Below are 144,179 nucleotides of genomic sequence, written 5' to 3' on the forward strand. Positions count from 1 at the left end.
TCTCCTGAGTGGAGTTGAGCATAGTTTTCACTATCTATAAATACAGTTTGGCTCCCCATTGCTGCAGTTGGTGATGTTCCTATATCTACAAATTATGACATAGCTACGCACATTACAGTCACAGGAATTGTTGATACATTTGTGATAAGTGCATTTGTTGAGATTAGCAGAGAACCACATTATGCACGAAGCTATTCTATAGTTGCATCTTTTACAGGGAAGAAGAATATGATGGGATCTTTGGAATTGACTTCGGGGGATAGCCTGACTTCTACTTTATCTACACAAGTTTTGGGTGCTATGATGCAGGATATGTTATTGATAATATGCAGTTGGTTCAATGTTTAGCAATGCCACGTACTTCTTCATTTGGGATCCAAGTGGAAGTTGGAGTTCAATGTGTTGCCTGATTGCTTGAGGACAAGCAATCTTGAGGAGGGAGGATTGTAATGTCCCCATTTTATACAAGTCTTTGTTGTTGATTTTGTTAGTTCATCATAACAATCCTCGTGAGTTGACAATGGGATTTGAGGGTCTTGTTTGTGTAGTTATTTGGCTTTCCAATGGCCCATGGCAAGTTTTTGCTATATTTCTTATTATTTATAGTTAGTCAACAGTTGGTCCTAATGAGCTCAGTTGAGTTTGAGGAGTTGGGTGATGCTCTCAGTTTTTATTTATGAATTTTGGTTTGGCCTCCACAAAACTTGGAGGGAACATCTACTTTTAGTAAGTCAGCCTGTCACATTCATTCATGTTTTTCTTCATCAAGATCACTCTTGTGTTGTTAGATTTTGATTATGATGCTTCTTCAATCATTTACGCAAGACAAGTAAATTATTATTATTATCATTCAACTAAATTTGTTGAGGTTGGTATTGTATTTTGGCTACCTTTGTGTCATAGCTCGTTGGGACCAGGTTGGAAAGTATTAAATCTTGGGCACAAGAAATGGTGGCCTTCTGTGTCAAAACAATATGATATGGTTGCAAAGGTCATTTTTGGGAGCCAAAAGAAATTAATAAATTATATTAAATGGTACTTTAATATATTTAATGTTATAAAATGATGTGTTGAGTAAGCTTTCTAAGTGGAGTTACGTTTGGAAAACTTGTGTCATTTGGAGATTATAAATATGAGCCCATTTGATGAGAAAAGCATATGATTAATTATTTTTTGTTTTTGTTTCTTTGTGGTTTTCTGAATTACTAATTCTCATAACCCTTGCTGAAGTATAATGGTTTGGTTTGAGAAGCTGAGAAGGGGTTCTCAAATCATTGGTGAGTTAAAGTGATTCCATTATATTCTAGTTTTTTGTCGAATCTCCTTTACTATGATTCTCTGTGGTTGGGGGTTATTGTTTGGAGTTTTAGTTACATTACCTATTGCAAGATTGATGAGTTTGATCTAAAATTCTAAGAATTATTGTAAGTCTCTTTCATATCTGTTCATATTGTTGCTTGAAAGATCAATTTGGTGCTGAAAGAATGTTCAAAATTCTGCCTATTCCGTGATTGGTGGCTAGGGCATTGCTTTGCCAACTAGAGGTCAAATGCACTATTGATAGGCATTATTTTAACTTGCAAAATAAGTGCCCAAGTTCTGCAATCAAAGGCAACTTCAACCTGAATCGGGTTGGATTTATTGACTATATTTTGGTGTCATTTTCATTGGAGGCAGCTATTGTTTATTAGGTGTTTGGACCCCACTCTTTTTGGGTACAATTCCTTTGAAGAACTTGGGTATTGGTTGACCTGCTACAGCAACAATTTTTCTTATCATTGGCATTGGATCAGCCAGTGTGTGGGACAATTGGTTGACTACCCACTGACACCTAGAATCTTCTATTAGAGGCATACATTACTCTATTGTTAGACGTTGAATATTTCTGCCCTCTATCGACCTTCTGCAAGTGCATTTTGAGCGCCCAACTCTCCGAATCCACTCAAGGGCTGTGAAATTAAGGAGAATCTGAATACCACGTGGTGTATAATGTTCACAAGTTCATTGTTGTTTCAATTATAGATTTTGAATGTGTTTTTCGCTAGCTTGAATAATGAAGATGTTATCAGTTGTTCGTGTTTTAAGTGAAATGTTGATTTGATGTTATAGATTTGTTTGCATTCATGTATATGTTTTTTCCTAAAATCTCAACGAAGATATTGATACATTTCAGAAATAAAAAATTATGAATTAAACTGAAATCTTTCCAAAATTGCTTCAAATCATTTAACACTTTCAGCTAGTGCCACCTGGGGTTTTCACTATGGTGTTAGATCTTGCTTACCAAGTAGCTGAAAAAATGACAAACTGCTAAATAATTAGCTTAGAGCCAAGCTAGGGTTATTACAATATCATTAAGAGGAAGTCACATGATGATGCCTTCTTCTGAGATTCCAAGAGATGTATTTTGTAGGGAACTCATATTTGCATTAATTTTCTGTTGATTTCATTATGTGTGTGTCTTCAGCGATTCATGCAATTCCCGATGATTTAAATATTAAAAAGCCTTGTGGCTTATGTGGCTTTAGGTTCTTACATTGAAGGATCTACAAAGATGAGATCTATTTTCTGGCTACCTTGTGAATTATCCATTTTCCCTCACTGCTAAAAACTTGGGCATAGCTAGTTTGGTTGCCCATAGCTTGTGCACATGTTAAGAGCCTTTGGAAGTCAGCCAGTTGACTCTTCATGGCTATTCTGTTGTGCAAATATGGAGCTTAAAAATGTGCGTTCATTGAGGATATACTAGATTGTTATAAAGCTTCATCTACACTATATTTAAACTATCCTACTATTTCAGTAGAATTTTTTCCAATATGAATGAAATGCTTTACATGTCAAGACTTTAAACATATTTCATTAATTGTGATATGTATCATTGGATGGTGCAAGCAAAATAAAAAACAATTCCATTTACTGGGCATTGGAATGCACTACAAATAAATTGAAAACATGAAAAAGAAAGATATTTGTTGCTGTGGATAAGTTCCTCTGCACAACTTAAAAACTGAAAAAAATGTATTAATGTGTAACAAGCAATTTCACTTATCATTGATAGTTATTCCTATAGGGAAGTAATGTTAGTCGTCAAGAAATACATAACGACCAAAGTTGAGTAAAACATTAATTTGTGCTTAGTTCTCAAAAGACATGTTTACTGCCAATAACCATCATTCTATCTATTAGCTTTGGATTGAGATAATATTTAAATAACACATTGAGAGATACCTTTATGATGCAGAAGACAAAGTCACATGCATTATGCCTCTATCTCATGTATTCCAGTTTAAGGTTGCTTTGTCAATTAAGAAAAAAAATTAAAAACAATGGACATATATACAAATCCACAGAGGGGTAGGGTTATAAGCATCAAAATTCTAAGAGTTAAATAAAGAATGATTCACTTATTGAATGCCTAAATAAGGAGGGTCTCATTTACTAATTAGAAGTCCCACCTGGCAGTGAGTTAAAAAATAACTTTTAAAATTTCCCTTTACAAAAACTAAAATCCCCATTCCCATTATGATGAGACTTTAAAAAGTGTTCAGAGATCTACTAGGTTAGGTACTCCATAACTATTATTCAATTTGTTTCCATCGGTAGTAATATTACAATTCAAAATCAGACATGTATTATGAAATTCATTGGAAAGGGAGATGCCATGAAGACTCCCAGTAGCAAATTTGGAATGGTTGGAGATATTGCCCAACAAGGTTTCAATGTGTAAGAGTACTGCTTTCCTTGCACAATAGTTTCTACTCAGAAAACTTGCAATTTTGCAATCGTTGAGGACTCCATATCTAGTTATTTCTTGAAGAAAAACTGTATCAAGTTAGTTTGTTTCAATCTTTTGTTTAAGGAAAATGCTTATTTGGCACCCGTGTTTTTTTCCTATTCCAAGAAAATATCATTAAAAGGAACTCAGATGATGGCGTGTTCTTCGGAAATTCCAAGAGAGATGTTTTGTAGGGAACTAATATTTGCATTAATTTTCTGTTGATTTTATTATGGGCATGTCTTCACTGATTCATTCAGTTAGGGTCTCACATTGAAGTATCTACAAAGTTGAGATCCATTTTCTGGCTACCTTGTGAATTATTCATTTTCCCTCAGTGCAGATGTGATCAAAAGACTTTCACTGTGGAGTGCGCTAAAAACTTGGCAATAGTTATTTTGGTTGTCCGTAGCTTGTGCACGTGTTAAGAGCTCCCCTGGAAGTCAACCAGTTGACTCTTCGTGGCTTTATTGTTGTACAAATATGGAGCTAAAGGAATGTGCTTTCATTGAGGATGTACTAGATTGTCATAAAGCTTCATCTTCACTATCTTTAAACTATTTTACTATTTCAGTAAAAAAAAAAAAAAATCCAGTATGAATCAAATGCTTGCCATGTCAGAATTTTAAACATATTTCATTAATTGTGATATGTATCATTGGATGGTGCAAGCAAAAAGAAAACAATTCCGTTTATCGGGCATTAGAATGCACCACAAGTAAATTGAAAACATTGAAAGGAAAGATATTTGCTTCTGTGGGTAAGTTCCTATGCATAGCTTAAAAACTGACAACATTGCATTAATGTGTGACAAGCAATTTCACTTATTAGTAATAGTTATCCCTACAAGAAAGCAATGTTAGTCATTCGAGAAATACATAACAACCAAAGTTGAGTAAAAAATTAATTTGTGCTTAATTCTCAAAAGACATTTTTACTGCCAATAATCGTCATTCTATCTGTTAGTATTGGATTGAAATAATATGCAAATGACACGTTACAAGAAATCTTTATGATGCAGGGGACAAAGTCACATGCATTATGCCTCTATCTCATGTATTCCAGTTTAAGGTTGCTTTGTCAATTTTTTTTTTAAAATGGGCTACCAAGTCCAGTTGGTATTCCCTCTTTCAAGACATCATGGAAGACAAGTAGACAAAGAATAGAGATAAACTTCCAATCATACCATGAATGCAGTGCAAAATAGAAAGAAATTGTCCAAGTTTTAAAACAGGGAAGTACAACAATTTATAGCATTTATCCTCGTAAAAAATCCCTGTTTTGTTGTGTATTGCTCTATTCAATTTTTTTGATCAACTCTCCAATACTTGGAATACATACATTTGTCAATGCATGTGTGTCTTACCAGCTGTGAGAAAAGTTGCTTTCTAAACAACCTTTTATCTAAGCAAGCTTAACCAAAGAACGAGCTCGAAGTTTCAAGAAGATACTCCTGCAATATCCATAATCTTATTTGAGATGATTGATTTACCATCATAATCTTATTTGAGATCAATTGATTTAGCATTTGTCATGATAAATAAATAGAAAAAACTAAAGGAAACAAACAAAATCAACTGTTGAATCAATATGCTGCTAGTGTACTATGTACTCAATTGAAAGGTGAAGTGTGATATGTACTCGATTGAAAGGTGAACAATATTTAAGCAAACAAATAAAATTATTCCAAAAGACAATTCTCATGACTAGTCCACTTTATAAGACCAGCTGTTTTAACTAGTTCAAATGTAGCACCTCTAGATCTTGAGCCACTTTATAGATATCACGTCCCCCTTAATGGTCAAAAACAAGAGGAAGCCAACAGTAAAGAAGTGACAATCAAAGGTTTTCAAATAACAAAAAAACATTGATGAACTTCTACATCAAAATTGATTGTGGCAGCTTTGTAAAACATTGGCTGAAAAAACAATCCCCCCCTTAGATCTAACAGATGCAACCGAACAATACTTATGCATGGCTGAGTCATCAATAGAAAGAAATGTGACAAGAGCAACCCCTTGGCACAGAGACAACCATTAAAAACCTGTTGAAATATTTAACACTCTAAGACAATTATTAAGCTTCATTGTCCAGGTGATAAATGACCCACAACCGCACAAATAGATCAACTTAGGTTAGATTTTCTTGAGTCTGAACATGAGACCTGAATGTATGACAAACAGAAAAGAAAAGTATTTATTTGCAGGTTAAAGACCTCATTTGGAGTAGCAGATTCAGTGCAAAATTTTGGACAACTTTTTGCAAGTGCAAGTCAGCTTAGCTTGTCATTCTTGCTAAGCCCAATTCATGGTAATAGAATTCTCGTATATGTATGAGATGTCCCAACCTCCAACAGAAAACTCCAAATGCCATGGTTAGCACCCATATTACACAGCTTTGAAGACACAGAAACACAAACAACAAAAGCCTACAACATAACAAACTGAATACACTCTAAAAATGCTTCACATGCGGTCAAGCGCTTGTTTATGTTTTGTACCTCTGGCTCTCATCATTCAGATTGTGGTGGACTTGGCCAAAGCAACCATGCCACCATAATCATTATTAGGTCCCCTTTAGCATTCTTTAGGTCCATACATCTAAGACTTGGACATCCAGATTCCATATGCACCAAAATTACTTTCTACATTCCTGTCTTAACTTCTTTTTCGTCTTTCCTTAAACCTTCCAGCTCATTTAGGTCCCTCGAACTACAGCTGCCTTGGACAATATAGTTCTATTTGCTATTAATTAAAATCTAACTGCACAAGACCAACTAATACTATCAGCCTTTAGGAATCTTCGTCTAAAATTCACATTGTATATATTTAGTCTAAAGTCCATTTCCAGCACCAGAAAAGGACTAGTTTCATTCCTTTTTCAGTTTCTGGATTCTGGAAATCCTACAAATGGTTCACTATATCCCATTAAGCAAACAAAATAACTTAAACTGAACAAACAGCCAAGCACAAATAGGACATGGTAACTATAGTTTTGGATATTCATGAGAGGAATATCTCCAATATTGGAGTGCCAACTCCATCACATTTAAGTTCCTTTTTGCACTCTGTTGTTCTTCTTGTGTCTTTATTTTGATCGTTCTTTACTTCCATGCATATTTCTTTGTTTTCTTAAATGCACGCTTTGATGAATCTCCACCCACTTTGCCCAATTAATACATTCCTGTTATACTTTGAGTGTATAATAAGAAAGGTCTTTTAGCTTTATCTCAGCTCCAAGTGTATATATTTTATTCAATCTGACATAAACCAGTCCACCATTATATTCCTCACATATTCTATGTTAATATATTCTTGGCATATTAGATCCCAGGGTTATTCTCCAATTCTTTTGATAATTAGTTACCAAAGCCCAATTAAACCCAAATGTATAAATCATCATGGCATGAGCTTATAAAGAAAAACAAAAACCCATCAACATGCAAACATACACAAAATTGCATGCAATAGAAACAATATCTGCTAATACAAGAAAAACAACTCTGAATATCAACACTTGTTAAAACTCATGGCACTTGATGAAGAGGATGGCTATTAAAACTATGAATAGTGTATAATAAAAATAAAGAATATCTCAACATTAACCTTGAGCACCTTAATGAAACTCTTAGACAAATAGGTTCCCTACTATAGTGCCTCCGCGGCTGCATTTTGTCTTGTGTTATTTTGATCCGAGCTAGACTCTTGATGTGGTTCTGTGACTATTTGTATATGATTAGTTTGTATTGGCATTGTGAGATGCACCTGGTTTCTGTTACATTCTTTTTCTTTTACCTATATCACTATGGATGAAGATGATAGATTATACATATGTTTCAGTGATGATCATATATGCATGATGTCCCTGCTATGATGTAACATTAGGGTATAAGATGATATCTAGTTTATTGTATATCTGAGGAAATTTTGGTTATTTTGATCTTACTATATGATTCATGTGATTCACTAACATTTGTATCAGTGGTTATTGAGATGTTTCGGTTAATTCACTAAGGTATGAGCCAGTAATCACCTAGATTTGTGCCTTATTATGTTAGTTATTATTTGTTTCGGGATTTAATTGATATATGCTCTATTGCCATGAAAATGCTATAATATGCTTTGACTAAAATGAGATGATTATTTATGATGTTTATTGAGTATTAAATATGAAAAAAATGGTTTTGTAATACAAATACATAATGAATGATTATGCTGCTAAAACATCCTTTCATTCGTTGCATTATGGATTATTATATATCTTTATCTATGTGTGTGTGTGTGCTTCAGCTATTTATATTGTGAGCACCTACACTTGATGTGTTTATGTTGTAGTGTAAACAGGTACCACACGTCGACTCCACTTGGTTCCACAAGTTTGAGTGTGTCTTACCCCCGACAGAGGCACAAGAGATAGTTACATTGACCACTCATGGTTTTAGCCAATATTGTCCCTGCATGGACAATGTATTCATAATTGATATATTACACCTTCACTTACCATGTGGATTAAGTATGTACCTTCATTAATGTGATAGACCACCATCTACATGCATCTATAGTTGATGCAATTGAGTTATAATTTAAATGCTGATTTTAATTATTACGTGGTTATTTTTTATTTACAGGTAAATTTGTTGGTTAGAATTGATAAAAATAATCTAGTGGAGTTATTGGGAGATCATGGTCTCTGAACATCGTTCATGTTTGAATCAATGCCTGTGTGTGTTGAATTGGTGCATGTACTTGTCATGTCTCTCTCATGCAGATAAATGTTTGCATGTGCCAAATTGGTGCATGTGTTCTTCAGCATCTCCATCCCGAAGATCAACATCTCTGAGTCTCAAGACTAAGGCACTATAGGAAGCATATGCTAGTGACCGGTATCTACGCTCCATGAATTGAAGTCTGCATCAACCAACATCTCTATCTACTTTGGCATCTCTATCCACTTTCCTTTGTAGGATGTTTTGACATGCCATATGTTGACATATGTTTTAGCTTTCATCTATGATAATTCTTCTTGGTTCCACCAATTAGAACGCAATGAACTTGTATGATTAATCATCATGGGAACACTTCCCTTTGGTGTAAAAAAAAATCTTTGTTCAAAAGGATTTAGAGGATTAATTTAGTCTCCTCTATTAGTATGTCACGAGTTATTGTCGGCTTGGCTCTTTGTAGCACATTGCACATTGTCTAAGCTACTATTAGGCGATCTCATAAGCATGTGTATTTCGTTATGCAAGTGTGTTAAATGGAACTCTTGGAGGTTTGTAAAGACTTTACTTGTGCGCAATCGTGTGGAAATCATTGTTATGTTTATAGCTTGCTTATGCATGTTAAATGTTATGTACGTATGCTATTGATGTGCATGCCTTATGTTTCTAAAAATAAATTATTAGTGTATGTGTTTTGCCATGTTCTGAGGGCTCCATGGCGAGGCTTTACACCTAATGAATAACATGATTAAACAAACATAACACATTCAAACCCCAATCTTCTTTAGGTATGAGTTTACCCTCACTTACAACCACCCAAATTTATTCGATTTTTTATATACCTACAACTACAATTGACCATGGCTGAAAGCATCCTACAAATATCATTCATCCATGGGTGCATTACGAACTCCAACTAAGCTAGCTCAAGCAGCACCCTCTTAGTTACACAACTACACATTTAATTAGTTCTATCCCTATTTAAAAATCAAATGTAAAAACTAACATGAATTGCATAACCCAGGTAGACACAACCCATGATGTTTCATATAATGAACTAAATGCCAAAAGTACCCAATAACCAAATATTGCATACAAGAACTGGAACTAATAACCATAACAAACTTAGGCAAGAGCCTACAACACAATGGTAACTTGTGAGCCTCTCATGTGGAAGGTCTTGGGATCAAGTCTATTCGAACTTAACACAACAATAATTAATTTCAACAAATAATAATTAATCTAGGCTTCGGCCCATTATCTGTCAAAAAAAATAAACATCACTTTTTCATTTTCAAAAATTAATTAACTGCAACAATAAAACTTCAAAACTTAATGATCCACAACAATAATACAACACAAATGCAAGGAACAAAACACAGACACATGATTTACGTAGATAAACCACCAAAAAACCACACTTGCAAGATAAACCACCAAAAAATATTACCTATATAAATCTTCTTATGGGAAACAACTTACTTCATTAATATGGCCTTTTTTGTGTAACGTCCCCAATTTTAAAGCAACTCAATTAAATTAATTAATCAAGTGGTCCCAAAAATTAAATGATATTATTGTTAGCATGTTTTCAGCATCTGAGTTTTAATTTTGTTTAGAAGGAATCTTCTCAATTTCTTTCATCACATTAGAATGGTTTTAGGCTAATCAAGTTTTTGTAAAGCATTGCAAAGAATAAGCATTAGACAGGATAACTGAACTTAAACTTCGAACCTCATAGTTCAGGTTCAAAGTTCAAAGTTCAAACGCTCATGGTTCGAGATCATGGGTTTAATAGTACAGGTTCAGGTTCAATTTCAAAGATCAAGTTCACTTGTTCAGAAGCTCAGGTTCGCAGGTTCAAGTTTGAAGGTCCTTCAGGTTCGAAGTTCAAGAGTTCAGCAGTTCGAAAACTCAACTAGTTCAATAGTTCAGAGTTATTCTTCAAACTATCAGGTCAACAAGTTATCATATTTAACTTAAACCTTGAACCACACATTTCAAGGTTCAAAGTTCAAACTGTTGGTACAAATTCAGGTTCAAAGTTGCAAGCAGCGCAATGGTTCAATTTCCAAGGTTCAACCAATTCGAATGGTTCAGCTAGTGCAAGAGTTTAAACAGTTCAAAATCACCAAGGTTCACGGTTCATGAGTTTAGAAATTTAAGAACTCAATTGGTCCAACAATTCTGAATTGGTTTACAAAACTTACAGGTTGAAAAGTTATCATTTTGAACTTCAACCTTGAATCACATAGTTCAAGTTCACTGGTTCAAAAGTGCAGATCCGAGTTCAGATTCAAAACCCAAATGTGACTCTAGATCCCCAAACCATGAATGCAGTTCAAAATTATCATAGTTCAAAAAGTTCAAGTTCGTAGGTCCAAGTTTGAAGGTTCAAAATGTGTAGGTTCAAGTTCGCAGGTTCAACTGTGCAGTTTCAATAGCAACAACCTATAACTACAAATTTTCTAAAACTTGAAAAATGGGTGTCAATGTAGGGGGAATAACTTTTAGCTCCACCATTGAATCTTTCTGATTTTTGGATATGTTGTCGAAAATCAAAATTTATAAATAATCAACAGTGTGATTTGTGAAATATAGCCAGATTCGGAAGTTATAATGGATTGTATAAAGGTCTATCAAGTAGACCAACAACCATGATTTTGCTAAAGCCAGCAAAACAGTCATGTTGCGGGGGATATAACTTTTAATCGTACCGTTGGATTGAGCTAAATTTTGGATATGTTTGGGACAATCTAATTCTCTGAATCCTCTCCAAGCCATTTAGCAAAATTGGTCATAGATCAAAAGTTCTGAATGTTGGAATGCAGCATTGTCTAAACTGCCAATGACAGTCATAAGATCATAACACTACTTTGTCACCAGCATATGCCACCTGTCCAAGAATACAGATGGTATTCATTTTAATTTGGTAGACACATTTCCTATTATCTATGTAACTTTAAGATGGGTGAAATAGTAAAGTTTTATAAACCGATGAGAGGAAGACTATTTACGGGAATCAGTTTTAATAACTGAAAAAGAACTTAAGAGAGGAGTTAAATATGCCAGAGAGAGACGGATTAGTGGTTCTTCTTCTTCTTTTTTCTGCAATTTGTGTGGCTATAGGAAAGAGGAATTCTTTCTAAAATGTAAATGGTAACAGAGGGAAATAGAGGGATTGGGTTTATATTTTCTGCATTTTTTACTGTAATGGCTGTACACAAATGATCTTGTGGTCACTTTGTGATATTCAGAAATAAGGATGAATTTATATTGCAGATTGTGTGGTTTTTAACTTTGTATACTCATTTCTCATAACTAGGATTGATCGTATGGTTGTCTTTTTTGTGTTTCTGAATGTCTTCTTACATTATTATCAAGTATGTATTGTATCTAATCGTGTGATTTACATATTGACATCTTGCAAAATAAAATGTTTAGTTTCTCTCATTTCCTTTGTAATGTGAAAGACCAAATAGGCAGTCTTGTGGCTATTTATTCATCTTTCTCTTTTTCTGTAAAACTTATAATCACATTCATCCCATAGTGATGGGTGAATGTTAGAAAGCCTCTGTGTCTTCTAATAGAAGACATAACCAGTTCATTGTAAATCTTTCTAGGAGGGAGTTGTACCTAACAATTCAAAGGAGGGTTATCAATCCAATGACAACTCATCCAATTGTTAGTATTGTTTGTTATTCGTGTTGGGCATCTTGAGTCATTCATTTTATCTCTTTTTGAAGGACAAATCTGTTTACTAACAGATTTTTGGCGATTCTACAGGGGAGGCAGAAACAAATACTAGTGCTTAGTATGTTTCCTCGGTCATTTCAAATATCCTTGTGTATGTTAGATTGGCGACTCTATTGAATATCATGCTCAGTACAAAAAGTATGAGAAAGAGAAAAAGACCAAATCCTACCATTCCAAAAATTCTTGTGATGGATGATAAAGAATTGCATGACATCTGGGACTACTACCAGACTAGTACTTCAAAGGCTGTTAGAATGAATATAAGCATGGAGGATGATCATGTATCCATGCTCGTGGATAAGTGTTTGTGTGAGGTTTCATAAGTCGAAGGATTTAGAAGAAGAAAATTTGCTGCAAACTCACAAAGAAAGAGTATCTAAGCTTAGACGAGAATTGCAAGATGATGATGACGAAGTGGTGGCTGCCCCTAACTCTTTTTGCTCTCAAAATCTTTTGGTCTTGAATGAGAAGGAAGTCCAACCAAGAAAGCATTTCCGCAAAAATCCCACCACTGAAGAATTTAATGATGCAAAAGATCAAACATTCCAATAACTATGGGATGCCTTAAAGGGGAGTAAATGTGAAGCTAAAAGGAAAAAGTTGCACCCTTCTGAAGATCACCGCTCTTCTCTGCTGCTGAAATGTGTGCACAAAAGGTATTCTGACCTTAAAAACTTCAAACAAGAGACTTGTGTTGGGGCTGGAAGAGTAAAGAAACAATCTGAAATGAATGAATCAGCACCTTATATCTTCTCAATTTTTGGAGAAAAGGATCTTGGGTCAGCATTAATTCAGCCACCTGTGTCTTGGGATCATAATCAGGAGGAAAGAAACTTATATCGGGCTGAAAGTGCAAAGCTTGAATCATTTCCATCATGCATGGCGGCTGAGCAAGAAGAAGAATTAGTGCCTTTCTTTTGAAGAAACAGAACTTCCAACCAAACATAAGAATAATAAGTCTCAGCATGATACCAAGACTCAACAGGACAAGGTTGCTGGAATGGGGGAAGATGTATCCATTTGTGACATTGAAGGTATGAATGCACAAACATTTAAATCTGTTGATAAAAATTTAAACAAGATAGTGTCACAAGAAGAAGAAAATTACACACAAATAGATAGTTTCTTAGTTGCTGCTGATAAAGATATGGATAATCTATATTTTCAGCCTGCATATTCCCTCGTTGAAGACCCTTGTCATATCAAAAATGAGGAGGCTTTTTCTTTTGAGTCTCATCCCATGGCCATAGAGAATAGCTTGCACAAGTCACAACCAATAACTATGCACTTTAAGATTGATTGTGAGACTAATCTGCATAAAGGTTTCCTATCTTGGGTGATGCTCCTACATGTCCAAGTGAAGAAGGAACATTTTAAACAAGATGTTACAGCAGTAAATGAGATAGAAAAAGATTTTAAGAAGTTGGGAAATAAGATTACTTGGGGAGAGCTTAATGCATTATACCTGCCTATAGGATTTTGTGAGCACATCACAATCAGGGACAATCCTCTTTTCCAGCTATATGATTCTCCACCAAATGATGAAGATCCCATTTCGTCTCTTGGAATGGAGAATGCTAAAATGAATATGGAGCAAGGAGAGGATCAAGTTGTCAATGTATTGCAGCCCCACGAACCATTAAAAGTTTCAGCAAAGATATTGTCTCGAGAAGAAGAGGTTGTGCCTCAGCTCTTTCTAGCCATTGAAGAAAGAAATGACCCTATCAAAACCTCAGAGCATTGTTTTCTTCAGCCAGAAGTGGAAAGTTTTAGTTTTGAAATACTAAAGGTTATCTTAAAGATGAGAATTATCAAACTTTTGGTTTTGATGAAAGAGTACATAAAGATGATTATCTATACTTGGAGGTTTGTAACCAACCAATTGTAGAATCTTTTTATTTTGAAAATGGAGCTTGCGCTGATGATAAAGTCAAATCGTGTTTTGATAGAGATTCTTCTCATTCTGAGATTTTAGTTAAAGAAGAAAGGCCTGAAATAAACTTTCAGGACCATGATAGCTCAATCAAAGTGTTGCAGCCCCATGAAATGCTCAACAATTTCTGTTATGCTTTTCATGATGAAGAAATTGTAAATCGGTTATTATTATCCATCAAGCAAAATGGTTTCAGCACAAAGAATTCAGGTAAAAATCCTTCCCGAAATCTTATCAAAGATAATGAATTTTTAGACTTCGTTGTGAAGGGGAGTGAAATCTTGTTAGATAAGTTGGATTCCACGCTTCATAAGGCTTATGTTTATTACATGGTTAAAACTGAAGATTCTTTTATCAAGAAGGGCTTTGATGGTAGTGATAGTGAGAAAGCTGTAACTTTTACCTCAGAAATTATCATGACTTATTTCTTTCAGCTGGGAGTTGTGAGTTGCCTGAAAAACATAATACATAAGGATTGGGAAAAGTTTGAAATATATTATGAGTCTTGGTTGTTTGGACCTAGATATTTGCTTGCAAAGTGCTTGCACACAATTGGTTTGGCCTGCAATGATGAAGAGTTTTCCCAAAGGAGGTGGTATCCAGTTCTTTCATTCAGACACTACCTGCTGTTCAGAAAAGGCTCATTTCTCTCAGCTTGTAAAAGGTTTTGTGTAAGTATTCCTTGTCTCAAATTCTTTTGGTGGGAGTTTCCTGCCATTGCATATATTTGTAAGTAGCTTTCAGCTCTAAGTTTTTGCACTGTACAGTTTAGTTTGCTAGTTCTTTGGCTTCTTGTTAGTTTAGGTGTTTTGCTGTTGCCCTACTTCCCTTTGCTCATTTGTAAAGCCTCTCTTATTTCTCTATTCTACTTTGAGTCTATTTCCCAATGGTTAAAGTTTTAAACACTGGTCTTATATCACAGATTACTGGATTCTCTCAATCCCTTGTGCTCCATGTCCCCAGTCAAAGCCATCTGTTAGCCTGCTTTCAGCATCTGAGTCTTAAATATTTTTAAAAGGAATCTTCTCAATTTATTTCAACACAATATACTGGTTTTAGGCTAATGATGTTTTTGTAAAGCATTGCAAAGAATAAGCATTAGAGAGGGTAACTGGACTCTAACTTCGAACCTCACACTTTAGGTTCAAAGCTCAAAGTTTGAAGGCTCATGGTTCGTGATCGCAGGTTCAATAGTACAAGTTCGGGTTCAATTGCAAAGTTCAAGCTTCAAGTCTGAAGTTCAAGTAAACTTGTTCAGAAGCTCAAGTTCACAAGTTCAAGTTTGAAGGTCCAGAATATGCAGGTTCAGGTTCGAGGTTCAAGAGTTCAGCAATTCGAAAACTCAACTAGTTCAATAGTTCAGAGTTATTCCTCAATCTTTCAGGTCAGGAAATTATCATATTGAACTTGAACGTCAAACCACACAGTTCAAGGTTCAAAGTTCAAAGTGTTGGTACAGATTCAAGTTCAAATTTGCAAGCAGCGTACAGATTCAAGTTCAAAGTTGTAAGCACCCCAATGGTTCAATTTCCAAGGGTCAACTAGTTCAAATGGTTAAGCCAATTCAACTGTTTAAACAGTTCAGAATCACCAAGGTTCAAGGTTCAGGAGTTCAGTAATTTAAAAATTCACTTGGTCCAACAATTCTGAAATAATAAAACTTATAGGTTGACAAGCTATCATATTGAACTTGAACCTTGAACCACATAGTCCAAGTTCATTAGTTCAGAAGTGCAGATCTGAGTTCAGATTCAAAATCCAAATATGACTCTACAATGCAGTTTGAAATCATCATAGTTCAAAAAGTTCAGGTTTGCAGGTTCAAGTTTGAAGGTTCAAAATGTGATATTGCTATCAGGATTTAGCTGTGTGATTTTGAGTCAAACCCATTGACCCATGTCTCATTAGTAGTGATTCAACATGAATCCATCTCTCATTAGACACTTAGCACTCATTGGATCTAGGTGATGCTCACAGGGGTGAAGCACCAGGACTTCCCGAGAGTTCACCCATCCCAGTACTACTCCACCTTGAGCATGCTTAACTACAGAGTTTCCTCCATGGTTAAACCCAAAGCTTGCAACCCCATTTGCAAAACCTTCACCAAGTATTGTGCCTTATGAACCATTCATTAGAAAGCCCCTTAAGCTCATCACTTGATAAGTAGCAGATAATTTCCACAGCAAGTCAAATTGTGATATTGCTATCAGGATTTAACTGTGTGATTTTGAGTCAAACTCATTGACCCATGACTCATGAGTAGTGATTCAATATGAATCCATCTCTCATGAGAATAAATGGAACACTTAGCACTCATTGGATCTAGGTGATGCTCATAGGGGTGAAGCACTGGGACTACCTGGGAGGTCACCCATCCCAATAATACTCCAACCTGAGCGTGCTTAACTATGAAGGTTCCTCCATGGTTAAACCCAAAGCTCGCAACCCCATTTGCAAAACCTTCACCAAGTGTTGTGCCTTATGAACCATTCATTAGAAAGCCCCTTAAGCTCATCAATTGATAAGTAGGAGATAATTTCCACAACAAGTCAAATTGTGATATTGCTATTAGGAGTTAACTGTTTGATTTTGAGTACAACTCATTGACCCAAGTCTCATGAGTAATGATTCAACATGAATCCATCTCTCATTAGAATAAATGAAACACTTAGTACTCATTGGATCTAGGTGATGCTCACAGGGGTGAAGCACGGGGCCTTCCCGAGAGGTCACCCATCCGAGTACTACTCCAGCCTGAGCGCGCTTAACTACGGAGTTTCCTCCATGGTTAAACCCAACGCTTGCAACCCCATTTGCAAAACCTTCACCAAGTGTTGTGCCTTATGAACCATTCATTAGAAAGCCCATTAAGCTCATCAATTGATAAGTAGGAGATAATTTCCACAGCAAGTCAAATTGTGATATTGCTATCAGGATTTAACTATTTGATTTTGAGTCAAACGCATTGACCCATGTCTCATGAGTAGTGATTCAACATGAATCCATTTCTCATGAGAATAAATGGAACACTTGGCACTCATTGGATCTAGGTGATGCTCATAGGGGTGAAGCACCAAGACTTCCCTGGAGGTCACCCATTCTAGTACTACTCTAGCCTAAGCGCGCATGAGAATAAATGGAACACTTAGCACTAATTGGATCTAGGTGATGCTCACAGGGGTGAAGCACCGAGACTTCCCTGGAGGTCACCCATTCTAATACTACTCCAGCCTGAGCGCACATGAGAATAAATGGAACACTTAGCACTCATTGGATCTAGGTGATGCTCACAGGGGTGAAGCACTGGGACTTCCCAGGAGGTCACCCATCCCAATACTACTCCAGCTTGAGCACACTTAGCTACGAAGTTTCCTCCATGGTTAGACCGAAAGCTTACAACCCCATTTGCAAAACCTTCACCAAGTATTGTGCCTTATGAACCATTCATTAGAAAGCCCCTTAACCTTATCAATTGATAAGTAAGAGATAATTTCCACAACAAGTCAAATTGTGATATTGCTATTAGGATTTAACTGTGTGATTTTGAGTCAAACTCATTGACCCATGTTTCATGAGTAGTGATGGAACATGTATCCATCTCTCATGAGAATAAACGGAATGCTTAGCACTCATTGTGTGGGTTCAAGTTGGAAGGTTCGACTGTATTGTTTAAACAACAGCAACCTGTAACTACATATTTTCTAAAACTATAAAAAAATGGGTTTTAATGTGGGGGACATAACTTTTAGCTCCATTGTTGGATCTTTCTGATTTTTGGATATGTTGTCCAAAATCAAATTTTTTAAATAATCAACGGTGCAATTTGTGAAATATAGCTAGATTCAAAAGTTATAATGGATTGTATAAAGATCTATCAAGTAGACCAGCAACCATGGATTTGCTAAAGCCAGAGAAACAGTCATGTTGCGGGGGCATAACTTTTGATACTACCGTTGGATTAAGTCAAATTTTGGGTATGTTTGGGAAACTCTAATTCTCTGAATCCTCTCTGAGCCGTTTTGCAAAATTGATCACGGATCAAAAGTTATGAATGTTGCAGTGTAGCACAGTCTTAACTGCCAATGACAGTCATAAGATCATAACAACACTTTGTCACCAGCATATGCCACCTGTCCAAGAATACATATGGGATTCATTTTAATTTGGTAGACATATTTCCTATTATCTATGTAACTTTAAGATGGGTGAAATATTAAAGTTTTAGAAAAGAGATAAGAGGAATATTATTTACGGGAATTTGTTTTAATAACTGAAATTAAACTTAAGAGAGGAGTTAAATATGCCACAGAGAGACAAATTGATGGTTCTTCTTCTTTTCTGCAATTCATGTGGCTACAGGAAAGGGTAATTCTTTCTTAAATGTAAATGATAGCAGAGGGAAATAGAGGGATTGAGTTTATATTTTCTGCATTTTTTACTGTAATGGCAGTACACAAATGATCTTATGCTCACTTTGTGATATTCAGAAGTAAGGATGAATTTATATTGCAGATTCTGTGGTTTGTATATTCATTTCTCCTGATTAGGATTGATCATATGGTTGTCTTTTTCGTGTTTCTGAATGTCTTCTTCCATTATTATCAAGTATGTATTGTATGTAATCGTGTGGTTCACATATTCACATCTTGTAGAATAAAATGGTTACTTTCTCTAATATCCTCTGTAATGTGAAGGGCTGAATAGGCAGTCTTGTGGCTATTTATTCATCTTTCTCTTTGTCCAGTTTGTAAATCTTATAATTGCATTCATCCCATAGTGATGGGTGCATGTTAGAAAGCATTTGTGTCTTTTGGTAAAAAACATAACCAGTTATTTAATTCATTGTAAATCTTTCTACGAAGGAGTTGTACCTCACAATTCAAAGGAGGGTTATCAATCCAATTGCAAGTATTCTCTGTTCTTCGTGTTGGGTGTCTTGAGTCATTCTTTTTATCTCTTTTCAAAGGACAAATTTGTTAACTAACAATTATAAAGGACTTCTTTAATTAATTAATTTAGTTATAGAAGGGGGCACAGATTATAAGATAATAATAATAAAAGAATCATTTAATGTCAGCCTGTGACCTATTGTAACTTTCTACACATTTCTTGGAGGCCTTAATCAGGAGATGATTGGGCATTGTAAATCATCATGGATTGCATCTGAACTCTTCCTTATATTTCTGAAAATTGAAGGTTGAAATTGGTTTCTATGTGGTTTTGGAGGTGGATCATGGGCGCCATGCTGTGATCCAAATCTCAAGATTCTCAGTCTCCCTGCAAGCTAGCAAAATCGCCTGCTCTGATAGCACAATAATGTTCCATTTCAGATTTGGCACTTCACAAGCACGATTTCCACTGTACGACACCTTCTCCCCATAACACTTTCACCAACCCTTCCACCGTACAATACACCACCCATACGACCAGTAAACAACTCCATCCATACAAAATGACCATTGCATGGTCATTTTTTACCCATAAGACCCCAATCCACACATATGGTGATGGAGCACTAAATTTTGTAAAACTTTAGGGCCTCCATTTGAGTAGTGTTGGATACTTGATGAAGTCTCCTCACTTTTAAGAGTGATGGAAAGATGAGAAATGTGTTGGGATTTGATTACCCAAAATTGGCTTTTGATATGGTCCAATTCCAGAGTGGTGCTCTTATTTGGAGAAATTGATGGAAAGCAAGAAGAGACACAAACTACCATCAATGATGGAAACTCAAATCAATAATAGCGATTTTGATAGTTTAAGCTCAAAACAGATTGACGTTTTATGTAGTGATGAAAAGCATAAGGGAGGTGGAAAGGTCAAATTCCTCGTATAATATCATTGGTAAAACTTGCATATCACCATCTATGAAACAAAGGAGAATATACAGTAATGAGAATTGAGTAAGTTTGAATACATAGTATGAACAACACAAATATCACTAACAGGATTTATAGACTAGCGAAGGTTTCTTAATGCTCTTCTAAAGAAACTAATTCCTTTGTACAATGACCATGCTCCTAAAGAAAATCGCACCAATATGGAAGCCAACCGTTTCTACCTATTAATGCTACAAACAATTTCTAGAAGCCTATATTCCTCCATTGTGGGCTCTTGTCCTCCTATTGCACTACAAATGGTTGCTTTTAGAGTCCCACAGCAGTACTAAAACACGTCATTTGTGGAAATATGGCCATGATTATCTTCTGAGTCATCTATGATTATGTTGTGAAACTAAAGATTAAAACAGGTTGCATTCACACAATCTTCCGAGGTTGTAGGAGATGGTTGGAAAAAAGGTGCACAAAAAACCCGTGTCAATGATTATGTTGAGAAATGGAGGATTTGGAAATTAAAACGAAAAGAAGGCTCGAGCCATACATCTGACAAGCATATAGTTTGTTCCACGCCTTCAAAACGTCAAAGAAGCTCAAGGGAAAAGGTTTCGGTGAGTGAGCATCAGATCGATAATATCAAAACCCTCATCAAGTGGAGTCATAGCTTTTGAAATATCAAATGGTATAAGCTACAAAAAGTCTCACAATAAAACACAACAATAAAGCCATGACTGTAACGGCAAAATATACTACATGATCTCCATAATCGCATTTGTTTTGTGAAAGGAATAACTCAGGCATTCCCAAACCTAGAAAATCCAATAGATGGTCCAAAGCTTGTGGAGGTATTTAAGCCACGCCAGGAAAGAGGTGGAAGATGTGCAGTTAAAACAGGCCTAGTTAATATATTTTTGGCGAAGAGACAAAGAATCATACCATCAAAAGCATATGAGCTCCATCATATACACAGAAGGAGTAAAAGTCACAAATATATTATTAAGTTCGGCTATCATTAAAATAGATCCAATATGGTCCAATAGCGATTAATAGAGATAGGGATTAATAATAGAGATAGGAATTTGTTAATCAGAGGAGGCCTATTTTATTTTTGAAGAGGGATGACATTTGGAGTGAAAAGTCATATTTCGTTCTTATTAAAATATAAATAGTAGCAAGGGCCAAAGAACGTAGAAAGAAACTACAAGACATTTTCATAAGCAAAAAGGAGACACATTTATGTGAGGATTATAAAATATTAAAATGAAACTTTAATATGAATAAATAAATATTATATTATAATGATAAAAAGGATCTTTATTCGTTTTGTCAAGGCCGAAAGAATGAATTACAATTTTGATTTTTCCTTTGTGATTATGAAATTATTCCTAGCAAGCTTGTACTTTGGATTTTTGTAGCATTCTTTGTTTGATAAACAGGGAATACTGTGAAATATATTAAGTTTTTGCATCTCTATCTAATTGGACTTCCATCAAAGAAGCTAAATTCCTTTTGGACTAACATTGAATTGCATAAAAGAATTATCTATTGCATTTGGAGTATAGGGGTAGTTGGTGATATTTTAATATATTGTCTCATAAGGTTGTACATAATAACCTTCATTGTGGTTGATTCTATTGCCTGAATAAACCAAGCACTAGTCTTTCGAGTCATTGAAGCAATTATTGGATTCACAGTTGAAGTTAACAATTCTTTCCTATATCTCCTCCTTACAAGAATCAGCTCAATTATTACATAAACATTCAATCATATCAAAGCATTAATTTAATCTTATTTTGATCATGTTCAAGGATTTTGCCAACCTAACTCGCAATTTTAAATTCACTATAGAAAAGCTTCGAACCAAGTGATCAAGATTTGAGATAAAGGTTTACCCGCCTAGGTCTAGCGAAGCCTAAAGTGTGGGGGAATTGAAGTCATTCTTGTTCGTTGGCCAAAATAGATTGGGCAATTCTATTAAAGAATTGGCAAAGCTCCTAGATTTCCAATCTGTGGTTTTAGGAACCAACATATGGCTCACACCATATGTCACTTGGTACTTGGCAATAGAAGTCAACACTCAACAGTTGGCACTTGGCACACTTGGTAGTTATCAATTGGAAGTCAATGCTTAGCCCTTGGCAATAGACACTTGGCACTTGGCACATTGTGTTTGGTACTTGGCTAACACTTGGCACTCAATAAGTGCCACTTGGCGCCCGGCACCTTTCAGCATGTTTGAATATGACAAACTTTACAATGTGACAATTTGATCTTCGTGAGAATAGTAGTGCAAAATAGTATAGCCAATTATATTATGTGGAGCAATGGAATAACATGGGACTAAATGAGTCGTTGCCACCAAAGTAATTGTATTCAAATAATAAATTAAATTTCATCAATCTGAGAACGAAATACAAAGTAAAATATTAGAAATGATATTGTCACATCCCTTTTTATTTGATACTTTTATGCTCATGCCTTTATTAATGGATGCCCTAGATGAAATTTACTATTTCCAATAATGGTTTTGTAAATGTACCCTAAGCGGGAAAGACCTAATCTAAGAGTGATTTTATTGCCCTAAATGATTTTGATTACAATGGTTTTGTTGCTCTAAATGGTTTTGATTATAATGATACTATGGTATAGTTTTTGTGCCCTAGGTAGTATATGTGGACTAACCGTGGTTTTGCAGAATTTGCCCTAGGTGGATTCCAGTTTTGGCATTTACAATATCTCTAACTCAAACTCCTAATTAGTTTAAGTAGTATATCTTAATTATGATTAAAAAAAATTGTTGGTTGGCACGTGGATTAAAATTGATGATAATAGAAAAATGCTCATTGATATAGCAGTGTAATTACATGAAGATGTTTTGTTTCTATACAACTTGATATCAAGGTTTAACCACTCGTGTCATTGGATGCAGGAAGAACGTGAAACACACTCGAAGGGGGAGGAGGCATCACCGAGAAAGAAGATGTGGGATGATCAAGTTCCAAACCCTAGAAGTAGTAAGACATGACAATTTCACCTAGATGGCCAAGGTAACTTCAACTTAAGGGATTCACCATTTCATTTTACCCTAAGCAATGACAATTATTATCTCAAAATTTACCTTGATAAATCAAGAGTCACAAGGACCACCTTCTATCATATCCTATTTAATTCATTTTGACTTCCCCAATCAAAGGAAAAAAAATTCCCACTTAGCTTAGTTATTATTAATTTGGACAAAGTCTTAATATAATGGAAACATCATAAAATTTACATCCGACCAACACCAACTTGGCTTAGGCCATTCTCCCATCATAATTCATATCATGGTAATTACTTTCCTATACATACGTTCCTTTTTCTTTTAGTCACTTTATTTTAATCACTGACTTCCAACTCTAACGTTGGATATATATTATAACTCCAATTACCGCCTCTTACATCTCTATTTTATCACGCCCGATCTTATGATATCTTACTACGAGTTCAATTTTAGGGAAGTAAGACTTAAGCCTCGCCAACATTAGAAATTGTCTTATGTTATAAACCTCACGCAATTGAATTATGTGGCACAATGGAAGTGGCTAGAGATAGAGCCACATGAATGATTAGGTGGCTAGGAATGTTAAGGGTTCCTTGGTGTGCGTGAGAGAAGGGGTGGGGAATATTTAATCAAAAACTTAGTATATGCAAGCATTACCACCACCTCACAATATAAGGCAAGGAAAAACAGTTGTACAATTCTTGGATGGCACTGTTGATAGCAGACAACCTGTCTAAAAGAGAATCAGCGGCACAAGACTTGAAGGACTAGAGACAGCAGTGATAAGCCTCACCTTATACTAGTAGACACACGTATTTAATCAGGCAAGTAACTCGATGCCAACAGACCGCTGCTTGATTTGTCACAATGAAATCACTCTCTTCTTCTGAAAAGAATAACTGAGCTTTAATTTACTAAACGTTTCCATAGCAAATGCACTCTTTCAATAAATCTTGAATGAACGTAGCTGAGTCTTACTCTATTGATAAATAGTTAGCAAGAACATTTTTCTCCTTGCATCCTGGAATAGAAAATAGAAGTTCATTCGAGTGTCAATGGAGAAACTGTTATTTTCTTGTCTCCATCACTTTACGAGCAGTATAGTAGTGATTTTGAACTAGAAAACTATAGAGCTGCTGATAGCAAAAGAAAAAGAAGAGTTTACTAAATGCTAGAGGTATGGAAGACTCCGTAGTTAATACTTATTCAAAAGTTTGTCTTTAATTTCCTACTGAGCTTCTTGATAGTCAATCAGACCTTTTTGAAAACAAGAACCGAGAACTAGATACAAGTCTAAGATTGAGATACAATAAGCCAAGAACTGATGGTAATTGGAAAGGAGATTAAGTATGTCATTGCTGTTAAAAGATTAGCAGTCTCCATTCCAACCTAACTCTAGCAAACCATTAAAACTAAACTAGTCAAGTACAGGTACATATAAAGCTGAACAGTAGTGGAGTTGTTACTCTCTGGATTAGGAAAATTAATTCCTATGAACAACATATGTGATGACATGTATAAATATCAGTAAGAAGCATGCTTACTCCAAACCACAACTGGACCTCAGGACCAAGATGAAATTAAAAACAGCAGTCATGTAACATACAGTCAAATAATTGGAAGATTGAATCCAAACTAGAATCCATTGGATCATTCTCTTAAAACTGATGTAAAATAAAAATAACATACAGCACATGTTAGAGGAGTAGACTAAGTCTTGAATGGTAAGACATTAATTCTTCCTTCCAGATGGATCTCTAGAGAATGATCATATTGCATAGTGTAACCAGTTAGTGTAATCCAAAAACTATAAAGGAACTGAAAATACAAGAGGTCATAATAAGAAACCTTCAGATGACAATCTCAGGAGAGAATATCCTAAATCTCGGATCAAATGGGAAGGTGAGATGATGACTCCAGCTTAAAGAAAATCCTTGGCCAAGGTAAGACTAATGGATGTCAGAATAGAGTAACCAGATACATCCATGACAGAAGTTGTACTAGAGTAGTTGTGGGCTACAGAATGCGACAGATCACGATGTAAGCATCTCTACACCAAATTCCCAGGATCCTGACTTGATCATCCACCATCCCTCGCGGAGGGTCGTCTGCTTTGAATCTTGAAGCAGCCTAGGAGGAGTCGAATTATGAGCCATGGTTAGGTGGTTAAACACCCCAGTGATGCCTTTCCCCCCAACCGAGCCACAAGACGAAGACCTAGGTGCATTGTTCAAGCAGAATGTTCTCTACCAAACTCAGCCTCTATGCACAATTGTGAGTATTCTTCTTTCACTTTGTTGCAAGTACTTTCCACAATAATAGAAAAGTAAAATATGCATTTAGAAAGATAAAGTTATATTTTCGTTATCTTGTTTCGTAGCTCATTTAAACTATTTTGTATTGAGAAACAAGTTGCTAAATGTTAATTTACTTTTCAATACTCATGCTTGTTAGGTATAGAGAGAGTGTAGTTAACTATGCTATGTACTTTCTTCTTCTTTTTTAAATTACCTACCGCTTCCAACCACTTTTAAAACAAAACTTCTTAGATTATCATAAACTTTTGTTGTAAATTATCCGCATGCTATATATGGTATCAAAGCGTCAGTTTCAACACTAGACCTGGGCTCGTCCACAACTAGTAGAAAACTGACACGGGCATTTTTGGAATGTTTTTCCAAGATGCCCATCATAATCCACACCAAACGAAAGAGTCCTCGTGACCCAAGCAAGGTATGGATAGCTAACGTTCTGAGTGAGACTTCGACTACTCACAAAGGAACCCTTGTCTGACCATGAAAATATAGCAAGTGCACTCTAGATAATTAGGTGTCAGAGACACAGATGAACTCTCTAAATAAGAGCAGAGGTTAAGGTTGCTCTACGAGCAGGAAAACCTAAATCAGCACCAAAACGCCAGCACAAAACAACAAGTTGCCCCAACACAAACAATAACACAAGAACAAAAACCAAATGATCCCACATCTAGGCCATGACAGCTACAACACTCACCACCCTACGGCCAGGAATGATACCTTTTGACTTCCCTGATCAAGAAGAGCCCATCACAGGCAATGAGGGTGAAGAACTAGACATGGGGTGTACCCAGTAGGGCCACCTAGAACAAAACAAAAAAATTTGTTGACCCTTTTTAATGTAATATAAATTTTGTTGTGACTCCTTTTTTGGCTTATGCATAAGTGAATAATTTTTTTTTTTAAATTATTGTGCATGATAAATTGCCAACTACTTGTTTTTGCATCCATCGTTTTTTAATATATTTTTAAAAATATATAATAAATAAATCAAAATAAATTTATCTCAGCTCTCAATAGTAACTTTGTTTCCTCCAAAATGGGAGACAACTAGGACGGCCTGTCTAACTCATCATCACAGAAGTTGGATCAATTACTAGCAATGATGATGCAAACCTAGAACAAGTTAGATGCTCTTGAGGTCAAACTCAAGACCATAGAGGGGTTAGAAAACGAGGAATCAGAATTTAGAACACAGAGTAAGCAAGAACACACTCATCATACTCACTCCAACAAAGAAGAATGAGAAATGGGACACACTAACCACACTGAATCCCATAGGGAAAGGCATTCTGACCACAAGACACACAGCATGGGGGTAACCAAGGGTTGGAAATCATGACTGATGACATGAAAAAGGTTAAACCACCCCAGTTTGATGGAGCAACATTTGGAGATGTAGCAAAAGCCTAGTTGATAGGGATGAAAAAGTATTTTGAAATCTGGGATTATACAGAGATACAGAAAGCAATTTGGGGATCACACCAACTAATGGGGGAAATCATCAGTTAGTGGGAGAGCAAGAAAGCAGAATTAAGGCAAACTAGAACATTTGTTACTTAGACAAGATTTGTTCAACTCTTTAGGCAGAGGTGGCTCTCACAATTGTTCTATGAGTAAAAGCTGGCTGAATTTCAAGAACTTAGGGAAGGGGATAAATCAATGCACGAGTACACCGAAAAGTTCAACAAATTGTTAAAGTATGTCCCTAAGTTAAAGGATAATGGGATATACCGGCTCAGAAAACACATTATAGGACTCAACAACAGGATAGGAACCGTGGATGTGTTATGCCCGACTTCTACCACGGAGGCATATGAGAAAGCAGTTCGACAAGAATTGAAATTAAAAAAGGATGATTCCATTAGGGATAAAAATCGAGGAAAGAAGAGATGGAGTCATAACCATCAGCTCCACAAATGCAAAACAGAGGAGGCAAACGAAGATTGGGTTGATAAAAAGGGCAAAGGTAATACTTATGTAAACTGGAGTAACAAAAAAAAACAATTGAGAGGTCAAAAGAATACTGGACCAATAGTCAAGAGAGGAGAAAAAAGGGGCCTCCTAGCGGATACTTTACGTGTGGGGGCGAACATTATGCCAATCAATGCCCCAAAAGGAACCAAAATGCCTCAGTGCCAAAGACCCACTTCCAAGCCAGCAAAATGCATTTCAACAGAGAATTCATGTGGCTGTAAATGATCAGCAAGCAGATTTTCAAGTGGCACCAATAGAAGTGACAGGTTCACTCTATGGAAACTCAGTTTTTATTCTCATAGATACTAGAGCTATAGAAAATTTCATTAGTCCTAAACTCTTAAGTCGTTTTCCAAAACGAACAGGGTTCATGGGAAAGCTGTGGACTATGGAATATGCAAACCAGTCCAAAGTTCGGGTGGAGCAATGCTTGTTTGAGGCTGAGTTGGAACTTCCATGGTTTTCTACTAAAGTCAACTTTTCTAGCACCCCTAGGCTCATATGATGTTATTCTAGGAATGAAGTGGCTGTAGCAACATAAAGCCTGGGTGGATTGTTTTACAAAGGGTCAAATGTTTTGATGACGTAGGTAACCCTGTAACCATTCAAGGAGTTGGGCGAAATATGAAACTCTGACAATTCTCGACATCTCAACTTAGGCAAAGTGAAAAGAAGGGATGCCAGCTATTCATGGTCAAAAAGGAAGAGATTGTAGGACCCATTGATGTTATTCGTTCGAACGAATACATAATATTTGATATGGAAAATCTGACGAATCAGGAACAAAAGGAAGCATTTGAGGAGAAGTACCCTTATTTGAAGGATTTGAAAGATGTTTCCCGAAGATTTACCAAGGATGCCCCGAAGCAGGTATTTGACTTCTCTATGACCTAATTCTCGAGGTTGAACCTATATCGAAGGCACCATAAAGAATGACTACAATGGAGTTAGTAGAACTTAAGGCTCAACTTCAAGAATTGCTAGATTAAGGTTTGATTAGGCCCAACGTTTCACTGTGGGGAGCACCAGTACTATTTGTTAAGAAGAAGGACGGAACATTAAAGCTCTACATGACTACATAATGCTTAATTAGGTTACAATAAGGAATAAATGCTATTTACCTCACATTGACAATCTCTTCAATCAAATGCATGGGGCCATAGTCTTCTCCAAAATAAACTTACAATTAGGATACCACTAGTTGAGATTGAAAGATGAAGGCATCCATAAAACAGCTTTTAGAACTTGTTACGACCATTACAAGTTCACCATTTCCCCTTTGGATTGACTAATGCACCGGCTGCATTTATGAACTTGATAAACAATATTTTCCATGATTGTTCGGACAAATTTGTCCTAGTATTTCTCGATGACATACTTATCTATTTGAAAGATGAGGAAGAACACCTACAGCATCTGCACTTTGTTCTTCAGTGTCTATGTGAGCATAAGTTATATGGAAAGTTATCAAAATGTGCATTCTGCCAATAGAAAATCCAATACCTTGGACATATAATTTCTAGAAACGGAATAGTCATTGATCCTGCCAAGATAAAAGCTATAGTAGAATGGTCAGCACCTAAGAATGTTCAAGAGGTCAGAAGTTTTATTGGCCTAGCCGGTTACTACCATAAATTCGTCCTTAATTTCTCACGAATATCCTTTTCGATTACCTCCCTTCAACATAAGGGTAAGAGGTTTGAAAGGACAAGCAAGTGTCAGCAAGTCTTTGATTTACTTAAAGAAAAGCTCAAGCCTTTTTAATGGATTCCCTAGATGTAATTTAGTATTTCCAATAATGGTTTTGTAAATGTGCCCTAAGTGGGGAAAGATCTAATCTAACAATGGTTTTATTGACCTAAATGGTTTTGATTACAGTGGTTTTGTTGCCCTAAATGGTTTTGATTATAATGATATAGTGGTATAGTTTTTGTGCCCTATGTGGTATATGTGAACTAACCGTGGTTTTGCATCCTTTGCCCTAGATGGATTCTGGTTTTGGCGTTTATGATATCTCTAACTCTAACTCTAAACTCTCAAGTAGTATATATAAATTACAATTTAAAAAACACTTGATTTACATGTGGAATAAAATTCATGATAATAGAAAAATGCTCATTGATATACCAGTGTAATTACATTAAGAAGTTTTGTTTCTATATAACTAGATATCAAGGTTTAACCACTCGTGTGATTGGATGCGAGAAGAACATGAAACAAACCTGAAGGGGGATGAGGCATCACCAAGAAAGGGGATGTGAGATGATCAAGTTCCAAATTGAAGTGGTAAGACCTAACAATTTCACATAGATGGCCAAGGTGACTTCAACTTGAGGTATTCACCATTTCATTTTATCCTGAGCAATAGTAATTATTATCCCAAAATTTATCTTGATCAATCAAGAGTCATGGGGACCAACTTGTATCCTATCCTATTTTGTTCATTTTGATTTCCCCAATTTTAAAAAAAAAATACCCACTTAACTTTGTTATTATTAATTTGGACAAAGTCTTAATATAATAGAAACATTAGAAAAAAATTATCCGACCAGCACCATTTTGGCTTAGGCCATTCTCCCATCATAATTCATATCATGGTGATTACTCTCCTATAGATACATTACTTTTTTTTTAATCACTTAATTATTTTAATCACTGACTTCCAACTCTAATGTTGGATATAATTCCAATTATAGCCTCTTACATCTCTATTTTATCACACCCAACCTTATGATATCTTGGGACCGCGAGTTCAATTTTAGGGAAGACAGACTAGCACCTCGCCAACATTAGGTATTATCTTATGTTATAAACCTCATGCAATTGAATTACGCAGCACGACGGAAGTGGCCAAAGATAGAGCCACGTGAATGATTGGGTAGCTAGGAATGTTAGGGGTTCCTTGGTGTATGTAGGAGAGAAGGGAAGGGGAATATTTAAACAAAAACTTAGTATATGCGAGCATTACCACCTACTCACGATAGAAGGAAAGGAAACACAATTATACAATTCTTGGATGACACAGTTGATAGCAGACAACCTGTCTAAGAGAGAATCAGTGGCACAACAATTGAAGGACTAGAGACGACAGTGATAAGCCTCACCTTATCCTAGAAGACACGTGTATTTAATCAGGCAAGTAACTCGATGCCAACAGATCGCTGCTTGATTGGTCAGAATGAAATCACTCTCTTCTTCTAAAAAGAATAACTAAGTTTTAAATTACTAAATGTTTCCATAGCAAACGCATTCTTTCTATAAATCTTGATTGAATGTAGCTGAATCTTGCTCTATTGTTAAGTACTTAGCAAGAACGGTTTTCTCCTTGCATTCTGGAATAGAAAATAGAAGTTCATTCAGGTGTCAATGAAGGAACTGTTGTTTTCTTGTCTCCGACACTTTATGAGCAGTATAGCAATAACTTTGAACTAGAGAACTATAGAGCTGCAGATAGCAAAAGGAAAAAAAGAGTTTACTAAATCCTAGAGGTATGGCAGACTCTAAATCCTAGAGGTATGACAGACTCTGTAGTTTATAATTATTCAAAAGCTTGTCTTTCAATTCCTACTGAGCTTCTTGATAGTCAATCAGACCTTTTTGAAAACAAGAACAGAGAACTAAATAAAAGTTTAAGATTGAGATACAATAAGCCAAGAACCTATGGTAATCGGAAAGGAGATTAAGTATGACATTACTGTTAAAAGATTAGCAGCCTCTGTTCCAACCTAACTCTACCATTAAAACCAAACTAGTCAAGTACAGGTACATATACAGCTGAACAGTAGTGGGGTTGTTACTCCCTGGATTAGGAAAATTAATTCCTATGAACAACAAATATGATGACCTGTATAAATATCAATAAGAAGCATGCTTACTCCAAACCACGACTGGACCCCAGGACCCAGATGAAAATGAAAACAGCAGTCATGTAATATACAGTCATAATCGCAAGATTGAATCCAAACTAGAATCCATTGTATCATTCTCTTAAAACTGATGTAAACTCAAAATAACATACAGCACATGTTAGAGGAGTAGACTAACTCTCGAACAGTAAGACATTAATTCTTCCTTCCAGATGGGATCTCTAGAGAATGATCATATAGCATAGTGTAACTGGTTAGTGCAATCCAAAAGCTAAAAAAGAACTGAAAAATACACAAGGTCATAATAAGAAATGTTCAGATAACAATCTCGGTAGAGAATATCCTAAATCTAGGATCAAATGGGAAGGTGAGACAACGACTCCAGCTTAAGGAAAATCCTTGGCCAAGGTAAGAGTAATGGCTGTCATTGTCAATATAGAGTTGCTAGATACATCCATGATAGAAGCCGTACTAGAGTAGTCGTAGGCTATGGAATGCAATTGATCACAATGTAAGCATCTCTACACTAGAATCCATGGAAATTGACTTGATCATCCACCATCCCTCGTGGAGGGTCGAGTCTTCTTTGATTCTCGAAGCAGCCAAGGATGGGTCAAATTATGATCCATGGTTGGGTGGTTAAATGCCCCAGTGATTCCTTTTCCCTCAACTAAGCACAAGATGAAGATCTAGGTGCATTGCTCAAGCAAAACATTCTCTACAAAAATCAACCTCTATACACTAGGGGGGATTGCTAACCACTGAAACTACAAATATAGAATATGAAGGATCCTGCACCTCGAAAACTACAATGGTATATAACTGCAACTAGAATTTGGATACAAAAAAAACATCCAATTCTCATGACTCCTACAATGCCAAACACGGCCTTCTAAAGAGCTCTTCAAAGTTTCCCGAAGGAAAACGAAATAGCCAAAATACTTTATTTATTATTTTATTACTTGGGCCCCTCTTTATTAAATAGTTAAAGGTGCTTGATAATATTATTTGAATTTTGGAACCACTCAAATTTACTAATTTAATTTTGTTTACTAAAAATTTGGGGACATTACAAATCCTTACCGCCCAAAGATTGCTTGCCCTCAAGAAATCTATCATCGAATGGTTTGCCCAGTGCGAAGCTCTAGGGTTCTAAACCAAGCACAAATGCCCATAGTCATATCCACTTAAATCTCCATGTCACAATATGACCATGTGCACACAAATCTCCATCAAGCTTCCTCTACTCTACTCTGATATAAAGGTTTCCATACCCAAAGTTATTAGGATCATCATCAAACAGCCCAAATTCCAAGTTGTTATGTCATCATGCCAATCAATCAATTCCCGAAAACGATAATCTAGAATCTCAAAACTCATCTACACATGTTCTTCCCATATAGATGCCACTCTTTTTGAAAAGCAATGATCATGTCTACTGCATGTTCTATAAAAGCAATAACTCCATACTCAACAAACTGTAGACCTTGCCAATGAAAAGGGTCATTGGTAGTGTTCAAATCTCTACCCAGTTGATTGATCAATATTGGTTTGGCAGGCTCCATGCTAGCACCCTTTTCAATCTCGTTGTCACGTAGGCTTAGGTTTTCTCCACTTGTAAGCATAGTAGAAGAATCTTGTGTATCCTCATGTGGCTCTTCATCTTCCTCATCACCCTTAGTGTCATCACCAACCTCCTTTTCCTTGAGCAATTGAGACTTTAAATTTTTCTTCAATATGCTTAAATAAATTATTGACCAATCTACATGCTGCAATAAAAGGGAAGCACTCTTGATTATGAATAGTCCATAGCATAGTTATGATTGGTTGGGATATTACATCGATCCCCTCAATACATGAAACCATAATATCTCTGTGGCAAAGAAAATCTTCTATAGTGGTGGTCTTTATTGTGACCAAAAAGTGATGAAATATATTGTGGATCAAATCTTGCAATCCTAGATGTAAGAGGAGGTTACTTTGATTTTTGCAAAGATCTCCAGTATTGTAAATCTTCTAGCAAATGGATCACTATTGATGTCATCAAGGTTTTGAATGTTGTTAGTAAATAAGTACATTATCTTTCTCATGGTGTCATTATCCGTACTTGAGGAGCTAAGATTCTTGAAAGCTCATTTAGGCATGTAGCTGCTAGCTTGATTTCCTTGTCGATTTCCTTGTCATGGTATCTCAATAGAATAGTTTGACTTAAAGTGATCTCAATTAGAGAAAGGATCCTTTCTACAAATCTTGAAGGTGACTGGTTCATCTTACTCAAAGATGCTTAAAATTGTATCTAATAGAATCGACACCATCACTGAGCTCTTTACCAATCTTTTGTAGCACATTCAACCACCATTGTGCATCACTGGCTGCCAATCCATGCTAATCTACTAAGAGACACCCACCTCTTTCAACAAGAGGCCTGAATCTCCCCAACTTCTTCATATGACCAAATTGACCACAATAGTTGTACAAATTTTATATTCTTTCAAAAATCATTAGGTTTGTCTTGTCCTTTTCGCAGAGCGGACTTGTCTTTCCCTTTGTCCTTGGCAATAAAAGCATATTCCAGACTTAATAGAGTAGTGCTTCTTCCATTTCTCCTGCTATAAAAGTTTGTTGCACAAATCATTACTTTGGGTCAACATTGCTAGACGTGATGTTTAGAGTCTCTATGAAATGCTCATAGGACTGTGGTAAACTTTACAATGAGATGACAACAATATCTTCTTCTTTCATCTTGTGACCAATAGCCTCTAGGTGTCATGAATGACTTTGATTTTCATCAAATGATCTTGCAAAAAGATTTTATCATCCATCATGATTGAGAACAACATATTTTTAAGGAAGAACACCCTACCTTTATCTAACTATTTGTGCATCGATTTCAAATGAGTCTAAATCTCTTTAGAATTCTTGCTTGAGGGAACTTCCAGAAGCATCTCATCAGCGACCAATAACTTGATGAGTATAATGGCTTCACAATTACGCTCATCAAACTTCTCCTGGTCTTTTCTTGCAACCATTGAATTAGTGGATTTACAGGTACAATTTGGTCAAGACAGCTACGCTTGAAGATGGTGAGCATATGTTGTTTCCATGTGTTGCAGTTTTTGCTATTAAAAAACAATCTACCTTCCAACATGAAGTTGGCTAATGAACCCATTCCTCCCTCTATCCGAAGTTACAAAGAATGAAGAAACCAAGAAAACCTTGCACAAGAATGACGAGAAAAAAACACACTAATTTGCCACACTACTACAGAATGAAAGCCTACAATTTTAAAAGTGAATAAATATGTGATTAGGAGGGGAAAATCCTGTGATTTACAGAACAGAATACGAAATTGCAAAGGAAACCCACAAGTTTTACAAGCTAAAAGAAACTGCAATTTTCTTTGTGAAAATCCATGATTTACAGGTGAAACAAACCCACAAGTTCAAGAAAAATCAATCCTACAACTTTTATTAGAAAGAATAAACAGAAAGATTCTAAGAATTTTAAGGGAAAAGGCCATAAATTTTTATTAATTTTTTTCCAAAAGCTCTAAGAAAAACCTCTGCTCTAATACCATAAATTATTGAAATAATCTGTATTAAAAGAAAGAACAAAAGACTGCTTAAATTAGAGATTACAAAAGATCTTTCTATAACGAGAACAATTGAAAACTAAGAAAGCAATACTATCCTAAGACATAATTGACCATTATAATACATATAACAATGTCATTATGATAAGAAACACCCAGCAACTTTGCCTTGTGACGATCAATGTACAATCAAGATGATGAACCCAATTTTTCACTCTCAATCAAGCTACAAGAAGCAATGAGCAACGAACAAATCAAACTGATCATGGTGCAAAGTTCAGGCTTTCAATAGAGACATATCTGAAACATCTAGGATAAAATATAAATACATCAAGGAATATGTGAAATAAATATTTACTTTGTAAAATACTGTATATAATTGTCAATGATAGTTGAAAGTCATTGTAGTCATTTAGAGTCGTTATTAAGTTAAATAGTAATTGTGTTCCTAAAAAAATTATAAATTGGGTACTGATCATTTGTATGGAATTTCATTTTCTTCATCTCTCAATATTTTCTCAACAAATACATTAATTTAATCTTATAAAATTTGAAAAGCATATATTTCAATGGCACAACCATAGTTGGCTGGCTCTACTTAGAATACAATTCTCATTCGAGTTCTCCCTAAGCCCTCAAGGTCAATTATAGATTATTAAGAAGCATACTAGAATCCCAGACAAGGCATTCCATTGTATACAATGTATGTGCTTCACATTGTCCAATGTCAAAGGCTAAAGCAATAACCAAATTAATGAAGTTTTGAGTCTAAGTTGTAAGAGTTTAGAAATACAACAGATCACATTTTCTGTTTTATTTTTTCCAATATGAAAAATTAAAATTGAAACACCCCAATAGCTTTTTATTGGGAGAGTTTCACATGCCTTTATGTATTAATCATAAACAGGGTTTTTTATGGTTGTTTTGGGGCACTCCACAAAGTAGCTAGGGTATCTTAACTTTCTGTGCATGAGAATTTTATATTCTGTCCTTTTTTGTTGTCTGGGTAATTTTATTTTGTTGAATTCTTCGAGCAGTTTGCCATTTTCAGGGAAACTAAAACATTGCTAATGCACACTATTTCTCCTTGTAACTTAGGTCTTATTGTTAAACTTTGGCTGCACACTTTTTAGTATTTTAGACTCAATATGTAGTCATCATCTACTAATTGAACTTTTAAAGGAAGTGCTCTTCCTCCCTCTTCTCTATCTCATTTATTGCTTGTGATCTAGATGACATCCCATTCTTAATGACATCTACATCTCTTCCCATTTCAAAGTCATTATTTCAAATGAAAGCTTTTTCATCAAACCAAAATTAAAACAGAAAAAAAGTACACTTTTGTTGGCTTTTATAACTTAAGAACACTAACCATATTAAACACCAACTTCTCCTAAGTATTAGAAATCTCTCTCTCCTTCTGTGTGTGTGCATTTGTAAGAGAAGGTCTAGAGACACCAAAAACAGTAGTTTTACCAGCAAGATGCAACAAAACTGTGAAATATAACACGGAATTGAATAGGCATATATTGGTAGTTCATCCAAGCTACTATCGGCCAAACCTGCATATAGACAAAATGACATTTTAATTTTAATAAAGCCTTATTGCGCCATTCCCTTTTAGAATCTTTCTATGATAATATTCTCTGATCAGAATATCAGATGGAAAAAAGAGTTTATTTACCTTCCATGCATTTAGTTGCACAGAGGGGTAGTCCTTTCTCAACTTATTCTTCACAAAATTCCATCGTCTTCCTGAAATAAGAAAGCAGCTAGAAGCATCAGATCAATGTCCTACATAAAAAAAATGAAAAGCAGGAAAATAAACAGTCATCCTAGAGAAACTACATGAAAATAAAATTTGCAAATTGAGATATATGAACTGGTGTTTTGAGTATTGAAAAGAACCCTAGCCACAAGACTATGGAATGTATCCAACCAAAAAAAAAAATGTTCGCTCTAACTTAGCCTTGCATCCCTATCCCTCAAACTGACATTTGACTGGAAAAAAAAACACATCGCCAAGCATAGCAAACTTAAATTAGTCCATTTAAAATCGTGGTAGATGAGTATTATACATTTGGGAGTGTAATAATTACATTGAAAAACTTTATAGCATACAAGATAGATTTCTCGATTCACAATTATTGTGATTAAGGAGGAAATACATAAGCTATCTATGTACCAAACTATAGGATGAAAAGTATTCTGCTTGTGTCTTTTCCCTTTTTCCTATTATAGAGGAGCAATCTTGTCCCTCTTAAATGATTTATCTGTCAAACTATCAGCATTTTAATTTGTACCTTTCATTAGAACAAAAAATTGTATATTATGCAAGGATAAACATTTTCTTCAAATTAGAAGGGAGCAACACAAGTTAAACATCTAGATTTTGGATGCTCATTGGAAACACAGGAAATTAAGTGTATTTTAGTTTTCAAGCAACAACACAAGGCTTATAAAGACTTCCTACTCAAGATGAGATATATCTTTTCTTGAAAGTTGAAAGTGAATGCTTACAATAGCTATCAAATACATGCCACTTCAATATGGGATCATCCAAGCCCACAAACAATCTTACTCACCCAAAAACAATGATTAATTTAATGATTAACATTCTGTCATCTTTTTATTGGGTCAATTTTGCTGCCAATTGTGGAGTCCACATACTGACTTGTCAACTAGGATTCCCTTAAAGGTTCAATTTCATCACTATTTCAGCTTTGTATGTATTATTGGAACTTGTTGGGTGGATATTTTGCAATTGACAGTTTCGTTAAAATCTAGTTGCCAAATAGGTAGACCAGCCACAGTTTATCAAACAAAGTCTCTCCTACCTTAAAGGGAAGACTCCCACTCCTCACCGTTCTTTGAATCAACACAAGGTAAGCAAGAAGTTAAGAAATTTACGAATATTCTTTCCTCTTAGCTTTCAGGAAAGAATCCACTTACCTACGGAGCGTGTAATGGGCAAGATTAAATCTCTAAGTACACTTCTGTTTAGTAGCTGAAAATAGTAATACTGTATTACTGATAAACCAATACCAACTCAAAGGCTGATTGAAAGCATACCGGTTTGGCTATAAATCTTGTTTAACTAATTTATAAGAAAAATTACTACCATTGGCGTGCAAAGACTTCCATAAATAGATGATTTCTATTCTATAACTTATTTGTAGTTTTAATCTATTCTATAAGAAAAACCTCTACAATTGGGGTACAATGACTTCCAGAAGTAGGAAAATTCTAACTATTTTTCATGAATTTTAGATGGTAACGTAAGCTACAGTCAAAGCTTCTAGTCTATACATTACCACAACTACTCCTAGTCAAAGCTCCAACTCCGATTGCTTCTTAACTCACTATGATCTACGATTAAACACATAATAATAACATGAATCAAAGACAATAGGCACAAATTACAGTCAAAACTTCTAATTTGCGCTATCACAATTTCTTCTAGTCAAGCTTCAAATCCAATTGCTTCCTTTATTCACTTTTCTCCCAAATTGGTACCACACAATCAAAGTTACGCTTGCACAAGTTTGGCAAAGCTTCCTTCCATACAACAAAAGATTATTTTTGCAATAAGAGGGACACTACTTATATAGGAAAAGAAGTGAGAAAAAGGAGGAAAAAGTGGAGGCAACTCAACCAACTTTGACCCAGTCTAACTAGGAAAGCAGAATTATTGGATTACATATCTAAAGGACATGCAATCAAATTACATGTATTAAAATCTCATGTAATTCATCCTCTCATACTACAACATGAAAAACAATTGAAGCAAATGTTGAGACTATTGATTATGAATGAATCAATCCTATAGATTGCCGGAAAAGGCCTTATATTTGATGATGCAATCTCAGATGATCACAAGATCGGGAGTTCATGTATTTCGTGCCACTGCAGTCAGCTTGATAATGATGGTGTTGTGTCTTTTGATAGCCTCTAACTATCTTTGATGAATTGTTCATTGTCATTTGAAAACTTGATGTGATTAAGCTTTTTCTCATTCAAGTTGTCGTGAATTCTCCTTTGTAGATTGGCACATTCTAGAATCTCTAACACTTTTAAAACCTTCTCGATGGTGTTTGTATGTAAACCTCTAACAACTTTTCCATCAGCACCTTTAACTCTCTCTTTTTTCTCTTTTTTTTGAAGCAAAGTGCTCAGTGCATTCCCACACAAACTCAAGTTCTCGAATAGCAATTAGGAAAATGGAGATCAAATGAATAATTGCTTCCTGAGAATCAAAGCATGTCTTGTTGACGAGATGTCTCTATTCTTTAAAGTTCTAACATATCTTGATTGAAGAGTGCACTGCAACATGAAGATAAAAACATCTTCCATGAGATACAAGTTGGTCTTTATTTGGCTTAGATCAGACTTCATTTGGGCTTAGTTTTGTGTACTTACTATTTGTGGTAAGTTGGTATTGATTGAGATGGACCCTTTCTATTTTTGGAAAGTGCATTTAGTCATGTGGAGAAATAATAGGTATGACTCCTATTTCAGACGACATATTTAAATAATGACTATTTTGGAAATTATTATATTTTTAGTGGCCAAATTATTATTAAATGGCTTATTATAAAGTTGTAATTTAACTTTATAATTTCACTTAAGTTGAGAGTAGAGTTATCATTGGAAAGTGTCATTTATTAATTAGTTAAGCCAAGGCAAGTGAGAGAATCTAAAGGAAGCTTCTAATTAAAGTTGTGTGGTGAAGCTTCTTGAGTGAAGTTACATTTTGACAACAAAAGGGATTTGGAGGTTATAACTACAAGCCCATTTGTTGAGAAAAACACGCTTGAATATATATTTTCTCTTGTTGCCTTTGTGGCTTTTCCTGAGTTTGAATTGTGTGCCCTTGCTGAAGTATAAGGGCTAAGTTTGAGAAGCTCTTGGCAATTGTGCTGAAGTATACAATTGGCCAACATCTCCTACTATATTTACTATAGCTAAGGAGAATAAGTTTGATTATCATATCCTCTTTATTAAATAACTGGCTGAGGGTTGGTGAAATTGTGAGAACCAATTCTGAAGTATTGTTGTTGTTGTATAGCAATTAGTCGGATTCTTCCTATTATCTGATCTGTGTCTAAAGAGGTGCACGTGAAGGGAGGATTGTACGACGTCTGAAGAGCGATTGGAGGGATGAAGCTGCTATTGATTGTTACACCATTGAAGGGATCCATTTTGTGAAATTGAGAGCTGCTGAATGCAAACTGGGAGGCAGCATTTCATTTGAAGGAGTTAGCATTTTGCATATATCCGTTATTCTGAATTTGTATATGTTTTTAAGAGGCTACCGATTCAGTCTATGGCAGCAGTTGAACATTTTCAAGGTTGTTCTTGCTTGTGAAGAGGTCTGTGTACAGTCACAAGGGCTTGTGTTCCAATATAGAAGGTCTGCAATTTGCATTAAGAAGCCATGTCACCTGCTGGAAGTATACGCACCAGCTAAGGAAGGTTGTGATCAGTTTTGTGGGCCATACATGCATCATGTTTGGCTATCATGGCTACTAAATCTATTACTATTATGAGCTGCAAGCAGAAGACGTGTTATTATGCCCATCGTGAGTGTTGTAGGGAATGATCTACAATCACTGGAGCATTACTTGCAATTTTTGAATGTCATGGTCAGCAAAATCAGTAGGTTCCAACTGTGATTAAGACAAGTTAATTTATTAAATGTAATTTCAATCTATGTCATATAGTTTGAATGGTATAGTTGACTCTGAAATATCAATATGCAAATAAATTTCATTTATACTACAGTTTGGATAGGCAATGAAGGAATTCAGAATTTTAGTTGAAAAGTTTAACAATTCACTCATGCAAAACACATAAAGATCTGATTTAGTGAGTAGCTGGTTGCATACCTTATTAATTGCTCAAGTATTTAGCATGATATATAGTGATAGCTAGCGTTGCTTCCCAAATCTTTGTTAAAATGACAATCTTCTTATAAGGTAAGGAAGTGGATGTTGGCAAAATAATTTTGTTCAGTTATAGTCAAGACAAGGGTTATTACAGTGGTATCAAAGCAATTTTCTGCTAGCCTGCAACAATTGGGCTCAATTATTATTTTGGTCAGTGTTTACTTCTGAGATTATCAGATTAATTTTGTGATTAGTATAGTGACATAGATGGTGACAGGAGATTCATTCCAACTAGATATTATACTCGCAGAAGAAATACTTCTCTACCTAGGGATGGAGAATTTGAGATACAGGGTATTGTAAAACAATCGGATGATGTAGTTGTTGGCACGAGTTCCCAGGATTATGCGTTTGATGGTGATGTGATGATAGTGGGAATAGAAGCATGCGATGATACAATCATATCTGCATTGGTGGCTACTTCTGCGCCGATTGAGCCATCTATGGAGGAATTTAGCGATATGCATGTTGTTGATGTGTTTTCTAATGATGGCGAACATGATGATTATGAGTTTTCATAATCAACAGATTTGGTTCATTTTTCTGTTGCGGCAGTTAGTATAGTTCCTATGTTCACATATTTTGATGTGGCTACACCTATTGTTGATACAGTTGGCATGAGTGTATATGGTTCGCCTATAGCTACATCTTTTTCAACGATTATTGGCGATGATCAGGATTCCCGTCCAATTTATATTATGTGGGTGGATACAAGGAGAAGAGGATGGATAGATCTTCTATGGAGTTGCCTTCTAGTGACATTCTAACTTCTACATCATTTGCACAAGTTTTGGGTGTGAGGCTGCAGGACATGTGGTTGGTCCTGATGATGCTAGGTTGCAGCTGGTTTAGTGTCTACAGAGATGTCATGCACTTCTTCATTTGGGATCAAAGTGGAGGTTGGAGTTCACTGTATTGCCGGATTGCTTGAGGACAAGCAATCTCGGGGAGGGAGGACTGTAATGTCCCCATTTTTCCCAACATTGGAGTTTCGGGGATTAGCTTATTATTGTGATCCTTGTAGGCTAATTTTTGTGGATAGAGGGTCTTCCATGGCAGTGGCTTGGCTTGGGAGGGTCTTATCTTCTCCACATTTAAATAAGCTACAAGTTGGTCTCCGTTTGGCTCAGATCGGACTTCGTTTGGGCTTGGTTTTGTGTACTTACTATTTGTGGTAAGTTGGTGTTGATCGAGATGGACCCTTTCTATTTTGGAAAAGTGCAATTGGTCACATGGAGATATAAAAGGTATGACTCCTATTTCAGATGGCATATTTGAATGAGTATTTTGCGAGTTATTATATTTTTAGTGGCCAGATTATTATTAGATGGCTTATTATAAAGTTATAATTTAACTTTATAATTGCACTCAAGTTGAGAGTTGAGTTATCATTGGAAAGTGTCACTTATTAATTAGTTAAGACAAGTCAAGTGAGAGAATTTAAAGGAAGCTTCTAATTAATGTTGTGTTGTGAAGCTTCTTGAGTGAAGTTAAATTTTGGCAACAAAAAGGAATTTGAAGGTTATAAATACAAGCCCATTTGTTGAGAAAAGCACACTTGAATATATATTTGCTTGTGTTGCCTTTGTGGCTTTTCCTGAGTCTAAATTGTGTGTCTTTGCTGAAGTATAAGGGTTAAGTCTGAGTAGTTCTTGGCAATTGTGCTCAAGTATACAATTGGCCAAGATCTCCTACTGTATTTACTGTAGCTAAGGAGAATAAGTTTGATAATCATATCCTCTTTATTAAATAACTGCCTGAGGGTTGGTGAAATTCTAAGAACCAATTCTAAAGTATTGTTGTTGTTGTATAGCAATTAGTCGGATTCTTCCTACTATCTAATCTGTGTCTAAAGAGGTGCACGTGAAGGGAGGATTGTACGAAGTCTAAAGAGAGATTGGAGGGGTGAAGCTGCTATTGATTGTTACACCATTGAAGGGAGCCGCATTGTGAAACTGAGAGCTGTTGAATGCAAACTAAGAAGCAGCATTTCATTTGAAGGAGGCAGTGTTTTGCATATATCTGTTATTCTGAATTTGTATATGTTTTTAAGAGGTTGCTGATTCAGTCTATGGCAGCGGTTGAATTTTTCAAGGTTGTTCTTGCTTGTGAAGAGGTCTGTGTACAGTCACAAGGGCCTGTGTTCCAATATAGGAGGTCTGCAATTTGCATTAAGAAGCCACGTCACCTACTAGAAGTCTATGCACCAGCTAAGGAAGGTTGTGATCAGTTTGTGGGCCATACATGTATCATGTTTGGCTATCGTGGCTACTAAATCTGTTACTGTTATGAGCTGCAAGTAGAAGACATGTTTATTTGCCCATCGTGAGTGTTGTAGGGAATGATTTGCGATCACTGGAGCATTACTTGCAATTTTTGAATGTCATGGTCAGCAAAATCACCAGGTTCCAACTGTGATTAAGACAAGTTAATTTATTGAATGTAATTTCCATCTATGTCATCTAGTTTGAAAGGTATGGTTGACTCTATAATATCAGTATGCAAATAAATTTCATTTATATTACAGTTTGGATAGGTAATGATGGAATTCAGAATTTTAGTTGAAAACTTTAACAATTCGCTCATGCAAAACACATTAAGATCTGATTTAGTAGCTGGTTGCATACCTTATTAATTGCTCAAGTATTTAGCATGATATACAGTAATAGCTAACGTTGCTTGCCAAATGCTTGTTAAAATGACAATCTTCTGATAAGGTAAGGAAGTGGATGTTGGCAAAATAAATTTGTTCAGTTATAGCCGGGACAAGGGTTACTACAGCTCTCCTATATGCGATTTTGAAATTGGAATTTGGAGAAATTCAGAGTATTTGATAATAGAAGCTTTCATCTTATTTAAAGGAAATTTGCAAAATCCATGGCATATCTTTGAACAAGTGTACTACGATAATCCAAAATATGCAACAAAGTATTGAAGACTTGAAAACTTCAACTTACTTGGAGATAAAAGAGCTAGATGTGGAGGATTGATAGGTTTAAAAGAATGTTTCTCCTCCAATTTCAAAATTCCAACAACTCCCTTGATGTTTTCAATACTTGCAAATGATGGCTTTGAATGATCAATGCATGAGGCGTTTTTTGTATGTAAATGCCCAAAAACGTGATCTCAATCCCTCAAATGCAAAACATTTTTAGAAATCACCATGTATTTGGATGTTTTTGGGAAAAACATAGTTTCCAAATGCAAGAATATGAAACATTTTTGGATAAAGAATGGTAAAAACGTAATCTCCAAATGCATTTATATGCATCAAATCTCAAAAAAGCCCCTTGATGAATTTTGTGGGTTGGAAAGAAGAAATCTGGGCATTTTTTGGCAAAAATGTGCCCTCTTTTTGCATTATTATGAGTCGCTTTTGGCCTCAAGAATCAAAATCATGGTCTTGAAAAGCATTTAAATGTATCAAGATTCAAAAACGCATTCTATCAGAGAGTTTGCATATTCAAAATGCATGTATTTGAAGGTCAAGAAGACAAATCGCACTCTCCAGGCCCTTTTGCAAGCATGTAAATGGAGTCAAGAGGCAAATCACACTCTATTGGGGCCTTTACATGTTTTAAAATAGATGCATTCTTTGGAAAGAAGGGAAATCGCATTCTCCATGTGTTATTACATGTTTTAAAATGCACACATATAACAAACAATGCAAATTGGACTCTCCAGGGTCCATTACATATTTTTAAAACCATGTGATATGAATAAGTATGCAAATTGCACTCTCCATCCTCCATTAAATATTTTTAAAATATGCATTGAACAATTTTGGCCTTGGAAGGAAAAATTGTGGACTCTAAATGCATTTACATGTAACAATTTAACATGTAAAGACCATTTTCATGCAAATCGCACTCTTGGAGTTCTATTACATGTTCTAAAAAGTTGGCTTTTAATTGTTTTAAGTATTTTGAAATTGCCTTTCTAGTGCAAATCGTACTCTCTCAAGACAATTGCATGTAAACATTTAAATGGGATGAAAGTTTTTTTGCACAACTTAAGTGATCAATTAAGCACATATTTTAATTGATTTTTGAGGAAATATCACTTAATTGGGTCAAAAATAACATTCAAACTGTATAATTAATATATTGTGAGCAAAACAGCCTGTTCATGAGCTTGTTGGGGTTAATCCAACTTCTAAAAGGGCAAAGGCGTTATGAACACCTCCAAAGGATGGTTGGATTAAAATTAATTTTGACAGGGTGGCCAGAGGAAAAAGAGGTGTTTCAAGATGTGGGTGCATGGCAAGAGACCATAAGGGCAACATACTCACATTCGCAGCCAAATGCTTGTAGGATGGAACAAACAATACTGCAAAATGTTCGGCAGCCAAGGAGGCTCTAGGCTTGGGATCAAGAATTGGCTGTAAACCAATACATATGGAAGGTGATTCGGAGATCATCATAAATGGCATTAAGAGAGGAAAGATGGAGGCATGATACCTGGATCAAAATATACAGTAAATCAAGGAATTGCTTCCAATTTTCAATGATTTTAAGGTTCCACATTCATTTCGGGAAGCAAACAGAGTGGTGGATTTGCTAGCCAATTTAGGTGCCAATTCAACATTGGGTCCACAAAATAAAAATTTTGATGACTTTCGTCACCTTGGATTTGAATAAAGAGAGCACTGTTGTTCGACCTTTAGACACAAAATTCACTCAAGATAATTAAAACTGGAAGTTTTAAGGGAAAGGCATTATGAGTCCGACTTCACATGATATTAATCATTTCACAATAAGTAGAGATTTCCTTGCTACCGATGTATCCCTCATGTATGTCAAATGGAGTGTTGGCTCGCTATGGTACTTCGTTCCAGAGAATTCCGAGGCAGATATATTCATGTTGAAGGCAGGGCAAGCTCATTTGTTTTTTCACTGAGACAAAAATGGAGGCGAACTTTGCTCTCGGCTCGGACTCTCAAATTCAGACCTATGAAGGCCAAATTTCCACTCGGCATCTAAAACATATTTTTCTTTTTGACGACCTGATCTTTTTGAAGGGCATTCAGCAGATGCTAGGGCTAGAATATTTGGAGGCATTTTGGAAGAGGAGATATGATTTGGATGTGGCATCATTGGTTTGTTGCGCTTACGTTGATGGTGGGGGAATTGAAAGAAGAGGTCTGCCAAGTGGTGGCTGCATGTGTAGAAAGGCAGTGGCTTCTAGGGTTAGAGGATATAATTGAGAGAGTTGTTATGAGTGTTGGAATTGAGATGGGTTCTGAGCCTTGGCGGCTAATTGGTGGAGGGGACTCTTCTATTCAACCACCAGTGGTGTGGCTTTCCTCAACTCCGCAAGGTGTTCACATCCCCAAAGCAGAACAAGGGTGGAAATTGATAGTGGAATTCCTGACTGAGCACGTTTGGGTGCCGAAGGGGCATGAACGAGGCTTTATGAAGCCCACGCCAAGGAAGAGCACGCTTACACCTAGACAACAAATTTGCCACCAGATTGCGAAGAAATGCCACCTTAAGGGGGGTGCGGCCACAACACAGGGTGTTTGGGTTGATGCATCTTTGATAGGCAATGAGGGGAAGGGCAGTGGAAAGCGTCATCAAGGGAGAATTTCAGTGATGGATGACCACTAAACTCCAACTTTTGCTCATGAGGAAGTGGCACAGTGGTTTAAGAAATAGCAGACGACAATGATGGTGGTGGCTCCTTTTTGTTTGTTCGACTGGTACAATGTTTGGGCTGAGTGGGTTATCTTTGTCAGAGTGTTAATACTCTGAATTTTGTTTGTCTAAAGGCATATGTATGGGCAAGGAAAGGGTAGCATAGGCTGAAAGGCTTCTAGCCATACCATAACAATGTATCTCTCTTTATCAATATAATACAAATATTACCTATCAAAAAAAAATATCGTGAGCAAATATTATTCAAAAAGCAACATTTAACCTAGATGTTTGAAATAAAACATAAAGTAACTCAAAAATAATTCAAACTCTATAGTTAATAAAGTCACTTAAGTGAAAAATTAAAAAGCAACTCAACATGAAAGTACAACATAAAGTGCTCTACAGTCACTTTAAGTGATGAAGTAACTTAATAACATAACATAAAGTGAAATTATGTTATATTTTTCAAAAAATGAATGTCAACATTAAAATATGATATGATATTTTAAATATGCAATTGCTTCTGGAGAGTCGACCTTTTGGGCACTTAAATGATCATATCTTTTGATTGCCAAGTCCGATTAAGCCCTAAGATATACCGAATCAAAGGGAAAACCAAAAGCAAGGGATTGACCAAAAGCAAACAAACAAACACTCAAAAATGCGAAAAATGACATTGAAGGCTTCAACAATCAAACATAGGCTTAATAAAAAGAAAAACGGAAAGGACTTGACAAAAACCTTCAGTAAAAATATTCATTATAGGAATTGGGGTCGATTGATTGATCAATGTTAGCCAATTAAATAATGAACTAATCTCAAAAAAATGTGAAACTATGTTGAAAAAGTTTTGTACTGTTACCTACATTTTGTGGTGACAAAATGCAAGACAATAGAACTCACACTTCTCTTGCTATGGATGTCTTTTTCTTCTCTTTTTTGCTGGGTGATTACTGTTGATGTAAATGTAGAAACAAACTTTGCAATTGGAGCAACATTTGCACAACTAGAGCCCCAGGAATTGGACCGTCCAGTTTTCTTCGCCAATTGGCTGTTATTTGTAATGAACCCTGCTAGTTTAACTTCAATCCAACCTGAGTCTAACTGAGCTTTGATTTGTTTTGGAAAGTTTTGTATTTTTTTGTGTTTTTGAGAATATATGGTTTTTTTTTGGAACTTTTAACAATAATGGATAGTTCATGTAATGTTATCTAAATACTTGCAAGTCACAACAGAGGCTGCCTTTTTTTCATTGATAGATAACTAAGCATAACAATTGCTAATACAATAATTTAATGGGAATTGCAGCTAACAAGAAACTGTTAAGGAATATGAGATTGTAGATAGAGATAGACTTGTTCTAGATTCAATTCAATTTGTATATACTAACGGATTCTTCTTCTTCAATCTGCAGGTTGATGAGAATACCTTTACAGATTTATTTATGTCACTTATATTCTATTTCTGAATATTGTGAGTATTCAGAATGATATAGTATTGGCTGAAGGAGATTTGTTGTTGAATATATACGTATGTACAGAACAAATGCAGATAGGAGATTGCTGCTTTAATTGATGTCCTTTCTGATTTATTTTCCCACCATATATATGTTGGTGAAAGAACATGAAAATGGAAGGGCATGACCTTACATGGTGATGCCCCTTAACATTAGTTAACAAACATAATCACTTTGTTACGATGACAATAGTATGTCACAAGTCTCACGGCAATATAAGGCCCAATTACATTACTAAGTCACCATCGGTGCCTTCTCAATACAACTGCAGATTGTGCATGATAGAGAGCATAGAGTGCAAACAGAATAGTAAATCAGATTCATCATTAATGTATGATAAAGCATGAACACTGAGTATAACATATTATATGTATGTGAATGTATGTCTGTGTGTCTATGTGTGTAAATGTATGTATAATATGATTTTCTTATAGTCATATTGTGATTAATTGAGAGCATCAATTTGACCGATGCTATAATTCTAACACTCCCTCTTAGCAAGGGAGAATATAATCAATTTAACAATCTCAATAACTCATATGGAGTTAGCATCAAAATGCTTATCCACAATTCTATCCCATTAAGAATATAGATTATTTGATTTCCAACACATTCTAGGACAAAAGTTAAAACATAGTCTATCAGATAGTCACCCTTGATCTCAGGTAACAAGAATGATGAACTACGACTCACTTCTGGACTATGTAGTCTACCATGATTTACATATGGTCATGATTTCCGGCATAGTCTAGGACAGCAAGTTAATGTAATCTATCATGACAATGGATCAAGAACTCAAGAAATAAACAACACAAGTAGCATCATGAATTCCAGCTCATTCTGGGACAACTTAATGAAGTCAATCATGATGCTTTTGTTATCATAATTATCGGCGCATTCCAGGGCAACAACTTAATAAAGTCATATGATAACAGGTCAATCTATTGTTAAGATTGTCACCTTACAATAGAGACCTTACATCCAAAAGAAAGATTGTCACCTTTCATAAAATAATACCATAGTAACACAGGGATGCATCCCCCCCCTTTTTGCCCCACATCCCGGAGACGAGGATGCATCGAGGACTTGAAGACTCCATTCTCCCGTCCCCAGTGGCACCACCAGAGATCGCCACCTCCGTCGCGGATGGGGAGACGTCCCAGTGTTGACTATTTGTGTTCATTGTTCGATGTTCCAATTCAATGCAATGTTCAAGTATTTACTCTTTTACATCTTTATATCTTATATTGCTATACATCTTTTCATAACTAGCACTTTAACTACCATATGTTTAGAATATACAACTCCTTCCATCCCCTACCACCATCCCCAAATTAAGGCCCCTTTGTCCCCCTATCCTGGAAACTTTTCCCCCTGTTTCTCCATCCCCCCTCCCCCAGGGCAGTGTAACTATGAATAATACACATGTGCACAACATTAATAACAACAATTAATATATATACATATATATATAAACAAAATTGAGATTTAGCCTAGAGAGTTTACATTTACATCTTAACCATACCAAATTTACCTCTGAAATATTCCAACTTTAATTTCGCAAGAGGTTTGGTAAATATATTGGTTGTCTGCTCTTCAGTGCTGATATATACCAACTTGATAACATTTATGTCCACCACATCTATGATATAATGATAGGGAATTTCTATGTGCTTGGACTTGTTATAGAAGACTGGACTTATAGAGAGTTTAATGCACCTATGATTATCACAATGTATTATTGTGGGATTCAAGGGCTTCCCAAATAGTTCAACCAATAACTTTTGTAACCACGCTACTTCTCGAGCTCCCTTAGATGTTGTTATGTATTCTGCTTTAGTAGAACTCTGAGCAACTGCAGATTGCTTCCTACTAAAACAAGATACAATAGCAAATTGAAGACTAAAACAACATCCTATAGTGCTCTTTCGATCGATAGAACTGTCGGCCCTGTTTGAATCTGAATATCCTTGAAGTTGTAGCTCAACATGGTCATATTTTAGACCAAGTCCAATAGTGCCTCGTGTGTATCTCAATATGTAATTGGCTGCTATAAGATGAATCCTCTTAGGTTTACACGTAAATTGACTTAATGTATTTGTAGCATAACAAATATCAGGTCGAGTATTCACCAAGTACATTAGAGATCTAATTATCTGTCTGTAGTATGTAGGATCCGTGACTTCATATTCAGATGCTTCATTTTTTAGCTTATGAAGATTTGTCTCCATTGGTGTGGACAATGATTTACAATTCATTATGCCAAATTTGTTTAGCATGTTAATAGTATACTTGCCTTGGTTCAGGAAGATATAGTCTTCTTTTTGACATACTTCTAATCCCAAAAAGTAGTGTAAGAGACCTAAATCTTTCATTTTAGATTCAGATGTAAGATCTTGTTTTCATTTAGCTATAAGGTGATCTTCATCTATTATTAGAAGATCATCAACATAGAGAACAAGTATTAGTATGTCACCCTTTGATTCTTTGAAATATATATTAGGATCAACTTCATTTCTTGAGTACCCTAGTTTGATAAGGTGTCTGCCTATTCTCTCATACCTATCATGAAGTAATTGGAAAATATTTGCTTGTTATTAACAAAGATCGAGAGGTCATTATATACAAAAGAATGGAATGATGTTTCCTTAAGAAACGATTGTAAAAAATAGAAACATTCTATTCTAGCTAAAAGAAAGCTAAAAAAGCTACAACCAACTAAAGCTAACTAAATATATACAATAAATTACCATTAACTAATAATAGACGATTATCTATTATCATAATACCCTCCTTTAATGGTTAATCTATCTATAACACCAAGTTGTCCTTGGAATTTGACAAACTTATCAGGACCAAGAGGCTTGGTGAGAATGTCTGCAATCTGACCTGTGGTAGGAACGTACTGCAAATCTTTTGTCCTGTCTTCAACCACCTATCATATGTAGTGACAATGAACATCCACATGCTTGGTTCGTTCATGGAAGACTGAATTTCGAGCTAACTTGATAACGCCTTCATTATCAACAAACAGAGTAGTCGGTCCTGCCAGTGACATCTACATATCCCCAAGCATCCGACAAAGCCAAACAGCTTCACATCCTACCTTAACAGTCCCTCTATATTCAGCCTATGTAGAAGAAAGAGAAATTGCCTGCTGCTTCTTACTGGTCCATGTGACTGCATCGGATCCCAAACTAAACACATATCCAGAAATTGACTTTTTATCATCAATAGAGCTTGCCCAATCTAAATCTGTGAACCCATTAAGTTTAGGATGAGAGCTTCAAGAGTACAGAAGTCCATAACCTGAAGTGCCCTTCACATAACAAAGCACACGCTTTGCAGTCATCCAATAATCAGCCTTAGTTATAAAACGTGAGATATAGCTGACTGCAAAGTTGATATCAGGCCTAGTAGCATAGAGGTAGATGAGGCTGCCTACTAGTTGCCTCTATGTAGTATCATTAACGAAAGTAGAATTAGACTTTGTAAATAACTTGAGACCTTTCTCCATAGGTGTATATGCAGGCTTGCAATCCTGCATACGAAATTTGTCTAACAAATCCTTGGCATATTTAGACTGAGAGATGAATATACCAGAAGACTGTTGCCAAACCTCAACACCTAGGCAATAATGCATAAGCCCAAGGTCAGTCATATCAAAAGACTACAATAAATCATGTTTGATTCCCTCAATCAAAGATGTTGAACTGCCAGTGATGATCAAATCATCCACATAAATAACCAAAAGGATGATGTCATTGTTAGTGGTCTTGATGTACAAATTTGAGTCTAAAGAACTCCTCCGGAAGCCTTGATCACTGAGGTACTTATCAATTTTTATGTACCATGCCTAAGGAGCCTGCTTCAAGCCATAGAGAGTTTTTGCCAATCTGAGAAGCTGATGGTCTTTACCAGCAACCTTGAAACTAGGAGGCTATGTCATGTAGACCTCTTCATGGAGATCACCATTCAAGAAAGCACTCTTGATGTCCATCTGATGGACCTTCTAGCCAAACTGTGATGTCATGGCTAGGAGTAATCTTATGGTACTCATTTTTGCAATAGGAGCAAAGGCCTCCTCATAATCAATGCCCTGACGCTAAGAAAAGCCCTTCGCAACTAAACGAGCGTTGTACTTATCCAAACTACTATCCAATTTGTATTTGATTTTGTAAACCCATTCACAGCCAATGGGTTTCTTACCTAATGGAAGATCAAAAAGGACCTAGGAGGTATTCTTCAGCAAGCTCTGGTGTTTAGATGTCATGGCCTATTCCCATTCTGGAATTCCTTTAGCTTCAGAATATATTTGAGGTTCAAATACGCTGTGAATGTTGGTCATTAAAGCAAAGTTGACAGAATCTGTAGGTTTGCTCTTTTTTCAAACAGTTCTCCCATCAATGAGCTCATCATCACGAAGATCAACAAGTGTCTTAGCCCACCACTTAGGCCAAAGAGGAGAATGACCAACATTAGTATCAGGAGATGCTTGGTGATCAAGTTCCTCATCAGAAGAATTTGGATCAAACTCAAGTGAAGCATCAACAAATCGAGGTGATCCTGCAGGAGAAGCTAGAGGTGTCCATACAGGGATCACTGGTATAATTGGAGCTACAGGAGCTTCTAGAGCCCTCCCATCAAGTGGACCTAATGGAAGCCTAACTCCCAAATCATGAGCCTTCATAAGCTGGTCTGTTGAATCAGGAATAGGAGAAACAGGCATGAAAGGTCCAAGATGCTCATCAAAAACTACATCACAACTGTAGATGAGACAAGATGTCTCAACATCGATCAAGCGGTGGGCTTTGTGTGGACTACTGTATCTAGCAAGCATGAGTTTCTGACTCTTGGCATCCAACTTGGTGTGTGATGCATCAAGGATCCAAACAAAAGCAAGGAAGCCAAAAACCTTAACGTGACTGATTTTGCGCTTGTGACCTGACCAAGCCTCTTCCGGAGTTTTACCTTTGACTACCATTGTGGGTGACCGGTTCAAAAGATAAACTACAGTGTTGACTTCTTCTGCCCAAAACTTCTTCAGACGTCTGTGTTTGAGCATGAATCGAGCCATCTCGATGATTTTTTTGTTTCATCATTCAACTACATTGTTTTGTTGTGGTGTGTGGGAGTGTTGTTTAACTAGCGTTTGATGTCATGAGTATCCAAGAAGCTAGAGAAAACATTCGAACGAAATTCCCCCCCATTGTCTAATCTAAGAGTAATAATAGATTTCCCAGACTCTTTCAACTAAAGGTTTAGACTTTTGAAATACAAGAAATGCATCTGAATTTTTTTTAAGGAAATGCACTTGCATTTTTCTATTGAAATCATCAACAAACAACAAATAAATACCTAGACCTAAGAACAAAAGGAGTGGCCATAGGGCCGCAAATATCGGTATGAACAAGCTGAAGTACCTGAGAAGCTGGCCATGAATCGCCACTTGTGAAAGGTGTACAATGTTGCTTCCCAACCTGGCATGCATCACAAACTCCAAGCTGTTGAGTCTGAATCTCTAGCAATATAAGAATAAGCCCATCCCAAGCAAGCTAAGAGAGATAATGAACATTCAAGTGCCCATATCGCCAATGCCAAAGTGTGCTAACAGAAGACCGCCAAGCAGCCATAGCCAAGTCCCGAGAATCACCAGAATCAGTTAGTCGGAAAAGACAATGATCCTCAAGACCCACTATAACAATAAACTGAGTCGCCCGATGTGAACTGAAGGTGACATCCAAGTGTAGAGAATGTCGCAGTAACTAACTGACTGAGAGTAGATTTAGTTCCATCCCTGGAACATAGTAAACATCAAGGAAAATGAGATTCCTCCTAGGAGATTGAGTCTGAATGTTGCCTTTGCCGACAATAGTGCACTCTTCTCCGCCACCAAAAATAACAAAATCTCTATAAGGTTGGTAGTCAATGAACTAGTCTCTACGATGGGTGAAGTGACGAGAGGCACCTGAATCAATGTACCAGGCAAATGACTTCACATGATCTGCAAGCCTTTTAGCCATATGGGCATAAAAGGCAAATTTTATCTACTCTGTGCCCTCTGTACTGTTCGCTTTGGGCTGCAAACCTTGATTGCTTAGATTGTGTGGCTAAGCATCTTCAACATTCAACCTTCATGTGCCTAAACTTGTGGCAGTAGTTGCATTGAATGTTCTTCTTCTGGGAACCATCCGATGCTGGAGCAAATGACTTCTGTTGAATCTTGCCTTTATCCTTCTGAAAGGATTTAGCAGCGAAGACTTACTCTATGGAGGTGGAGGTGGAGCTGCTATCAAACTGTTGTTTCCACCGATCTTGCTGAAGCAAAAGTGTGCAAAGATCAATGAACTTAAGATCAACACCAGAAGACGTGATGTTGAGAGTTTCGATAAAATGCTCATAGAACTTAGGTAAACACTGAAGAGTGATAACCACAATGTCCTCTTCCTCCATCTTGCGATTGATGGCAAGCAACTGATCATGGATCTCCTGAATCTTATTCAGGTGTGCCTGGAGTGAGGTTGGCTCATCCATGACAATAGAAAATATAGTGTTCTTCAAAAAGAAAGCTTTGCCTTTATCAGAAGTCTCATAAAGACCTTTGAGATGTGTCCAGATCTCGACAGCAGTCTTGTTGGATAGAATCTGAGAGAGTTGATCATCAACAACGGATAATTTGAGAAGCATCACCGCCTCTCACTTATTCAAATCCCAAGTATCCTTATCAGTACTAGTAGCAGTTGGACGCTTCGCAACACCCAGAACAAGTTGATTGGTGTTCCGATATTCAAAATTTACTATGATCCGCTACTTCCTAGTGCCATAATTTTGACCATTGAATTTGGAGTTGTGCTTAAGTAGAATGTTCGTCAAAGATGCCATGGCACATTTTTCAATGAAAAAACATGAAAATCAGAGAAGGCACATTCTTGGAGGCAAAAAAATGGAAGACCCAAAAAATTTGGAGAGTGACCCAAAAGAGAGCTTGAAAACCCCAATAGGAAAATGTTGTCATTTTTTGAATCCGCTAGCTCAAAAATTGAGACACAAGAATCAAGGCATCCAGAAAAATCTAATGACAACCTAGTTGAGTTCTTGAAAAACCCACAAAGAATCTAGAATCAAAAAAAATTCCCGAGCTCAAAAATTAGGGTTTCGAAGAAAACCCTAGTCGGCAGCCATGGAGAAGGAAAATTGCAAATAAAATGGAGTTTGCAGCCAGAGAATGACCGGTTTTGTATTATGAATAAAGACATTTTTGCTGGGACAGCACAAACGATGAAGAATGGACACAAAAAGAACATATTCTTCACCCTAAAATCATGATTTTAGCAAACGCGTGACCTCAAGAGAAACACGTCAATGGATGTCGCCAAAAGAACAAGCCTCAACAATAGCAAACGCGAATTTGCAAACAGAACTCTGGAAACCGGGGATGTCTGAGGACAATTTGGAAGTCAGGGATCTAGACCCAAGAAAAGCGATTTTCCAACGAAAAAAATGCAAGTTGCAGAAGAGATTTTCCTTTTCCCAGCTACAAAACAAACACGATTTTTCAGGCACTTGTTTTTAAAAAACCCAGCCAAAAACTAGGTATTTTTGAAGCAAGTATGTGAGGAATAATTTCAAAAATAATGATCCAAAAATTTCAATTAAGAAATTATTATTTTCAAAAAAAATTCAACCACCCTCTGATACCATATTACAAAGTAATTGGAAAATATTTTCTTGTTATTAACAGCGACCGAGAGGTCATTATATACAAAAGAATGGAACAATGTTTCCTTAGGAAACGCTCGTAAAGAATAGAAACATTCTATTGTAGCTGAAAGAAAGCTAAAAAAGCTATAGCTAACTAAATATATACAATATATTACAATCAACTAATAATAGACTATTATCTATTATCGTAATAATACCATGCCCTAAGTGTTTGTTTAAGGTCATAAAGAGCTTTCTTTAGTTTACATACATGTGTATTCCTGTCATGGATAACAAATCCTTCTAATTGTTCTAGGCATACTTCGTCGTCAATGACAACATTTAGGAATGTTGTCTTTACATCCATCTGATGTATCTTTCATCCTTTGGATGCAGCAATTTCAATGATGGTTCTGACAGATGCATAGCAGGCAATAGGAGCAACTGTTTCTTCATAATCAATTCCAACATTTTGGGAGAATCCTCTGGCCACAAATCTATCTTTATGTTTTTTAATACTACCATCAGGTGCCTGTTTAATTTTAAATAGCCATTTTGAGGAAACATTGGATTTGTCTTTGGGTCTTGGTACAATAACCCAAACATCTTTCTTTAATATGGATTGATATTCCCCAATCATGGCATCTTTCTAGGCTTGAGATTTCAAGGCTTCTTCAACATCTAAGGACTCTGATTGAGTGGACTCATTTATATGAGTGACATAACATGAGTGACTTTTCATTTTCTTATTTTCTTTAAAAATTTCATTAGGAGCCATATTATTTTCTTTTATCATTCTCCTTGCCCATAATGGTCTTTCCTTGTTGAGTGGATTAGAGTCATACTTAGGGTTAGGGGCTGTGGGTCCATTTTCTTCTGTACAACTCTCCCTCTCAATCATAGAACTTTCATCTAATTTTGGGATGAGGTCATCATTTGATTCTTCTATACTTTTAGATTGTTTATATGCAAATCTTCTTCAAACTTAACATCTCTATTGATTTCAATTGTTCTTGACCCTGGAATGTATACTCTATAAGCTTTGGATGATTCATTGTAGCCAGCAAATATGTCTTTCTTTCCCAAGGGCTCCAATTTAGTGCTTTTCTTTTTAGGTATATGAATATATATAGTGATTCCTAAGAATACTTCTTCAAGTATTACATTTTCAAAAAATGAATGAGAGCATATGTTTTGAATGTATACTGCAATATTAGAGGCTTCAGCCCATAATGTTATGTGCAGATTTTGATCGTGCATCATGGCCTTAGCTACTTCAATAATGGTTTGGTTCTTTCTTTTGGCTACTACATTCAGTTGAGGATTATAAGGTACTATATACTCCCTCTTAATGCCAACAGACATGCAGAATTCTTTGAAGTTTTCATAAATATATTCTCCTCCATTTTCAGATCTTAGGATTTTAATTTTCTTCCCAATTTGATTTTCGACTAAGCCTTTGAACTCTTTGAATTTAGATAGAACTTAGGCTAATGCCATTGCCCCAGGAAAGGGAAGGTGGTGTCGTGTTGTCTCCAACAAATCTATGGGACCCCTTTAACTCTTTTAGTTTCAGGAAATAGATCTGGGTTTTCCTAGAATAATCATCGACAAAGATGATATAATACAAGTATCCTCCTAGGGAGGGTACTAACATTGGTCCACATAAATCAGTAAGGAAGAGTTCAAGTACAATCGTTGATTTATGTAGATATCAGAGCATGTTTGAGGGATGATCCAAATCAGATTTATTAAATCAATACTCTCATAAATTCTTAGATCCTATAGCTACCAAAAAGGTGAATGGAATGAGACGATGATAGACTCGAAGGTGACTCAAATTTAGTAGAATGGAAATTATAAATAATGTTAACCTTAAAAAAGCACAATCTAAAACAAATTATCGAAAAATATGAGCAACCATCTTCTCAACCCAAGGAGAATGATGAACTAAGTAAATGGGAAAAAGATAACACTAAAGCCATGAAGTTACATGTAGACGGAGTTAAGGATCACATACTACCCATCAGTACAAAACTAGACTCAGCATATGACATGTTCAAAGCACTTGAAGAGATGTTTGAGATAAATAACACCTGTAGAATTCTCACCATAAAAGACCAACTCTCCAACATAAAGATGAATAAAGGAGAGTCCATCTCTTCATATTTTATGAGAATAATAGAGCTTAGAAACCAACTTGCTACAATTGGTCACATCTTTGATGACAAAGAATTAACCATGATAGTTCTAAAAGGACTTCCAACATCATGGAAAATTTTTAGACAAGGAGTATGTTCTCAAGCCAAGCTTCCTAGATTAGATCGACTTAAAGCTGACTGTATACAAGAAGATCACATGTTAATATCTCATGGAACTAGTGTTACTTCTACTAAAAATGATATTCAAATTCTTACAACTCAAGTTGATAAATGGAAGAAGAAACCAAAATTCAAAGGAAAAAGAAAGCATATTAATGAAGGTTGCTCCCCTTGATACCACAAACACACAACAGAAATATAGAATGATAGAATTTTCGCAAGAACAGAAATGGGCTTTTTATTATCTTCACAAATATAGAATTATAGATTTTTACAAATGCAATATGCAAAGCCACATTGGCACTTTCTTCATAATATGGAGCCACAAACTACCACCTAGAACTACCTTAAACAACCTCCGTGCCTTTCTTATATAACCAATTTTCCACCACCTAGGGAAGGCTCTAGACATTTAGCCCTAACCCTTGAGGCCAGCTGACCCCCAAATAATTATTATTTTCATATTTATTACATAAGGTCGGCTCAAACTATATTTTTAAGTAGCCCAACTTCCGGAGGCCATAACTTTCAAATCGTAGCTTCGATTTGCAACTATAAGTACTTCTCGGAAATGGCAGCTCTTGCTCACGTAATTGTCGTTTGCCACAGTTTGACCTCGCTTTGGAATCTCTAAGGCCTTAAAAATTGAGTGCAAAATTTTCAAAAACAAAAACCTCAATAACTTTTGCAATACTTATAGTATGACAATGCAGCTCCACTTGCAAGTTGAAGTAACTATGATGAACATCCATGTGTGAAATCAGAACCAGAAATATTTTTGGGTGATGCAAGATTGCCCTTACACTTAGGATGCTCCCGCATCACATATAGAATATTCTAAAATGCAATGCTTTAGATGTGACAACTATAGCCACATTACAACAAAATGCCCTGATAGATTAAAACATAAAGTGTCCTTCGCCAAAGCCAACAAATCTACTACAGATTCAGAGAAATGTGCTTTCTATTCCGCTCTATCCAATGAAGTCTCAAATAGATCAAATACTTGGGTAATTGACAGTGGACCATCCCGACACATTACTAGTTTCAAAGAACAATTAGATTTTATTAAAGAAGGCTGTGACGATGAAGTAACTATTGGAGACGATACTAGCTATCCAATAAAAGGAATTTGCACATGTACTTTCAATCTTAAATCTGGAATCACACTTGAACTTACTGAAGTTCTATACATACCTAGCATAAAGAGAAATTTGGTCACAATATCGGCACTTGAAGATGAAGGATACAAAGTCACATTTATGGAAGGAAAAGTCTTAGCCTGGCCTAAGAACTCAAACATTAAAAAAGCTCATAAAATTGGAACAAGACATGGATGCCTATACAAACTAAACATATGTTCACTTGCAGCTCTAATACATGAATCTATCAAAGATAATGAAATTTGGCATAGGAGATTAGGGCATTTCCATTTTTGAGGTTTACCTTGTTTAGAAAAGATGGTAGCAGGAGTAGCTACACTCAACCATAATTATGAAGGAACTTGTAATGGTTGTGCTTTAGGAAAGAATATTAAAACCACCTTCCACATCATTTAAGGCAAATCCAAAGATGTATTAGAGCTTGTTCATTCTGGTTTATGTGGACCAATGTCTATCCCCTCCTAAGGAGGATACTTGTACTACATTATCTTTGTTGATGAATAGTCCACAAAGACATGGATTTAATTCCTAAAATGTAAAGAATCAAAAGAGATTCTCATAAAGTTTAAAGAATTTAAAGCTATGGTGAAAACATATTAGGAAAGAAAATTAAAACCCTAAGAACAAATAATGGGAGGGAATATACATCAGATATCTTACATAACTTTTGTAAAAATGTTGGGAACAAGAGGGAATTGTCAATTCCTTAGAAACCCCAACAAAATGGGGTAGCAGAAAGGAAAAATAGAACAATAGTTGAAGCCGCTAAAGCAATGATACATGATCAAAACCTAGAAACCTACCTATGGGGTAAAGCCTCCAACATTGTTGTATACATTCAAAATAGATGTGCTCGCTCTCAACTTGATCATAAAACCCCTAAAGAAGCCTTTTCAGGAAAGAAATCTAACCTTAGTCATCTGAGAATATTTGGGTGCCATATCTACATTCATATACCTGAAGAGAAAGGGACTAAACTAGAACCTTCTAAGAAAAGAGGAATCCTTTTAGGATACAATGAAACTTCTAAAGCATATCGCATCTATATCCTTGGCCAAAGACACATTGAATTGAGACGAGATGTAATATTTGATGAAGATACTGTATTTACAAGATCAAAAGATGAAAATGAGTCAAATGATGAAGAACCCCAAGAGGACCCATCTCCTAAGCCTCAGAGGGAGAATCAAATAGAAGAATAAATTTTTAGAACCTATGGCAGAATAGATGTATCTAGAGAAAATAAGAAAAGACCCTTATGGGCCAGAAAGATAATTGAAGAATTTGAAAACACTACAACTCCTTTAGGATCTATAAGAGAAAGAAAAATTCCAAACGTGTTTTCTAGCTATACTGCACTTATGAGTGAACTCTCAAGTTCTAAACCCTAAAATGTAGAAAAAGCTATTAAGTAGCAAACTTGGAAGGACGCCATGACAAAAGAATACAACTCTATCCTTTAAAATGATGTTTGGGATATTGTTCCTAGACCAAAAATAAGTCAGTTGTATTCTCCAAATGGTTATTTAAAATCAAGCATGCAGCATGACGGAACCCAAATTTTCGGTTTCCATTTAAGCAATAATGTTGAAGTTTTGATGAAGCCTTGTCGTGGGCCCACATTAAGTTGGATGTGAACAGAAAGTATGGGAATGTTTTCATTAGATTTGGTTGTATGTGAAGTAGGTGGCACAATAGTAAGCATGCTCAAGCTTTGATGCAAGTATCTAACAGGAAACTAAGAGTGGAGAAGCCCATGAAGAATGGATAAGCTTTAAAAAATGATGATTCAGCCCATCTATGTTCGCTAGAGGTTAGTTAAGTTGCAAAAGATCTATATTTCAGAACAAGTTCCTCCCTTATCTAGAGGAAGATGTGATAATGACTGTAAGATGGCTTGTGCAAATTCAACTATAAGTCTATTCTTTTCAAGCATAGTATAAAGGTTGAGTCAACATCCAAAAGAAAATAGGTTTCACAGCGGTTGACATGATGACTACAAATCAGGGGGGCAAGGTAGTAAGTGGTTTGAAGAATTGCGTATTGGAGACATTTCTACGAAAAGTGGTCGTGGAAAGCACACCACACGGAATGTAACATTGCTTCCACTGCCACTGGAGGTTATCATACTGACACACCTGGATTCAACCAGCCTAGTCTCCTAAAAGTTACAAAATATTCACTAGCTTGGATGTTCCCTAAGATCAGGCAAATGTTATTAGGTGATTCTGGTAGATGTCTCTTCAATGATTGTTTACATATTGGTGAGAAAGGTTATGCAGTAAAGGCTGATTGGGAAAGATATCCTTACTATCTCCAGTTGCTTGATGAGATCAAAATACGGGAAGAGATACAGTTAAGGTTGATTGATACAAAACGAGAAAGTGATGTCAGATACAAGGTACGTGAAATGGGTGTTAAACAAGCAAAACCAAGACTAGAGCCAAAGAAACACCGCCGACCGTCCCGTAAGAGTCTTAAACAATCAATATAGAAGGAAGTTGTAGTAGACAAAGAGAATTTGTGATTTGGATCTAGTATCGAGTGAATCGCCTCAGGATTTCCATATACGAAAGCATTAATCTCTACATGGGAAAGAACAAGCAGTTGTTTGAGATGAGTTGCATGGAATATATTAGAAGATTTCATTCTACGTCCAGGTGTTCCTGTGATTCGCGATTGGGAAATTGAATATTACAACCAGCAGATGCATAGTCAAAATTCATGGTTACAGGCTGCACAAGTTGTGCTTGGAAATGGCAGGTATCCATGGTTTATGGAGGTCAGGACTGATTATTTTCTGAGATGTAATTCATAAATTACATCTACCTGTCTCAACAAGAGATATTCATGGATTACGCAGGTAAGTATATTCATACAAATATATTTTTTGTATTATTTACTCACAATGTTTTGAAATATTTGTGATAGGTTCGTTTGGACAAAGGCATCATCATGGAATCAATGAGGACAAATTTTGCATTTGGTGGAGGGATAAATGCGTACCAACAAGATGAAGCAGCGTCCATCTTTATGGAAATTGAAGAGGAATGTAGAAGATAGTTCTGTCTTCTATGAAGCCACATGCAAACATTCCAGCCGTGCACAAGAGAGAACAAAGATATAATTTAATAACGGCATTTGTTGAAGAAATAAACGATGGGCAATAAGAAATCTCGAATACATCCCTGTCATCTTGTGCAGCTGTTATTTCCACATCAATCATATTACGTATCACGGGAAGGATGAATTCATAATCTAAACTTTGTTCATACTATGTGATGGCATATCCCGCATTATACAAGGAGAATATAGCACACGAGAGTTTGATTATGTCTTGATAAAATCAAAAAATATTACTTCTAACATTGGATTAGTTGATTTGTGAAGGGGTGCGACCTTTCAAGTAAAACCGGCACCCTTTCCATGTTTATAAATATGTGTAAATCCAAACTAAAGAGGGACCAAATTCATTGCTTTTAAAGTGATATTGAAACGATTGTCATTGTAATCTGCAAATCTTCATCAAATACTATTAAAAAATTTCTTCCCAAGGGAAAGATTGGAGTTTTGAACGAAGCAAAGGAGATTCTGATTTCTAAGCATTATTTCCAGTTATTGTATGGAACTTATTGTATTGGATAGAACATCAAGAGATTGAGTGTCTTCAACACGATTTGTTCAATAACAACATAAGTTAGGAATTTTATTTGTTTTAGAGTTGAATTGTACATAACTCGTCCTTTATAGTTGAGTTGTTCATTTGTTTCTGATTTATTAATTTGATAAGTACATTAAATTGTTTGCTGCTATTCAGATTTGATCAATACAAATAGTGTAGGATATCATCTTGTTCTCATTATTTGCATCTATTATGCCCGTGTGATGGTTAAATCATAATAGACTGATCTGAATAAGCTAAAGTGTGACAATTTGTGGCGTCAAATTACTTAAGTTATTAATAAATATCATACCAACAATACTGTAAGGTATGTAAGAAATGTATGTTTGACTCTATCGCCCAATTAGAATTCAGCACTGATCATAAAAGTTGCCCATAAATTTTGAACCCAATGCTGGCATTTCTCTATTCTTTTCCTTTGGCAATCTGATTTCATTTAGTGATTTACCTATCTTTTTCGTTTCAGCAACACATAATATCTTAAATAAAATAATTGAAGTTTGAAGATAAATAATCCAGAACACTTCCTTGATGCTTGCCAATTGAGGAGTTTATTTGATTGCTGTAATCCGCTATAAATCGTCTTGGAATTGAGTTTTGCCATCTAAGATTTAGGTAAACAGGCCTTGGTCCACCGGAACCAAAAGCGTAGAGGATTGGAATCAATCCTGTTAAGTTGGCCAAAATCAGTTAGATACCCAGCATCGAGCAGGCAAGGCTCATAGGTTTCTAACCGATGATTTTGATAACCAACACAGCAGATGGAAGTACTGACAAACACAAAGCCAAATTTGTTGCAAGGGGTGTCTCTCTAAAGGAAGGCATCGACTACGAAGAAAAAATTTCTCCAGTTGCCAGATATACCTTTATTAGAATGGTAATTACTATAGCCACATCTAAAGGATGGAAGATACATCAAATGGATGTTAAGACTGCCTTTCTAAATGGAGTAATAGAAGTAATTTATCAAGAGAAACATGAAGGATTTATGATACACAACAAGCAACAGCGCGTATGCAAATTGAAGAAGGCTTTCTATGGACTCAAGAAAGCTCTCCGAGCTTGGTATGAATGGATAGATCATCACTTATCCAAACTTGGTTTCTCCAAAAATGATGCAAACCCTAACTTGTACTTTAAGATACAAAAAGGGGATATGTTGATTCTGGTACTTTATGTTGATGACTTATTGATTACAGGAGAAGATCATCTTATAGCTAAGTGTAAACAAGATCTCACATTTGAATTTGATATGAAGGATTTAAGGTTACTGCACTATTTCTTGGGTTTAGAACTATGGCAACATACAAATGAAATTATTCTAAATCAAGGGAAGTACACATTGGATATACTAAAAAGATTTGGAATGATGGCATGCAAAAGAATGGAGACTCCCATGGAAACAAATTTACACAGGCTAAAAGAAGCAACCAAAGACTCAAAAAATGTTGATCCTACTCTCTAACGGCAAATTATTGGTTACTTAATGTACTTAGTGAATACAAGTCCTGATATCTGTTATGCAGTAAATGCTCTAAGCCAATTCATGTGTGAACCTAAACAACTTCATTTTAGTAGTAGCCAAACAAATCCTAAGATATCTTCATGGTACAATTGGATGACTTAAAATGCAAAAAAGAACTGAATCAAAGTGGTTATACGCATTCTAATTGGGCAGGCAATTCGCTAGATCAAAATTGTACTTCAAGATGTTGTTTTACCTTGGGATCAGCAATGATATCGTGGTTCAATAGAAAGAAGCCATCAGTAGCTCAAAGCTCTATTGAAGCAGAATATATTGCAGTGTCCATGGGATCTCGAAAAGTAGTATGGTTGAGGAAAATTCTGATTGGATGATTTGGAAAACCACTAGAACCTACTACTATTTACTGTGATAACCAGAGTTGTATCAAATTTTCTCTGAATCTCGTGTTTCATAACAGATCAAAGCACATTGAGATACCATATCACTACATACGAGACATGGTTGAGAAGAATGTGGTCGAGTTAAGGTATATCAATATAGAGAATTAGATTGCAAACATTCTTAATCACTTGCTAAAGCAAAGGTGAAACACTTTCGAAGAGAATTTGTATGATTGTAATCCCTGAGAAAGAGTCTCAATATAATTGATTATTGTACGATATTATTCTTTATGAATGTTATGTTATAACTATATGAGCCCTATGTACATCATAAGAAAGTGACGACTTTCGAATGATCATCACTTGTATTTGCAGAAGTTATTGGAAGGTGATGATCTTACAATTACTTATATCTAAGGCAAATCATGATGGATTATACCTTGTAAATTAGAAGTCATTCAATTGACGGTTTATGAGTTGTTTGTATAGAGATAATTTGAGTACTTGATGAATATCATATGTCGATATTTCAGGAGGCCATTACTCAGAGTACTTGGTGAATGTCATGTGTTGATATTCTGGAGGTCATTACTCATGAATCATATGTGATACCAAAATATTGAATATATTTTGATCAACGATATTCTTAAATTTGAATTTTCTAATATTACATTGAGTTACTATTTATTCATGTGTTTATCCTTCTTAACTAAGAGGGAGTGCTAAAGTTTTATAGTCAAGTTGGATAAAACTAATTGCAGAATCTATATATATATATGAGATTAAATGATATATGTAATATATATAAATGTATATCATAAATATACTCAATCATATATATGTCTTATTATTTGTTTACAGGAATTAATAAAGGTTCTCTCTGATATATATATATAAAAAAATCTGATTGAATATATATTAATCACATCTTAATAATCATTCGTTGACCGACTACATACTATAATCGGAGGTTATTGGTGTTGTCTTTGATTTAAAGAGGCACGACTCACAGTGGGAGTCATGACCAACGGTGTATCGTGACTCCTTCAAGAATCATGATCTACCATGGATCATGATCTTCTTTGTGATACTTGTACCAAATGGCTGCCAATGTACTATGTGACGCAGAAAACATAATTAAGGTAGACTTCTCCAGCATATTGACATTGCTTTCAATCATTGCAAATTCTATTTATTCAGTATAAATAATATTGAACAGTCTGTTCAATATTTACATATTGTCTGTTACAAACTAAGGTTTGATTTGAAATAGAGTGGCAATATTATGAGTGAAGTAATATATAAATCACTAGCTATATATATACTGTAAGTCTCATTTATCAATCTGATCTAAAAGTTTTTAACAGATCAAACCACTCAAATGTATCAAAATAGAGTTTAATTGATGTAATTTGAGTACTAATGTCATTTTCATCATATTTTAAAGGTTTAGGGAAAGTTTGAGGTCATGTGAACAATAATTGCAAAAGTTGTTCAAAAGTTGTCAATATTATCCTGACAACTTTTACAAAACTTGGTGGCAACTTTTTAGAAGTCTGTTAAAAGTTGTTAATGGGTAGTTGTAAGTTGGTTGTATAGTTTAATATGATTCCAAATTGTATAAATTTGGTCTACAAAACATTAATTTGTAAGTTGGAGGAGTTTGAAGAAGGATTTAAAATGGACATAAACTTGTTTTCGAAGTTACATATTCTAGTTTTCTAATTTATTTTTCCTGCAAATTGTCTAAAGTTTTAGTTGGTACGATCTCATTTTAAATGATACTGACCTGCAACTTATATTTTCAGAAAGGTATATGAGTTAGCTTTCATTTGATTTTTGATTGGTTGATTTTCATTAACCTTTGAAGAAGTTATGGCCATTTTGTTGAATAGAGGTCGGATTCTGTCTGAAGATTAGCCCTTTTGGTAAAAATGCAATAACTTTTGTTTCATTCTTTGGATTTGGCTGTAACTTGATGAAAATGTGTTTAATTCACTATTTTTCAATCTCACCAAAGGGATTGGCTTCATTATTCCATTTGCGAAAGGTATTAAAGACTGTTTGGAGGTCCCAAATTCTACCCTAGTTTGAGAAATTGTTTACAAGATAGAAAAATATTTGCATTTATTTGAATGATTGGAAAAGGGTTGTGAATATGAACCCTACCTCTGCATCAGTGGGCTGTCGTCATGGCCCACGCATCCACAAACTTAGCTGCCCCTTAGCCACAACTTTTGTTTCCTCTAGTAAAGTACATGTTGCATCACCATCAGAGATACAACCTATAGGTAGTTATTTTGTGCCCAAGAACACACTTAGAGAACAACCATCATTAGAGATCACTAGATGGAATAGGGAGGCATGTGAGAAAAGAGACATTGCAGGTGTTGATTTTTGTACTTCAACAACATCCCATTGAATGTGGCAAACAGTCCTTACTGGCTAAATTTGGTCACGGCAATGACAGTTTTAGGAGAAAGGTACAAGGACAGTTTTAGGAGAAAGGTACAAGGCCCCTTCTAGCAGGGATTTGGGTAGGAGGTTAGTAAATAGTCCACTTGATTTCATTTTAATTGTTTTTATTGTTTATTAAATCAAAATTGTGTACTAACTACTAAGACCTACTTTCACTTTGTTCTTATAGGTTACTCACAAATGCAATTGATAGGGCAAAGGAAGTGGTGGAAGACCAAAACTAGGAATGGAGAAAATATGTTTGCACCATTCTTCCTGATGGATGGACAAGTGGCAAAAACTGAACCATTATTGTTTTTTTGGTTGCTTGAGTAGAGAATGTGGTGTACATCATCACAGATGATGCAGAAACATATGTGGCAGCACGTAGAATCCACAAAGAAAGGCATCCAACTCTTTTTGGACACCTTGTGCAGGACATGCCCTTGACCTTCTTTTGGAGGACATAAAAGAACTTAATTGGGAGACACCATTTGTGGATATGCAAGAAGGATCAAAAAGTATATTTACAATCACCCTTGGGTTCTACGTTTGATGAAAGAGTACACTCAAGGGAGAGATTTGGTAAGATCCGGTATCTTTCTTGACTTTGTGAATCATTCTTGGTGCATTGACTTCTTTGAAACAAATGTTTGAAGTCAAGCATGGCTAGACTCACCTTACTCAAAGAAGATTGAAGGTGAGGGTGTTGCATGCATAGTCTTTGACAACCATTTTGCACAAAAGGTTGCAGAGGTTGTGAAAATAACTTCAAAACTTGAATTTTTAATTATTCTTAAATTCAAGTCTCTCATTATTAATTTATAAGTTCATTTTGTAATTTGTATTTGTCAATTGTGGGTGTTTGATACCTTGGTTATAATTTTCTGCTTAGTAGCTGGGTATCAAACCCCAACGGCATATATTTATAAGACCATAAATAGGGCCAAGGAGTCTATAAAAATAACTATAAAAGGGATAGACTCAAATTTGATCCCATCTGGGAAATTGGTTATAGGAGGTAGAACAATCAGCTCCACCAACCCATTCATGCAATAGGGTACTTCCTCAACTCTTGTTTTAAGTTTGGGGATTCTTACTTAGATCCTAATGGAGAGGTCGTGGAGGGCTTCACTACATGCATTCAGAGGATGATACTTGAGGTAGAGGTGAGAGAGCTCATTGTGGCCGAAGTAAAAAATTATGAGAAAGCAACGAGTAAGCTATTTTCTTAGGAGATGGCAAAGAGAGGAAGAATTACTCAAACCCAAAGTATGGCATTTTCAATTGGATTTTGGGGTATAAAATAATTGATAAATGATAAAATATGTTTTTGCTTTTCTCTTTGTTTTCTAACTTCTTCCAAATATTATTTTGCAGATGCTTGGTGGCAAAGTCGGGGTGGAAATACCCCAAATCTTTTTTAAAATGCCCTCAAACTCTTATGTCATCCTTGTAGTTCATCCAATTGGAGCTTATTTAAGGTCATCCACAAGAAGAGGAACAAATTAGCTCAAAAACAACTCAATGACCTTAGCTTTGTGCAATATAATCTTTGGTTGTGCATAAGGAACGCACAAGAAGCAGAAACTGGTTCAATTAATTTGGATGACAGATATCTTTAAGGTGATTGGACATCACAAGAGAAGTCTCCATTGTTTACAAAGAATGATGTCAATGATTTGGAGAGGCATGAAGGAGGAGGGTGGATTTGGTCGTCCCAAATTCTACCCTAGTTTGAGAAATTGTTTACAAGATAGAAAAATATTTGCATTTATTTGAATGATTGAAAAAAGGTTGTGAATATGAACCCTACCTCTGCATCAGTGGGCTGTCGTCGTGGCCCACGCATCCACAAACTTAGCTGCCCCTTAGCCACAACTTTTGTTTCCTCTAGTAAAGTACATGTTGCATCACCATCAGAGATACAACCTATAGGTAGTTATTTTGTGCCCAAGAACACACTTAGAGAACAACCATCATTAGAGATCACTATATGGAATAGGGAGGCACGTGAGAATGATGAGTTGGATGAGGAGTCATTGCTAGTGCTAGGAGAAGCCAAAGGCAAAGCTACATCCACAATGGAGGACAAGTCAGAGTTTTGAGTCATCAAAACAGTGAGGAGCCACAGTTACGCCTCCACAAATTTCTATGACTAGACCCTCTAGTTCTACCTCTCCCTTAGTTTTTACTAAAGCTAAGAAAATGAAGATGAGTTGTAATGATATTTTATTTTAATTTATAAAAACTATTTAATATTTTTTCCAGCCATCAACATTCCTCATGAGGATGTAATTTTGTACCCACTTTGCATTTAAATATATCACTCGGCTTGTTTCTTTTGAATTTGCATTTATTGACTTATTGGATGCATCTTCTCGTTGGATTTTGTAAAAAAAATCCAATTCTATTTAAGAAAATTTTTTAAGTTCCCAAGACTTCAGCCACGAACTTGCGGATTTTTTCCAAGCCTTGCGATTAGCTCAACTATGACTAAGCATATATGACTTACTATAAATAATAATGTCTCTCAAATTATCCTAAATGCTTGCGTACTCGAGAACGGTAAAAGCCTCCTATTCTATCAATTGAGAACCCTCTAACCATTTAACTTAGCCTATGAGGGCCAATGATAGGCTAACCTAAACATAAACCATAGTGAGCTAAAATGGAGACATTACAGTTTGGTCTCCCTAAAATTGTTTGTCCCCAAGCAATCTCTCAACTAGAAGCTCACTATAGTTCACCTGAAGAAAAATCATAACACCATCGATGTAATGTCTTGTACCCATTTGGAGGTGATGATTCGAGACTTAACAATTCGCTCAGTTAAATGATAGCTCGTGTAGCCTGTACGATGGACACAAGGAGTCTGACGATGGACAAACAGTCTGCAGGTGGACCCAAGAAGTCTGTACAATGGACCCAAGGCAATGCGTACGAGGTGTGCAATGGAGGTCCTACAGCAATGTAGGTCATACGTATTTGATGATGTACAGTGATTTGTGGGTATGTCGTATGGAAGAAGTACACCAGAAGAAGACGTATGGTGTTTGAAGGAGGTTGACCGTAAAGCGAGATATAGTATTCTATACACTATGACAAGAGGTGCATAGGAGTTTTTCCTACAAAGATTTCAAATGCATGTTACTTCGATTGAACCTTATGGAGTTATGCATTTGTCTTCTAATATGAGCATGGAACGAACATTTAACACTACAAAAAATGATAATATATATTGCTAAACTCTAGATAACAAGAACAAGTATGCGCCACTTTCATATATGAATAAATCATGCACGAATCAAGAAATATAATATTGATCGCCTCAAGATTGGAAGAGTATTTATTTATTACAAAGCCTTCGTCATATCCAATGTAAACAACTTGACGAAGTGGCATAATGCAATTGCAAGAAAGACAGTGGGCAAGAACACTAGTGAGAACAAAATAATTCAGATTATAATAGCTTTGGAGAAGATCCAAGCAAATATAGATCAATCATCAAATGACAGCCAATAGACAAATTGGCACACAAGTGTAATATTCGAGTGATATTTCAACGTCAAAATAGGGTGGTGTCAAACCACTGAAACTACAAGAAGCAAAGTAGGGAGGGTTTTCCACCTCCAAAACTATGCATGAACTACCTTCAGCCTTTAGCCTCCGGAAATGCAAAGAGAAATCAAATTCCATCCATAATCACTACAATGCTTGACCATCTCCTTATAAAGGCCACCGAGAAACATCTAGAGCTTTACAATAGGCCAACAATACTAATTATTTTATTGTTTTATTAATTTTGGCCCCTATTTATATTAATGAATCAAAGGTTCTTTATTATTTTATTTAAATTTTTGGGACCAATTAATTAATTTACATTAGAATTTGGAGACATCACAATCAGGATCACAAGGGTAGAACTGTGTATGTCCCTATCACCACTAACTTATTCCTACAACGAAATCATCAAAACAACTGATAGAATCTGCCAAACCATCTAAACAACCAATATTGCATAAACAAGAACATCGTGTGAGAGCAACTCTATAGACTGGCAAGACTTGCCCACAAACTCTACACTAGATAAACCATCATACATATCATCTAGCTCATGCATCACTAAACTATGTATTCAAAAAACATCATGTAGATGAGGATCAAATGAAAAATTGTATGCACTCCTTACCATGTCCACCCTGAAAAATGCTTGTGCAAGACCAGTCTGGAATCTTGATACATGGGTAGGATCTCAAGCATCACAAATGCTCATCTCAAGAGAGGGATCAAAATCAACCTTAAAAAGAAAATTGTCATATGACAATGCAACAACCGCCTAAAACAAGGGATTCTTCACCAAGTGGAACCTCAACACTATGTTGATTTGAGCTATATATTTTTGAACTGTTGAAGTCACTAAATGTGTCAAACTCCTTCTAAATCATTTTATGTTCCTCGATCTCCTTGCCCTTTTGTCTAAAAAGAGAAATAGAGCGCAAACTCCCCTCTGTAATTCCCCTCAACATGTACCTACTATCCTTGAACTCAAATCTCATTTCCATCATAGGCAAGTTGAAAGTGAACTCCTCAATATCCTAGGGCCACTACACTCCCAACACTATGTCTAAGTCACCCAAGTTGACTACACAGAAGTCAGTTTATAGCTCGTAGTCATCAAATGAAAGAGTGAGATTACATAGACATCTAGCGCAAGCAAGGTATAACCATCAGCCACTGACACAAAGTCTAAAAGAAGTCCTTGGTTTGAAGTCTACACCAAATGACATGGCTTCATTACATTGGTGAGTTTACCCTTTGTCATGTCCCCTATTCAAATAATTAAAAAAAAAAAAACTTTGTTAAGGCAGGCAGGCTCCAAAAAGGTGAAATTTCAGAAAAAGGGGCTAATCTTTGGAAACCAATGGACTAATAAATAGAAATTATTATTAAATTATATTTTATTAACCCCTCTTGGACGTGAGTTATGGTTATGCCCTCTTTAAAAGGGGTTTGGAGGCATTTTGGGCTCATTCTACATCTTGATTCTTGCTAATTTTCTTGTTGTTCTTCAGAGGCTGCCAAACCTGTGGAGAAGGAGACCCAAGAACGGGAGTTTGCAGGTTTCCAGGAAGGCTAAGGACGGGAGTTTGAAGCCATTCCATGTGCATGCTCATACAGAGTTTGCCTTTGTGCTGAATAGTGTCGATTTGGGTGTTTTCGGAGTTGTTTTTGGTTTGAATTTGGGTTTTCAGTTGAGTGTTTCATATCAGTTTGGTTTGCTGTTGTATTTCAGACTTTATGATGTTAAAATAGAGCTGAATATATGTATTGGGTCGTGATTAAACTTCTGAGATAGTTTATGAGTGTTTTGTGGTGTTTCCGAGCATTTTTGTGTTAATTTCGGGAGCCCGATTGAGCATAGTTTTGCCCTACATTTGTGAGCTGTTGTGTAAAGGCTATACAAATCTGGAAATGTCATTTTGTAGGCTGTTATGCTGCTGAAATTTCTGTAAAAATGTCCATTTTCAGATTTATTAATAATTTGTGAAGTTGTGAAGTTTTTGGCACTAATTTGGACATACCCGATTTGAGTTTTATTGGGAAATTGGCAGATCTTTGTAATATTGGTTGTTTGATTTTAAAGTTCTAATTTGAGGCTGGAAATATCATAAAAAATCAGTAAAGGGACATTACAGTGGTATCAGAACCGTGATCTTGCCAGCCTGAGGGTTTGTAGAAGTTGCATGTCAGTTTTAACAACTACCCAGATCTTGCATGTCAAGTTTTGATAACTACCCAGATCTTGCATGTCATATTTTATGATTGCATGCAACTAAGTGAAAGAAAAAAAGATATTTGCAGCGAGAAAAGAATAAAGAAATTTTGATCAAACCCCCAGTTGAAAGCAAAAGTACAAAATCCAAGGAAGAATAAAGTATGGCTGATCCAGATGAGATGGCAAAGAAATTCTTCCAAGACATCCAAAATACTCAGAAGCAAACAGTGGATGGTTTGGCGGAAACTAGAGAGGCTTTGCGAATATTGAAAGAAAAATTACAAGGAATTGGATCTATTAATGAGAAAGGGAGCACTTCAGAGGAGCCAAGAAATGGGAGATCCACACCATCTAAATCAACCAAATCTATTTTCTTGCCTGCAGATGAGCCACCAGTACCAAATCCAGCCATTAATCCAGTGGAAGAGGTTACAGGTAATTTGATTACATTAAGAGCTACTTACAATGGCTTAGATGATGACTTTCGTAGTTCAGTTCCTTTTAGAGAATATGTGGATATGATGAACGCTTTGATGCCCAAGAAAGAGAACAGGAGGGAGCATGACACAAGTGGAAGAGAGCTCAAAAATAAAATAAGCAAGTTTACAGCACCTACTTTTGATGGAACAAATAAAATTTCAGCTAGAGCATGGCTACAAAAATTACAAACTTTCTTCACACTTAACCCCATGAAAGAGAGTGATGCTATTCAATTTGCAAGTCTACACTTGGAAGATGCAGCCTATGATTGGTGGTATCATGGAATGACTACTCAAGGTCACGATCAGGTAACTACATTTGAAGATTTTAGTCAAAGGGTGATAGATAGATTTGACCTCAAGGATGATGAAGAGTACTTTAAAGAATTGTCAAAGTTGAAGCAAACCAAATCAGTTAATGAGTATATAGAAGAATTTCAAAAAGTGGTTGTTATGGTACCTGATATGAGTGAAAAGAGGATCGTTTATCTTTTTCTTGATGGTTTAGAAGATTTTGTTAAGGGTTTGGTTAAGGCTTTCTCACCCTCAACCTTACAGGAAGCTATCAAAAGAAGCTTGCAACTTGAAACTTGCGTGCCTATGAAATCAATCACTAATCAAAAACCCCCAAATCTTTGGCAACATAAGGGAAATTTTCAGAAAAAGACTTTCCCAACACTACCACCAAATGATGTGACAAATGTGGCAAAAAAGAAGGTAGATGAAGAGACTAGGAGTGAATTACGAAGGAAAAAGCTTTGTTTTACTTGTAGAGAACCATGGGTTCTAGGACACAGATGTTTGGGGAAAGGTCAAGTGCACTATATTGAAGTTGCTTCAGAATCTGATTCAGATGAGCATGAGGAATTTCATGATACTAAGGAGGAGGTAGAAGAAGAGAAAGTAAAAGAAATCAGCAAGGATGGCACTTTAGCAGCATTATCAGGAGTCCCAAGATACACCATCACTTCCGAATTCGAGGGGTACTAGCAGGGCAAAGGTTGACTGTTCTTCTTGATAGTGGGACAACTCACAATTTTATTGATGAGGGATTTGTCATGAAAAGAGGGCTTAAAGCAGAAGATTTTGAGGGATTCAATGTTACTGTAGCTGATAGATTCACTATGCCTTGCACACGGGTGGTGAAACAACTCAAGATGTCCTTAGGAGATTATGAGTTATGTGATGACTTCTATGTGGTTGGTATTGGGGAGACAGATCTTGTATTGGGTGTTCAATGGTTGCACTCTATCGGAGGCTATTACATGAACCATCAAACTATGGAGTTTAAATTTCATTCCAATGGGAAAGAAGTCATATTGAGAGGATTATCGAATGGAGCACCTAAGGCGGTCTCTGCAAAGAGGATGGAGAGGACTTTTCGAAGAGGACAAGTAACATGGGCAGCAGGAGTCATAATCCAACCAACAAGCTCTCCAAAGAATCAAGGTAATTTCCATTTTGAAATTCAAAATATTCTTGATAAGCATAGTATAGTTTTCAATGATTTGCCTCCAGGATTACCACCAGATAGAGGTTTTGAGCATGTTATAGAGTTAGAACAGGGTGCCAAACCAGTTATAACAACCCCATACCGCCATCCAAGAGGTTATAAGGAAGAAATTGAAAAAACTATTAAAGAACTCCTGGACATGGGATTCATAAGGCCTAGCTCTAGTCCATTTGCATCATCTGTGGTACTTGTCAAGAAAAAGGATGGTACAATGAGAATGTGTATAGACTACAGGGCTCTAAACAAGAAGACCATAAAAAATAGGTATCCCATACCACGCATAGATGAACTCATTGATGAGTTACATGGTGTTGTATACTTCTCAAAAATTGACTTAAGATCAGGCTACCATCAAATCCGAATGAGAAGTGAAGATGTGGAAAAGACTGCTTTCAGATGTCACTATGGGCACTTTGAATTTCTTGTTATGCCATTTGGACTCACTAATGCACCTACAACATTCTAATCTTGTATGAATAAGGTATTCAGTCAGCATCTTCGAAAATTTGTTTTGGTATTTTTTGATGATATCTTGATATACAGTAAAACATGGGAAGAGCATCTAAAGCACATAGACATTGTTTTGGGAATCTTGGAGCAGCAATCCTTCTATGCTAAGCTATCTAAATGTGAGTTTGGTTTGACAGAGATCCTATATTTGGGACATATTATAAGCTCTAAAGGAGTACAGGTTGATCAACAAAAAATCCAGGCAATTTTGGATTGGCCTCCACCCACTAATCTTACACAGTTGAGAAGTTTCTTCGGGTTGTGTAGCTACTATAGGAGATTTGCCAAGGGATTTTCTCAGCTTGCTGCCCCCTTGACTGATTTGACAAAGAAAGGAGCTTTTGTTTGGACAGAAGAGGCACAAAAAACATTTGATAAGCTTAAGGAGGTAATGAGTTCATGCCCTGTGCTTGCAATTCCAGATTTCTCTTTACCTTTTGTTGTTGAATGTGATGCTTCTGGAGAAGGTATAGGGGCTGTCCTAACTCAAAGGGGACATCCAATAGCATTTGAGAGTCGAAAATTAAATCAATCAGAGAAAAGGTACTCCATCTATGATAAGGAAATGTTGGCAATCATGCATGCACTTCATAAGTTTAGACAATATTTGGTATGTGGGAGATTCATTGTAAAGACAGACTATAATAGCCTCAGGTTCTTCTTGAACCAAAGGGATTTGAATGATCGTCAACAAAAATGGGTAAGCAAATTGCAAGCTTATGATTTTGATATTGAATACATGAAAGGAAAGAATAATGTGGTTGCTGATGCTCTCTCAAGAAAGCCCACTTTGTGTTCCTTATCATCTATCTCTACTGATTGGAAAGTCTCCATAATTTTAGAGTATGCTAAAGATTCATTTGCCACCAAGATTTTGGATAAGTTAGTGGATGATAACAGGTACAAGGTTGTTGATGAATTGATTTATTACAAGAATAGGATCTTCTTAGTGCCAGGGTCAAAAACTAAGGAGAGGATATTGAGGGCCTTTCATGACACACCTTTGGCTGGTCACCAGGGATACTTCAAGACATACAGGCAAATTCGAGAGCGGTTTTCATGGAAGGGTATGAAGGAGGATGTCCTTAAACACATTAAGGAATGTATGGTATGCCAACAAAGCAAGAGTGAGCAAAATTTTTCTGCAGGGTTGTTGCAGCCACTTCCTATTCCCGAACAAAAATGGGAAAGTATTTCCATGGATTTCATCACTGGGTTGCCCAAGGTTCAAGGTAAGGATTGCATATATGTGGTGGTAGATAGACTAACTAAGTATGCACATTTCTTTCCTATCACATCTGATTTCAAGGCATCACAAGTGGCCGAATTGTTCTTCAAGGAAATTTTTAGATTACATGGTTTGCCTAGAAACATTGTTAGTGACCGGGACAGTAGATTCCTCAGCTCTTTTTGGAAGGAGCTCTTTCATTTGGCAGGAACTGAACTCACTCCCAGTACTAGCTATCACCCTCAAACAGATGGACAAACAGAGATAGTTAATAAATGGATAGAAGGATATTTGAGGAACTATGTTTCAAATCAACAACATGCTTGGGTGAAATGGTTACACCTAGGGGAGTATTGTTACAATACATCTCATCACATGTCTATTGGTATGCCTCCTTTTCGTGCTCTTTATGATTATGATGCCCTTTCCTTTGTTGATCTAATACTTTCTGATAGCAGAGTACCCGCAGCAAGTGATTTCATCAAGCAAAGCCAAGACATAATAAGGTCCCTCAAGGATAATCTACAACATGCACAAAACCAACAAAAGATATATGCTGACAGGAAAAGGATTGAAAGATCTTTTGAGGTGGGAGATTTGGTATTTGTTAGGTTGCAGCCATATAAGCAAAGCACCTTGAAGAGAAGTGGGGCAGAGAAACTCAAGCCAAGGTTCTATGGGCCTTATAAAATCATCAAGAAGGTAGGAGAGGTAGCTTATGAATTGGAGCTCCCACCAAACAGCAAAATACATAATATTTTTCATGTATGTTGCTTAAAGAAGGTTCTAGGCCAGCAAACCATAGTACAAGAGAGAAAAGGTTGAGAAATAGGAGCATCATAGAGCATTTGGTCAAATGGAAAGGATTACCACTAGAGGATGCAACTTGGGAAGGAGCACATATTCTTGAGAATTCCAACCTTCATTGTTTGAGGACAAGCAATATTTGGGAGGGGAGGACTTGTCATGTCCCCTATTCAAATAATTAAAAAATAAATAAACTTTGTTAAGGCAGGCAGGCTCCAAAAAGGTGAAATTTCAGAAAAAGGGGCTAATCTTTGGAAACCAATGGACTAATAAATAAAAATTATTATTAAATTATATTTTATTAACCCCTCTTGGACGTGAGTTAGGGTTATGCCCTCTTTAAAAGGGGTTTAGAGGCATTTTGGGCTCATTCTACATCTTGATTCTTGCTAATTTTCTTGTTGTTCTTCAGAGGCTGCCAAACCTGTGGAGAAGGAGACCCAAGAACGGGAGTTTGCAGGTTTCCAGGAAGGCTAAGGATGGGAGTTTGAAGCCATTCCATGTGCATGCTCATACAGAGTTTGCCTTTGTGCTGAATAGTGCCGATTTGGGTGTTTTCGGAGTTGTTTTTGGTTTGAGTTTGGGTTTTCAGTTGAGTGTTTCATATCAGTTTGGTTTGCTGCTGTATTTCAGACTTTATGATGTTAAAATAGAGCTGAATATATGTATTGGGTCGTGATTAAACTTCTGAGATAGTTTATGAGTGTTTTGTGGTGTTTCCGGGCATTTTTGTGTTAATTTCGGGAGCCCGATTGAGCATAGTTTTGCCCTACATTTGTGAGCTGTTGTGTAAAGGCTATACAAATCTGGAAATGTCATTTTGTAGGCTGTTATGCTGCTGAAATTTCTGTAAAAATGTCCATTTTCAGATTTATTAATAATTTGTGAAGTTGTGAAGTTTTTGGCACTAATTGGGACATACCCGATTTGAGTTTTATTGGGAAATTGGCAGATCTTTGTAATATTGGTTGTTTGATTTTAAAGTTCTGATTTGAGGCTGGAAATATCATAAAAAATCAGTAAAGGGACGTTACACCCTTAATCTTCATGTCATGGAAATGAGATTTTAAATACATGGAAAGACCCATGTGTTAAAGGCCCTTAAAGACACTAGTTGCAAGACTATATCTTTCATTAGGATGGAATAGCTCATGTGTCATGACGTAGCTGAGTGGGCAGAAAAGTACATTTTGATGCCAATACAAGAGAAGCAGCAAAAACCTGCTTATTATCTAGACATACAGGAGTTGAGGATTAAGCATACCAAGGTATTCAGTGAGATTCCACCTAGAAGACCCCCAGATAGAGGGATAGAACATATTAGAATTGGAAGAGGGCGTTAAGCCAATCATAGTCACTACCCACAGGCATCCCAAACAGCTCAAGGAAAAGATAGAGAAAACGATTAAGGAGCTTCTAGCTATGGGATACATCAAACCTAGTAAGTCACCATTTGCTCCATCTGTAGTTTTGGTCAAGAAAAAGGATGGTAGCTTGCAAATGTGCATTGCTTACAAGTTGTTAAACAAGAAGACCATTAAAAATCGATATCCAATTCCTAGAATTAATAAGTTAATAGATGAGTTACATGGTGCCCAACATTTTTCCAAAATTGATTTAAGGTTTGGGTACCATCAAATATGTGTCAAGGAGCAAGATATTGAGAAGACAACCTTTTGATGTCACTATGGGTATTTTAAGTTTGTGGTTATGCCATTTGGGCTGCCTAATGCACCTGCTACATTTTAGTCCACAATGAACAGAGTATTTCATTCACAGTTGAGGTAGTTTGTGCTAATTTTCTTTGATGATATTTTGGTGTACAACGAATTGTAGAGAACGAATATTTAGAAAGCACAAAACCAACAAAAGCAGTATGCGGAGCAAAAAAGAGTTAAAAGTTCATCGAGGTAGGGGATATGGTGTGCTTGATGTTGTGGCCTTATAGACAATCTACACTCAAGAAGAACGGTGCAAAGAAACTTAAGCCATGATACTATAGATCCTTCAAGATCATTAGGTGTATAGCTGAGGTGGCTTATTAATCAAAGTTACCAGTTGATAGTAAGGTCCATAGTGTTTTCCATCCACAGCTCTATGCCCTTAGATGATAAGGGTAAGTTGATTTTGGTACCCAAGGCTATATTGGATGTCAGAGAGAAATGGTCGAGGAGACGAGTTATCAAGGAATATTTGATCAAATGGAAGGACTTGTTAGTTGACGATTTTACTTGGGAAGGTGAGGAGATTTAGCAACATCCAGAGATGAGATTGTTTAGGGACGAGCAATTTCAGGGAGGGCGAATTGTAATGTCCCCGTCTCACTATTGCTCAAATTTAATCGAGTTTGGTCTATCATTGGACTCTCATAGGCGTCTATCATTGGACTCCCATAGGCCAATGTGTTGAGGAGAGGGTTGTGTGAGCAATTTCATACTATAGCCACAATCTTGCTACAACCTCAGACTTCTTGTAGCCGATGATATTATTTGCACTTTATATTAATTATATTTTATATTACTTTAAAGTGTAATCAAATATTATTGTGAAAAAGGTGAATCTTCTAGAAAGTGAAATCAAATATATTATTTTATTCTTCTAAAAGGAGGTCGACCTCTTGGCGAAAAAAAATATAGGGAGGAATGCCTCATTGTTAGATTTCGAATATATAGCCATCTACTTTGCTTGATAACTTGTGGAGCCAAAGGTTTTTGCAGTTTGCTACATTTGCCATTGGGAATGGACACTCCCACTGATTAGCATAATTAAGGTGGTGAAAGACGCTCTGAAGGGTTGCATCTATTGGAGAAGACAAATCACTCTTTTCATTGTGCCAAGTTTGTGGCCTAGGGCCAGCTTTGCAAAATAAGATTGAAGGAATAAGTATGATGTTAATTTCAGATATATTGCACTAGTGTTTGGATAGTTGGGCAATGATTCTTTAAGGGTTTAAGGGAAATACCTATAGCTGAAGGCAAACAGAATCGCTGCTACAATGTCGTCACTACTGTGTTGCTGCTACAAAATTGTTGCTACAGCATTGTTGTTATAGCACCCTCGCTACGGTAACATCCAGATAATTTGGAAGCTTCCAGGTTCCCATCCATTTATATTTTGCATTGCTCTAAGGCTAGATTTGAATAGTTGTAGGGCATTTGTAGGGATTTGGTAATCAGTTGTGGAAGCATTGTAGTCTGATTTATATCAAAATTTTATATCAACCAGTTATCATTTTCAAGGAATTAGAATATCATTGAAGTTTGCATGTCTGGTGTTTGTCCTAATGTTATATTGTTGTAGACGCATATTTTCTCATATGTAACCAATGCTTATACGTGAAAAGTACAAATAAACATTTGCATCTTAATTGATAGATATCTTGGAGTTTTTGCAAGCATATCTATTGTTATCAATTAAAGTTTGGCATTTAAAAAGAATCAGAAATTAAATCAGCAATATATTCCTTTCATAAAAAGTGTTTGACAAAATCCTCAGGTCAAGAAATCAGAAAATTAAATTCAGAATTGCAAGGGATATTATATTGTTGGCCACAATGCCAATACAACCAACAATGATATCAGTCTGTTGGTACCACTACCAACACCAGCAACCACACTGCAATATAACCAATCACATTGCAAGACACCGAGGGCATTTTGCCTAGGGATATTATATTGCCTAATGACACTACTGCGGTGAAAGAAGCAAAACAAATTGACTAGTGGTAGGATCAATTTGAGATATTGATGAAGGCTCAAATCCTTCCCTCATCATCAGGGTTCTTGGTCAGGGACTTGATTAGCAATAGGAATCAATTATGGTTGTTTATAGAGCCCCGCCTCATCCGACATAGGCAACTCTACTAGGTGGAGAATTTACAAACAATTGTGGCATAACCATCATAGGTAGCTATTGTGCAAACACCCTCACAAGCTTCGTCACAATTACCATTGGCATCTTAGGAGTTTCCCATGGTTAACCCATCATATGATGACAAGGAGTCTAGTGAGAATGAGTTTGAAGGCATCTCACACTAAATGAGAGACCAAACAAGAATCACCCAATTGGCACAATGTAGAGGTGTCTCCAAAATCTCCAACCCATGGTCCATGTGATGCACAAGGTTGGCGATCTACATTGGTGGCAAAAGAAGCACAACACGTCCTAACATTAATGTAAATGGAATGTGAAGGATAATTTGCAAGATGCTTCACTATTGGGGGGTGGCCAGGAGTTGGGACTCCAAAGATGATGACAGCTCAGCGTCCTATTAGGGAGATGTTCATAGTAAGACATGATTGGGTTCTTTCATCCATATTTGGTACGAAGACTTGTTTCACAGACCTATTCCTTCAAGTGAAGGGCCAAATTGTTTCTATGATGAGCTTGCACAACATAGGGATGAGATCCTTTGAATGGTAGAAACTATTTGTGCCGCAATGTGGATAGGCTTCAAAAGCTCTAAGAATAGTTGGCACAATAAACACAGCTTACTAGGACATAACAGGCTAAGGCAATAGTAGTAGAGGTAAAATTGGCCAAGAAGGAGACATGACTAGCTACAAAGGAGGTGATGGACCTAACCAACTGTCAATCACTAGGGGCTACCTATATAGTGAAGACAACACAGGAACAAGAATTGGTAGCAACTTAGTATCTGAAGTTATGTATTGAGGAGGTTCACCACCTATGAATAATCTAATCACCTACATTGTCAATTCATCCAAGGATGTTCTCTCATCCCCCTTCTTCTCGATAGTCTTACTTCCATTTTAATCCTATCTCCAATTTATTCATTTCCATTTGGAAGAAGACTTTCTATTTGGGGGAGGTTGATGTTGTTCGGTAAACAATAAAGGTCAAAATTACTATTACGTTTAGTCTCCAACTATTGGTGGTTACTTGGCAATTGTCAACAATTGGTGTTCTTAACTAACATTGGCTTTGCTATATATTTCTTGTTGTACATGTAGTTAGGGACCACACATATGAGTTCTTGTACACATTAAAGTCGTATCTTTCTGGAATAATTTTTGAAATTAAAAAAATATCATTCTATTTTGTATTATGCTATTTATATTTACTTGATAACTCATTCAAATAGAAAACTCAAGTAAACAATCATATGGTTGTGTTGCATACAAACCAATTGTAATGTGAATCCTAATCTTTGAATTGTATTATAACCCTTTGCTTTTATGGGAATGATTATTTTTGTTTGCCTATGTAGACCATACAACTAGTAATATAAGACATTAAGAACTATTGCAATTCCAATTGCTAAGGTGCATGATTGAAACAAATTTTAATGTGTTGAGAGTTTTATAATCTTTGAACTGACTTTACCTCCACTCTATCTTTTGTAGCAAGTTGTTGTTTGTAGAATTGTCAGGATTGAGTGCCCAAATATTGGTTAGCTTTCACCACACATCTAATTCTTGTGTTCATCAACACTCTAGCTAAAAGAGAAGACAAGATAATATGCATACAAAACAAAAATGGATTGAAAACAATATAACTATTTCAATAAAGCCAAAACAACTTCTTAAAAAAAACCAACAATCAAAGTTTGCACTTCTCAAAAATGACTATTTGATTTGACAAATAAGTAAACAAAATACTGCAGAAGACAACTTGATAAATTATTCAGTTAAAAATAGATATAAAAACTGCCATGAGAAAATTTAAGTACGAAGAGCACCTATCTATAAGCTTCTACAATGCTTTGCATGAAAAATAAATAAAAAGTTAACCAATGCTCATAAACTATAATAGTTCGCTAGCAACCAAGCAAGCCAAAAGTACAATTATGTAGCCAAAACATCAACTAAAAGTGGAAATTTTCAAATGGATGTCTAATAAGAAAATATGCTATTATAAAGAGACCTTTTAGAAGGTCATCTAAAAATAGAATGTCTCTAAAGAGATCTTAAAAATTATCTCAAAATAGTTGCCTTCCAAAAAAAAGTGGTTGCACAAGCTAAAAATAGATAGTTTAGTGTTGGATCCTTGCTATAACGAAGATCCTCTATAGAGACCTTGAGACTAATAACTCTCCAAAGCATCCTGGTGAGTTGCATCTATAAACCCTCTACATTGAAGATGATCCCTTGACAAACAACAATATTGCTAATCAATTGAACACTTTAAATTATCTTTATTGTAACTCATTAGACCATCATCCTATGAACAGAAAGTGAAATAATTAAAAAGGATACCATGCCAACTACTCCAATGTTAGAATATGGAAATTAGCATTGATCCTTAGATAACTGATGACAAGACTTGAAGAATTTGTTGTGCCAAAGCTAAAAAACGTGTCCCAATTGCATCCTTTGCAATTTTGAAGGTGAAACTTGGATTTCTCTATGTAGAGGCATGATTTTGGACCCTTCTTGCAATTTTGTTATAATTTAATGTTCACCTTTTTACTCAACCCTGTGGAGAAGCTTACACTTTATTGCTTGACCTTGAACCTCTTGACCACATACTAAGGAAATGTGATGCTTTTAGTGATAGGTTTTCATGTGCCTTGATACTTATATGCCTAGGGGCATACCTAGGAGAGGGCGTGACACTTTTTCATCTAAACCCTAATTGGCAACATGGCATTCATCCATCTTAGGATGCAATCAAATTATTAATCACTTTAAGCACATTTTGATTTATTATTTTCATTGACATTTTGACATTTTGGTGTGTATAGGCATACTAGGGGTTTAGACTATCACCTTCCCTTTATTAGAATTTGATTATTAAGTCATCTTAGGCAACATAGAGAGATGGAATGTTATTTTTTCATGTTTCCACTTTTTCATTTTGATTTGCACTTGATCTTTTGACACTTAATTCATCTTAGGCACCCCTAGCCACTTTAGTGTCGCTTTTTCTAATTTGATTTTGAGTTTGGTTGGTTAAGAGAAAAATGCCATTTTAAATTTCTTTAAGTAATTTTCCATACTGCAATTCATCATTAACGTTGCATTTTTCTCACTTAAGTGATCTTCACCACATAAAATGATATTAATAAGCTCAAGATCACACCTAGGTCAACTTAAAGACTATTATCACTTGCTTTTTGTCAATGAAACAGTAATGTTCCTTTCTAGCTCTGGTTGGGTGCTTTGTAGATGTTTGAAATTGCTGCACAAATTTGGAAATGTGTACCACAGGTGTTGTTCGACATATGTTGTTGCTGCTCTGTACGGTGATGGAGGAAGTTAGCATATAGTCAAGGGAGTGAGGTGGGGAGAAGGGGAGGTGTCGATGGCATGTGGTGGAGGGGAAAGAGATAGTGCATATGGTTATGGAGGAAGTTGGCATGCAGTCGAGGGAATAAGGTGGGGAGAAGGAGAGGTGTCGACGGCGTGGGGTGGAGGGGAAGAGACAGTGCATACGATGCTGGCAAAGGAGATGGTGTACGAGGAGGATTCGATCAGTCTGTATAAAGCTATGGGTTACATCAAGTGTATAGTGTTTGTCGGTAGTTGTACAACAAAAGAACTGTGGGGAATGGTGGGTTGTGCATAGGATGGTGTATGGTGTGGAGGTGATGTTAGGGAGTACGGTGGGCTAAGTGAGGGTGTGCGCATGCTGAGAGGATACCACAAGCCGTACAACTAGTAGATTGTATGATTGCGGGTGGCTTGCGCCAAGTGACAAAACAATGTAATGTAGATAATGTCATATGCATCTTCAACAATGCCAATACAAGTGTAAATTGAAATAATAATTAAATGTCAAATATAAATCAAATATTCACCAAAATGTATACCAATACAAATATTTGCAAAATGTCACCAAACCCGAAGTATACTTGCAGTAGGGATGGCTCTCCAGATGTGTGAGATCCGAAGCAAAGAATTACAGAGAAGGGAATGGGGTGAGGGTTGAATCCCACCGAAAACGGTACAGCCAAGTAGGGCAGATCTTCCACTTCCAAAATGGCAAACAACATTGAACTTTAACCAGAATTTGCAATACAATAAAATAATCCAACTCGCGTACCTAAAAAACTAACCCGACAAACATATATACCTCATTGGAGGAAAACTCTCGAGCGAGAAACAACGTGCCAACACATGACAAGGCAAACACCTATGCCTACAAAAAATTAAGGATGAGCCCGAGATATACATAAATCTATCGAGACCCAAAATAAAAGTTATTGATTTATTTTTATTTAATAGCGAGGATATTACAGTCCTCCCATCCCAAAAGTTGCTTGCCCTCAAGAAATTGCAAAACCAATTCTGGAAGACCTTTTGTAATAATCTTCTTCAGTTAGTATCAGGCACCACGTAGATCTTATTGCCATAGTAAATGGTGTCATCAATCACTTTGTATCTATCATCCTGTATATAGTCATCCATCAACCAACATGCAAAAGTTTTTTTGGAGTACTCAACCAATAGATGAACCCACCAATCACTCAAGGAATGAGGTTTAGTATTGACTGTCATGTTTTTACTTACCTCCATCACGTTGCGGTTAGATTTTGAGATCATATCTTGTTTAAAAATCGCCTCCATCTTCTCAATTATGACTTCCCTCAGTCCTTTATTCAACATTCGTCTAAGCAACACCCTCTTGCCATCTGTCTCAAATGGAAAGTTCATCCTCTTAAAGCTTTGGGTATACTAATCAAGGGTCTCCATCCACTAGATGCCCAATATGATATCAGTGTCCACCAGATCTATGACAAATAAACCCTATGTCAAGGTATAGTTTCCCATGGTAATGTTGAGTTTTGGAATCACGTGAATGCAGGACAACAAAGTTCCTCATATAGCCTTGAACTCAAATCCTTTATGATGTACTACTTGAAAAGCCTTGTTAGTGACCAATGATGAATTGATGAAATTGATTGCGGTGCCACTATCGATCATGATTGTGACTCATTTTCTATGAAGTGTGTGACATATCCTAAATATACTACTTCCAGCCATCGTATTGAGAGTAGCAATGGAACCCCCTTTTTGCACGAAAGTGACGATTCTCTCTGCCTCAATAGTTTCGATACCTCAGCCTTCAGAGACTGGGTTTTCTTCTTCATTGTCAAGTAACACCTCAATGTAGTGAATTTTTCCCTTTCTAAGACAATGGTGACATGGTCTCCATGGTTCCTTGCAAGTGAAGCAAAGTTTCCACATTTGAAGTTCCTATTGAGAGTCTTCATCCAGGGGAGGCTCTTTTTGAATTGGCTCCTTATCTTTGTCTTCTTGAGGGAGATACTCGAGCATCTATGTGTGTTTTAGAGGAACATGTGGTTATATTGCACACCTTCTTAATAGCTTTGTTGAGTATGCACGGGTTGAACCCTTTGATCCAGCCTCTCAAGGGTTCCCTCGGTTCATTCATGAATAACACGATCCAACGTCTCTCCGAGAGGTTTGTGACTAGTACTAATAGCCTTTGGAATTTTGTGATTTAATTGTCTACCTACCTATTTGTCTCAGCCACACCAGATCTTTGAAGTTAAGTTCAGGGCCCTTCCCATCGAACCGGTTGATGAGTCTCTCAATGAACTCGGCATAAGAGGTCACTTGGTCATGGTCAAGAGTGACCAATCTGTGGTGCCACCATTCATGTGCCACTCCTTCCAGATGGAGCGTTGCAAACTTGATTGCTTACTCTTCGAGTATTGGATTGAGCTGAAAATAGGTGTTGACCTTCAAAACCCATGCATGTGCAGTAATTGCTCCAAATCCATCAAATAGTGATAAGTTCACTTTTCCAATCTTTCTCCTGAGATCATCATTAAAATAACCACGATTTCCCCCGCCTGAATATCTCGTTCTTAGATCAACATAGTCTTTATAGGATATATCACCTTCCATATTCACATTCCTCCAATCTTCTTTAAGTTGTTCTTTCATTTCCTAGAAGGTGGGCTCTCGTTCTTTGCATGGTGCTTCCATCCCTGGAGGGAAAATTGGTGTTGAAGATTGAGAGCACGAAGGTTGTGGGTCTGTCCTTCCCGTAACAAAGTTGTCTCTATGCCCATTTTATTCTCTAATTATTTTTCCCTCAACCAATTTCTTTAATGTTTCCTGCATAAGCCATTGGGTTGCGTTAATCTGAATTTGGTTTTGGTTGAGCTCTCTTAGAAGATTCATGAGTTTTGTCATAGGATCTTGTGGATTGCCCATTCTACCAACAAAGTGATCTCACCTGCTTCAAGTATAAACTTGCATTAACTTCCACATGCTAGCAGAATCACTGGCTCTAATACCATTGCAATGTTCCTTTCTAGATCCGATCGCGTGCTCTACAAATGTTTGTGAAATCTCTGCACAAATTTGGAAATGTGTATCATGGGTGTTGTTCGACGATGTTGTAGCTACTTCGTATGATGATGGATGAAGTTGGCATACGATCGAGGGAGTAAGGTAGGGAGAAGGGAAGATGTCAATGGTGTGCAGTGAAGGGGAAAGAGATAGTGTGTATGCTCAAGGGAGTAAGATGGAGAGAAGGGGAGGTGTCGATGGTGTGCAATGGATGGGAAAGAGATAGTGCATACAATGGTGACAAAGGAGATGGTGGCATATAGGACGGAGGTTAAGATCAGTTTATACAGACTCCAAAGCTATGAGCTGCTTCAAGCGTACGATGTTTGTTGGTAGTTGTACAATGGAAAGGACCGTGGGGAATGGTGGATCGCGCAGAGGATGATGTATGGTGTGGGGGTGATGTCAGGGAGTACGGTAGGCTAATTGAGGGTGTGCACATGATAAGAGGATGTTGCAAGTCGTACGCGAGGGGGGGATGACTTGCGCCAAGTGATGGAACAATGTAGTGTGTGTCGTCAGCAATGCCGATACAAGTGCAAATCAAAATAATAGTTAAATGCCAAATATAAATCAAATACTCACCAAACTTAGATGTATAACAACAAAGATGTTTGCAAAATGTCACTGAACCGAAAGTATAATTGCAGATAGAGATGGCATTCTAGATGTGCTAGATCCAAAGTAGAGAATTACAAAGAACAAAATAGGGTAAGGGTTGAATCCCACCGAAACCCAAATAGCCAAGTAGCGAAGATCTTCCACTTCTAAAATGGCGAACAACACTGAACTCCAATTGAAATTCACAACACAACAAAACAATCCAAATCGCATACCTACAACTAACCCAATGGACATATATAGCTCATCAGAGGAAAACTCCCAAGGGAGAAACAACATGTCGACACATGACATGGAAAACACCTAGACCTAACAAAAATTACAGACAAGCCTGAGATATACATAAATCTATGGGTACCCCCAAATAGAAATTTTTTTTTTTAATTTAATGACGGGGATATTACAGAAACTCATTATTCCTACCCCATGAGTGTTCCATGCATCTTTCCTTGACTTCAAATCATCAAAAGTACTTTTCTTTGATCAAGATGTACTCCAACAATGCCAATGATTAATTCCCTACCTTGGCATTTCACTAAACTTTATTCAAGATGTATTCACCTTGCCTATCATGCTTGAAGACCTTCTCTCATAGGCCTTGAAAAGGAATATATTAAATTGACAAGGACCACATTGAGAAGTATCAGAAACAAGGACTCAAGAATAGCTTCCAAACAAAAAGGGCTTTTTTTTGCTGAATTTTGACTCCAAAAGGGTATAAGTTAACAATAAAGAATCAAGGAAAACCTATTTTCAAACATATTTAAAAATAAAGCATCCTCTTCAAATCTATTATATTGAACATAATTCGCAGACTCAAACTTGAGAGTACTTGACAAGCCCAAAATTTTCAACTCAACAAAAACTTGGCAAGAACTCGGCAACTTAGAAAGGACTAAAAATTAAAATCTCTTACAGAAATTTTCATTTTGTAAAATTCAATTTAAAAATATGTTAGATTAGAAATTGGCATCTTGAAAGAGAAATGCATGTTGTGATACAAAAAACAAGTGAAACACACATTTTGACCAGTGTTTTACCTATGTCAACATTTTAACCTGTGTATTTTGCATCTACAACAACATGAGAGTTGAACTTGCGAAACGTCACCCAAAAAAAAGAGTACTCAGAGCTTACAAATTATGATATTGAATGTATATGCCGTTTGGCTCCTCCAAGATCAAACTCAAATTTAAATTTATATGCATTAAATAAGAATCTAAACCCTTGACAAGGATTCTAAGGAATTAAGTTTAGACAAAAGACTATGTTGGCTAAAAACTTTGTAAGTCATTGACCACAACTTACAAACTTGACTTTAGGCAACCTTTCATGAGATTTCTCTCTTCTCTTAGCAATAGGGGAGGCTCCCTTCTTACCAAAGGTGGCTCCAATATAAACTTAAATGGAAATTACAAAAAGGGTGGTTCTTTTAATCAATTCCTCTTTTCTCATGAATGATTTGCAAGCAATTACGACTTTCAAACTTAACAAAAAAATTTATATTGCTACAATAATGTTAGTGACCCTAGAATTGACATAAGAAACACCAAGGGAAGTAGTTTATCTTTTATGTTTTGTGAAACAAAAAGAGGAACCCAAAGTCTCCTATGTTTGTCTCGAATGAGGATTCAAGCAAAATAACTAGTCAGGCACAAAGTCTCTTACTGGATACTCTGAAATTTAATAAAAACACTTATAACTAAAAACCACAGTCCTCAGCTCTAAGTGATTACCGCCACTACTATCTATCACAATTTGTCCTCCTACATCACATAGTCTTCAGAAGTTCAAATTGGCGTTGAATGCAATGGGCAGCTCAAAGTCTGCACAATTGAATCCAAATCACTCTTGAACCAAGGCATTAAAACTCACAATCAATTCAAGGAAATGTCATCATATAACAGTTTGAATTCACACAACGTCTCCAAACAATTTGCCTCTTTTATTGAAAGCAATCTGATTTACATCTAAGTGCAAAGTCTTAGAGTGCACAATACAAATTGGCAAAATTGTGTTGCCTTTGCAAAAGATAATTATTTACAATGAGCTCCCTCCTATATATAGCAAAAGGGTGGAGAGAAAGATAGAGAAAGATGGGGAAAACCCTTAAACACCTTAACTTATTCCCTTACAAACTTCTAACTAAATTTGACTGATTCAAAGTTGCGTGTCTAATGCACTTGCAACCTGATGACATGTTACAACTTTGCACGTGATACTATGCAATTACATTTGATTTTGTATTACATGAATATGTCAATTACAAATTATAAAACATGATGAAAATATTCTAAGTGCCTGACAAAACACGACTTCTATTACATCATTATTTATGGTCTTCATGTTGTTAAAGGCATGCTTTAAGAATGATGTGCTCAAGTTTGGTGGAAGCATCTCGAACCAGAATATGAATATGTATCCTTGATTGTTTTGTTGAGTGTTGATTGAACATTTTTGTCTTGAAAGCATTCTATGCTTATAATTGTTGTTTCACCTCCTTGTAGGCTCCATTATGTGATCATGCTTGTCTCATGTCCCTCTTTCTTCGTAGCATGCATGATTGAAGGACTTTTAAGCAATCGAGGACGAAGGAATTAAAGTAAAACGAACTCTTTAAATGGGGGAAAAAACTTTAAAATAAGGTTTTCTAGGAGCATTGCATATAGGGTATGTGGTTGAGCTCAAAATGTGTGTATGCATGTGTGGACAGCAGGCTTTATGCATGGAAAATGCATGGAAACAGGCAGCATAGCATCTACTTATAATGAACTATAATGTTTTCAACATAAGAAAGTGGGCAAGCAACCACCATCATGAGTTTTCAGTCACATGATAGCAATATAACAAACACAGATGAAGTGCATGCAAGCGTAAAGGTGGAAATTTTGGATGCAAAAACATGTTGCAAAAATGAGCTTGCTTTCTTTGGTAATTTCATTCAAGAACGGGGTTTTAAATCCTGATTGCATATGCAAGTAAGCTGAGATTCTTGCATATGCAACTTGGAGAAATAAGATGGAAGATAGATGGAGCACATAACATATACATATTACATTATGCAAATCTGAAAATTGAAATGAAATGGTTTGCATAAACAAAAGAACAAATACAAACAACAAAGCCCTATGAAATTAGCAAAGAATCTTACCATTTTCCCTCGAGAAGCAAATGAGGAAGTCTCTTTAATCTCTTATACAAAATCTAAAAATGAATCCAATGAGATTTTAGATTTAGATAGATTGCAGGGATGAGACTTAAATAGACTTCAAATCTTGACTCAATCCTTTCAAAATGAACACATTCTTGAATCAAAATCCGTTGCTTGCCAAGAGCGAGAAATTAGAAATCAAAAATGCACAATAATAGCAAACACTTTGACCAAACCACAATGTGTAATATGTCCAAGGCATCAAATGCAACTTGAAAAGAGTTGTAGACAAGCTGAAAATGAAATTAAATGCCTTAGAACTTATCTTGAGCAATAACTTGAAGGTTTGATGAAGAAAAAGGACCAAATAAGAGACATTTTTTAGCGCAAACGTGCCCTAAATGGTCTGTATTGTGAATAAAAATACCTCTAAATGTGCAAGTTTGATGAGACAAGAATGATCCTTGATGGATTTAAAGCAAAAACAACCCTATTGGAGGAACTAATCTTGAGTTTTTGGTGATGAATCTTGAGCAGGTTTACTCCAAAAATTCGTTTTTGCCAAAAACGCCCAAAACAAAGTGTGTTTTTCTAACTCAAAAGATGATTTTTTCTCTAAGAAATCACCACCAAGAGGAGTTCAATAAAAAAACGTATGTAATAGTGAGTAAAGACAGGTTTTTAAGAAGCAAAAGTATGTGCTTTTGTTCCCAATATCACCACCATAAGTGTTTTTGGTGCAAATGGAAGTAAAGATATGTTTTTAAGATGGATAAGCATGTGTTTTTCACTTCAAAAACTCCACCATATGCTTTTGCATGTCCAAACGCCTCTATTGAAGAAGTATAGACAAGTTTTTAAGATAACAAAACACATGAAAATTAAAATACATATGCTTTTGGGTTCAAAAGCTCTACCATTATGCATATATATCATAACTCAAATTAAAATACACATTAATGGCCTTTTAGAATGCAATAACATTTGCTTTCCAGTTCAAATTCCCCATGTATAAAGTTATTAAAGGTCTATAATAATAACATTTAAATATGCAAAAGCAAATTCAAAACCCCACTTACGCATATTAATGATATAAGAATCTGTTATTGCATATAAAAAGCCCACCTATATGCAGCTAAAGCTTATATTTTATTGGCACTAGGTTTGAAAAGGTGATTTATGTGCTGGTGATATGCAATGAGTTATAAAAACTCCACCTTCATGCATTTTAAGTGTCTCGTGTAATTAAATTTAATAAATAACTATAGTTTTCAATAGAGTAACATAAAATAGGCTTTAAAAAGCCAATTTCATTCGAAAACTAAAACCTATGGTCAAATCAACCCAGAATGAGTTTAATTTTAAAATGGATGTCAAAATCCAATTTGGATATTAAAAATAATTCTATTTCATGCAATTGCCGATAAAAAGCCCACTTTTGAAGGATTTTTTAACAAAACGTCTTGTCACTCTGAAAACACCCACCTTTTCCTTTATAAATTGAGCTAGACAACTCTTTTTGAGGCCTAAGTTAGCTTGAAATAAGCGGGGTTCCAAGGGCTATTATCCTAAGGGAAAAACAAGACCCAAAACTATTTGAAACAAAAATAAAAACAAAGAAAAGACGCAGGAATTACCAAAAATCAAGCGCTTGCAGTCAGAGAAGAAAAACTCTTACTTACAAACATTTGGGAATTTAACTTGATGGAAACCTTCAAAAAAAATGCATACATAAAGTCACATAGATGCACCTATGAATCAATGAGAAAATTGTGTACAGTTGCTACAATTTTGTAATGTCAAAATTGAGGACAACAAACTACAACATTTGAATCAGCCTCTTTGGCTCTAGCTGACACCAAGCTCAAATCAATAAAACAAAATTTAATTTTATAACATTTTCTTGGATAAAGAAACTCTTGAGGAACGGAAGACTACTATTTACTCACCCATTCAGATGTTGGTCAGTCCAACCCAAAACAAAAATATTGTCAGCATGGGTAAGGCCTGTCTTGAATAGTATCATGAAATCTATAAAAGATAAGGAACTTCTGAAAGCTTTGTAATTTTTATGTTTTAAGACTTTGGTTGTCCCGGCTCTTCATATCTATCGTGTTCTTCCATAAAAAGAGTGAGGGTGAAGGTTGGAATGAGTCAAATTCTTAAATAATAATGAAGCCAGTCCTCAGCAAGATGAGGCTAAGGTGTAATTCATTTTTCCAGTCCACCTTTGGGCTGCTGTTTGTTTGGTTTATGGCATTTCTCTTCATCTATGAGATCAGCTTATAGCACTATTTTTATCATCTTACTCCTACGATGTTAATTATATATTTTTTACTTCTATGGTTGTCAAATTCAAACTGATTTTGCCTTCATGTGATTTCCTATATGCTCAGTTGTGAGCTTATGCACTGTTTAAAGACTGTCTTCATCATCCCTTTGTTTAGTGTCTTTGGTGTCTTAATATTGCATAACTTTTCCAAGTACTGTATAGAATTCATGGCGGGCAGACATGACCACTAAGTGAAACCCTTCGATAAATTATTATGAAAAAACACTCTAGAAAAGGATTGTACAGAAGATCTATTTTTTCTACATTATAACTATAAAGGAAACATAAGCATTTTAGCATCCAAAACAATGTAAACCAAAGTGTAGCATTATGCTCATATAATAACGGATCCTAACATGTATATTGGTTCAATTTCCATATCCTTAAAGAAACATGAACTGGAAGAAAATACAATTTTAGTTGAACTAACGGGGTTCCCATGAGCAGTTTATTTGATCCATCATAAAGATTCTAGTAGCAAAATCAGTCTAGTGGACATCTAACAGTAGAACAATGCTCATGTAATAATTGATGAAAGAACAGATAAAGGAACTGATTTCCTTCTTCTCAAAAAGACTCAAACGGTTGAAGAAGAATGTAAGGTTAGGTGAATTAAAGGTGATTTCTCATGTGCAGTTCAGTTTCTCTATCATAAACATTCTAGTAGCACAATTCCTGGAAATTTGACAGTGAGAAAAACTCATAAACTCAAACTGGAAGACAACTGCACTGATTACAAACTTGTGGTTGTTCTCACAAGCAGTTTATTTTTCCTATACCTCTTACACATGGCATCCATCCCTTGTTGGAATTTGGCATTAATATTACAATTTGGATTTCTCCATACTTATCTAGAGTTAGAATCATACCCTCGATAACTAATCCATAATAAGCGAGGAAAAACATATTATTCCATGGTGAAGAAGTTAGCTGCTCAAGCACAACCTGAAAGATCATTGTAATTTATTAGCATATCATCGTTATCCAATTTCAAATATGATATAAAATTGAAAACATGGCGCACACACAACACTTGCAGGAAAAAAAAATTTAAATCTCAACTCCGATATCAGCTAACAAAACAGGCTCTAACTATTATACACAAAAAAATCCATCAATAAGCTATTCAGGAATAGTGATTTTAGAGAGCTAACTAAGCCAATGCCAAACTCAATATCAAGAAAGTACAATAAATTGCAAGCAAATCGAAAGTAATTACAAACAAGAAATTTGTGAAGCAAGGAATTTACATATACATTTTTTACTACTGTATAGTGGATTACCTTTTTAGCAATTGTTTTTGTATCCTTTTTTCCCTTGAAGATGTGATCCATTAACTTATGCAAGAAATGCCCAAATGGCCCTGCATATGCAAAGCCATACAGCTGCAATTGACCAGTTTAGGAAAATCAGACAATTCGAGAGTCCCAACCCACAGAAAAAACCATAAGCATTGATCTTGTCCCTACTAATAATAGATTTCATTCAAAATGATCACATCAATACAAACATGAGGCATGGGCAAATCATCCAAATCTGGAGTACAAGATCAAAGACATAAAAGAAACACAATATAAACAACAACAAGAGTTTACCAGACCATCACAAATAAGTTTTATAGTCAAGGAGAACTACTAATATTCAAAGAAATAAAAATCAAGAACAAAGATACTATAGAAGAAACATTATCCCAACAGGGGTGATTGCAAATATAGTCTTCTTCATTCAAATTCTTATAAACAGAAAGAAAGTAGATACGCAAGGAGATCTTAAGTGCGTGCCAAAATAACTAAGAAGTGGATTGCATTTGCAACAAGAAAGTGTGATTCCAGTCATCCCATTCTAGGTCGAGCCTCCCGTCAAAACCCCTAACAATGTCTTCCAATTTCTAAGAGAGGGAATGATTAGTCGTTGTTGGTAGCAGATGGGTTTAGTAAGATGAGTGTGCTCGTTCCTTGAATATATTTAAAAGCAGTGAGGTGGCAGAGCTGTTTCATACTACTGTTCACTCCGGTTTACCAGAAAGCCTAACATCAGATTATGATGCTAGGTTCTTGGATTAGCTTTGGTGTGCACTATAGGACAAGATGGACACATAAATAAAGCACTCCACTACTTTTTGTCGTCAGTCCAATGGGCAAACAGAAGTGGCTACCAAACCCTGACTGCAGCTCTTGATAAGGTATGACCAAAAGCATCTAAGTTCATAGGATGATTTGCCATATACTCAAAACCCTTACAACACGGCAGTCCATTTGGTAAAACTCCAACCACACTGAAACCAAAAGTGTCTAAAATAATCTCCTCTAGCTCATGAATGTGAACTCCAGAATATGTGGGTTAGAGAGAGCCTGTTTAACCCCTATACCCTTATATTACTCTAAACTCTCTCTAGTATGTATCTTGCCAACGGTGGACTGGTAAATTCTCACCTAAAGTGATACCGTCAAGGTGGAAAACCGGAAAGGAGTAGATACTAGCCCACTTATTTATCTTACAACGTTAAGTACTGTGATTGCATGTTAAATGATGCCAAATATCTTGATTAGAACAATTCAGTGGGATAATCCTAATTAAATCATTAAGAAATTAATCACTTGCTGCTCAACGAACAGAGCAACTGAAGTGGGACAAATTACTTTCAGGGCCGGCAATTTCTTGATTGTTGTCAACACTAGCTTCAAAGAAAGGAAAAGAAGGAACTTAAACTTGTCACTGTTGCTAATTTTGAATAATGGTGAAAATGAATGCAAATAAATGATTCAGTGAATAATTGGAAATAGCTTAGTTCAAGTGCATCGGGATCCTTTGATATTTCCTAAAAAGTTGTCAAATAACAGGCTATAATCCTTACACTTCGTCATTTGCTTCTCATCCTGATCATGGATCGTGGATCCGAAACATTTATACGAAAATCCAACAAACATAATTTTCCAAGCTGCTCAATTGAAGCTATAATTAGTTAAGTTTTATTAAAAAGTGGCAGGTTTACATATTGTCTCCACGTAGAAGCCGCTTTCTCAAGGTACAAAACTAAATTAGGTGTTTTGGGGTGCAAGTTTACAGGGAGACTGAACGATCAAGCTAAATTCGGATCCCTAGAATTGCAGTGTGTTCAGATTTCTCCATCCAGACACCAAAGACGTTGTGAGGTATTGTCCTTCACGGAAAATTCAAGTTAACAACGCGATTGCGTTTTAAAAAGATTGTTTAGATGAAAGAAAATGGCTATGAATAAAAACTAGTGCTGGTTTTAGATGCAAAGGAGGATTTTACTCAGACTCGGGAGAGGAGGAGGGGGTTTACTCACAATCATGAGAGACACTTGTCTGAGCTGAATCCTCTTGGCGCCAAGAATCTTCTGTCCAATGGCATCACTGCAACCAGCCAAGACCCCTGCGGTGATGGCCTTTGTTCGTAAAGGGTGTAGTTGCATCTGCAACATGTATTTGTGCCATGTTTTCTTCACACCTTCCGCCATCTCTACTTCCTGCCTGCCTGCCGTCCTTAACTCCCTTTGACTCCTCCATCGTCATATCATATATAGGAGAAGAATATTCTAATTTTAACTGTTTCCTTTCCTGCTATTTTATTCGTTGCCCCTCCACTCGTGTTCCACGAACTTTATAAGAAGGGTAAAAGCACGTGCAAATCTAACGGAACTCTCGCTAGGAACAGCCGCCATCCACTTTCGGTTGCATTCAAATCCAAGATATCAGCACTGAAGTTGAAAATAAGAAATTTATCAAACAATATTCGCCAATGGTCATCATCTTCAATATAAATAGGAGTAAATGTATTATTGAAACAAGAGACGTGATACGTCATAGTTCATGCCTAATGCATAATGGTTGTAGAGGTGTAAATGAGTGAGAATTTAAATTAACATTGTGAATGCATTAATTTTTGCCTAGAAATGCACTTGTGATCTGATAAGATTGCTCATATTTTGTTGTTAAATTCTCGTCTTAGAAATGCACTTGTGATTTGATAGGATGGCTCATATTTTTAATCATTAGCACTGGACAAAAACTAGGATAGAGATATAGATAGAGATAAATAGCAGTATAAAACAATAACAACATAAACATATATGCAGAGGGGAAAAAAAAAGATAGATAATATAGAGGAGGAAGAGGAAGAGAGATAAAATAGTAAGATAGTGATACCAACATAAGTTGTGTGTGCGAGAGAGAGAGAGAATTAAAGATAATTATTTTTCTTAATAAAACAAATAGTCAAAATAAAATCATGGTTATAATAAAAAATTAAAATATATTATATTTTAATTAATGAAATTAAGAATTTAATTTTTATATTAAAACTCACATTTCTATAAGAAAAAATGAAATGTATTGAAATATAAAAATATTTTATAAGTAGAACTAATTGTTTAATTTTACACAATTAGAAAAGATTTACTATTTAATGTTTTGTATTTTCAATTTTTTCATAAAATTAAGTAATTTTTAATTATGAAATAATATCTATATAATTTAATATGTACATTTGTAAATAATAAATAGATTTAATACATATAATTTTGATTTTGATGAATAAATATGATGTAATAAATAAGAAAACATAACTATTTAATTTTAATACATAGTTTATAAAAAATTAATAATAATTTATATATTTTTTAGAATTAAATTATTTCTTTTTTTTGTGGTTATTTCTTTAGTATTTTTTTGATATAAAATATAATTATTAATTTAATATTAAAATATATATTTAAGTTTTAAATGTATTTAAACTAAATGATAAATTGTTTAAATAAAAAATACTAATAATAATCAATGAAATAATTTATAAATTGTAACACTTATCAGTTATACATATTACAAACACTATTGTAAAATATAATTAAAAAATAATATTGTTTAATTCATTTTTATAAAAGTAAAATTTTAGTAAATTTTAACTACTTTTATTAAAAAACAAAGTTTTAAAAAAAATTAGAAATTCAAATATAAAGATATAACATATTGAAATTATATTAAAAAGACATATATATATATATATATATATATAGAGAGAGAGAGAGAGAGAGGAGTATAATTTAAACTTATGCATTACATGAAGTTTTAAGAACAAGAGTTAATATTGATTACACATGTTGTATGAGGTGGAAGATAAAATGATTGAAAAAATAAAATCTTATCAACTTGTCACAAATGTGGAAAAGATAAAATTTTAATTAATACATTCATTAATGCAAGATGAAGTTGTTAGAAAATATTTGTATTTTTTGTTGAAGGAAATTAATTTTCTCCCCCACTAAAAATAGTATGGACCAATAGAATGGATGAAAAATGTGATTTATAAAATAATGAAAAATTAGAAAAAGATATTAGCATTTGAAATCTCATATAATCTTTTAAATACTTTGATTTGATTGGTTTGTGTTAATGTCATATTTGCATTGACATGAATGCATAAGTATTCCTGCCTTGGAGGAACTAAAAATTGAAAACATAGAGTAAATGTATTATTGAAAAATTAAAAACATATTCCAATTGCTATTTACAATTTGGTTCGATTTTTTTCCTTCTTTTAGACTTATTGCAATCACTTATACTTAACATATTTAATGGTGATTAATATTTTTGAAGAGACATTATTTTAAGAATTTCACAATACATCTTAAATTTTTTTTTAGGTTTAGTTTTTAAGTTTAATATTTCTACTTTAGTCATTTTAATTTATATTTTATATTCAAATGTTTCATCATACATTTGTTTTTACAAAAATATTTCCCACAGTTCATATTTTTTAAATAATTTTATTTAATTTATATATAAAAAGCACTTGAATACTATTATAAATTACTTCTAAACCAATTATTTTAATTTTTGTAATTTCAATATTAAACAATTATTCTATTTAAATGAACTCTTTCATCAAATTTTTATTACCTATATTCTCTTCTATTTATTAAATTTACAAACTTGTTTTAAAATTATTTTCTTATTAGTTTTTGGAATTTAGCATTAATATTAAGTAATTTCTATATTATCTTTTACAAAATCTAAATATGATTTTTATTTTTTAAAATTGATTTAGTTTTTAGTTTTTTAATTATTTTAGTTTTTTATTAAATTAGTTTACTTTTAAATTTTTATAATTATTTTATTTTTAATAATTATTTTATTTTTTAATATTATTTTTCTTGATAATAAATTTGTGATGCAAAAAAAAATTAGATTGTTATTTTATTTTTCTATGATAAATTAAAATATAAATAGATAATATTTTTATCTATTTAAAATATATTTTTAGATTTTTACTTTAATTAAATTAAATATTAATTATAATTTAATTTATTCACATTAAACTATATTAAAAATAATTTTAATAATTTTATACTTGTCAAGCATACAAAAAGCATGCAAATACTAGTTATCTATGTTTTCAGCAATCAACATTTTTATCTATCCCTCACTTTATATATATTATTATTTTTTAAATATGTTAGAACTATCTACAATAGCAAAAGTCAAACATTTATTTAAATGGTTTTATTGTTGAATATAATTTTTAGTTACATAATAAATTTAAATATATAGTTATATTAAAAATAATAATTTAAATAGATATTTTATTAAGTTTTTAAGATAAATCTTGATTTATGTAAGGCATTTAAATTAGCACTCATCTTTAAACAAAGAGTAACTCAAAAAACTCATTTATGTAAGGTAACTCTTTTCATAATTGGCTTTTTGGAAATACTAATTTAAATAGCTATGAATTCAATAAAATAAAGACTAAAGTGGAGTTTGTTCTTTGTCACACTTTTTAGCATCATTTATTGTCTTTGCAAACTACTTCATCTCCCACCTCTTCAAGTGGTTAGACCCCCATATTGAGAAGAAAGATATCTATTGCCATCTCCCCATATTAAAACTCCTCTCACCCCCCATCAAACAGTCTGTGAGTCAAAGTTAGAAGCAAACATCAAAAGAGACTCCTTTAGAATGCCAGATGAAACTCCACTCTTTAAAGAAGGAAATACAGTCCCCCAATTATGTCTAGGAAGGAGAGAAACACAATCCAAGAAGAATAGGAAGTATAACATGGCTCTGCCCAATCCCCTAAACCCCTCCCTTCCCCACAAGGTTGCTGGAATTTGGGCAATGCCTATATTTTCCTCCATACCTCAGTTTGCTTCAGGCGCAAACCAAATCCCTTTGGGAGGAACTAGGGTTCGGGTGGAACATAGAAGATCTCTCACCCAAAAATTCAAGGATACTCCCCCAATTTCAAATTCTAATCCTTATGCTCACAAATCTTGGGCAAACACCCTTGTCAACTCTCCAAATTGAAATGTTTCATCAAGCTCCATCAAGATTCTAGCATTTTTTAACAAAAAAGAACCTTAAAAGATGATCGGTTGGTGGAACACTTCTTTTGTGGATCAAGTAAGTATCTTTCCCATTGAAGAAAATTTCTAATGTATTGAATGTTATTTAGAATCCCTTAAGAAGTATTTTTTAGAAGAGGGCAAATTAATCTTTGAAGGTTTTCCCTTTATATTCTTGAATGGTCCTCTAATTTCAATCCTTATTCCTTCAAAGTGAAAAGAATCACAACCTAGTTCAATTCAGGAGTGTTTCTCATCTCCTTGCACAATTGGGAAACCCTACAGAGCATTGGAAATTGTTTTAGGTCCTTCCTGGGCTATGAAAAGTTGAGATCTTCCGAATAGGATTGTAAAATTATCCTCTTGATCAATCCTTATTTTAACCCTTCTAGGATGACTATTTTCAATGATAACTCTTCCTTTAGCTTTTCTTCCAACGCATCCTGCAGCAACATTGATTCTAGTCATATTATACTTACATGGGAATTCCCCCCCACCACACACCTCCAAATCCTTCAATAGTGTAATATTATTTCTTGTTTCCTGAATCCTTCTTCCCATCTCATCTCCATTGAATTCCTTAAGGAAGGTGGTTTTGTCTACTAAGAACACTCCTCCCCTACATCCTAATCCATGCTCTAGGAATCTAGCTCTCCTCCTACTTTGGCCCTACATTTAGTTATTGTCTCCAAAATAAATTATGCCAATCACTCTTCCTCGTCGCTCCCCCTTGTTGATTTAGAAAACAATGATATTCTATCTCCACCAATGTTTAGTCTCAAGATCTACCATGCAATTTGTCCCTTTTAGATATGGACTTGATCCAGCGACTACTCTAGGATCCCCCCCTATCTAATCGTCAATTTCTATAAATAACTTAGAGATTGCTAACAAGGTAGAAGATATCGTCATCATTAGTTCCCTCAAAGTGAGAATGCTTCAATACAATGGCCTAATAGGAGAACTTTCATACATGCATGGGGAAGTCTAGAATGAATTACTAAGGTGGCAAGAAATCCAATCCCGACTCCCTGAGGTCCCGCCTCCAAAAATAGTAACCACTCCAAATGATAACAATGCATCTGATCAAATACCCATGGAATTGTAAATAGTTTATAATATGATTGGCATAAATCATAATTCAAACCTTAACAATGGTCTCCTTTGCAACTCCCCTTCGAATCCAAATGAGGTTGTCTGCCAACAACTTTTGGACCAATTTTCTAACATAGACCCCTGGCTTCCCATGATCATTTGTCTCCTCCCTCTTAGCCTAATCTCAACATTGCTAATTTTATCCAAGGAAGAAAATTCTCCAATTGTGGTAAAACCTCTAGAAAGAGAGGCCAAAATTCAAAGTCAGATTTAAGAAAAATGGATGGTGAAGTTGGAAACCAAGCAAAACTCATCTATCTTTTATAATGGAAAGGGGAAGGGTCTTCCATCCCCCCCCCCCACCCCATGAAGATATCAGGGGTAGATATGCCTTGATAAGAAATTCTTACTAAAGTGTTGTCTTAAGACCCTTGAATTAGAGATCATCCTTCTCTAAGAGACCAAACTAAATTCAAAAGATCTCTCATGCCTTCATAGAAAGCTAGGGATTTATAAAGTGTGGGTTCACATGTTCATCCATGCATTTTGTGGTCTTTTATGCATATGGAATCCAAAAATAGTCCATTTATCCCCTGACTCAAGTCACTCAAATTGGATGAGTCGAAGGGTTAAGAGCTTAACATCCACCCTTTTGTTTCTCCTTATCCATGTGTGTGGCCCCATTTCCACCTCAACTAAACAAAGCGTTTGGGAGGAACTATCCAATTATCTAGCCAATCACCAAGATAGTAACATAATTCTAGGAGGGGACTTCAATGCTATTACAAACTATTGTGGTCTCACAACACACGGCCCATTCCTCACTAGGAATGGGGACCCCCTACCTTTTTTTTCTAACTCCCGAACTCACAGTTCGAGAGTTGAGAGAAAATATTAGAAGTCAAAAGTGTTAGAGTCGAAAAAAAATTGAAAAATAAAAAAACATAAAAATTATAAAAAATTAGAAAATTGAAAAACGAAATTTAAAATTTAAAATAATAATAATAATAATAATAAATTCAAATTTTGTCACGCAAGCATGCGCGCGAGTGAGATGCGCTCCATGCACCCGCATGCTCACATCGGGGCACGCCATGCACCCCGCCTGGTGGGGAGGGTTATAAAACCTCACCACTCATTCTTTTTTCTAACTCATATTTTCATTGTTGATTTTGCTCTGTGCTCATGACAAGGTAAAGACCTAACTCCCATGACACAGTGCCACTTCCACTACCGCGCACGCTCATGAGCGCAATGCCCATGCATGCCACACCATGCAACAACATTCCACAACCCCCACGCTGCGCTAATCCAAGAGCATGGTGCCACGCTTGGGGGCACTACGTGCATCACGTCGCATAGTGTGGAGCCCATGTGCGCTACCCACGTCGCGCCGTGTCACATCACTCATGATGTGCACACTTCCATTCGCACATGTGCAGGTCGCGCCACTCTGCATCATTCCACGAGCGCGCATCCACTATAGTGCCATGTGCACGTTTCTACAATAGCGTCACGCTTGCATTTCTTCAATAGTGCCACTCCACTGCAGTGAATATCGTCGCGTGCTTCCAAAACTCCCTGTCCACGCTCTCGTGCCGCACCTCCCAACACACGCACACGCACGTCCTTTCCACCTTACACCTTCACTTTTCTTCATCTTGCATTGTATAATTTTTTTAATATAAATATATATATATATATATATATATATATATATATATATAATTTTAAAATAAAAAAATAAAAAGGGATAAAATGAAAAAAAGAAGAAGCCCAAATTGGGTGTTTTATTTTCCTTTATGTTTATTGAGAGCTTTTATGTTTTATTTCTAGTCTTTATTACTTTGAACTGATAAACATTTTTTCTCTCGTGACATGTAGGTGATCAAATGGTGTCCACATCCAGAGTAGCACCCAAACCCAGAGTTTTCAAATTCCAAGGCATTCCCTCAAAGTCAATATTTCATGATGACCACACAAAAATTTGAGATATTGATTTAGGGCACACGGATCTAGGAGAATTCCTAAGAATTTGCAACAAGCCAACAAAGAGATTAGCCTTGGTATCCACGTTGATCAGTTCTGAGTTGGTGAACGTAGCGTCACATCCCATGTCAGTATAATCAACTAAACTAATCATGGCCCTGGCACAGTGTTTTGTTCCTAAAGAAAGGGTTGTGAAGAGTGCTATAGGAGAGGTTGTGTTGGACCTATGAACCGACAATATTGAAAGGGTCTTCCATCTCCCAAGAGCGGACCAGTTCATAAGACTCTCATATGAAGCAACTGAGAGATGGTAAAGGGAACACCAGCAGGAGGCAATAGACATAATATGATCTTCTTATATTATTGAGAAGCCTCTGAGGGGAATTATAATAGGCAAAGTGGATATGACCCGAGGATACATGAAGGAGGATATTGGTTATTCCATCATTCTCTTGAGCAGAGTCATGGGCTTACCTGCAATAGGTCACCTCAACACCTTTATAGTCAACTTCATTAAGACCATCAGAGCAACAAAGATACCATTGGATTGGGCCACAACACTAAGTGAAAACTTGTGTGAACAATTGAGGATGGTGAAGGATAAGAAGAAGTTTTACATGACTTCTTACATGGTATACGACCTGCTTGTAGCAAGGGCGACAAACTGTCCTAGTTTGTATAGGAGAGGCAGTATGCAAGATCCTAATGCCTGCCATACATAGTCTATCCTCAACTGGTGAAGAAGAAGCTCTCAGCATAGAGTAAGGAATACAGAATCATGAATGATGCATTCATCTTTACAATCATCTGATTCATTGAGGGATATTATAGGAAGAGGTTATCTGATGAAGCCAAAACACAGATTACAGTTCTCGTAGCCTACTTCATCCAGTTCAAAATGTTCACATATCTTCGAGTAGTTGGTGCCTCCATCAATCCTAAGAGGCTCCCAAAATACCCAAGTGACAAACTGGTTCTATTGGAGATTTCCTGGCAGATTGAGTTGGCATATAAGAAAATAAAGAGGCAACAGAGTGTTAACATCATAATGTTTTTGACACTTGAGTGCCAACACACTTAATCATATTCCACATTGCATGCCGAGTAAAGATCAGATGCCGAGTAAAGATCAAATACCGAGTGAAGATTAGATACTGAGTAAAGATTAGATGCCGAGTGAAGATTAGATACCAAGTGTTAACAAGAGCCGAGTGTTAACAAGTGTCGAGTGTTAACAAGTGTCGAGTAACATAAGGTGCTGAGTAATACAATTTTGTTAAGGTGCCAAGCTATCCAGGAAACAGCATGTACTGAGCATCAACAATACTTCAGCAGCCGAGTAACTTAGTAGATCAACATAAGAGTTTGTAATTGCACAAACTATGATGCAAACAGTTTTTACAGCTGGCATAAGGTAAATCTCGAAGGATTTAATGATGAGATCGAATCTTTTATTTTTCGTATGCAATTTGCATGCAGCCAATAAGAAAAATGCTAAAGGCATGCAACCAATCAGCAAAAGATAAGTATTGAGCAGAAAATGAAGATTGAATATGGATCGTAGGTCCATACCTAACCCTAAATCTTCAAATGTCTTTATAAGGAAGACGAAACTTCATTGTAAAATGTAAGAGATGAGAGGTATAAGAAGACATACAAGGGTTCGCAAGGAATTCTATTTTCAGAAGTGAGGATTATCAGATCACAAAAGGATCCAGATCAGAGAAAGCAGAACAAGTGCCTACAATTAGCAATCAAGGATTGTAATCAGTCAAGTTTATTGTATCTAATACTCTCTAGCAATTGTATTAGAATGAAAAATCCTATGGTGATAGATTAGCTTAACAACTATTTCGATAAATCCTTTAACTAGGTGATGAAATCCTTTAACAGGGTAACACTTCATGTTAAGTGTTTGAAAGCCTCTAACCAGGTCACTATTGACACAATGTAAAGCCTTTAACAGGGAAAACCATCAGAAGTGGTTGAACAATATTGCTGCAGTAATTTTTGTGGGTATCATCCCCACCCCAGTTTTACCTTCTTATTCCTGGATGGTTTATGGGTTACCAAATTCCAGTGTTAAGTGTTATTGATGCATGTGTTTTGTTACATGTTTATTTGATGTATTTACATGCATGCAATTTACTTTCAGTTAAAAGTTTTATTGGCTAAAATATGATACTTATGATTCACCCCCCCCCCCCCCCCCCCCATCTCATAAGTGCTCTTTCCATATTTGAATATTCCAACACAGAGACCTTGCTAGGCATGACCATTGGTCATTGGACCATATCAGGTAAAGAGGAAGTAAGATATTTCGTCCTTCAAGTGGGAGTGGGAGAACTATCCCCTTAAAGAATACAACTCTCCTCGGCCCTATTTTTACAATGTTGGGAGAGTGGAGAGTCTGGCAGGAAAAGACTTCGATCATGAGGATGCTATTGAAGATCACTGGATGAATGCTAGAAATGACTACGATGTCTGCATTAGGGACTATTGTAGGATGACTTTGTATCTAGCAAAAAAGGCTCTCTAGTTGAACATCCTGGAGGAAATAAGGCAACCGGATTCTAAGGAGCTACTGGACCCCTTGTTCAATGTAGACAAAATTGGTGAAAGACCCATTATGAATGCTAAGGTTGAGAAGGAGGAGGTTGATGATATTAATCATTGAGCAAGGCATGTTATCAGAATGATGAAGGATTGGATCAGGAAACCTTTTCCACTTGATCTAATTCCTGATACAGTGATATTCCACACACATGCCTGCCTAGAAAGAGGTAGAGGGAAGAAAGTAACAATTCCTACCTTCGCAACCCAGTCTCCTATCAGGCCAGAGACAGTGTACTAGCTTGATTTCCCAGTTGGATATTATCACCCTCCTGAAAGGAAGGGAAAGAATTAAAGAAAGAGGGCTTCCCCTCAAAGGATTCAGATAGAACAGGCTGAAGAATAGGTGCCTCCCCAGCAGCAAGAACAAAGTGCACAAGGGTTTAATGATACTAGAGCTACTCAAGTCCAAGATGAACCTCAGTTGCCTCCCATTGCATCTAGCCAACCAAAAGAGGGAGAGATTCCACAAGTCTCCATTCCTCTTATGCAAGATGAGCCAACTTCTCCTTCTATCCCAAAGAAACATAAGAAGAGGATTAAGATTCAGATGAAGAAAAGGATCAATAGAAGATTAGTGCCTAATCCATCTATTCCTGAAAACATTTTGAAGGAGATGAAGAGGAGGAGGAAGAAGAATCAGAAGAGGAAGAACAAGTGCCCCTACAAGGAAGAACTTGGCTAGCAAGAGCCACAAAGTTGCAAAGGAGAAAAAGTGCCATGGGTACCCTGACATCCACTCAAGAAAAACCCTTAAAACTCTCTTCTTTGGAAGATGAAGTATAGAAGTGGGTGGATGAGCAAAGTGAAGAGGGTGATGATGTTTTCTCAATGTCAGATTTTGATTTCATGCTTGTAGGTACATAATTGATTGGGGATAAGATTAGGGACACCCCTACATGTGAACCTCAACAAGAATATTGGATGCAAATGCCGCTAGATATACAAGGTCTTGATCTTACTCCTCCATCTCCACCACAAGTTACAGTGGTAAAACAAGGCTCGGTGACTCCTCTACCTCAAAGTTCAGAAGAAGAGCAAGTTTAGAAAGAACCATCACAAGAAGAGAGACCAAAACAAATGACGACCAATGAAGTGTTGAAGGAGGGACAAATAGTGCAATATTCTCAATCGCCTTCCTAGGACACTGAGGTTCAGGCTACAAGGTCTACTAAGACTGAGGCTAGAGAAGAAGAGCCCTCCCAACAGGGTACAACTCTGAGCAGGAGCAACAAAGGGAAGGAGATTGCATAACATACTCCTTCATCATCAAGAGCCAAGTCCTCAATAGGATGCATCCCTATATGGATCCGAAAGGAAATAATGAGTACCAAGCTTTAATTTTGTACTTCAGAGGAAGACATTTGTGTTTTGCGGATATTTTGAATAAACTTGAGTCTCCATCACATGAGGCAATGCCATTGGCATTTATCACTAACACAAGGAACCAGGAACTGTTTGCACAAGTGGCTCTCCCTCCTAATGGAACCAATGCAAAGGATCTTAGCCTTGAGGATTACAAATTGAAGGATGTTATGTTGGGGAGACCTACATAGGATTCATCTTGATTAATGATGACTCTGGGAGTCAAAGAGGTCCTTAAGCATATGGAATAGGATGAGGCCAAACTCCAAGCACTTTGAAGGCAGGTTGAGGTCTTAAAGGGATATATGGCCAAAGTAGTTGGTCCTCTAGATCCTGAACACCCCGAGTAGACCTTGAACACTATACTTAGAGAAGGGGGAGGTGTACAACTTGATCCATTTTTGAAGGCTTTTCAGGAGTGGCAAGAAATTTTTGAGGAGAAAGGTGTTATGATCATCACAGGGAATTTGAAGTTACTGCATGCTATGTAAGAGAATGTGAATAAGATCATAGCAATTTTGAAGCAGGACTTTAGTATCATGGATGAGGTATGGGCCTGGAGTAAGGATTTACAAACTCTGCAAGCCATAAAGGGCCAAAGATACTAGGTTTTGATTGATGTATATACTGGAGAGGAATTAGACATGATTAATGACTGGATAGAAAAGATAGCAGATAGCAATAAGGTAATGGGAACATTACATGAGGAGATTCATCGGCTCAAGGACCAAGCTCGAGAGTGAATTTTGGAAGCAGAGAGACACTACAGTGATGCATGCTTGGATATTTTTGAAGATGAGGAACGAGAAAAGTTGTTACTTGTAGAGACACTAGTGGAGAATTTCAAGTAGATTTTTGTGGAGGTTGTTGATGATAAGGACATCTGACAAGCCTTCATGATAGAAGAAGCCTTGTTAGAATTGGATACCAAACTTGGAGATTTTTTTGACACCCGGATTGAGTTTGACAATTATAAACAGAAGGTAAAATATAAATATGAGGCTTTAGACCTTTCGAATGCGGCTAAGATTACTGAGATGATAGAGAAATTTGAGGGCAAGCATCCAAACATAGCTTTGGGATGAAGAAGAAAAAAACTTGGATGCTAGAATTTCAATTTTGACACTCAGTAATTTTTTGAGATTTTTAACCTTGTCAAGGTCCACAACTCCACAACTCTGCAGCTCCATAGGTGCGCAGGTATGTAGGTCCGTAGCTCCACAATTAAGAGGTGCACCGACAGTTAACTACTTGTTCCAAAAATAACGCTTTCCATGCATCAGGAATGCATTCTGACGGCAATTAAACTTTGACATATGCCTAGCTAAGGACGAGCTTCTATTTTTGGCACCTCTAGATGCTCCTAATTTGACTAAAGGCTTCCTCCTCTTTTCTCTCTCATATTTTCTTTGTTTTTGACATGTAAAGGGCTCATGCATCCAATTAATGAATAAAATATGGATGGAGTCCCTCTAAGCACTAGATTAACTATTAGATTACATATATTTAGTTTGTTTTAAGGTTTTAAAAGCATTTTATTGCATGAAGATGTGTCCCCACTCTCAAGACAAATTGAGGAGATGATTTCTTATAAATACCCCATTGTAATATGTAACAAAGGTTGTCATTATTATGAAATAAAATTATGCTTTTGGTGCTCGCATTTAGAGTGTAGTGATTCTTGCCTGAATGTGTCATTGTTTTGTGAATTTTTTTCATGGAATTGTGATTGAGCCAAAGGTTTATTGCATTGTTTCTAGTTGTGCGATCTTTTAGTTTTAGTGTTTGCTACAAATTTACAAATTTTGCTGATGTATTGAGCTTGGGAAGAGATCATCAAATTGTGTCTACATAGCTTTTCGTCTCGCATGAGCACACTTTTCGTGGCCTTGTGATTTGATGAAAGGTGAAATATCATATGACTGTTAAAGTTTTTCACCGACGATTGCATCAGTGGATTCTAAGAAGTGTTGCTCCTATTTTCATTGGTTTCCTACCGATTTATTCGAAAGCTTAACTCATAGCATGTTTGTTTTCTGTATCTTATGTCCATTAGGATTTCAATTTCATGTTATTTGCTTTGCTAAGCCCTTGTTAGAATAGGAACTCATTTTAGTTGCATTGCTAGATTGCATCCATTGAAAAATATAAAAATACAAAAACATTGTTCTTTTGTGTGTTATTTTGAGATAGCAAACAGACTTTACTTCATTCTGAGATCAAAGTAGAACCAGCAAAGGCCTCCTTGTGAACAATCACATTTATCTTCAACTGAGAAAATTCTGGTACATCACAAGACAAATATGAAACCTTGGAGTTGATCCCAAAAGATTAGCTTTTCAAGAGAGGAATTGCATGAAGGATTCCTGTCATTGGCCTCATGCAGAACAATTGCCCAATGCAAACCTAAAGGAAAAGACACGAGGCATCAAAATGTTAAATCAAGCTTCAAGAGACTTCAATAATTAGATCTCCTTTCCAACTTCTTGATATCTAAACCTCAAATGGGAACTACACCTAGAATAGAAAAAGGATGGGGTCTGATCATATTGCAAAAAGATTGGATAGATTCCTCTTCAATGGAGATCTCTCTTCCTTCAATCATTGCCTCTCTGCTAGAATCAACCCTATTTCAGGATCTAACTATTTCCCAATTTATCTTGACATAGCAGAAGTTTCTAGACCTAGTAGAAACTCCTTTAAATATGAGAACATGTGGTTTCAAGACAAGGAGTTTCTATCACTTCTAAAAAAATGGTGGAATAAAGAATCCTTTCAGGGCTCAAAAAGTTCTACTTTGACTCCAAACTAAATTATATCAAACTCAAAATCAAGGAGTGGAATAATCACACATTCAAAAACATTGTTGAAGAGATAGTCGCTATTGTACACTAGAAAAGGTGCACTTCTCTAAATCATTCTATTCGAAGTTCTCCATAGATTGGAAAGCTCGAATGCCGACTTAGAGCTCCCTAGTCATGGAGTGCAAGGGGCATACAAATGAGTATATAGGAGCTCTCAGCTGAGCCTTAGAAATACAACCCTTGCTAGTAAACCACAAAATGGGAGATTATTTAGACAAGAGCAAGAGTGCTAGTGTCAAAGAAATCTTTAGATCATGCAATGCAAAAATAAAACTAAATTAGGATGAGATGCACAATGCAAGCTATGCTAACGATGAGATGGGAATGTTACAAATCCAACTATTAATCTATGTGATCTAATTATTTGCAAAGGAATCAAAGTTAAACTAAAATGCAACTATGCTAAGAATGCCATATGATCTTATGCTAATGTGATGGAATGAGAGAATGAGACAAGAAATGAGAAGTTCTCCACAAAGCTCCAAAGAAACCTATTAGAAAACTTGCAGCATAACAATATTCAAATGAGGATGGATCCTTTGAGGGGGAAAGCTCTCTCCCTTTTAAAGATGTATGGATGGTGGAGATCAAGATGAAGATGGTGGATGATCAACGGTTGAATTTGAAAATAGGAGTGATCCATGTGCACACACAAGTCAACCAATAGAATATAAGTTGACTTGTCATATAAGACAAAAGTCTCACAAACCTTTTCTTTTAATTGTAAAATAGAAAAAGGACTTTATGTGTGCACTTTAAGTGGGTTAGAAGAATGGGGTCTTTTATTTAATTAAAAGGGGACATGTTCTTTTAATCAAATAATGAACTTAGGATAGCATAGTCAAACTATAGGTTATAATCAAATAAATTGATTATTAACAATTTGGTCTAGGTAAATGATTAAATTAATTTAGCCAAAATGCTGAGAAGGGGGCTAATAGTCTAAATGACCATTTTTAGGTGATTACATTTTCCCCTCTTTGACTAATGCGTGATCGATCTGGGAACACATTATGTCAAAGAAAATCGAAGCCAAGTAGGCGATGATAGATATAGATATCTGATTCCAAAAAATGAAATGCAAAAACAAATAGCAAGTCCTAAATGCATAGCCTGATAGCGGTAGTACTGAACATTAGGAAGATGATGTTAAGATCCAAAAATAATTTTAACACCTAGCAAAGCGAATAGATCGAGAGTAAGTGATAAGGTCAAACAAATGCTCCTAAGAAATAGATAGCTGTAACAATTAGCAATAGAGTATTTTTGCCCCCTCGGGATCGAAATTGAAATGAGGTAAGGGGATAAAAAAACTGGCTAGACATGAGAAAAATAGAATAAAACAATGTCCAAGATGATAGATAGATGATTAGAACCCAAGAATGACTATAAGAAATTGATAAAATGCCCCAGTTTGACTAGAGTTGACCTTGAAGGATATAGCATAAAAATTAGGTCGAATCGAGTAGAAAGAGGATTTAGATGTGAAAAGGTGAATAGAAGTAGATATGAAGTATGGAAATGATGAAGACATGAAGAAATGAAGATGCCCCAGTGATGATTTAAAGATTAGACCTCAAATGGTCAGCTAACTGCTCAGAAGAAGGTAGAATTTTAAAAGACAATTTTGACCATCAAGATGAACTCAAATTTTGATTTCGATCCCGAAAATGGATCCAGGATGTCGAAATTAGCTAGGGGTGCAATTTTTGCGCAATTCCAAGGAGTAAAAAAATTAGGTCAAAATGAGGTTGGAGGCTATAAAAGGGGGTCCAAGTGTCATTTTCACTATTCATTTGTCTTTTTGTGATTTGAGAGATTTTGTGTGGTCCACATAGCATCATGGCTTAGGCGAACATTCCTCTTCATCGGCACCATTTCGAGCGCAGCCGATTGCACAACCAACCAGAGCGATATGGGGCGCCGGTAAGTGACTATCTTTTTGTTGCTTTTTTCGAGCTTTTTGTGAGTTTTCGCACGTTTTCAAGCTTTTTGAAAAAAAGTCACACGATACTTTTTAAAGTATCGCACAGCTTCAGAAGTATTATTGCGCGATACTTTTTTTAAAAAAAATGTGGCACTGCTTAGGAACATGTGTCGATCGAGGGACACCCAAATGTCGCACGACATGGTGCGAAGTGTCGCACCACGTAAAAATGTCACACTATTATTGAAAAAAGTGTCGCGTGACACTGTTTCAGAAAAAAGTGTCGCACTTTTATTTAAAAAAGTGTCGCGCGACACTGTTTCAAAAAAGTGTCGTACTCTTTTTGAAAAAAAATGTCGTATAGATAGTTTTGTTGTTTTTCTGAATGCTTTTTTTCATCATGTGACTATTACTGATGATTGCTTGTTTTACCTGGATAGGAGGTATTCTCGGCATTACAGATTAGAGTTCCCAAGGTGGTTGGTTTACGCGTTGTGCAGCATTTGAGCGATGAGGAGCAGACTGCAGTAGCGGCTATGGGCTTGCGCTGGGTTGTACGGATGCCCCATATTCGAGAAACCATGATTTGCTATCTGCGCTAGCAGAGAGGTGGCATAGCGAGTATAACACCTTTCACTTACCGATCGGCGAGGCGTTGATTACTTTGGAGGACGTATATCGCATTCTGCGAGTGCCATGCCATGGTGAGCCGATAAGTTACTTGGTTAGTAGTTTGTTGATTTAGCCATTTCAATGTTGGATGCCAAGTGTACTGATTGTAAGTTTTCATGATGGTACATGTGTACTATGATACGACCCCGATAGAGGGGCGAGCGCGAGTGCAGGAGCTTTTCCAGGATGTGACCATTTTGGATCATCACCTAAGTTGGGAGAGATTGATGACTGAGTATGGATATGATTATCCTTTGCCCAGCTTATTATGTTCTTTGGTAGCCCAGGCCTTGGTGACAGACCGAGGCCAGAAGGGCTTTCCACTAGGATGGGGTCGACCGGTATATGATCTGATCTCCCAACCACGTAGGATGGCATGGGGGCCTACGATATTGGCAAAGATGTACCACGAGCTTCATGAGATAGTATATCATGAGGGTGGATCATGGGCATGCGGAGCAGTGTTAGCGCAGATCTGGGCTTGGGAGCACATTGCTATGATCCGGCCATGGGTGCAGCCATGAGAGCGCAACCAGCCATACATTTTTTGTTATAGAGGTTTCATCCCACAGAGGCATAGTGGAGATGTGACCTATTATCGACGCGTGTTTGATGAGCTGACAGCATTCACATGGAGACCATACCGGGAGTGTCAACGATGGTCAGATTCATGGGAGTTAGATTACATGCGGTATAGCAGACCACTGGTGGGTTGGAGCATAGACATTGTGGAGCGGTTTGTGATAAGTCGCGTATGGCGGCAGTTTGCTGAGCGACAGGTGATATCAGTGGAGACTACTACCTATGCCCGGATGCACATAGATGAGGGATTGGGATGGTTGTCAATGTTGGACTATCATACAACAGTTTGGGATACTGCAACACTAGTGGCGACTCCTTGGGATTATCGCCCAGATGTGGCAGATGCAGGAGCTGATCCAGGGTATCTTTATGAGATGCAGAGGCACCCGTTCCCCCGATTCACACATCCAGATGCAGCACCTGCAGGAGTGGGAGGTGGAGGTGGCGACGGAGGAGGAGGAGGCGGAGGAGGAGGGAGAGGGGGGAGGCAGATGGAGGGGAAGAGTTCCCAAGTAGGGCGGAGGAGGATGCGAGTGCAGGCGAGGCATGCGGCAGAGGGGTCCTTAGAGTTGGAGGAGGAGGAGGTACCCTTGAGGAGACGGCGAGCAGTGAGGGTAGAGGCACTTGCAGAGCAGCCGGCAGGAGGAGAGGAGGAGGTGCCCTTGAGGAGACGGCGAGCGGTGGGGGTGGAGGCACCTGCAGAGCAGCCAGCAGGAGTAGATGAGCAGTGTACGAGGATCCGTGCCTTGGAGGCAGAGATGCAGGCACTTCGGGTGACTATCGCAGTATGGGATCAGTAGCTGATGGACGAGCGAGCACGAGAAGATGAGCTTCGCCAAGAGTGGGATGCTGCGAGACAAGAGGCAGCGCATCATGGTGCCCGAGCTGCATACTATTATGCCGCCTATAGGAGTGTGGTGCCACCAAGACAGGGTCTTCCTGATTATTTAGAGCGAGCAGACAGATCAGAGGGTGTAGTGCAGGCACCAGATAGGAGACAGGCTCCTCCACCAGGGCCAGCACTAGCCGCGGAGGGTGGCAGTCAGACATGACATTGTGTTTTGATTTGTACCTTATGTATTTTTGAGACATATATCCAGATTTTGGATCTCACATTTGTATATGTACCATGACACATTTGATACATATATGAGATACTAGGTTTATCGATATTCTTGTGTACTTGTCTCAAAAATGTATGTTTTTAGCTTTCATGTGATGTTTCAGTTTTTTGTTTCCAGCTCATGCATGTGTATATGCTTATGTGTATTGTTTTTGATCTCTCATATGGGTGGTATAGATTTAAATGTTTTCGTGAAAATGTGACACTTGGATAGATCGTATGTGATGATTTTTTTGGATTAACCCCTTGTGATGACAGGTAAAGAAATGTAGCGAAAGATTAAGAAGGTGAAAAGACATGAACAGGAAGAAAGAAATATATAAAAGGAGTTAGCTGATATGTCCACGAAAAGATGAAGAGAGAGCTTTCCCCATATGCAAGAATGTAAGACTAAGCTAGAAAAAGAACCTAAAATGCAAGCTAATATGCAAAGTGGTTTACCAGCAAGAAGTGCATAACATTTAGACTCTTAATTTCATCATTGAGCATTTATTAGGGACATCATGAGATCATACAATCATCACTAGTATAACTATGAAGATATGAATATGATCGATATTAGATAGGTATGTGGAAATCCAATCTAAGCATCAGAGACATGTAAGTCAAGATAACTACACGATTAAATTCCCTAATTTTAATTTAGCAAGATTACACTTGTATCAAGGCATAAGCGCCAGGGTAAACCCTGAGTGCGGTCTTGCAAAATAGTCAAGGATGATACATTTGTAAGTCAATGTGTTGAATAGGACAAGCATGAATGCTTACAACACTATAGACAAACAAAGTATACCCACAAGCAGAAATCAAGAAGACATGCCCCATGCCCCGAGTCTTCTAGTCAATGACATCCTTGAAAGACTATTAGGGAGGGAACACATGGCAAATAAATAATCATAGATAGCACAAAAAGTAGATAAATGTCAGCATAGCTCAGTCGTTTAAGTGTTAAAGTACGTGTGTGTAAGTCACTTGGCCATTTCTTCCAGACTTGATTCTGATAGTGAGAAATATCGCGACATCGGAGACCATAGGTAAACTATCTGTAAAGTGTTGAAAAACACTTGATGTCAAGGTGGGGGAAGTGTTGAGAAACACTATGTTGTGAGTTGTCAAAGAAACCCTAATGAACAAGAATACCTCAATAGGCTAAGTAGCTATGCCCCCGAGATGAGGACAAGAAACAATTCCAAGCTAGGAAATATGTAGCGAAGTGGATGATTGAGATTGATAGACATAGGTGCAAGGGTTTCAAGTAGCGCCTGTTTCCAGGTTTTCACCACTTTGACAAATTTTTTCAGGACTTTTATCAATTTTTTTTTTTTTTTTTTTTGGGTCATACATCAAAGTGAGGTTTTCACTAAGATGATCATTTTTTCGGGACATTTTCTGATTTTTAAGATTTTTTCAGGCTCATAGATATATACAAGATAGGTGAGCAGCAAGCTTCTAAGCATAGAAATTCTTCAAGTGTAGGATGTTGATAGGTTCCGCAAGTTCTTCGCCTTCTGAAGTAGACAAATGGTAAGCACCAGACCCAAATTCTGCTATGATAATGTAAGGACCCAACCAGTTAGGTTCAAATTTCCCTTTTTGTTCTCGATTTTGCTGATTTTTGGGATTCTCTCTAAGCACGAGTTCACCAACTTGGAACTCACGAGGGTGAAGCTTTTTGTTATATTGTGTAGACATGTGCTTCTGATAAGCTCTCATGTGATCAAAAGCAGCCTTGCGCCGTTCATCCAGAGTCTCTAATTCCTGTACTCTCATAGCTCTATGATCTTCATCGGTTATTAACCCATGTAAGGAGACGCGCAAAGAAGGTATCTCGACTTCTAATGGGAGAATAGCCTCAGAGCCATAGACTAGAGAAAAGGGTGTAGCCCCTATAGGAGTACGAATAGAGGTTCTATAGGCCCAAAGTGCCAGATTTATTTGCAAGTGCCAATCTTTCCCAGACTTGTGAACTGTGCGGTGTAGGATTTTCAGTAGTGTTTTATTAGAGGCCTTAGCTTGGCCATTCCCTTGGGGATAGTAAATGGAAGACCAGTGTTGCTTAATTCAAAACTTTTTGCGCAGCTGTTTTAAGTCCTTATTTTTGAACTGTCCTCCATTATCCGTAACAATAGAAGATGGGATACCATATCGGCAAATGATGTGATTCAGTATAAATAGGGCAACATGTTTTCCTGTAGCAACAGATAATGGTACAGCTTCAACCCATTTAGTGAAATACTCTGTTGCTGTGATGATGAATTTATGACCGTTGGAGGAGCTTGGATGAATCTTTCCTACCAAGTCAAAGGCCCATTGCTGAAATGGCCAGTATGTCACAGAAGGGATTAATTCTCGCCCAGGAGCATGTATCAAGTTACCATGGAGTTGACATTTCTGACAGGACTTTGCATAGCGCACAGCATCAGCTTGCATGGTGGGCCAGTAATAACCCGTCCTAAGCAGTTTTCGGGCAAGTGCAAGGCCATTAGAATGCGCCCCACAAATGCCATCATGGACTTTGGCAAGTGCCTTCTCGAACTCTTCTAGCTCTAAACACCTAAGCAACGTTCCGTCTAGACCCCTCCTATACAAGACACCAGAGACCAAAGTGTAGTGTGAGGCATTACGAAGGAGTTGGCATTTTTGGTTGCGCGTGAGGGTTTTGGGAATAACCTGATCACGTAGGTAGGAGAAAATAGCCGCATAGCAAGAGGAATCGTGACCCACAACAGTGTAGATCACCTGGTTATCTGAAGAATCATAGGCTGGATGACGCAATTCTTCCACCAGGAACTCAAATCGTGATTCATGTTCTTGTAATTGGAGGATAGATGCTAAGGTGGCCATAGCATCAATAGCCTTGTTTTCTGCTCTAGGAATTTGTTGGAATGTTACAAAGGTAAAATAATTCCTTAGAGCATCTATCAACTTTTTATAAGGGATCAATTTATCATCCTTTGTTTGATATTCATTATTCACTTGGTTCACAACCAGTTGAGAATCCCAATAGATGTGTAGCTTAGTTATTTGCCATTCAAGGGCCATTTTAATCCCATTTGTTAATGCTTCATACTTTGCAATATTGTTTGTACATGGGAACAATAATTTGTAGGACTTTGGGATCGTATAACCATGAGGGGAAACAAACAACACCCCTGCTCCTGCTCCATTCTGTGTATGGGATCCGTCAAAAAACATTTTCCATGTTCTGTCAGTAATGTTCATGATTGAGGCATCTGGAAACTCAATTTGTAGAGGTGCTACATCTTCAAGTGAGAAGTCAGCCAACTGGTCAGCTATGGCCTGTCCTTTTATTGCCTTACATTCAACATACTAAATGTCAAATTCGGAAAGAATCATCATCCATTTAGCAAGGCAACCAGTAAGTGCAACTTTACTTAATAAATATTTCAAAGGGTCTATCTTGGCAATCAAGTGAACTATATGGGCCAACATATAATGCCAAAGTTTTTGGGAGGCAAAAACTACAGCAAGGCATGCCTTCTCTATACTTATATAATTTAGTTCATAAGCCACCAAAGTTTGACTGATATAGTATATGGCTCTTTCTTTACCCGTCTCATCACTTTGGGCTAAGAGTGCTCCTAGAGAAGAATCCGTAGCTGAAATGTATAGAATCAAAGGTTTTCCCAGAATGGGTGGCATCAAAACTGGCAGTTTTGCCAAGTAGCCTTTGATTTGGTCTAAGCTTTGTTGACAATCATTGTTCCAAATATGGGTAGATCCTTTATGCAGATTTTTATTGAAAGGTTGAGCCTTATCAGCTAATTGAGAGATAAATCTTCTTATGGATTGTAGCCGTCCTTGCAGACCTCTAAGCTGACTGATAGTCTTTGGTGGAGGCATATCCATGATAGCTTGGACCTTTTCAGGGTCAACCTCAATGCCTTTTGCTGAGATGATATAACCTAGCAATTTTCCAAAAGTGACACCAAAGGCACATTTTTTTGGATTCAAACTAAGTTGGAATTGTTCCATACGGTCCAATATCAAACTAAGGTCTTTAAGATGTGTGTCTTGTTTCTTTGATTTCACCAGTGTGTCATCAACATAGTCTTCCATGTTTTTATGCATCATATCATGAAAGATGGTTTTCATTGCTCTTTGATATGTAGCGCCAGCATTTTTGAGCCCAAAAGGCATGACATTCCAGCAAAAGGTACCCCATGCACATGTAAAGGCTGTCTTTTCTTGGTCTGCTAGAGCTATCTTGATTTGGTTGTACCCAAAAAATCCATCCATGAGCGAGTACATCTCATAACCCGCAGTCATGTCCACTATCATATCGATGTTTGGTAGTGGAAAGTCATCCTTGGGGCACGCTTTATTGAGGTCTCTAAAATTAGTACAGACTCATATGGATTTATCATGCTTGGAGACAGGTACAATGTTGGAAATCCACTCAGCATAATCAATGGCCCTAATGAAGTTTGCATTCAATAGTTTTTCTAACTCTGTCTTGACCAGTAGAGCCACATTTGGATGCATTTTTCTTAACTTCTGTTTGATAGGCTTGACATCTGGTGAGATTGATAAGTGATGCATGATGAGATCTATATCAAGCCCTGGCATGTCAGAGTATGTCCATGCGAAGTTGACCTTCTTGTCTTGAAAGAACTGAGCAAACTGTGTCTTTTCTTTGTCTGACAATGATTGAGCTACATGGATAATCTGAGGACATTCTTCTGTTCCCAAGTTGATAGGCTGTGTAGGTTCGACTAGAACTGAAGATCTATCCTAGAAATAGCTTGGCAGACTACCAAGTACCTCATCCATAGGTGCCTCAGAGAGGTTTTCACCATTAGATACGTCTTTATTTTTACTTTTTTGAGGGTCAAACACCGCCACAATGTGGTTTTCGCCGTTTGATCGCTTATTTTTTCTTTTAATTTTTTGACTGAGGTACTTGATATCTAATTCTGTCATGTTAACCGCGGGTTCACTGGTGGAAGAAATGACAGGTTCAATTGCGTTTAGATAACAAGCGATCTCATAATCATTTTGGAAAGATCGTATTTCAGGTTTTTGATTTTGGATAGACCAATCTATGAGATCTAGGTAAATTAGCGAGAGTGAGGGAGAAGTTTCAATGTGATTGATATGGAAGGAGTCATCTCTGGTGACCTATGAAGTTGAGCCTATAGAAAATGTCGCAAAAGAGTCCAGCTCAGGAATAGTCCTACAGGAACTAGCGTGATCCATTGAGACATGTTGTGAGTCAAACTCATCTGACCCCATACTAGATCGTTCGACTATATCAGGTCGGGTTGCATAGGCATGAATGACATCCACCCCTAACTTGCAAGATGCATCAGAGAGGCTTTCCCATTCATACTCATGAGAATCTGTACTTTGACCCCTATTTATGAGATGAGCAATATTCTGCCTAATTCGTCCTCTATTTATGTCCTCAGAAGTAGACCCTTCTTGTTCCTGTTGTTGGGAGGTAGAAGCTTCTTCATTATTAGAAGTAACTATGTCTTCTCCCCAAAGGAGGGAAATGAGAGGAAAACATTCTTTGTCTTGTGCAGTAGTAGCAATTACGGGAGAGTCATCATCCTCCGATTCACTAGACATGAGTAATCTTTGACTACAGTTTGGTGTATTATTGTCTAGCCCAAAGCCTAGACCAGCGGTGTCTCGAGCATCATGGCCTTGAGTGTGACTTAAAGGTTCAACTAGAGAATTCTTACAACCAGTTAAGGACCTGTGGCCCTAGTAGCCCATTTTTGTCAGAAATTTATAGCCTTTCCATATTTTTTGGGAGAAATAGGGGTAGTCATTGTAACCTCCTCGTCTTCCTCTTCTCTGTAGATCCTGTCCCTAATGGCTTGTTCTTCCTTCTCTGCTTCCAGTGGTATGGAAGATTGCACAAAAGTGCCAAAAAGTGTCATAGTAGAAGCAAAAGACTTCTTTGCAATAGTTGGTTTCCCATAAGATCGAGGGGAAATTGGTAAGGCAGCAATAGAATCTAAAGTGTACTCGTCCATACCAAGGCTCATCATTTTCAGTTTTTGTTCACATTCTGTGAAAGATGGTGCTAGCTCATGAGAAGAGCGATTGTGTGGGACTAGTGTTTTGACAGCAGATAATGTGTTGATAGACATGGAGTTATCGTCGGGGACAACTACTTCAGTACCATTAAAAGGGAACTTAATGCACTGATGGTATGTAGAGGGTACTGCTTGCATATCGTGAATCCATGGTCATCCCAACAAGAAGTTGTATGCAAGTGGTATGTCTAAGACTTGGAAAACGACATTCTTCTCAACTGGACCAACTCTAATTGGTAGTACAATTAGACCTTTAGAAGGCCTTTCAACCTCATCATAGGCCTTTATAGTGATCTTGCACTTAGGATCGATGGCAAATTCAGACATGCCCAATTGTTGGATTACATTGAACGAAATGATATTTAACCCTGCACCATTTTCTATCAGGACTGAACGAATGCGGATACGAAAGATTTGAACTTTGATATGAAGAGCAAGGTTATGGGGATGACTGAGAGCTCGATCATCTTCTTTAGAAAAAGTGAGATAGTGAGGCGAGGAGATGTGGTTAACCATAGCTTGGAATTGTTCTGCATCAATATCTATGGGAACATTGGCAGTACGTAAAGCTTTCTCAAGGATATCCCTATGCAAAGGAGATAATTCTAGCAATTCAAAAATGGAGATTTGTGCTTGCGTGCGTTGCAGTTGGCTAACAAGATCATAGTTGGAGATTTTGGAAGTAATTGGTTGTTTAGACGATGAAGCATTTTTAGGATCATTAGCAACTTTTAGGACAACCTTAGATTGCCCCCTAGTGATAGCGTTGAGTGGTTCACCTTGAGAAGATGAAGACTCAGCCACCCGGAGTACCACCTTGGGTCTAGTATCAGTATGATTTTGAGGAGTGGATTGTGTCCTTAAGACCACTTTTGGTCATTCATCTTCAGCATCATAATTTGGCCAGTTGTCATTGTTGGAGCTTGTCATACATACGTATTCAATGGGCTCAAGCATGCTTATAACATTATCAGTGTCAGCGTAAGCATAACTGATTTTGGCGTCATGATTCTTTTTGGCAGCTACCCTTGAGGTCTCACCCTTTTCATATTCAGGTAATGGTTCTTGGAAAGCCTTATGATCAGTATTCTTAACAAGGCCATCTGTAACAACTTTGCCAAATTCGATGAGGTCTTGAATTACATCTTTGAGTTTGAAGCAATTCTTTGTGTTATGTCCCTTACTTCGGTGATAGCTGCAAGTATGATCTTCTCTCCACCATGGAGGTCTAATGGGTGGATCGTAAGGATGTGAGTTGTCTGGCAAGGTGACCAATTTGTTTGCAATTAAGGTTTTTAAAACCACTTCATAAGGTTCGACCATAGGTGTGTAAACACGTCGCTTCTTTGCAAATTTAGAGCCTTTGTCAAAGGTTTGTGGTTTCGAACCTTCTTGTTGCTTTGTTGCATAAATGGCATTGGAAAGGTTAAATGCAAGTTCCTTAGTCTTAGGGGTGTCCACTACTCCGTCATTGACAACATACTTGTTTTTGTTCCAAGGTTTGCCTTTGTCTTTACTGTTCCCATTGTTAATTCTATCCTTTTTTATGGTAATATCACCTTTTTTGATAGCAACATCCTCAATGCGATATGTACTTTCTACCATGGCATTGAAGGATGTGAATAACTATTTTCTTAGATCAAAGTATAATTCGGGTACAAGCGTGTTGACAAAGATGTCAATTTTTTCAGCCTCAGGCACTTGCCGAGGATACCGAGAGTATAAAGATCTCCATCGTTGAAGGTATATTGAAAAAGACTCTCTTGGTCTTTGTTTGATGTTGCATAAGTCTAGCACTATCACAGGATGTTGAATGTTGTACGAATATTGCTGGATGAAACATTGCGCAAGTTCGTCAAATGTTTTAAGAGGAGGACTCAATTTTGTGAACCACTCCATAGCTTGTCCTCTTAGACTTCTAGGTAACAAACGCATAAGAAAGGTGTCTTCATGCATAAAGTCCATGCTAATAGCATAGAAATGTCTCACATGGTCGTGAGGGTCACCATTTCCATCATATTTGTCATACTTAGGAACCTCTATATCCTTAGGAAATGGTAGCATGTATAGACCCCTATCAAATGGAAGAGCGCAAATTGATTCAACAAATGATGTCTTAGGTGGCTCTTTTGAAGTTTGCAGTTGTGTAAATTGTTTTCTTAGTTCTTGTATTTCTCCCCGTAAGATTTCAGCATCAGTGGGCTCTCGTTTTGGGATAATATGTTCAACATTAAAACCTTGAGGGAGTTTCCATCCCCTAGCTACCATGTATTGGACGTATTGGTCTCCATTTTCCTCTAAAGATTTGAGCATTAGTTTTTGGGCGAAGCCATCTTGTTGAAATTTGATCACATCTTTGCTAGTTACTTATTCATCACTATCATGATGAGATGGTTTAGGTGAAGGACATGCGCCAACAGCAGCTCTAGAAGTCCTTGGAGGCGTGTGATTACCATCATTATTTTCAAAGGGATTTCGAGGACAAGTTCCTTTATATCCTTCGTAGCGTGCCTGATTGTCAGTTTCAGCTTGTTGATTTTCTCTCTCCGTAGCGTATATAGCCTCCAAAGTCTTTTGGGTTTCACGTTCTTGTTCTTCTAAGCAACGTTTAATTTCATCGAGATGCACCATAGTGACTATACCACTTGTACCCTCGGGTGTCTCAAAGGGTGTACCAAATGGATTTTCAAAACTATAAAGTGGGTTGTGCTGAATGTTAGCTGTTTGTGTTTGATCAAATTCGAGGTTCTTATCACAAGTTTGTTTGCGAGGATGTTTGGGTGGTGTTTCCAATTGTTTGAAAATGAAAGGCGTGTGGCTACCGTTACCACCTTGATATCTAGTTGTGACCGGCATGTAAAGAGTTGTCTTTGTTTAGTAGGACAAGAAGAGCGAGCCAAATTTGAAGCTTTTACGATCAGGACTAGTCACTTGTCAAAACGTGATTAGATGGCTTGTCAAACAGTGCTCAAGATCTTATAGCACGGGTGACTCGAGCCGAGCGGACGATCGAGAAGCTCAATAGTGGATAGCTAGAAAAATAATAGCTAAATTTTGACAAGTGATTTATCAAGACGTTTCAAGACTTACATTTGACGGACTAAACCCATCTTTTCAACTTAGGATGAATTCTTCACACACTGATACGTGACCAGGATCAAGGGTGACTAGCGTGATGCTCCTTAGACCAAACAAATCCGATGACAAACTCTGTTTTTGACCCAAAAGGACTCTGGGCGATACTTTTTCAAAAGGGGGGCGACATAAGTTCAGCAAATAATGTCGTGTGACAGAATTTTAGGAACAATGCGATACTTTTTGTTCAGGCGACAGATATTTATACCAAGTGCGACAGAATATTAGACACAGTGCAACATAATTTACTACTGACGTGCGACATAATTTTTGAAAAAAATGTCGCGCGATATTTCTCGTCAAAGCGTGCGACAGAGTGCCAGTTTTGTGTAAAAAAAGTCAATTTTTTGGTTTGGAGTTTGTTTCAATTTGTCAATCAGACAGTCGTTTCAATCAGACAGCATTTCGTCTTAGCTTGTATCAGTAAACAGCAAGGTTTGCAAACAGTAAGTGTTGCAACATGTCTTCAAAACAATTGATCAAGGGTAAAAACAACCTTGTCAATACGCACTTGGGTTATCAGAACAGCCTCTCTAACAACTCTTTATCGGAATGTTTATGTTGCAAGAACGTTAACACTGGTCAAAACATCAAAAACAATAGCCAAGCAATCTACCTTAGAGTCACGGTTCATTACTCAACAACTTAGCCCACGCTTGATGCTCCTTCGCCTCACACCAAGTGGTTGCCCACAAGAGATATTGGCTTTGTCATGGAAGTGTCATGAGCAACCAAGGGAACACATATGGTGAGTGTAAATCTTGGGGTGATCCGGGTAGTCTACTAGGATCAATCCTTGCACCAAGAAGTTGAGCGGCTAAAAAGGGTAGTTACTAACTTAGAGTTTTTAGATCGGGCTTCCGTTCATAGTGTTCCTCTTGCTCCCAATTATGGGACACCTCACCTTGCGATGAGTAACCGATCTCGCAATCACAAGAGTACCTTAAGCATTCTTGCCTAGTGATCTCCCTATGGTTGAAATCCCATAAGCGATCACACTAGGCGAAGACAAACACTACGTCTACCAAAGTTTTGTGTCCTTGGTAGCCTTGAGTTTATAGTGGGTTGGAAGAGCCAGGTAATCGACTTGTCCCCACTTGGTTCATCCCTCTTAGGTTGTCCGAGAGCAGGCCCTCTAAAGGATCTTAACTATACAAAGTGGATCAACTTTTGAAAGTCAAGATTTCTGATTCACCGCAAGGGTGAAGAGCATACTCTCCCATTCCAATTGTTTTCTCCCAAACATGCCAGGAAGATTCAGTTACCCCTTGTTTTTTAAACCAAATGGCAAGTCAAGATTTCTGATTCACCACAAGGGTGAAGAGCATACTCTCCTATTACCAAAAGATTCCAATCACAAGTTTTATGTGCCTATAAAAAATGAACAATTTATTCAATGTCGCACATGGAAACAAAAAATAAAGCAAGTTTGGGTTTTTATGCTTTGGGCAGCCCTGCAAACAACTTTAGTAGCCCTTGCGCATTTGAAGCTTTGACATGCGTTCTTTTTGTATGCAAGGTTTCGATATTTTCTTCACAAAAAAAAGCAACCTGCAATCACAACTCATTAGCCCATAAGTTAGCACAAAATAATCATAAAAATCATGAATTAAACCTCTGTAAAACAATTTAGAAATCTATTTAAAGATGACAGCAAGCCAGCTACGAAGAAATTTGATCAAATTCCTTAAGGAACGAGCAAAAAAATGTCAGGCGATACTTTTTTCTGAACAAAAGTTGCGCGATACTTCACAGTATAAGAAGGCGACAATTTTTGTCTAGGCGACAGTTTTTACTGTATTCGTGCGACATAATTTTGCACAGAGGGTGACAATATACAGGTTGCAAGTGCGACACTATTTCCAAAAAAAGTGTCGCACGACAGTACTGTGAACTGTCGCGCGATACTGGAAAAATGTCGCCCAATACTGCAACTGTAAAAAAAAAAAAAAATACAGAGCAGTACAAAAAATGTGAGCAAAAACAAGAAAAAGAAGGGCGAAACGTACAGTCCAGGCCCACGGTGGGTGCCAAAAATGTACACTAGAAAAGGTGCACTTCTCTAAATCATTCTATCCGAAGTTCTCCATAGATTGGAAAGCTCAAATGCCGACTTAGAGCTCCCTAGTCATGGAGTGCAAGGGGCATCCATTGAAAAATATAAAAATACAAAAACATTGTTCTTTTGTGTGTTATTTTGAGATAGCAAACAGACTTTACTTCATTCTGAGATCAAAATAGAACCAGCAAAGGCCTCCTTGTGAACAATCACATTTATCTTCAACTGAGCAGATTCTGGTACATCACAAGACAAATATGAAACCTTGGAGTTGATCCCAAAAGATTAGCTTTTCAAGAGAGGAATTGCGCGAAGGATTCCTGTCATTGGCCTCATGCAGAACAATTGCCCAATGCAAACCTAAAGGAAAAGACACGAGGCATCAAAATGTTAAACCAAGCTTCAAGAGACTTCAATAATTAGATCTCCTTTCCAACTTCTTGATATCAAAACCTCAAATGGGAACTACACCTAGAATAGAAAAAGGATGGGGTCTGATCATATTGCAGAAAGATTGGATAGATTCCTCTTCAATGGAGATCTCTCTTCCTTTAATCATTGCCTCTCTGCTAGAATCAACCCTATTTCAGGATCTAACTATTTCCCAATTTATCTTGACATAGCAAAAGTTTCTAGACCTAGTAGAAACTCCTTTAAATATGAGAACATGTGGTTTCAAGACAAGGAGTTTCTATCACTTCTAAAAAAATGGTGGAATAAAGAATCCTTTCAGGGCTCAAAAAGTTCTACTTTGACTCCAAACTAAATTATATCAAACTCAAAATCAAGGAGTGGAATAATCACACATTCAAAAACATTGTTGAAGAGATAGTCACTATTGTACACTAGAAAAGGTGCACTTCTCTAAATCATTCTATCCAAAGTTCTCCAGAGATTGGAAAGATCGAATGCCGACTTAGAGCTCCCTAGTCATGGAGTGCAAGGGGCATACAAATGAGTATATAGGAGCTCTCAGCTGAGCCTTAAAAATACAGCCCTTGCTAGTAAACCACAAAATGGGAGATTCTTTAGACAAGAGCAAGAGTGCTAGTGTCAAAGAACTCTTTAGATCATGCAATGCAAAAATAAAACTAAATTAGGATGAGATGCACAATGCAAGCTATGCTAACGATGAGATGGGAATGTTACAAATCCAACTATTAATCTATGTGATCTAATTATTTGCAAAGGAATCAAAGTTAAACTAAAATGCAACTATGCTAAGAATGCCATATGATCTTATGCTAATGTGATGGAATGAGAGAATGAGACAAGAAATGAGAAGTTCTCCACAAAGCTCCAAAGAAACCTGTTAGAAAACCTGCAGCATAACAATATTCAAATGAGGATGGATCCTTTGAGGGGGAAAGCTCTCTCCCTTTTAAAGATGTACGGACAGTGGAGATCAAGATGAAGATGGTGGATGATCAACGATTGAATTGGAAAATAGGAGTGATCCATGTGCACACACAAGTCAACCAATAGAATATAAGTTGACTTGTCATATAAGACAAAAGTCTCACAAACCTTTTCTTTTAATTGTAAAATAGAAAAAGGACTTTATGTGTGCACTTTAAGTGGGTTAGAAGAATGGGGTCTTTTATTTAATTAAAAGGGGACATGTTCTTTTAATCAAATAATGAACTTAGGATATCATAGTCAAACTATAAGTTATAATCAAATAAATTGATTATTAGCAATTTGGTCTAGGTAAATGATTAAATTAATTTAGCCAAAATGCTGAGAAGGGGGCTAATAGTGTAGATGACCATTTTTAGGTGATTACAGCTATTGAACAGGATATTGAGGATCTAAATGATGAAGCACTAGTCAGAGGAATGAATAACAACTCTTGTTTAGGAGAAACTTCTTCTCTATAAATAGGATGACTTGCTTAGAAAAGAGGAGCTTTTTTGAAAGAAAAAATCTAGGGAAACTAGGCTCTTCGAGTGATATAGAAACACTAAATTCTTTCATAACATCTCCAATGTGAGGAGCTGGATTAATACAATCACCTAATTAAGGGATTTTTAGGCGCCCTTCTTGATGACCTAGTAGCTATGCCAAATTTGATAGTTAACTAGTTTAAAGACATTCTAAACAACTAGGAATTCTCTGACCTTTATGCTCAATCACCATCATTGAACAACATTGCCAAACTTATAACTAGGGATCAAAATACAATTCTTGACAAAAAAAAATTCCAAAGAACAAATCAAGACCACCCTCTTCCAGATGCACCCAAATAAGGTCCCAAGCTTTTATAGATTCAAGGTTGGTTTCTTCCAAAAATGTTTTCATTTTCTTAGGGATGAGTTATGGGAGGCTCTAGAAGGTACTAAGAACTCAAGAAATATCCTCTGGAAAATTAGTCACACCTTCCTTACCCTCTTTCCAAAAAAGAGTGAAGCGGTCCATCTAGGCAATTTTAGGCCTATAACACTATGCAACACTATAGATAATATCATCACGAAAGCTGTGGCCAACTGACTGAAGCTTGTTCTTCCTACCATCATCTCTTATGAACAAATAGGCTTCATCCATGATGTGTCTATTATGATTGGAATTATCATTATCCATGAACTCATCCACTCAGTTCAAATGAATTAGAACCCTTGTATGTTAGTCAAACTTGACATCTAGAAAGCATACGATGAAGTGGATTGGAGATTCCTGTGTAAAGGCATAAGGAAATTTAGTTTTTCAAGGCAATGGATCCATCATATTTTCATCTACATCTCCTTATAATCACCTAAAAATGGTTGTCTAGACTATGAGCCCCCTTTATAGTATTTTTGCATAATTTATTAATCACTTATCTTTGATCAAATCATCACTTTGCTATTTATTTGATTATAACCTATGGTTTGGCCACCTTATCCTATGTCTTTTATTTAATTTAAAAAAATTTCTCCCTTTTAATTAAATAAAGTCCCCAAAATCCCACTTATCCTAAGTGTGCACATGACAAGTATTATTCCTATTTTAAAAATAAAACAAAAGGCATTTTTGTCTCACATGAGGTGTACACTTTCCAAGGTGGGTGGAATTTTTATTCTCCTCCACACATCATTTGCCTCTTAAACACCACCATTGATTTTGCTTAGGTGAGATTCTTGTGCACATGGATCACTCAAGGGTCATTCTCCACCCTTGATTTTTTCTTTATTCTCTACCGTTCATTTATCTTTAAAAGGAGGCTCTCCCATCACTCTCTTATAATCTTACACTCTCATGTTATTGTTATGCTATAGGTTTTCTTATAGCTTGTGGAGAACTCATCTTGCACTTGCATTAGCTTAGTTTTCCTTTATGCATAGCTTAGCTCACATAACTTAACTAGTTGGTCTCATAACTCTTCATACTTGTTAGCTTAATCTCACATCTTGCATCTCATTCTAGTTTAATTTCATTTTTAATCAGCTCATTTGATTCTTAGATATTGGTATCCTTGCCTCTATTCTTTAGCTAGGTTCATTTGAGAGACACCTTCTCATAGCTCTTGCATGTCATAGATAGGAAGCTCTAATTCACATTTCAAGGTTCCTAATCTATTGGATCCCTTGGATAGAATGTCTTAGATAAGTGTGATACTTTTTATACACATAAGTGTTAGCTATATCTCAACTAGTCAAGATCAAACAAAAATAAAGAACATGAAAATAGCAACACATAACACAATATTTATCTTATGGAAACCTGACTCGGGTAAAAACCATGATTTGTGAATCAATCCTCACAAAAATTGCACTCTTTTGAAGTGTGCCCAGTCAAGAGCTTATCCCTGTTAGAATATTACAAAGATACTATTAGGTGCCACCCAATTAAGGGATTTTTATATGACATGTTAAATTCTTTTCCTATTAGGAGAAGTGTGGTTAAAGAACTTTAGAACACAAGTTAAAGTATCACCATGTTAGGGTATTTATACAAAGAACTTATTAGGGTCAACTCTCGATAGGACTTATGGGTGCAAAGGTAAGTAAATAATAGAGAATGATCTAATAGATAGCTATTATACTTAGCATGGAATAGATCCTTCTTCATCTCTAAAGATTTGTTTGGAACTATATTTTGCCTTCTCTCAGCTCTGCAATCTATAGACCTTGGTCTCTTGTGTGCTTGGCTCTTCTTGCTCTCTGCACATGATAACCTTGTGTTGTTTAGGTTTTCTATCTTCTCCTCAACATGACAACTTCTTGAAGGTTACTTTTCTCTCATCACTCTTCTTCACTCCTTGAGATTCCACTTAGCTCATTTTTTCTGGCTCTTTGGCTACTGAATCAACAATCTAACCTTTCCTCATTCAACTCTTTCTCCTTTTATACTTCATTTCAACTTCACTTATAATCCCTAATTTGTGAACTTAAAATTTGAATTCTCATCCCTACTACTAGCTCAGCTTCGTGTTGCAACAATATGTCACTCTTGTCAGATGTAGCATATTCGTACAGGAGTCATAGGTATCATGTATCCTTGATGACATGCTTATGTTGGAAAGACATAAAATTTGAATTCTTTTGATTGTTCATTGATCAACTCCCCAATCAACATTAAATGTGATTTTTAGTGCATTATTTCCCTCTTCATGACTATTCGATTATTGGTATCTTGCTTCATGCTTCCCTTGCTAATCTGGTCGATCCAATTCATTGATCTATCTTCTTACCTTTCCACTTTGCCTTCTTCTACTTATGAAAAATTTACTTATCATACTTTGTCCAAGTGGATCAGCTCTATCATCACCTCTGTTGGGCTTACACATCTTTTCTACTATGATCATCCTTGTCAACTAGAGTCGCACAACAATGTTCTTTTCAATCATTCCTCTCTACCGGTCTTGGTTCATTTGTATGTGTTGGCATCAATGAAAAAATCTTTGAATAATCCTATCATTCAAGCTATTGATTAGTCTTCAAGACACTTAGGCCAAAAATCACCCCCTTTGGTACTGATGGCAACACTTAGTCATTTTGGCACTCACTCTTTCAATGCCTTACTTTCCTTCTTTCATCACCTCCCCCTAATAAATTTTACTTTTCTCAACTTCTCCCCCATTTGAAAGCAATGCCAAAGGAAACCATATTTTTTGATCTCTTGACTTCTCCCCCTATGGAGTGGTTCCTTGTTCTCACTAATCCACCTTCACACTTCTTCATTTCTTGATCATGGTTTGATGCCCTGCCTTTCTTAGTTTCATTTAGTTTGGATAGGGATAAGACCTCTAACCTTTCTCTTAGATACTTGAAGGTATTCTTTTGAAGAGGCTTTGTAAAGATATCAACTAGTTTCTCCTTAGTTGGGAAATATTCCAACCTAACTTATTTTTCTTGCGCTTGTTCCCTTAGGAATGGCACTTGATGGATATGTGCTTTGTCTAAGTACATATCCAGATTCTTAGATATATCAATTGTGCTAGAATTATCACAGTTTATAACAACTAGTTCCTCCATTTTGTCTTGAATTCCATCAAGAAGTTATTTTATCAAAACAAGCTGAGTGCAATTCATTACTCCAACAACATATTCTTCTCTAGTCATTGACTACGAGATGCAGTTCTGCTTCTTGCTAGTCCAAGCAACCAATCTTCTTCTAAGAAACAATGCACCACTAGTTGTGCTCTTTCTATCATCTATCTCCCTTGCCAAATCAACATATGTGAAGATGCTAAGTTCAAATTTAGCTTTGTAAGGATACCATAGGCCATACTCTTCAATTCCCTTTAGATACCTGAAGATCCTCTTTACAGCTATCATATGTGATTCTATTGGGTTGGCTGAAAATCTACCCACTAATCTAATCATTTGTGCAATATTCATTTATTGTGCACCACATACTGTAGTTTATCAATCATGGATCAGTAAAGTGTCTCATTTACTTTAGAAATTTCATCTTCCTTTGACGGATTTCAACCAGTTACTATTGGAGTACCTACCAGTTTTGCTTCCTCCATACCAAAAGTCTTCAATATTTCTTTCACATATTTAGTCTACCTTATGAAAATTTCTCCTTTTAATTGACTTGATTTATTCGATCATGGACATTTGGAACTCCTTCTTCATGGATTTAACAAAATCAAGAATTAACTTATCATCTCCTCCAAAGATGGTATCATCCACAAAGATCTCTACAATCAACAAACTTGTTTCTATTTCTTGCTTTATGTATAGATTGCAGTTATCACTAGTTCTTATGAGCCCATTTTTAATCAAGTATTATTGCAGTCTCTTATACCATGCTCTTGCTGCCCATTTGAGTCCATAGAGGGATTTATTTTGTCTACATTTTTGGTTCTTTCCTTTTTAATCCTCAAACCCCTTGAGTTTCTCAATGTAAACTTCATTTTCTAGAACTCTATTCAAGAATGCAAGCTTTAAATCCATCTGATATACTTTGACTTGTATGCTACAAATGTAAGAAGTATCCTGACTCCTTTGAATTTGGCTACTATTGTAAAGGTTTCTCCATAGTTTATGACTTCCTCTTGTGCATAGCCTTTGTAAACAAGTATGGTCTTATTGACGACTACCTCTCCATCTTAGTTCATTTTTTTTTAAACACCTATTATGGGCCAATGACATTCTTGTCATTTGGTCGAGAGACTAATGTCCATGTATCGTGCTTCATTATTTGATAAATTTCTTCCTTCATGGTTGTTCTCTAGTATTGATCTTTCAAAGCCTCTTTTGAATCTTGGGGCTTTGTGTGAGAGAGTAGACACACCATCTCTCTCGCCTTTCTCCTAGTTATTACACCAACATCCTTGTTGTCAATTATCTAGTCTATTGAGTGGTGTATTCTCACATACTTTGCTAGAAATGATTCTACTTTAGGAGCCTTTTCTCTATATCCTTTAGGTTGAGCTTCTTCTACTTTAATTGGTATATCTTATTGATTATGTTCCACTTCTACCTATACTCTCTCCATAATATCACTTAGTTGGATATACTCAAATTGCTTGTAATCTTTGGGTTGCTTCTTATTGTCTTCCTCACCTCCTCTCTTAGAATTCATCCACCTTTAAATTGGAAGATTCCACAATTTTGGATGTTTAAAGATTCACACACTAGTATGCTTTGATCTTTGTAGAGTATCCCAGAAAGATACCCTCATCACTTTTGGGCTTAAACTTTCTATGGTATTCATCCCTCTTGATATAAAATTTACTTTGGAATACCTTGAAGTAGCCGACAAATGATGTGTGACCAAACCACATTTCATAAGGAGTCTTCTTTGTCCCCTTATTCATGTGTATCCTGTTCAAGGTGTACACTATTGTGCTTGCAACCTCTCTCTAGTAGATTTGTGCAACATTTTTTTGGATCATGAATGTTCTAGCACAATCTATGATAGTTTTGTTTATTCATTTTTCAAAACCATTATGCTAAGATGTCTTGGGAGTTGATATTTTTCTTTTGATTCCATACTCCTTACAGTAGATTTCAAATTCTCATGAGGTGAACTCACCTCCCTGGTTTGATCTAGAGTATTCCAATGTTCTATGGCTCTCCCTTTCCACTTTTTCTTTGTACAATTTGAACATGTGTAAGGATTATGAATTTTATTTCAAATAGACACTCCACATCATTTTATAAAAATCATCAATAAACAACAAAATGTATTTGTCACTAGCTACACTCTTTGTCCTCATGGGAGTATACAAGTCAGTATCAAGTAGATCTAGTACATGTTCTAAAGTAAGTGATTTGCTAGAGAAACTTGAACTTGCAAACTTTCCTAGTTTACATTCTTTACAAATAACATTTTTAGGTTTGGTAATATGGGTAGACCCCCTGCACAATTCTTTCTTCTTACTTTGACAATGCTTTGAAAATTTGCATGACACAAACTCATATGCCATAACTAGCTACTATCATTTCTAGCTATTATACTAGTGTGTTGTCTTAAAATGGAAGCACTTCCATGTTACGAGCATTTAGCTCTCCCATTAAGTGGTTTGGGGTCATGTCAAGCACCTTGAATAGGTATTTGCATGGATATGGTTGTTTTCCCCCTATTTTACTTCTCTCTCTCTTTATTTCTAGCCCATTTTGACAATTTTCTCTGTAAAACTGAGGACTTTGACTTTCTAGGTCAAGGATGACCTAAAGGTTAAGGTCAACCTCAACCCTGAATTAGGTCAAAGAAAAACTTGACCTTAACCTAGGGTAGGGTTTACCTCATCCTTGACCCCTGGTCCAATTTTCAAGTCCCAGGAGTTTTGGGATATCGGGCTTTGGAAAGTTTCATTTTCCCATTTCTAGGTTGGTTGTTTCAAGTTTTGGAATGGTAAAATCTTAAATTACATTTGATATAGGTCCATTTCTAGGGGTTAAGGTTAATTGGTATTTAATGCTCCTATGTTGGCCTTCTCTAGAAGTTTATGCCCTAGATCTCTATATAAGGAAGCCTCCTCCTTTCATTTTCTCTAAGGCATAAGAAGGCACATTGTGATATCTAACCATCATATATAAAATTTCAAGCAAGCATTTTGTGAAGAATTTTCAAGTGAGATAGCATTTTATCATTCAAGCATTCAATTTTCCCATTGAAGATCAAGAATTGAAGCATTCAAGCCTTTGAAGGGATTTGGTTCAAGCATTAAAGATTCATCATTCAAAACCCTAGATCTATCCATCATGGTGGTGTGATATTCCTTCAAGATCCTTTGTTCATCTTCTAGATCTATTCATTCTTCTATCAAGGTGGATTCCAAGCATACAATCATGGAGGTTTTGATCTACATCTATTAATGTTATGTTCAAGCTTTCATATCAACATACTTATTTACATTTCAAATACAATTGCATATCTACACTTCTACTACTTGCTAGCATTCTCCATTTCAAATCCATTATTAAGGTTGATTCCAAACTAGGGTATGACCAAGGCAAACCCCTCATCCAAATAACAAAACCATTTTTTTATAGAGGTACAGGTATAAGATAGTGAATTAAAGTGCAAATTTGGATAACCTTTTTGTTGAACTTACGGGATTCGTGAACAAAAATTTCATCAGAGTAGTGCAGGTCAAGGTCGACTTTTTGGGGTATAATTTTTCCTCGAGGTAAGATTGTGCCCCACTATCTAGGTCAAGGTCGACCTACCTTCAAAAGGACAAAAGTTTTTTGGGTTTTCTCCATTTTGACATTTCCAATCCAGAACAGGCTATAGAATTTCTCGAAACTGTACATAGACATCAAAAATCAACATTTTCTAAATCGACCCTACTTTGAAGTTAGCATTTGTCTTTTATTTATTTAAGATTTAAAGTACTTATTTTCTATAGTAGATTATAGGATTTCCTCCTTTCTTCATATTCTCCATCATTTGATTCATTTGAACATTGATCACTTCTTTGTGATTGATCAATTTGGATCATTCCTTTTGGGAATTTGGATTAAGGATAGGTCGTATATTTCCCCTTCACACACATTTCTTTCTATCATCCATATTTTCCTCTATTCATTTAGGTGAACACTTTTTTTATCCAATTCAACAAATATTACCAAAAATATTTAGGTAAACGAGGTTACCTTTGTAGACACCTAAAAATCCTTTAGAAAATAAAGTATTTTTATTTTCTGAAACAAATCCCTGATGACATCATCATTAATTAATTATTTAATTTAATTTTATGCCATTAAATCCCTTTATCTTAATTAAAAATATTTAATTAAGGAATCCCTCCCAAAAATGTTTAAATCTTATTTAAACATTATTTCCTTATTTATTAATTATTTAATTAATAAATTAACCAAAAATCCCAAAATAAATAATTTATTTATTTTTTGTCCAAAACTTGGCCAATTTCCTTAAGACCACTAACCTCTTCCAAAATCTTCTAATTCCTTCTTTAATTTTGATTAAAGGCTAATCCCATCATTTCCTACCCCTAATCCCAACTCAAAATATTTAATTAAGATTAAATATTAATCCTCATATTTATTAAAAATATTTTAATAAATATTTCCTCAACCTAAACTCTTGAAATAAATAAAACTTTATTTATTTTCTAAAAAATCTTATTTATCCTCATCCTAAAAGCCTAGACTCTTCTAGAAGATGTCAATTCTAATCCTAATCCCCTCCTAACCTTGTCACATTCCCTAAACGAGGTTAGCCAACTCCTAAGCTAATCCTAATCCCTCTTCTAATCATGTGCACAACTTAAGCAAGGGTTAAGACTTGCTAACCCAAGCCAAAGTCAATAATCTCATCCTCCTCCCAACCACCTCTAAGCCAAAGTCAACAATCTCATCCTCCTTCCAACCATCTTTATTTATGACCCAACCATCTCTATTTGACCCAACCATCCCCATTTATGGCTCAACCTCCCTCATTACTCCTTTGACCAACCCATATCCTACCCTGTCACATCCAATCACCTTGTGACATGTGTCACCTCCTAATTGGCTTTAAACAAGCACAATCCATGTGCTCCCCTTTGAGTGCATCCTAGCCCTCCCTTACCATTTTGCCATCCTTGCATCCTGACTGTCCATCCTTCCACCCCTTGGCCTATAAATAGAAGCCTCTCCCTTCACTAAAATCATCCACTTTTGAAGCAAACTTATAATGCTATTTTGAGAGCCTAAAAACTACCAAAATACTATTATAATGCTGAAAACCCTCCATACCTTCATTGTTGAATCATTCATCTACACTCATATTTGATTATCACTCATCCATTTGGAGCTTGAGCACATCATGAGCATACATCCACTATCCATCAGGGACATAGCTTCGTCATCATGAGAAGCACTTGAGGAGTTTACCATCTTTGGTCTACTTTCCTCAATTTTTTCTTCTTTGGTCCTATCTTAAGTGTTTATTTGTTTTTAGTATTGAGAATGCTTTTTATAGATTAGTGTTCATTTTACTCTACTAAAATAGGTGATACAACCTTATCTTTTCTCTCCCATAGCTAACAACTTTCCTCTCTTGTCAAATATTCTACAAGACCCTTTGTTAGACATGGACTTATAATCTTTGTCCATTAGTTGAGCTAGACTCAATAGGTTATATTTCAATCCTTCCACTAGATACACATCTTCACAAGTAGTGGATTTATTTAGGACTATAATACCCTTACCTATCATTGTGCATAGTGAGTTATTGTTGAACTTCACCATTTCTCTATCATAGATTTCGACCTTGTGGAAATTGCTCCTATCACCAGACATGTGGTACAAGAAACTTCTATCTATTATCTAGTTCTTGTGGATATTGGTACTAGTTATCAAGCCTCTCTCTACCCTCTTTTCTATAATTGGAACAAAAAGAACTCCATCTTCATCCTAATCATCACCATTGGTTGACTCTTCATTAGTCACACCTTCATTAGTCTCCTTTCCTTTGGAGTTAGACCATCTTTTGTTGGTTCCCTTCTAGTTATTATTCTCTATCTATTCATTGGTCTCTTTCCTAATGGGCTCTAGACATCTAGAAACATAGTGTCCTACCTTTTTTCTATTAAAACATTTTAAAGTAACCTTACCCTTGTACTTCTTTTTCTTATGACTATTATTTTTGTGAATAGATCCTCTAACTCTTCTTGTTCAACTTCTTCAACATACATGCTCTCCAATTTTCTTCTGTATATGGATGTGTTTACTTCTCCACTTTCTCTTAGTGTTGCATCTAGTGCAACAAAGGCTTTGAATGTAGTTTAAACCTTGGGAGGTTGTTTGACTATTGTCAAAGTTGCTAAGTTCAAATGCAACGAACTTTCCTATCAGGACATTGAGTGATACCTCCATCTTGTTTATGGTTCTCATCTCTTGAATGGTTGACACTTTTATGGAATACTTGGGTAGGATGATTCTCAACATCTTTCTCATGCACTCATATTCTTGTATTACTCCTTAGCATGCTTATATGGCTACCATGATGTCCTTTACTTGCCTTCCATTGGATTTAATCTCTTTGCATTCTTACATCCTCATGTCATCAAACTTTTTTCTCAGACTTTAGCTTTTTCCCTCATGATATGCTTCTGGCCACCATGGATGAATTTCAACTTCTCCCACATATCGTATGCTATCTCTAGTTCCTCTACATATTTATACTTCGAGTAGGAGAGAGTGCTCACTAGAGCATCCATTGTGGATGTGTATATCTACTTCCCCTTTAACTAGTGTGCATTGATTTGACCCACTAGTTCAACATATTTGACCTCTATATAACATCTCCAAGATTCTTTAGATGCAAACATATTTTCCATAAAAAAATTAATGCCTCTTTTTTGAACATCTTGATCTTTTCCTTGAGTTGTTGAAATCATGTTTCCTAAGGACCTAGGCTCTAATACTAATTGTTGGTCCTACTATAGTTTAGTATGTTGAGAAGGAGGGGAGGGGAGTAAGTTATTATACTTACTGGTTCAACCTTTTGTTGAAGATCACACTTCACACTTATATACGAGTCAGTGCTAGCTATAAATCAACTAGTTATGATTAAGTAAAAATAAAGAGCATGGAAATAGAAACACATAACATAATACTTATCTCGTGGAAACCTGGCTAGGCTAAAATCACAATGTGTGAATCAATCCTCATAAAGCTTGCACTCTTATAAAGTGCACCAGATGAAGAGCTTATCCTTGTTAGAAGATTAAAAAGACATTTTTAGGTGCCACTTGGTTAAGGGATTTTGATTAGACCTACTAAAGTCTTTCCTTATTAGGAGCAACTTGGTTAAAGGACTCTAGAACCTAAGTTGATGTATCACCCTGTTTAGGGATTTATACAAAGAACCTATTAGGGTCTACCCTTGACAAGATTTACTATTGCAAAGGTAAGTAAACAATAGGGAATGATCTAACAGATAGCTATAGTACTTGGCTAGGAATAGATCCTTCTTTAGCTCTAAAGATCTATCTAGAACTATGCTTTGTCTTCTCTTGGCTCTATAATTTATAGACCTTGATCTCTTGTGTGCTAGGTTCTTCTCAGTTGCTGCACATGATAAGCTTGCATTGTTTGGGCTTTATAGCTTCTCCTCAACATGATAACTTCCTGAAGATGACTTTTTTCTTATCACTCTTCTTCACTCCTTGATATTTCACTTAGCTCAAATCTTCTAGTGTTTTGGCTAATTAATCTAACATTTCCTCATTGAACTCTTCCTCCTTTTATACTTCCTTTCAACTTCACTTGGAAGCCCTAATCTATGAACTTGAATTTGAATTTGCATCCCTACAACTAGCTTGGCTCCTGTTGTTAGATGAAGCATGTTCATACAGAAGTCACATGTATCATGTGTCCTTGATGACTTTCTTATGTTGGAAATAATTCACATTCGAATTCTTTTGAGTATTCCTATATCTATCCCCCCATCACCATTAAATGTGATGTTGAGTGCACTCTTTCCCTCTTCATTCCTAGTTGGTCATGGGTATCTTGCTTCATGCTCACCTTGTTGATCTAGCCAATCCAACTCACTAGTCTATCTGCTTACCCTTCCTCTTTTCCTCCTTTTTCTTATGTGGACTTCACTTAACATTCTTTTTCTAAGTAGGTCACCTTTATCATCATCTCTGTTAGGCTCACACGTCTTCTCTACTTTGATCACCCTTGTGAACTGGAATCACACAACAATGTGCTTTTTATTTATTCATCTCTACTAGTCTTGGTTCCTCTGTATGTATTGACATCAATGACAACACCTTTGACTAATGCTACTAGTTAGGCTATCAATTAGTCTTCAAGGAACTTAGGCCAATAATATTTTAGTGAACCCACATATGAAAACTCTTTCTTTTGTGGGGTTAGATCCTCCCTTGTGGTCTTTTGATTTTTGAGTTAGATTATTGCATTCTATTATGTTTTGGAGTTATATTGTGTTATACTTTTAAAGACATCTTTGTGGTTTTCATGTTGTTTGCATTTACTTTCAATAGATTATAGTGTCCTTTGTCTTATAGATCTAGTTCATACCTTCCTATTAGATTCCCTTTGTGTGATCTTCCTCTTACCTTTCTTTGGTATGAGCTTTATTATCTTAACTCCTACCTATAGAATTCCCATTAGGTGAAGCCATAGGCTCATGGCTTCCTTTAGTCAAGAATCTTCTCCTGCTCTCTTTAGGAACCTTAGTGACACTATGGTTTCACATGATCCTAATCCTTCTATGGATAATGACTCTTTCCATTCATCTCATGATGAATATGAGGCTTTAAGAGTTCCTAATAAACAAGTTCATAAGCTTTCTATTGAGATTGACAATATGCATAATTGGTTTATTCAAGAGGATCAAAATACTGATAATATTATTTCTTTGACACTCTTAATAAAGTGATACATAATTATGAACATGGTCTTAATCTTTTGCGTGGTCTTACTCACCTTGTCTATTCATATGTTAAGCATTTGGCTCAAGCCACATCTGAAATAGGAATGGTTCCAATTTATATCACTAATGTTGAACCCTCCTTATCTATTTCCACTCCTATTTTTAGTATTTTTACATATTTTATTCCTATTGTGGGCACATTTATTCAAATTTTCAATCCTCCTATTCTGAGTCTTCTTATCCCTTCTCTTCATGTGAGTGTTCAACCTACTTCATTTCCTACCTCACAACTTTCATACAATAGTGTGACTTGCACTTATCTTAATCCCCCTACTATTGTGGTCCCTAGTGTTCTACCTACATCACCTTCCATTACTGCTAATTCATACACTCTTCCTAGTAAATCAAATATTCATTTTTTAACTATTTCCTCTAAAAATTCCACTATCCTTAGCCTTGCTCAAGTTGTTTCTTCTAAACTACAACAACTTTATTCCACAACTCAATCCAAGTTCAATGTGACTATATGCAACATGGGTATTTCTTTGTCCTTAAACATTGTCTGTACCATTGCCTCTCAACAAGTTGATATGCCTCACATTGATACTTATAATGGTAAGGGTGATCTCACAACTCATCTTACAATATTTCAAGTCCTATGTAGTGATTATGCTCATGACCATAGGATTATAGCCAAGTGTTTGCTCACACCTTTCATGATAAGGCCTTGAAATGGTATTTCTCTTTGCCACCTTATTGCATTGATTTCTTTCACAAACTTGCTAATTATTTCATCCAACAATTTTATAACAACATAAGTCCTCAAGTGTCTTTGACTAATTTAATACATTGTAAACAAGGTCCTAAGAAAAAATGACTGAATTTATTAGTATATTCAAACATTTGCATGCTCATATTTATTATCTTGTTATTGACAATGACATTCAACATATTCTTATTACTAATTTACAAAAATACATTGGTGATAAGATTTTTCTTACTAAATTTACCTATTTTTCACAACTTTATGCAATGCTTCATCATTATCAATTATAAGTGAGCCAATTTGAGAGTACCACTCCAATGGCTCTTGTATCCATTGATAAGAGTGACGTTGCACCTAGTAACAACAAGTTTCAAAAACCTAGAAATTATGTCAACATTGGCAAAGCCACAAATATAGTAGATGAACACATAGTTGTTGCACCCAAAAGTGCCACTACTTCTTTCTCTATTTTTTGGATGAGCCATAAATTTACTCCTCTCTTTGAGTCTTGAAATTCAATCATGGGAATCTTACTAAGTTCTAATATTATTAAACTTCCTCCTATTAGATAATTTCTTCCCTCTTCCACATCAAGGCCACACTTTGATTCTAAAGCCTTTTGTTAATATCATCATCAACCTAGCCATAATACCAAGAACTCTTATACCTTGAAACATAAGACTCAAGATTTGATTGATTCCAATGCTTTGTCTATTGATAATCATGATAATGGAAATACATTTGTGGCATCTTTGAATCAAAATCTTCAAATCTACTCTAATCATTTACCTCACCACACTACTAATACAATTTCTCAACCTTCTTTTTCCTCTGATATGAACATTTCTTGTCATCAAAATTGGGAAATTAATGACCACACCATTAACACTTTGGAGCATGTACCTCAACCTCTACCTCAACCTTAACCTAAGATCAACCTAAAACTCAAGCTCAACCTAAGCCTAAACCTACACTTAAGCATTCTAGAGACCTTTCTATTTCATTTTATAATTTTGAAATTTGTAATGCTCCTCTTTAGATTGCTACTAAGGTTGCTATATATCCTTCTAATGGTTATCTTGTTGATCCTTCTCCCATGGTTAATGTCATCACTTAAGAACATCATTTTTCCAAATGCTTACACCATGACTTTTATAATTCAACCGATACTTGGATTTAGACTTGTAATGGTTTCTTTTTACCCAAATCACAATTTCATTACTTTTTATTGTTGAAATTTGTGGTAAAGTGATGAATACTAGCCTTTTTTTCATTCCTACTTCTGATCAATTATAGGTAAACTTTACCTTGGTTGACTTCCATAAAAGCCATTTCTTCTCCTATTCATCAATGCATCAAATTCCCTCATGATGGTGAGATTAAGATGATTAATCACAATCTTTATCACCCTTCTAGGCATAGGAATTATGCTAAACTTGACTTATTTTGGTCTTATATTCTTACTAGACCTTGTACTCATCGTGATTATATTTTCTAATCATATCAAGATCATAAGTGTAGAACATTTGTATGATTGAGTATTCTTAAGGACTTACTTATGATGTTTTTCCTACACATTCTACATCTATCTCTTCAAATTCTTTCATTACAAATGAGGCACCACATATTTCACCTAACACTCCCTCTAGTGTTGTTTCTCCTCATGTTTCTCAACCTAATGATGTTCCTTCTACTCTTCTGTCTAATGATGGAAAGGAACCTATGCAAGTTGATCTATCTTCTTTCCAACCAATTTCTAACAAGACTAATTATAAATAACACAATTTTTTTCATCAAAAGATGTGTCAAGCTCAATCTAAGGCCCATGTAAATTCTTCTCACTCTTTTTCTCCTTCCTTGGACCAACCTATGCTTGTAGAGGAAGTTAATAATAATGATATGCGTTATATTCATATTTTGGATTCCATTGATATTAATATTTACAAAGAAGATACATTAGATGATCCTATTAATAATAATGATGATGAATATGAACCTATTGATCTTGATATGATTTTCCTAATTTTTTTTAAAGCAACTTTCACTTACATGTTGTCTTGATCATATAAACTCTCAAGGGGGTCCCTGTTCAAACTTAGCAATTTTTAATTTTTTTTTGTGTTGGATGTTTCTCCTATGATGGGTTTTCCACCTTCCCTAATTGATATAGACTAAGATTAGGGATGCGAGAAATACACTTGAGTGATTTCTCTAGCATAGTAGCTTTTGTGTGTTTGCATGCTATGATGTTCTTCCCTCGTATTGTGCTTGCTATATGTTTGTTTAGATTTATTTAGATGACCCTTGTTGCTCTATTGGCATAAGATGATAAATGAATGTATATGTCATATCATACTTCTATTTGTATCTCACTTATTATATATCTCATTACATATTTTATTGTCCATGTGGTAGTGTTTGTACATGTGTCCTTGTGTTCATCCACT

At 36.3% G+C, this 144,179-nt stretch overlaps 1 protein-coding gene across 1 annotated transcript; it reads right to left on the reverse strand.

Annotated features, from left to right (window-relative positions):
• Window positions 1-4,706: 4,706 nt before the first annotated feature.
• On the reverse strand, window positions 4,707-97,327 carry LOC149542938 (Peroxisomal membrane 22 kDa (Mpv17/PMP22) family protein). Its single transcript, XM_089797874.1, has 6 exons — window positions 97,124-97,327; window positions 95,097-95,198; window positions 94,683-94,758; window positions 36,496-36,566; window positions 36,288-36,373; window positions 4,707-5,228 (listed from the first exon to the last, which is right to left on the reverse strand). The coding sequence occupies exons 1-6, from the start codon at window positions 97,292-97,294 to the stop codon at window positions 5,180-5,182; spliced, it is 555 nt and encodes a 184-aa protein (XP_089654000.1). The 5' UTR covers window positions 97,295-97,327; the 3' UTR covers window positions 4,707-5,179.
• Between the last annotated feature and the right edge of the window lie 46,852 nt (window positions 97,328-144,179).

Source organism: Cupressus sempervirens, chromosome 8 (assembly GCF_028749045.1).
Source record: "Cupressus sempervirens isolate cs-2001-9-10 chromosome 8, ASM2874904v1, whole genome shotgun sequence".
In the NCBI taxonomy this organism is placed as follows: domain Eukaryota; kingdom Viridiplantae; phylum Streptophyta; class Pinopsida; order Cupressales; family Cupressaceae; genus Cupressus; species Cupressus sempervirens.

Bases quoted from the DNA above. Each gene is read 5' to 3' on its own strand.
- LOC149542938 (XM_089797874.1), bottom strand. From the start codon at position 97,294: ATGGCGGAAGGTGTGAAGAAAACATGGCACAAATACATGTTGCAGATG. The intron at 95,199-97,123 runs GTGAGTAAACCC...GGTCAATTGCAG, and splicing joins GACAAGTGTCTCTCATGATT to CTGTATGGCTTTGCATATGC. The intron at 5,229-36,287 runs GTAAAACTACTG...TGGATATTGCAG, and splicing joins AGTTTTGTTGCATCTTGCTG to GAGTATCTTCTTGAAACTTC.